General features: G+C 39.7%; 1 protein-coding gene across 1 annotated transcript; it reads left to right on the top strand.

Moving 5' to 3' along the window:
• The first annotated feature begins 1,836 nt into the window (after positions 1 to 1,836).
• Positions 1,837 to 101,696, top strand: LOC139471654 (lachesin-like). Its single transcript, XM_071254083.1, has 8 exons — positions 1,837 to 2,155; positions 82,588 to 82,697; positions 84,054 to 84,258; positions 86,398 to 86,550; positions 89,115 to 89,243; positions 92,272 to 92,562; positions 96,328 to 96,507; positions 97,601 to 101,696. The coding sequence occupies exons 1-8, from the start codon at positions 2,113 to 2,115 to the stop codon at positions 97,714 to 97,716; spliced, it is 1,227 nt and encodes a 408-aa protein (XP_071110184.1). The 5' UTR covers positions 1,837 to 2,112; the 3' UTR covers positions 97,717 to 101,696.
• Positions 101,697 to 128,624: the final 26,928 nt, after the last annotated feature.

Genomic DNA, 128,624 nt, shown 5'->3' on the forward strand with positions numbered 1-128,624 from the left:
TGACATAGCGCTACCTGACAAAGTGGTACCTGACACAGCGATACCTGACAGAGCTAAACCTGACACAGGGGTACCTGACATAGTGGTACCTGACACAGCGATACCTGACATAGTGGTACCTGACATAGCGGTACCTGACATAGTTTTGATGACACAGCGATACCTGACATAGTGGTACCTGACAAAGCGGTACCTGGTATAGTTTTACTGACACAGCGATACCTGACATTGCGGAACCTGACACAGCAGTGCATGGCACAACAGTGCCTGACAAATACCAGGGCATGGCACAGCGATACCTGACATGGCAGTGCATGGCACAGTACCTGAGACAGCAGTACCTGACTCGCCAGTGCATGACATAACAGCATATATGGGCATCTGGCAAAAGAGTTACTAAGGTTGCAATACCTGACCAGAAAGGATGAATTTCATGACAGTTCCTGACATAGCACTGAATAGAAGTACCTACCATAGGTGGACATATTTAATACCTGACACATCTGTTTGTGACTTACTCCATAGAAGTAGCCTACATATTAGTTCGTGACAACGAGGTACCTCACATATCAGTTTGCTACATATAAGTTCTTGACATACAATTTTGTGCCTGATACATCAGTTCGAGACATAGGTGCCTCGTAAGTCAGTTCCTGGCAAAACAGAAAAACACACACATGACGGTCCAAGACAAGGCAACGTCTAATATAACGGTACCAGACTGTACTCCTATATTGAACCTATATATCCATTCTGTAGAATAAACGAAATTCTGTGTCAGTTAATGTTCGACATTTTTATCACCTGTTTTTGTGCAGTCACCTGTCAATGGTATCAACATTGTCAATAATATATGACATTGATCGTTTTCCAAGAAACTGAAAGGAAAGCTGGTTTGCGAAGCTTGTTCACGACGCGCTTGTTCCGAATTATAGAAACCAATGATCAATGATATAGTTCACATATAAATTAACCATTTCTGTATTTATCACTTAATCAATATTTCTCTTTCACGCCCAATTTAAATGGACTATGTAGTTTGCTTAACATAGAAAGTTCACTTAAGCTCTGTAATGAACTGTGAAGGTAAAACCCCAAGTAAAGACGTGTAATTTGAGGTCAGATAAATCGGGTTTCTGTTCATTGTAGAAAAGGAGTGGGTATTACTTCAATAAATCTTTATTTTTCTGTTTCATGCTTCACAAGACCATGGTTTTATTACTTAATGCTGATATATCGACAACGACGCCGGTAACAGCTAATAACCTTCCAGATGAACAGGGCTATCGATGGTGTAATCTTCGTCAGAGTGCAACACACGCTTTCTCGCGAAATCAGAAGCCGTTTAATTATAAGATGATTATTCATTGATTAGCGTAAAATGTAGCATGCCAATAGACGCCTGGACCCAATAGATGCGCCACGATGTTCGTAGACCGATACGTCTCCAGAGCCTATGAAGGATATGCCTGGACCTCAGTTTACCCTTTTCAGATTTGTCATATCGAAGTTATCTGAATTGCCGGGAGGGACGGTTTGCAGATCTTCTGATTATCACCTTGGAAATTAAATTTTCCGTTCCCTTAACCTGGCGCATGGTGGGCTATCCCGTCTCTCTCTTGCGCCTTAGCACATCTCCGTCTGGGTCCGACCTAGGGGATCCAAGCTCTCATTTAGGCCCCTTCACGTCAAGTTAAACTGGGAAAAAGCGAATAAACAGAGAAACGGGAACTACTGCCGCGTTTTGACTCCGCCTTTAATCAATAACTCCGCTGGTACAAGAGACAGTAGCCATTGGAATGACGAACAGACGAGATCTGTACATAGAGCGCGCGCATCGCACGTTCCAGCACTGGGTGTCGTCTGCTATCGTCGTTACGTCATCACGCGTCACAAAAGCGGGAGAAACTTCAACGAAGACTTCTGGATTTGGCTTTCATTAGCTGAATATTGAGTTAGTTTTGAGAGTAACCGTTCAGGATTTATTTGTGCGACTTTTCTGCAGACTTGCAAGGAAGTGTCTTCGTGACTACTGATTGCTGCGTGATCGGATTATAGGTTGATGTGACACTCCGGAGTAATGAATGAAGGACTGACAACTTCAGAGAAAGGATGCTCCATAGTGTAGCAATGCTAGCTGTCCTGCTATATTCTGGTAAGTTATTATTTAATTATCACTTTTGAATGAACAACTCACATATGCCCAAGACGCCGTTTGAAAACTTTTCATGGGATGACTGAAGACAACAGAGTTCCTTCACATCGCAATCTATTTCCGTGACACTGACACCAAAGGTAACTTACACACGCCAGCGCCCTGTAGATAGCTGAAACTTTGAAAACATGTCAAATCTTGATATCGTGAAATTTATAACACTGACATGGACTTGCCTCATGCATCTTGACTTGACAACTATTCTATGGGCAGATTTCCTAACGCGTTTCTCTTTCACAACTAATTCGGTTATCTGAACTAGAGCAGAAACGGATCTCAGATTTCTACGTACAGGTGTCTCGTAGAACCGGATGGGCTGTGATTCAACAAAAGATACTTATAATGAAGTTTATAAGCGACCAGACATCAGGAAATGTATCTAAATAGGTTCCCAGTGGTTTCATATAAGACTTCATTGCGAAACATGCACGTGTGCCTCGCTTTCATTATCACGAATAGAACACGACTGTTGTACATGTTGAACACCACAATCCATACTTTTTTGTTTTAAGAGTTGAACAATCACAGTCATTATTCAGCTTAATGGATGGAAGCAGGGGGTCCTTCAACGGGCCAGGGGCCCTGTTTGTTTATGGATTTCCCACTGCTGTGACCTATTCTGATTTAAAGTTTCCTGGAAATGTTTGAGTCTGTTTCCAGGAGTTAATGGACTTTAACAATCTCCAATGTTTGAGACAGTTTGAAACCACTGGGGTAATCCAGCGAGTTGAACGTGATTATGTTCTTTCTTGATATTGGAAGTTTGATGAGGGTTCGAATAAAGCTAATTAAGTACCGAAAACAGCAAGCTGACCTCGATCATTATGCTTGAAACTGAATCTGCAGTACGTTGATTTTCAAAAAGTTTTCTCATTTGTCTATATGATATATCGGTGTTAGAAGTCTGGTATGGAAATGAATTTCAAGAAGTACCATCCAACTGATTAAACTTTGTAATGATCAAAATAAGTTCAGTACACATTATTGAGATAAGAATTGACTTTTAGTGGCAAAAGGTTTCAATACATTCTCGTTCGATAAACTACTATCTTGTACACTGTCGAGCTATATTCATTTTGCAATTTAAATTTGAAAGATTAAATAACGCGAAAACTTTCCGTTCAAACATGAATTATTCATTACCCTTTAGTGATATTAATCGGAACTGGGTTTATGTTGTAGTCTATTGGGACCATTTACCATTAACTAGTGTTTGATTATATGTATTTGCCGCATACAGACGCACGGCAACACGTAGCCATGCAAAACGCAAACACTTTATTCCTCTGAACAGCCAGTTTGTAATAGTTCTCCGGCGATTACATAATCATAAATAACTGACACTCTAGCAATATAAGAACTTAATTCGTATAACAACCAACTCTATTACAGTAAAAGTAAATACAAGAAGAAACTAAACGTGGTGATGAAGCGATTTGCTCGCCCATTAAGGAGGTGAAACATTAACAGTTTTTGATGCTGTAACTATAAAACAGGTTTCATGACAAGGTTATGACGTGAAAGTTATAAGCTCTTCAGATCTCACCCTAACATCCTCACTCAATTCTCAACTAACTCAATTGATGTGTAAATAAGTTATGTCAGGATACAGGAACCAGATGTCTTCGTCGTATGGAGGTATCAAATGTCAGTGTCGTATATTCTCTGCTATCACCGTGCATGAGAGATTTATGTCGCTGTTCTAACAGGCTTGAAACAGTGCGGGATTAAGACCGTTAAACACAATGCCCGCCTCTGAAGACGTCAAGCCAGAGAGAAGACTCTTCATAGACAGTCTTTAAACGCCACAGTGAGGCTTCACAGTCACAGACGTTGCTGATTCTTCACAAGTCATTGGACACTCTTGTTCAGCATTTCAGTAGTGTTTAGGTTTTCGCGGCGTGGGTTGGAGACGTTTTTTGGAGAAAAAATAAAATACTTTGTTTCGTTACTTGTTTATCATTCATCGCAGATATTTTACCTAAGTTAACATTTCAAAATTGAAATTCAATCTTGCGTTGCCCAGTAGTAAATTAGTCAGCAACGCTACGTCTCATCTAAACGTGAACATCCTCCTTCAAACAGTCGGAAATCTACATAATGTTCAATAATGAATGTTCAATGATCACAAATTCTCTCAACGGACTCTTGGCAACTTGTGTATAGGGAAACCTATCTCCTAAATCGTTCGACTCAGTTAAGCGGAGTCATGCTCTTGCAGTAGTACGATGGCGGTCTGGGTCCCTCTTTCGTGACAAATATCCTACAGGGATATCCTACTGCACAAGGAGATACAAAACGCAGGACAAGTGACGGCTTAGACCGAATACCACTTCCAAAACACATTCACTTGTTCCCCGAAGCAGTTAAACAGCTGTTTATTATGTTCAGTACAGAATGAATAACGACAAGAGGGACCTAGAGGGAGTGATTCGTCTTGAGGCTTATTTCCTTCTCATTTGTCCAGCGGCATACGTCACTTAGCATGCGCTGATTGCCTCAACAGTGTTTTTATACACTTTGCGATAGCCTGAAAGAAGTTCGAGTTAAGCAAAAATGCGCAGAAATTAGATTGAATGGGAAGTAACCACTGTTTAGGGTAGATTAAATGAGATGGTTGGCAGGTACAAGGGTATTCAAGAATAGTGTTTAATACCATCCTGATTCGGCCTCCCGTGGTCATTGTGGGAAGAATTTGGTGTTGCATTAAATCTAACTGAATCAAATAAAAGTGGGTTGTGGATGTCGTTTGATGTTGGGTTTAACATATGACATCCTCGAGAGGATCCTACACTTAACCATTGACAAATGCGCATGTTTAGAAGAATCTGCCAGCGATGAGGATTTCACTTCTAATGCTGAGCTATTTAATGCTGTCATCGGCACTGTGAAAGAGGGACCAGGCGAGGGTCAATTGGTAGCCACAGACATTTTGATTCAATTCATTTAAAACCGACTTTCTTTCAGAGGTTTATTTCGTTATGCGAGGGCGGATCCGGCCTTTTTAAAAGGGAGTGGTCCAAAATATCAAAATCCACTCTCAGATAATTTTACTGCCTACTACATACTGCATTTAGTTCCCCTGGACCCCTCATCTGGACCCGCGTATGTTATGTATGTAATTCTAGCAGTTAATGCTTACACTATTTAAAAATAAATATATGACGCCCGAAAATAATCAGTCTCGAATATCTGCCGAAACAGATTCCATTGGGTGTACATCGTTATGGATGATGATTACTGGATATCTGCGATGTCACCAGATGAAAGGGGTCAGCATGTCCTGCTGCTAAAGCAATAGTTTACAGACGGTGATTACAACGTTTCGACCTAGGTTGGACATGGAAAGAAGGAAGTGGGATATATTTAAGAGCAGCGTAGTCCTCATAGAGTTGAATCAGTCATAATTGTCCCTCCTTCACAACGGAACTCCACATCAATCTGACACGCCATGGTATTCTTGAAATACTGTCATTGCGACGGTAAACCTAACTTACTCACTCATTCATAATAATTGAAAGCCAGCTATATAACATTATTACTTAAAGATATGGATTCTCGGATATAATATAATAACGAAATTGATACCGAAATTTACATAAACAACCCCTGCTAATTATGTAAGTGGGTACTGATGGTGGACGGAAAACTAATGCCGGATCTATATTGACCTTATTAATCACTCTAACGGAGATGTCAATCTCTCCCGGATCACTATATAAACTTTCTTAAAGCGCAAGTTTGTTCAACACACTAATCAACAAATATCCAAATGCTATCAAGCTGAGTTCTATATTGAGTCGTTTAAATCTGGAATACTGAGTGCAAACACTGTTTCCATTGGGCACTGGCATTGAAGCAAGTTCGACGGTATTCCATCGAGCAGATTACCTCTGGCTTGTCCATTAATCTTAAGTATGAAATCGAAGGAGTGTGCCTGGTCATCACAGCATTACCACATTCCGACTCCATCCTGACTGATGATCATACCGACATGATAAAGCACCTATGGTGTAGGGTAGGCCACAAATCTCTGGGCGTACGGTGTGTAAGCGGTGGAGACGACAGAGGTTGTTGGATCGACCTCGGGCCGATAGCCCTTGGGGGCAGTTTTATGCAATAGTTGGCTGACATTTCCCCCGTACTAGGCATCATTGATTTCATAAGCCACGCCGTAAGAGTCAGAAAATTGACATAGATTTTGCTCCAAAACTAGTGCCGCCTCGTATAGCTGATTCACTAAGGTGGCTAGTCTCATGCTGTTCAAAGTGCCGCAGACACTCTCTACTTAGCTCTCTGAGTGAGTCTTTCCACAACCTTTTAAAATCATTGCCTTAAAAACTCAATTTTCTTCTACGACCTGAGTCTTACATTAGGGCTTAAAGGGTCATCTGAGATCTTTGCATGTATCTTCTATATACTAGGTGTTTGAAAGAGGGTTGGAGCGTTACCAGGATTTGACACGAAGAATCCTTGCTTCCTTTAAAAGGAGAAAGTGTATCTGTAAAATAAGATTTCATCTAAGGACTTCGTAATGAAAAGGATTAACGAAGACATTTTCAAAACGTAAATGTGTTTTCTGACAAAGTTGAGTTTCAAACTACATCTAACATTTAGCTTGGAGTATACACGATTTCAGTTGAAATAACTCAAGTTCTTGACCTGACTTGCTGTTATCGACCGTTTTGGTATCTGGTATATTGATAAGCAGTAAGCAGATGTATCTGTCACATCGCGTCATCTTAAAAGGTTTTGATATATGTATTGCTAAACGTATATATGTCTACTGTCGGTAAATCAATACCGTTTTACCTTTACCCATTACGCCATATTCACTGTCTTCATAGGTATTTTCACATTTGGACGTTAATGTTCGACTGATATTTTTTTCTGCCAGCAGTTATATGTTTTATGTAAATGTCGCCCGCAAAGCAAAATTTCAAGAGTTGTCGCGCACCGTTGTCAACTGCACCTACACTGAAAACTGGAAGCGGCAACTTAAAGATGTCCTTCCAAATAAAATAAAACAGGCCTCGAGGATGCAGCTAACCCTAATATTTACTTGGTATGTGGGTAAATCACAAATTTAAAATGCAATTGCAATTTAGAACAATATTTCTTCATCCTATCGATACTCTTAACACATTTGGGCAAAAAACCCATTTCAAAGTAAAGCACTGGGAGAAAGAAAGAATACACTTGAAAACTGGATTGACAAAAGAATATACAAACGTTATCAAAACTATGCTAGGCTGAAAACAGTCGCCGAAACACTGCGAACTCGAGGCGCAAAACACAACTATGATACCCGTATAAAATATTTCACCATTGAATAACCATTTCTTGTTATTACCATGAGTATATACTTTCTTTTGCCCGGCAATTAAGATAACTATGGAAAGGGGAGTCGATATTTGAATTGTAATTACATACCATCGACGCAGGTTGAATCTGCGACACGCTTAAAACTCTGATATTTGATAGCCTGACTATGTTTATTTCGATCATCTTGAAATAGAAATCCTTCAATCATTTAAGAAAATGAAGGAGCCTTACTACTCATTACTTTCATAAAGCACATCCCTTTGGGATTTTGGGTCAGGAACACGTTTTTCTTGTAACAACGAACTAAATTAAAACCGCCTCCGTGGTGAAGTGGATAGAGCGTCTGTGCGGAGAACGGAAGGTCTGTGGTGCGGTGGTCCGGTGGTCCGGTGGTACAGATTGTACAGATTGTACTTGTTACCCTGCCCGGCGCTTAGCATTGAAGGAATATAACAGGGAGAAGAGCAGAGTCAGTATACTGTGTCTGTTAATCTGTGGCAGAATCTCTCATTATGTGGCGCATGGTGTCCAATCAGTATTACCGCTTTAACTCATACGAATTAAAAATACATTCAAGGGAATATATGTGTAACATGATACGATATCATACGCCTACTATATGTAAAAAGACAGCTTTGACTAAATAAGGATACATTATGATGTATGAGGGTCGTTCTGAGTCCCACACAGAAATACTTGACCTAAAGACATTAAAATGACATTAAAAGGATTTGGGTTGGATCTTATCCAGTTTCGTAGAAACCCTTCTCTTAGCTGTCCAAAACGTTCGCCACAGGAGGTCATCGAAATGGATTCCTGCTAGAGACTACTTCGTGTTTCGGAACAGATGAAAGTCAACTCAAGAGAATAAGGTGTGTGCTGAAGGAGTTAAAAGCCATACTCGTGTGTTGTATTCATGGTGCTTATGTGTGCACTGGTGCATTGTCCTGATGGAAGAGCAAATCTTTTCTCAGCTTCCCACTTCTCATAGTCTTAATTTCATCCCGTAATTGCTTCAAATGTGCAAAACATTATGCTCCGTTTATTGTCTGTCCTTTTGGAAAATAGTCCATCATGATGACACCCTCGGTATCAAAGAACACAGAGGCCATAACCTTTCCACTTCAATTCTTTGGCGGTGGTGATGTCAAATGCTTCCATGTTTATATTGTTATTTTGATGAAAGTGGTAAATCCAGGTTTTATCCATAGTCACAAATCGGTGCAAGAACCTTTCTTGATCATCTTCAAACAGCTAGATTATCACGAGACATGTCGTGCCTGATACGTTGATCATATGTCAAACACTTTGAAACCAAACAAGCGGATACTTTCATCATTGCCAATGTTCTGTGATAACGGATCGTACTCTGTCCCTGGAAATGCCCACTGAACTAGAAATATGCTTCGCAGTCATTTGCCAGTTGGTCATCACTTATCATGCATTCATTTGATCATTTCTGGTGTTGCTGACGTCACAGGTTTCTCTCCCTTACACGATTAACTGCTGACCACTTCCGGCATATGAGTGTTTTACTCATATTTTCATGGATGGCTTTTAGTGTTAAGCCGTTTTACTTTTACTTGATAACTGCTCGTTCCGTTCCACAAGTTTCATCACTGATTTGTAACACGAAAACAATTTGCTCAACTGACTGAAGTTTATGTGGATATACCTCCATGACATCATGTATTGTCCACAACAAAACATTTTACTTTTACGCAATTCCCTCTATGTGAGGTTCAGGACGTATAAGTCAACCCTCGTATATACATTACAATAAACCGGTGAAGGTATACATTTACGTTACAATGATAGAAAACAACAAAATTAACATCCACCTCGAAAGATTCAAAACCCCGACATAACTCATGGCTTGCATTTACAAGATTTCAAAATATAATTGAGAGCTTGGGGTGATCATATTATTGAAACTGTTGCTTGTATTAAGATAAAAAACTGAGTGAAATATTCACATATCTTTTATGCTTCTGTTTGTTGAAACGTCTTCCGCGGGATATATACATTTCTTTGATATTTTAGTATTTTTTGTTGTAACCAGACTGTTGATGGCAATTCAAAATAGATAAATACATATGTATCCTTGGAATATGAGAATATATGAAATATAGCGTGGTGGACAACCTGACCAGATGAAATCTAAAATAGATTCACAAGACATATATCATTTCATGAGCCTGAAGGATCAGTGTGACGTTTGGTTTTAGACCCTTGTGCTTCATGAAATAGTGAGGATTTTGTTATGAAGAATGTTTGTAAAAGGCTGTACGACGGACAAGTAAACCAGAGAACAACATATCTTGGTCATACCATGCTCATTAGTGTTGTACTTGCAAACAAAGAATAATGATCGTGCCGAATCTGACCTTCGAATCACAATCCTGGTTACCGGATAAATTAGTCTTTGGTGTCTACATTTCACAGCGTTTGAGGAACAACCGAACATGCTTTTTCTACTAAGATGTTAAAGAGCGTCATGCATGTCTTGCTCAAAAGTTGTTGTCAGGGTTGCAACATTCAAGGCCTCAGAAGGCTTTTAAAATGTGTTATGATTTTATGTGGTAGACATTACCAAATTTGACGCATCAGTGACAAGAATTATGTCCGATGCAATTCCCTATTTGGACCTGTGCTTTATGTTCCCGTGTTTTCTCAGGTGATCAAGTGACTTGACTTTGCATGTGTTTGTGACGACTGCCATCGATGGGGCAGGAAACGTACGATCACCTCACCATCACTATTTGAAAGTGATTCATAAACGCATGTTCATGATACGATTCATTAACAGAGTTCTCTAGTGATTATAGAAAAGGTTTCGCCGCTTTTATTTTAACCACTTGGTCACCAGTTCCCCGAACACACCTGTTTATTTTTGACTGAAGAATAATCACAAAGACGGATAAGCTAACAGTGGTAGACTAGGAGTCGCAAACTCTTTTCTGCCACACGATAGCTGTGTGCTGGTCACGGAAAGACGTTTATCACTGCACATTATTTCAGCAGTCTAATGGTGTCTAAAACGCATCACCTCTCCTCCATCCATAGAACCTGCCGTGTAGAGGAGGAACTGTGACAGTCGTGGTATTGAGTTCTGTTCACTGCTGTATAATGTTCAGCAGCATATTCAGAGATCATTAGTACACGTTCCTATGAATCGCGTGCCGCTGGGGGAGGAACATCCGTACATGGCCATACACAGACGGGCTTCAAGCATCTTCAGCATGTCATCGTCCAGTGCCTCTCGTCGCATGCCTATTCAGCCGAACATGGTTGATGGGAATAGTGCTCCTGTATCAATCCATCATCCTCACTCTGTCGACTTGTTTATGGGGGAAGGTTAGAAACATCCACACCTAAACTCGCTATGTTGAGGTAGCTCAGTGGACTTCGTGGCAGCTCTGGTCCTGGGTTGTAATACTCGTTGCTCTCAATGTGGGGATTTTCATATTGTGAGCACAATATCATAAATTGGAAACATCTACTTATTGTACCTTATTTTACGGCAAAACCTAGTTTAATGTAAAGAGTTGTGAACAAGGTTAGGCTTGAAGGTTAGGCTTGAAGGTTCCAGCTTGAATTATTTTAGACATAGATTTTGTTGGGTTTTCCTGACAAGTTACAGGTGTTGTCTTTGATGGGCCTCAAGACGCTGTAAAACATGAAAACACAACGCGTGCATGGACAACATCTTCTGTATCGTTTATCACGGGTACTAGATCACCACGCACCTGATGAACTGGAAAGAAGTAGCCCTGAGACTTTGTGACAAACAATAATGAGGTTGTTATCAATAAAAGTTCAACAAACATGGGTACAATGTTAAAGCAGCGTGTGAAACTCAAGAACACCAAGGCAGAAATGTTCATGATAGGCAGGGAGCCTACTGTGGGATGATTATTACTCGTCCTTACATGGCGGAAGTAATGCTCATGAGACGTTTAATTTTGACCCACTATGGTATGTTTTGTTGTCTCTCTCTCTCTCTCTCTCTGTGTGTGTGTTTGTCTCACTCTCTCTCTCTGTGTTTGTCTCTCTCTCTTTCTCTCTCATTAGGATAATTCATAATGGCTGAATGCCCAAAGCAGCGTACAAACTCTACTCACTCACAGAATCTAGACTTCACGCTGCTTTGATAGGAATCACATGTTAAACTGCGGTCTCTGTGATCCCATGTATGTAGTCAGCAATAAGCTATCGAATACATGATGTACGTCGCTTTTAAGCTGTCAACTGACAGGCAAAAGGACCCTATTTTCCACGACAATTTATACCGCTAATGACATGACATAACACTACAGGCGTGTAAGTGACATTAATTACCACGTCATCAATAACAACGGCAATGCAGCTTGTGTTTCACCAAAGCTTCTAGCTTAGTTGACAATCACATCAATCATCTACCTTCGTTAACGTCGAGTTCAGTGCTCAAGACGATACTGTGATGATCTGAACGGATGTTTTGCCAACAGAACTACTTCGTCAAATTACTATGTGCATGGGTACATGCGAGGACGCTAATAATCTTGAGTAGAACAGTACTTACCCAGCTCCAACGTTAATTCTAAAACTGGCGTTGTCGTAGTCGCTTCTGGGGACGGTCCTTCAGAAGAAACGTACGCTGTTACTGAAATTCTTTATAACAATTATTTCAACCAACTGGTGGACTATATATAATAACTAACTACAACCTTGAAGCTATGGGCCTTAAGTGCAATAACATATACAGTGAAACTAATTAATCAAGACGAAGCCGTTCCATGGAAACCTTCTGGAAAGACAAATATCTGGGCGCAGGTAACGTGAGCACGGACTAGTGCTCCTGGGTGTGGTCGTGTACACCTTCTATATGGAAAACGGACATAAAGCGATCTTGGCTCTCCGATACCGTAAATAAAAGTGACAAGACGCTTTCTTTAATCATTAGAAATGTTTGCAAAATATAGGGACCACTGTACGATTCCGACTACATGTATGTCATAAGCATCAACCCTGTGTTTCGGATAAACTGGTTCAGGATTATGAATATATATAGGGAGTTTATTATTTGATTATTTAATATATACGGTAAAGAATTATCTTATGACTAATTGAATTGTTATTAACTGAAAAGGTAATAAGAGTCAGTCGGTAATAAGGGGTATTAACGTTGACAATGGGCTATTATCATTATCAAGGAAAATAGAAACAAATTCGAAAAGAATTTATACGGAAAACACCAAAAAAAAGACCCGAAGAAAAAATGATCATTTTTTGTGTGTCAATCTGTATACACAGACACATTTTACCATTTCTATATGAAGCTTTTGAATGTTAATTATCTTGCGCGTTTCACCCCTTGAAGAAATATCTTGACAGACTGACATAAAATTGATTACTTGAAGCTGAGAGGGACACATTGAAATATAAATTTCATTTCTATTTTCTAAAGATGATTATCCTGCCAATATAACCAAATATGTCTTGTATCAAATCTGATATTCAGAAAAGAACACTGCGGGATTCAAGTGCTGTTTGACTAATTTGGGTCCGGAAAAAGATAAACTTTGTTTTTGTCCAATTACGTGGCTTTGTGACAGTGCTTCTCAATGCCGGTCGCGAAGAAAGATTATTCATACTTTGGTGTGCGCCATGTGTTTTACTAATCAATCAAAGATGAAGATGTTCCTGATTGTTACTGAGGTCTCCTAGTTTGATGAGTGGAAGTTTCGGCGGTCATCGTTTCTGGATTGTATGTGAAGACTGACCTGCTTGCTTCTATAACTCGTGTGACACAATCAATGTTGTCTTGAATGATACAGCCAGGCTACGCGAGTATACCGGCCCCTATACAAACCCACACATTTGTGGACAATACCGCGACATTATCGTGCCCCGACAACGCTCGTCCTATCAACATCTAGTTACTTGATCAGAATCGACTACTTTTGTGTTGTTATAATATAGCTGTAATAATACTGATTGTGACGTTACACAACAAAGAAAACAAGTTCTACATGTAAGTATTCCAAATGAAACCTGGGCCATTTCCATGAACTGATCTCAGTTCTACGATTAGTCTATGTTAAAGTGTGGGAGTTACAAAGATGAAACATACATCACCTTGTGGAACGGGGCCATGCTTCGTACGAGACTGGGCGATGACAGTTATGAATTATGAATTTGATAGTGGTGCTCCTGATAGTCGGTATTGTACAATGGACTCTGCAGAGACTCCTTGTGATTATGAACAGGGCTTGGTCGCTTGGTCATCTTCATCAAAACAAGATGTGGCTCAAACCATTGGGGGGCACGGGTGGCCCAGTAGTCTAAGGCGCCGCGATTCGCTGTGCAGAGTTGCGTCCCTTGGGCACGCCAGAAACCTATGATTGTGGGTTCGAATCCCGGTTCGCCCCGATTATGTTTCTAGGTTTGTCAGCACCATACCCGTGCTCGTGGGTTTCACCGAAGTGGTAAACGTCTGAGACCTGCATCACTTCTGGCTTTCCACCCACATTAAGCTGACACGCCGTGATATAACTTGTTAAAAGCGGCGTTAAACCCAACTCACTCACTCACTCACTCACTCAAACCATTGGGGCTGTTCCCCACACGTCAGATCAGCAGTGGTTTGTCTGGTCCTGACCATTAAAATTCGACCTGAAATTGATGCTTGTTAGCACCATAGCTAATTCACGTTTTCACGAAATGGTATCCGTATAACAACGTGTATATAAGACATGCAGCGCTTCGGGAATTGTCCTCCCAGAAGAGGACACGCTATTATAACAGAAAAACTATTCAAATCCGTGTTGAACCCAATTCATTCACCACACACTCAATAATGTACTTACATGTTGACCATAAAGGAAACCATCAAGTGGTCAACTATCTCAGTACAAGCTCAACGGTGATAATAACCCGATGGTTCTATTGTCTTATATTACCAGCAGCAGCTGCTGTTCCTGTAACAATCCCTTGCATTCACAGAGTTTATTCTGCCCCCGTATCCGCACCACTCGTTTTATTGTGAAGCTACACTGCGTGGAGTGTGAGCTAGGATGTAAGGTGTAATGGCGTACAGTCATGTTATCGTCGGTACTATTTCAAGAGAGTGTGACACAACGACCAACGTGTTGATGCCAAGTGTTGACGATGAGAAGGCGTTCTAGGTGATGAGGGAACACGTCACATGTGGTTCATCCTAGCCGCTACTTTACTGAGAAGAAAAGTCATCATGGCGACGACATGAACGTAATAAACGAGGGAGGTGATGCACAGTGGGGATAGTGCCTGTTCCGAAAACTTACATTAACCCTTGACATTAACCATCAACTATATTGACTGTGGTCAAGTTGGGACATGATACGAGGAAACAAACATGACCAATTAGGGAACATTTTTTCCATCGATTCATTTCTCATTACTGCTCTGACACAATCGTGACTCCAGACAGACATTGCCAAATGTGTGCCAGTCTTTCGTTTCATAATAAGAACGGGGACACCAATGGTAGGCTGCACAAGGTACTGAGTCTGGAGATTCGTATCCCGTTTTTCGATGTGAAAAGCAACTTTTCCTATCACCATACCACTGGGAAAAACATAACCACGACGAATTGGGATTCGAACCCGGGTTTGTGACGTGTGACAAGTAAACGTTCTAACAACTACACGATCCCATCTCCCTTTGACAAACAAACGATCAGTCTGGATTCGAACCCAGATTTCGAAATGAAGCTAACGCTCTAACCACTATACGACCCTTTGACAAACAATGAACTGATACTCCAGACTCTGCAACCAACGATGAGAAATGAAACACGCTGTCCTTTACACTATCGATTCAAAATACTTCCAGGGCGTATTTCCTCCAGGAAATATGGGTAAGGGCGCTACCTATGTGGAGATAATTGTCACGTGTCAGCAGGTGTCCGTTATGTAGCTACCCCCTGGATACACCAGTAATGATGGACATTGATCTGGTCCACCGAACCGCTGCCTGCTTACCTTCCAATCTATCTGTCACATATATTTCTCCAAGGAACTCAGTTAATTAAATGCAGGGTTCCATCACGTAAGGATAAGATTAGAATCACATTTAGCAACCCAAACATTGTACAGAGCGTATTGCCGTCGTTATCGCGAGGTTCCTTGGCAATGGATTCCTCATGACGTTTGTTCCTATCGTATCTACCGTAAGTCTGTGTATAAGTACGCCCTTCGTAATCCATTGAAGACCTGTCTGTCGTACGTTTCCAGAGATATTGAACGTCTTAGACTATTTTGAGGTCGCACAGCGTGATACTGTAGCTGTCTGATGTACTTCCACATAGTCGTTTGCCTGTAAATATAGAGTATTTCCTAGATTTGGTCAGTTTTGTTTACGACGACCAACTGTATTTTGACATCGATCATTAAAATCGGTGCTACCAGTAAGCTAGGGCATGTCAACAATTTCATTAACGCCTGGTGCCAACATTTTTGTTACTTTTTGTTTGTTTACTTACTCAATCGTAAGTTGTTAATTTGTTGTTTTACGCCACAGTCAGCGATATTCCATCCATATGAACGATGCCCGTCTGTAAGCCAAACCAGTGGTTGATGTTATGAGCAACTGTATTACCAATTCACCGAGCTTCTCAACTCGATCCAATTAAGTCGACGTGAAATAGATTGCTGATACCTGATCTAACCTTGGTCCCTACGGGATTTGCGAGGACACCGTGTTGCTTCCATCGTGTTTACTCATGGAACAGCTGTACAAGCATGAAGACAAATTCACGATTGCATTCAAGACGCATTTCCTCCCTTAGCGGGATTCGATTCCGGACCTTTAACAAGCGAATTAACTGTCGCTCTATCCCCATTTCTCTCTTGTCATTTTAATGTAAAGTCAAGTTTTATTTTAGCATTAGCTCACCTTTTTTACAATGGAAACGTCTTTCAGTATACATTTCTTATGATTATGGAAGTAGATTTTATCGCTCTTATTTAGTGTTGGCCTCTCGCTGTTTGCCGCCTGACATGAGCGCCAAGTGGTCAACATCTTAAACTCGGTTACTTCCAGTTTATTACATTGTTGAATTACATTTGATACAACACTTACCCAGTAACAGAGGCCATATTGAGTTGAGTTCAAAAGTATTTCAGTAATGTTACGACGATAGCTCGATGTGGGGCGAAAGCTCGAAGCGATGCCGGCCACACAACTTTGGTGAAACCCACGAGCTCGGGCATAGTGCTATCAAACCTAGAAACATAATCAGGGTGAACCGGGATTAGAACCCACGATCACATGATTCTGTGACTCCTGAGGGGGACAATTACGACTGGGCCATCCGTGTATCTGTTGTACATAATGACAGGATGACACTGATTTCAACTTCTTTTGCCTTTCAAAGCGACGTGTTGGTACAGGTGTCACTACCTTTATCAAGCTAGCGGTGCAGATGGACAGGGATGTGGCACTGAGAGAATAAGTTGAAATCAGTTGTTTCGTTTGGTACAGGTGTCACTACCTTTATCAAGATAACGGTGCAGATGGACGGGGATGTGGCACTGAGAGAATAAGTTGAAATCAGTTGTTTCGTAGGCATTACTTAGAAGTTAACGAAGGACAACGTTGACGCAATTTATGGATAACAACTTCTTTGATTATTGTAAAGGCGACGTTTCGGTATAGATCCTTATACCGTTGTCAAGCAAGACTGAATGATGTGTTGTGTTGTTGTTGTTGCATTAAGTGTTTAAGAGGTCACCTTCTGCCTGGGCAATTTCGGCTGACCTGTCCCTCTTTGGGACTCCTGTGTGTAAGTAGGGTACACATATCTATTGTGAGTTTGGTGTTCACATAATTTCTGTTTTTGTATTGATATGATTTCTATTTTCTTATATTGATATGATTTCATTTCTATCCTTGGCTGCTCTGTTTATATACGTTCGAGTAGCTGTCCATCTCCCAGAAATAGAGTTAGTTTGTCCTTCGCTATTGCATCTCTTGGCTTTAGGAGATCTATGACAGATAGCGGATCTAACTGCAATTCTTGTTTTAACCTAGCCCGGGCTGGGGCATGGTCTTGACATTCTAGTAACACGTGATCAATGGTTTCAGTCTGATTGCAAGATGAACAAACCTTGTCATAGTGCTCTGAATGATGAACATGGTACAGAATATATAGTAGGTGGAGGATTAACAGTAGAGGAATAACAGTAACAACAATTGCATACACGAGTGGGATAACATGAGTAAGGTTTAGTAATGACAACAGCAGGATAATGCTGTAACAACGATCGACAGAGAACATATGAGGAGGAAGCCAATGAAACATGAAGCCAATGAAACATGAAGCCAATGAAACATGAAGCCAATGAATCCAATGAAGCCAATGAAACATGAAGCCAATGAAACATGAAGCCAATGAAACAAGATCAAGTATACATAGGTGGGGTGATTATTGCTTAATGAGTTCATAGTTGACGGATGGGGGGAGATAACCTTGATCAGTCTTGCTTGACAACGGTATAAGGATCTATACCAAAACGTCGGATTTGCAGCGAATAAAGAAGTTGTTATCCATAAATTGTGTCTACTTTGTCATGTTCAAGACATCAACTTCGCTTTATTAACTCTACAGCTTGTGAAATGTGGCTTAACACCCCCATGTATATGACAATGGATTTGAGTCTAGACTCACATTGCATATGCCATTATAAAGTGAGCGGTTTGGGTAGAACACAAACAAGGCTAACCAATCGTTATTTGTATATATCTCTAACCTTTACTTCCCACAGTTTATCTTCCCATTTGCACAGTTGTATATCTGACTGCCGGATCTCAAGAGAAATATAAAAACCTACAAACTCACGTTGATGAGATCATTATATTCTTCGAACAATTTGTTGTAGATATTCCCTAAATATATCGTATATCAATTGCTATAGTCTACGATTTATATGTATCATAAGAGAATAAATCTCTGGTTATCAGACGTTTGTCGTACATCGAATGTCATTGTCTAGACATCCATTGTTGACCAACTATTATCATAATGTGAATACTCCTACTCTCGACTTTGATGCCAGTATGGATATAAATGTAACTGAATCAAATAACTATGTTGAGTGTAGAAATGAGGTAAAGAATATTCAAATATCCAAAGGTATACTACTCAAAAGAGTTACGGGCCACCTTTTTTATATTACTATAGTTAATATGTCAAAGCAAAAGAATCGGTGGTCCTTAATAGTTTTTGAGTAGCATAAATGGAGATTCTATAATTCTGGCTGTATACTCCCTAAGGAGCTGAGAGAATATTTTGAACACATACTGATGCTTTGGGGTAATAATGTTTTGTGTCTACTCCGTGGTGTTGCCTTGCGCTAAGTGACCAATTATCATTATACTTGAAGACAACATATGCTTCCTGTGAAGAATTAAACCCTTTAGTCGTGTTAAGGATCCGCTGGACGTGTGTTCGAACCGCCTGGTTATGACCCTTGGTATGTCAAAGCTCTACCACTGACGTTGGGAGCATATCTGACCTTCGCCACGAGGAGTTTTTTCTACTGCATTAAACTATCCGTGATATAGCTGTATTTTCGTCTTGTAATAGCTTTCACAACTGGTGTGAATTCACTGTTATATATCATATATTTCAACAACAGATTCAACATGGCAGTTGTACCAGTTCGCAGATATAGAAGTCACTGTGATATATCTATATACACTTGCCTGTCTTAGTAGTCATAATTAATATAGTTCCCAATAGCCTGGTGCGGTTTGGTGAGTAGGAGGAATGGTAAAATAATGGCATATTACTTTAAAGAGAAGGATAACTGAAGGCATAAGATGTGATGAAATTAGTTGAACGTTCCTGCATTAAATATACCGCTGTAGAGATATTACCATTGTTATATAATATTAATATTAAAATATAATATTATAGACTCTGACAGACCTATTATGGATACATTACATTCCTGCACAGAAAAAAGTAACATATCGGGGGCACGGGTCGTCCAGTCGTCTAAGGTCAATTCGCTGTATAGAGTTGCGTCCCTTGGGCACGCCAGGAAGCTATGATCGTGGGTTCAAATCCTGGTTCGCCCTGATTATGTTATTTCGGTTTGTAAGCACCATTTCCGTGCTCGTGGGTTTCACAAAAGTTGTAACCGTCTTTCCTCCCACGTGATATAACCGGAATGTTGTGAAAAGCGGCGTTAAAATCTATACCATTCACTCACTTGTAATATATCTGGGAGCTGGTAAAGGGATATATATTTGGAGCAGTCTTTCACTTTCTCCTTGTGTACATTGTATCGTATGCATCACCGTTATAGCTAGGGTGGGCAAGTTGCCCTCGGGTGTATATTATGTAACCGTTATAGCTAGGGTGAGTGAGTGACTCACTGGCATACATGAGGTCTCCGTTATAGCTAGGGTGAGTGAGTGGCCCACTGGTGTACATAAAGTCTCCGTTATAGCTAGGGTGAGTGGGTGACCCACTGGTGTACATAAAGTCTCCGTTAAAGCTAGGGTGAGTGAGTGACCCACTGGTGTACATTGGTCTCCGTTATAGCTAGGGTGAGTGAGTGGCCCACTGAACTAACACGCCACTTATTGCTCAGTTCGACATCATGACTGTGGAATATATGCATTCCAGCATATGCAACAGTTCCTGTTCTCCTTCTCTAAGCAAGGCCAGATATATAGAATAGGTTAATTCAGATTTAGGTTGTAAATAAGTACAAGGGAAACATATATCATAGAACTAACTCTTTCTGTCATGGAGGAATTCATAGTAAATAATCATGGGCTAGATGCATAATCCTTTCTGGTCGCCCGGTTATAAAACTGTGATCATGGATTTGGTACGATCTGCTCAGTTTCTTGGTTTGTAAACATCAACCCATGCGAGTGGTTTTACCAAAGTGGTTAACGTCTGAGACCTTCATCACTCCGGGCTTTCCTCCCACATCCTCCTGACACGCCGTAATATACCTTAGTAACTGAAATACCTTTCGAAGCGACGTTAAACCAAACTCAGACAGTCATTGAGGGGCTGTAGGAGTTTCCCCGAGAAGAATCCTTGTTCTGTCTGCTCCATTCCCGTCCTCATTGGCTTATCTAAGTCTTTAAAGTCTACTTTGGGTTGGGTATAGGGTGTTCCTCCCACATGAACCCGACATCCAGTGATTTAACTGATATAATGACTAACTGGAACTAGTAGCATCACAACAAACAGACTCACGACAGACGTCACATGAACACATTATGGCAGCCATGTGTAAACGTATCTCTTCGAAACGTGAAAATAGAAACAGTTTCAAATTGAGTCAGTTTGTATTTCTATACGATATTTCCTGAGTGGAAACCTTGACCGTGGAACTTCTGGTCCCAATACAAAAAAATGTAGTACATGTCCCATAACCCCGACGTCATGCGTATAGTGTCTGACCATGCGTACAAATATCCAGTGACTTCACAGCTGTCTGGTCGCGTCAGAGGTGTATATCACGGCGCTATATGTCGATATAGATTTGGTCATGAGTAGACATTATTCCAAGCAACCGTTAAAAAGCAATTTCCGTAGAAAACGCAACCATCACCACGCCATGATGCCAAACGAGTCCACATAACTGCAACTCTCACTGGGCCCACTTGCGCAAAGTAACTGCAGCACAAAGACATTTGTAACGCCAGTGCTTTAACATCCAGACTAACTATAGCCACATAACTAATGGGGGGCCACTTTCACACTATTATGAAACAAAATGACATTCTCACTATGAATATGGCTGATTAATATGGATTCAAGACAAACTCACTTTGAATACTCTACAGTTTGTGTGGAGATGGTACAAGCTAAGTGGTTAATTGGTGAGTGAGTGAGTGATTTGGGTCTAATGCCGCTTTTAACAGTATTCAAGTTATATCACGGCGAGTCAACTTAATGTGGGAGGAAAGCCCGAAGTGACGCAGGTCTCAGATTTTACCACTTCGGTGAAACCCACGAGGAACGACAAACCTAGAAACATAATCGGGGCGAACCGGGAATCGAACCCACAATCATAGGTTTCTTGCATGCCCAAGGGACGCAACTCTGCACAGCGAATAAGTGGTTAATGAGTCGATACATGCAGGTAAGTATGAACCTTTACTAATAATATAGGCAATGTTATAAAAAACATGAGTGAGTGAGTGTTTTAGAGTTGTATTCCACTTTTCGCGATATTCTGCCTCCATACCACAACAGGACGTCAGGAAGAGGATCCGGATAATGTCACCACTCTAGGAGTCGAAAATGCACTATTGATTTGGCTATACCACGAATCAGGTGACCTGATGATCTTAATAACTGCACCTCGACGACGTTGTAAGAAAATTCACTCATAGCTTAGCTATACCACGAATCAGGTGACCTGATGATCTTAACCGCACTTAGACGACGACGGTGATTAGCCCGACGACGATTAAAGAATGACGACAGGTTCTGGTAAAAAAATACAATTGAAGGACATCTGTTGAGAACATGAAACTGTTCGATTTTGCTGCAAGTAATTGGTTACAAGATTAACTGTCAGAATGAACTAAGAATTACGTTTCCCATGGACATAATGCATATAGTTTTTACATATACGAGTGATATCAGCAAGTGCCTACTGTGAAAACATAATCACCCAGAAAATTAAATCTAAAACTATTCTCGTCTATGAATGAGTCAGAATGAACTGCGACTAAAAACAGACACATTCTTCTATTCAAAATGACACTTGGATTATTTCCTTGTGTGAAAATGAAAGAAATGTAATGTGAATGAAAATGGATGGCAATCCTCCCATCTTGCGACAACGCATGGGCGAGTATAAAACTCCAAAGGAACGCTGGGAGTTCCGATTTACTTGATTGATGGCGCCATTTTCATATACTACGTTTTTTAATTTATAACCTGTTCAAATGGAAATAAAGCAGCTGTTTTTCGGTCGGGATAATTTGATTGAGTGACAAAAAATAGATTCGTTATTTATGCTTATTTTTTGTTTGTTTTAAAGTCCTTATTTTGACAATGTATCAAAATCACGTTGAGAGATTATTAATACCGCAGTGATGTTTCAGTTTTTAAATGATATGTCAAATCAGCGAATGGCTATTGTAGGCCGATCAATCTTGTGCACTAACGAGATTGTGCCAAAAACATCAGGATCTAGATTCGTAACCAAACCATTATTTGTACGCATGGGAATGACACATGCACAAATGACGTCGAAATGTTTAGTTGTAGATCCGAGAATTAATTGATAAATTATCTTTTTCCTTCTGCGCGAATATTGTCCGAGTTATGAAATAATTTGTCAGTTGTGATTAAACGTTGATGCTTCTGATAGCGTTTGATGTGATCGTACACGGAAACGTGAACATGGATACCACGGCGTCTTGGACACACAAGAATCCCGACACTCTGGATAGGATGACATGACCTGACGTCAAGTGAATGCCGTTTAACGCCGCAGTCAGCAATATTGCCCCTACATCAAGTCAATCTGTATAAGTCAATAGTCGCGTCCGTACGCGGCACACCAGTGACTGATTGCACGAGCAATGATCACCGATGTCACATAATGACCCAACTCGAAAATATTTAGTCGTTCTCTTAACGACTAGTCCCATTGAATGTTCATGTACTAGCATGTTGCAATGTTTCGGGTTGCTCCAGATGCAGTAGCCAATGTTACTGGGTGCAACAAATAGCACACAGGGCGATACTCTGCAGCAATCTGACAGATCTGGCTACTTCCGGCTTGAAATATCCTATATTTTAGCCAAGGGGATGCATTACTGGACACATATGAAATGACGATGTGCTTTGTTTCAGTAGCGGCATGTTAAATGTACGTAGGTATATGCCGCTGTAGGGTTAATTGACAAGGCAACATAGTGATGAAAATTAATTGAATGGATCACTGAAAATCAGTGATGACACCAGGTGTTCGCGCAAAGGGGACGCATGTCCTGCTCTACCTGTAGCACCCACCACCCACACAATGTACATTTAAACGAGTGAGTATGAGCGCGGAAGTGTGTACAAGCGACACGTTCTCGAAGGTATCATCAAAGTAGCAATATGAGGTGGGAGGGGGAACGTTCTTCAGCGTATATGTAGCTATCATGGAGTTGGTTCCTTATTATTTTCCAACATACTCCCCTCTTAGGTCAACACACTTCTGCCAAGGGTGTTCGAGTGCCTGGATCCTACTGGTGTAGGTGACTTCCTAGTGGTGGTGTAAAAAGTCCTCAACAGCAGGACTGACGTCATTATCATCTCCTTTATGCTTGTCAAAGAGATTCTTTCATCAAGATTTTGAAGGAGGAAGAAACCTGAAGGTGTCACATTTGGTGAATATGAAGGATGTTCAATAAGTTCAAAGCCACATTGCAGCCATGGCGACAACAGACTTTTGCCTGGGTGTATTGTCCTGGTGGAACAACACACCTTTCATGAGTATTACAAGCCGTTTAGCCTTGATTCTTTTCACGCAGATAAGCATAGTAGTTTTCATTAATGATCTGACCTTTCACTAGGTAGTCCTCCAGTAGATTTCCTTTGGAATCCCATAAAACGAAGCCACCACCTTGCCTTCTTCGGAGGAGGAGACGTCAGATGTTTCCACTGCTTTGACTGTTGTTAAGTCTCTGGCTGATAGTGGTAAACTCAAGACTCAAGACTCAGCCATGGTTACAAATCGCCCAACAAAATCAGCTGGATCTGCTTCAACACAACGTATATTCTCACGAGAGATGATGAACCTGCAGCGTTACCGATCAGGAGTCAAAGCCTCGGAACCCAGAGTGCTGAACATTTGTCATGCCTAGTTCATTCCGGGGAATGTTCTCAATTCTCCCATCTGTATTGGTTATGTTACATGTGGTGAGTCGTCGATCATCTGTATCATGTATATTATCAACATTTGCCTTATTAGTGCCAGGATAAGGTCTTCCCGATCCTAGGCCATCTGAGAGACTCTTCTCCCCTCCTCAACTCAGTTGCCCACCCACTAATAGTGGAAGAGGAAGAAGCATTATCCCATACGTTGACATCATATCTTTATGGGTGGCTGTTGGGGTTAGCCTTTTCAGTTGGATAAACTTGATGAGAGCATGGAGACCAGTTTTATTCATTTTCCTCAACAGAGAATACCCGGCGATTTTGATGCCTGCGGAAATATGCCGCCTGGTTGTGTATAGGTTCTAGCCAATAAGCACGGAAAGTATTGTGCTTAATTCATGCAAACTGTTAGGGGTGTAGTGCACATCCTTCGTAGTTACGCTCACCCTCACCTCGTATTTTGTACATTCCTCGGAATTGTCTACAATGAAATTTCTGGAACGACTTAATCTGTCTTTGATGGTAAAACTTTGGTTAAAAAGTTAAGTGTAAACAAAATTTGTCTTTCCCTGAAATTTGAATAAACGGCACATGCTCTGTGTACCTAAGGAATTGAGAAATGGAGACGCTTGATGTTGGAGCTGATGGAATATTGCTCGACACGAAGGGGAACATCACGACTGGAAAATCGACATCATCCCGCCGTGTCGTGCAGCTTGGTACAGGGGTTTCCAACATTTTGATTTTGTATGCACAGATCAAGATAAGACACAGAATATGGTTTCTTTGTGGTTTCCTTGATTTCAAATTATTTTGGATAGATGAGATGAAGATACCCACCTAGCTTGACATTGTTGAAAGAAATGAAGTCATCTGTATATCTAAAACTGAGATTAAACAGTTTCCTGTGTTTTATTAAACTGAAGTAGTAACAAAATTCGATTCGTATGCCAAATAGACTTCAGCTGGAAGGGCGACACAGTTAGTACCCAAGATGATGTTTGTGTGACAGTGGTGTAATTTGTATCATAGTTTTCTGGTTTTTACTTTGTAAAATAAGGACTTGTTAGCGTGACAAGCTAACTATATGTATGACAAGACCACGTCCTTCTGCGTACAAGATAATGACTGGTCAATTGTTGACATATGTGCCAAGAAACACTTGGAAGAAGCTTCACAATCCAGCAGACACAAAGAGACAATAGGTCCGTGCAGGATCTAAATCTTTTAAGACATTTCTTAAGAAGTAAGTCCAAGAACTTTCAGTTAAAACAAAGGTGTAATGGCACAAGGTCTGTAGGTGTATATTTTATGTTTTTTGTGATGTTGGATGTCGTATAACTAGGATAAAGTGGCAAGTCAATTTTAAAAATTCAGCTTCTAGGTGTTTATAAAGTTTGTTTGACATCGTATCATTCTCATAAAATGATAAAATAATTCAACGTTTGAAAACGTTATATTTCTGAGCCCTCGTTTGAAAAACTATATCAATTGTATTTATTTGAAATGACTCATCTCAACATCTCCGTTGACAAATAGATACAGTGAAATTAAATGTAAGTGGATAGGTAGTGTTTGGCACGGACGTGGTTCTGTGTACAGTCATAAATTAGCGAAGTTAAGCAAATTAGGCGGCGGATAGTAGATGGCCGGGTGACCAGATGCAAGCATGACTCCTTTTTCGCGAACACGTGGCGTCATCACTCATATTCCGTGATCCATTCATAAAATTGTCATTGCCTTTTTGCCTTTTACGCCCTATTTAATATGTTTCGTCGGACATGTTTCGCGAACACTTTGTGTTATCACTGATTTTCAGCGATCCTTTCGTGTAATTTCCATCGCTATTTTGCCTTTACGCCCTAAAATGTTTCTTCGGATAATCGAGACTCGTTATTCTCTAGCGTTGACGTTATATATTTCAATGCCGTCACACTTCACTTGTGTATTTTTATTGATATTAATTTAAGCATACATTTTCACAGTGAAATGGATCAAGTACAAGTAATAAAATTGTATTAGTACCTCCACAAAAGATGGTACAGTAAAACAAATAACACATTCTTAAATGACATACAGTGTCGCATATTTAAAAATATAGAGATTAAATCAACCCCTAGTGATTCTTAGTATAGCGTTACCGTCAGCAGACCGTGTGGACGTCGTGATGGTATTTTATCCTTTTGTGAAACCTAATAGAATGCACAAACTATTCCTAACTTTGAAGGCCTCTTCAATTCAGTGTTGAGCGACGGTGAATGCGGCAAGTGTGACAGTTATTACTGGCGCCCTCCCCTAAGTACTTTCGATTGGCCCTATCAAGTACCTTGGCAAATGTATTGAATAGATTCTACGGTGAGGAACTAGATGATTGATTCATACTGTCGGTAATCAATGCTGCCGCACATATCTAATTAAGCACAACGTTTCTGTATTAGACAATGAGAGGGTCCTAGAGAAACGCTCCCAAAAGAATCGCCTATTATCGGGGAGCTCGCCGTATGGCATGACGAACACGTCTTTGCTGGAGCCATCTACGTCGTCATGATGATGCCTCAGACTAGTTATAGTCTTCTGGACCACTCCGGTCAATAATTACTCCTTTTGGGTGGTAATCTCAGAATTTGGAAAATATTGACCAATTATCACGTTTCCATGTTTCCTGGAAACGTCAGTCGACAGTCGATGACAAGGTCAAAGATTATTTAACAAGCATGACCGTATTTCCCAATACTGCACGCAGTTACAAAGCTATATTGTCGCTGCTGAAATATTGGCATTGCGTAAGGGCATTGCAAATATTTGTTCTCTCAAAGTTAACACTGGGTTTCTTGTATCTTGGCTTCTTAGAATTATGTCAACTCTGGTTATATTTGAAATAACGGATTTACATAACTCATGGGCACCAATTCAAGTAAATTGTTATTTTCCTGTTATTTCTATTTCATATCAAACACAATATTTGATCTATGACTGACAGCAACTCTTATTCACTTGGGTATAATAATCCATGCCAATAGCAGTATATTATTCTGGCATGAGGATGTTGAGCTCAAGTGCATTATTTGCGCCGACGAGGCAACAAGGCTACAAGAAACGTTTAAATCAGTTGAACCACATTATCCGGACTCTACTCGCAGTGACGTTGTCTCGATTAATACATTTCCGGGTGAAAGCCTTATCTATATTACGTATACGTTGTGAGTGAGTGAGGGGTATGGTCGCGGTCTTCCAGCAAAAGCCTTTAAACGTCACGCCGAGGAACACCAGACATGGGCTTCACGCTATGTACTCATGTGGGGAATCGAATCCGGGGGCCTTCGACTTAAAAAGCGAACGCTTGTATACCGATATAGCAGAACATGCCATATAGCGGAAACCTGGTGTCATAACTGACTTTCAGTGACCCATTCATATACTTTTCACGGCTGTTTCGCCTTTAACGCCCAATGGAATCTGTTTGGGGGATGATCGGGACTGGTTACTCTCTGGCCTTGACGTTTTATATTTACAAAAGTAAACGAGTGTATGAATCAACGGTAGGAACATACGCAGTGATTTGCTGGTGTTAGAATACAATAAAAATAATGAAAAAAGTGCTTAGCACGTTTAACTTTTACATCTGACGTGTAATTGGCCTTACAAAATTGGATAAAGAAGTGTTAAGTCTAAATATCGGTTTGTATATAACAAATAACAGTCAATCATCAGGTCTCGAAATAAAATCAACGCAAGACCATTTCTACATCACGTCCGGCTGTGTCCTTTGTTGGTACAGAGCGAGATAATAATCAATGGGCCCCAGAATCAGAATAGCAAATTAACTTACCGTCTGCTGCGTCTCTCTGTCGTCTGTCACACTGTCAGTTTTCGACGTCACAGAGCGCGTGACTGACGTAATTGGAAAGCAAACGACTCCGACTCCCGCCGAATGGCATCTATAAATACACAACTAGCCCGGAACAAATTAATTTTGCAGAAATGTAATCAAATTATTGTTATTTCTACGTCGTTTGAAACAAAGATAGGGTTGCGTCGGGACAAATCAGATCAGGTCAGTAATGAATGTTATGATGCTCCAAACAGCGTTCGTGCGGTTGTAACGTCATTTGGAGCAGCGTATTATATATAGTGAGTCTCATTTATATGCCTGTTTGTGGTGTGAGATATGGGCCGCGATAGTACAGAGGGAATAGGGTAGGTACACCTTATAGATCAAATTCTTTCTTTCTTTATGAATTGTATTTTGCGCAAAATGTAGATTCTCATTGTCAGCAGATATATGTTTTGTTTGAATGGACATGTGTCGTGGTTGAGTTGGTTTCTCTAAATATTATTAACATTGTCAGATGTTCGTGCTAACAGTAAGGTATCAAGAAACATTCCTGATCATGTTCGTTGTCTCGGAGTTGTATTTTTGAAACTATAAAAATATCTAAAAGTGGGTAATTCCCCTTTCTATCTGTTATGTATAAGACTTTTCAGAACAATTAGAATAAAAATAAAAGAAAATTAACTTCTATGTCTTTATTGATAGTACGGGTTAATAAAGACACGACAATGAAGGACATTAGGAAAAAACTGTCAACTTGTCATGTCATCTTGTATCAAAAGAATTGAATATGAGAGACTGAAGACGTATCATTGTATGGTACATATTGTACCCATTAAACTATATGTACACGGGCTATAACACTGATTTCAACTTCCAGGGACACGTGTCGGCATCGCTATGGATGATAAATCACTATATGCGATTTCGTAATATTCAAGGAAATCCTGTTTGTATATAATATATCAACCAAGTATTAAGATCATAACATAACACGAAATCAGTAGAATAATGTCTGTTTAGTGGAGTGAGTGTGGTTTTACGCCGGGTTTGGTAGTATTTCAGCAGAATCAGGGTAGGGACATCTGACTTAGATCGTACTATACCAATATGGGGAACTGAACCCGAGCCTTCGGTGTCACTAGAGAACGCTTTAACCACTCGGCCTGAATCGCTTTAAAAGTTAGATTTATGGAACCATAAGAAACAAATGATGTCGCACGCTCCTCGTGTATGGTTAGTCTTAAAAATCCAAGACAAAATCTCACCAAAATATTGAAGACAAGACAAGGTTAGATCTTAATTGACGGGTGTCTGTCAGTGTACACAAATTGTATCATACCGTACAACTTGGCTTCATTTCTCAAACTGAAAAAATACCAAAATTAATATGTAATGACACTTGTCATGAACAGCGTTCTTGCTGTGTCAGCATGTTTAAATCTTTAGCCAAGCCACAGCAGCAACAATTAAATCCGTGAAGAGAGACGCGAGCATGTTGAACTTACCTGACTCATATAAGATGTGATATTAACATCGTAATATTTGCTGACACATGATCAAAATAAAATCGTTAATAAGGTGTCTGCCAAATTAATGTACGGCCAAGATGGAGGTCTTATTTCTGTATGATGGAAGCATGTTGAATATCCGGGCCTTTCATATCACACCCACGTGGTCGGTGGTCCAAGGCTCACGTGCACAAAACGATCTTAGCTGTAACTGTAGTACTTTAACATAGCTTTACAATGGTTATTACTTGTGTGGCTGCAGACGCCCCTGTACTTACACATAGATTTTCAATAGTTGTTTGTTGTTGCTCTAACATAATTTTGTTCAAGTTCGTAGCTAAAATGAGTGAGTGAATGGGCTTTAAACAGGTTTCAGTTATATCACGTTAATGTGGAAGGAAAACCCCGAACTGATGCAAGTCTGAAACGTTTCTAAATTTTGTGAAACACACGAACACAGGTATGTGTTAACGGACCTGGAAATATAACCCAAGATCATAGGTTTCTGGTACACCTAACGGACGCAGCTTTGCAGCTAATTGCAGCGCCGTATGCGACAGGGACACGATACCCTCTCTCACATTCAGACGTCTGTAACGAAGCCGTAGGCACACCAAGCTCTCGTTCTGAACCTTAATGCGTAACTATGTACATGGAGAATAACGGATGAAACGAAGTCGTTTCAGACATCCATTGACCTTCGTTTTACCAAGAGAAGCTATGTACCTACATTTCTTTAATCTGCATGCAATGTAATAGACGCTGGGGCACTCTCTGAGTACGACACGCGCGTAGGGTAATTACGTTCATAAACCTGCCTTCTGGACTACCTGACCGTTAATGTGTCTTTACCCAGTGCATTGCAAGTTATCAGTGTACTATCATTTCCTCAGCTTGGTTACAGACGAAACAAACCTTCCACATGGGGTCTTCTAGCATCACGCAATGTTGGGCACGCAGCTCTGTAGACGAGGCGAATACGTGTGTGGTGTGTATGATCAAACGTCATTTGACTTTCTTGTAATTAGACCTCAGATGTTTATTCTGAAGTGACAGAGGCTGGGCCTACAACTAGATTAATTAGAAAAGCTAGGACTCCCTCCCTTCACAGCTGCCGGCTCTGTGAGATCACTACACTACTACCTTTATATGATTTTCTTATTTGACTGAAGGGCTATACATTTTATCTCATGACGACGTGAAACAGTAATCCATAGTTTAATGATAAACCGTGGAAAATGAGAGCGAACATATTTCGGTGGAACACTACCCTGCAATATGTCGACATATGGCGGTCGTGTAGTCTTGTTATTTTACCTTGGGTTTGTCTTCACGAAGAACCGGGTTCGATTCCTTACATGAGTACTAGTATATATTTGAAGCTTATTTCTGGTGTCATATGGCTGGAATATGGCTAAGAATTGCGTAAAACCCTACGCACTCACTGTATCAATGAGAGGTCATGAGTGTGTAAGTATTATCATAGGAATACGTACATATAGATTGCATGATATAAAGATTGATATATAGTCCAGTTTCTGAGACACAGGATTTGGCATCGGTTGTCGGGAGGAGATTGATGGGAAGCAGAGAGCACCAGTGATCTATATTTCTGGTGGATGGAATTAAATTTGCCACTTGTACAGGGTCAACACCGCTTGTGGCCAGAATTGTCCAGATGATAGCACCAATTGCAGTCGCTACCAGAGGGTGTCTGGTTCTCAGTTGGTCTGAAGGCCAGGTCAACCCTTGTCCAACTGGACGTCTCTGATCCTGCGGGGTCATCTTTAGTGGCCATTGTCCCAGGCCTTAAGGAAATGAATGCTGATATAAAAGTAGAGTTGTATGAAGTCATGATTAAGTCAACCCTGAGTTGATCTGCTGGTTGGTTCTCCTCCTATCAGTGATCTGTCAATACTGTTTACATTGTCTTCAATTTCCGGCACTTAAAGATGTCCAGAAGTGCCGGTCAGATCACTTGTCTGCCGGCGATCGATTGAACAGATCAGTAGCGCATTCTGGTCGGGTCATGAGCAACATCTGGACTGCTGCAGCTCTCCCCTCAATGACATCATTAGTCTAGGTGTTCCTTGTAACCAATCTCTGCGATCAAACAGAGAAAAATCGAAACTTGATTCTTCCATTTTTATTCAAGCCCAGACTATTAATGGTTTTTTAATTAAAACGTGAATGATTGAAATTACATCCTTCTCATTCTCTGAATTTAGATTCCATTTGACCCCAAGTACGTTTGTCGTAGCAGACACGAGGCAAACATAATTTCTTTTTCTTGTACTACAATTCAACTTCAAGCATTTGACTCCTACGTTGAAAAAGGTATATTTTGACGAGGTAGTTCAACAAATGCGATTTGTATGTCATCAAGCTAGAATGAAGGGCTCGTGCTACGAAGAACTCTCTTGGCACAGCTACTGTTTCCCATGCTTGGCTTTCCTCTAATGTAGAATTACATTTGAAAATCGCCACGAGAGACCGGAGTACACAGTACAAGTACAGCATGTTTCTGTTACGCGAAATCATATTGAGGACGGTGATGTGGCCTAGTGGTTAAAGTGTAACTTCATCGCTGTGTAAAATGTGTGAAGCCATTCTTGGTGTGCCCGGTGTGAAGTGGATGGACATATGCTAAAAACGGCGAAGAACCCTGCAAGTATTGTGAACCGAAGGGTGAACGTTTGTTACAAAGCCACATTAAATACATATAGAGTATACCACCAGCTCTTCCCATTCGCAGCCTGACTTATGATGTGTCTTTTTATTCTAATGATATTTATTGCTGTTCATGCTATCAACCACTAATGTGTCTGGACCTGATTAAAACCGCGATGATATAGCTGGACTACGGCGTAAAACGACATCAACTCACCCTCACCCGGAGGAGTGAGTAAGTATTGTGTTATGCTTGTTGTAATTAAAATGCCATAAATCTGATTTGGATTAGATAGCGCCTTTAAGGGAATGTAACCCGTTGTCCTGGGAAATCAGTTCCTTTCAACAACCATCATGTATGACCACATTTCACGAACTGTATCCGACACAAGTCGGAGATGCCAGCACTATTTCTTTCTTTCAGTGTTTAACAGGGTTCCTAGTCAACACACATACTCGCTCTAAGTGCGCCCAGACCTAAGATAAACTTGTCTATGGTATTATTGGACAAAAATGTAAATCATAAGAACAGCATCCAACCTCTGACAGACGGACAGCTCTGTTCCTAAAACTGACTTCGATCGTTCTGTATCAACAGAACACAGCCATAGTTCCTCACTGCTGCTTCCAAAGCGCCCAGTCCTACACCAGTCGGTTTTACTGCCATCAGATAACTGCTAAGTGCCCTGTGGTCGACGCTAAATCTGGCCTGATCTGTTGAGATTTTCTGTGAGCCTTGTTGCAACATTATGTGAGACTGTGGACACTTAAGGTCTGATTATCCAGCCCTGCCAATGTTATTATTATGAATTAACTTAACTGTTTTGCTTTTGACTCATAAACTTATTGTCAGCGCTGCCTATGGTTATGGTGACCGAGTTACTCGGTTACTCCTTGCAGCGTCACGGGTTCCCGGACGAAGGATCGTAATATTGTTCTTCAGACAGAATTATATGATGTTCTTGGTCATATTTGTTCTCTCGTATGACATGAATGTTTGGCAATTAGTTTTTTGATCAATTTTGATCTAAAGCAAAAAAGAGTTGTTGTCAGTGTGAGTGGATTTACATCAGGGCCTTAGCCACCTAATATCTAGCTAGTATCACTAATGTGATATATTTGAAGAATTAAGTTCCAAGTTATCAGAAACATCTCTTCATATAAATGGGTACATTGATAACATGAAGAGTCAGAATGCTGCTCAATATCCAACATATGGCAAATTTAGAGATAATGGCTTTTTTTATAAAAAGAATTCAATTTAATCTTATTTGTTTGGTTATAGCGACAGGGGCAGTAGCTCAAGGAAGTAATGTGAATCATTAATTGTAGCGCCTTTAACATTAACTCGTGATGGATTGTCGATATCATGCTTTCATAACTTTAAGAAATACATTCATGTACATTTAAACACACGCAGCTTTACTGAGGAGCATACATGTATTTTCTCACTCAACTAATCGCATGAGATAATTGCAACCTAATTAATATATGAATTTTATTAGTCAATTGAACATATGCTCTGTAGCAGAGAATGAATTAATGGTATTGATTGCAAAGTGGTCGTTGTGCTTAAACACTTTGAATCTGTCTAAATAAAAAGTTGATGTTGAATTTTGTATTTTTCAGTTCATAAAATTAATTGCATTCCAAAAGCCAAGCTGAAATAAAAGCGCAATGTGATTGATTGCCTGTTTCAGTAAGTAGGAGACAAAACGCAAAGGCAATATTAATCATTTTATTGTACTTTGGTTTATAAATGGTATCAGCAAAACTATCTATCTACAAGAAGTGCAAAAAGATTGAATTAGCATCAATCAGCATTCAATATCGATAATTGATAAAATCAGGTGAAAGATTTTGATATTTTATTGGTGACAAAGAGTGTCTCAGGGGTATTCGTTGCATATCTAATGTTTTCTTGTTATCTGTCGGCCTTTTACGCATTAACCTTCGAAGAATAGATTTTTCATCTTTATTTCGATCAGATATATGTATACCTTATATATCCTAATGTATACATTCTGATTATTTAACGGTCCGCTATTCCTGATTTACCAGGATATTTGAAAATAATTTTATTTAACAAATTTTTATATCAGTCAGCGATCTTTTGACTCTTTATAAAAATGTTCATTTTGTTAATAAAAGAAGCTGAAATGAACTTAAATTATTGATCAAAGCATCTTCTGCAATGTCCACATTGATATCCAGGTTTGAATTACAAATTGAACATTTAAACCTATATATATATAGAACGGTGGATTGACTTACATAGTGATTACAACTAGCAGTTGTATACTAACGCATATGCTTGTATCAATGGATGATCGAAAAGAATAAAAAAATAGATTTAACAGATTAAATGTTTTCACAACGTCTCTTGACGCCATATTCGGTTTTGAAGAAAACTTTCGATGATTTCCCTGGAGTCAGTGTTTGGTTTCCTATTGGCAGCCTGTTATACTGACGCTGTACACTCCAATCAATCAGTTCTCATATTGCGCACTAGCGGACATTGGGATTTATTTCTGTGTGAAAGACACATAATCGAAATCAAACTGTTTTCACTTATATATGGTATGCCCGGGGTGATGGAGAGTGGCGTGATTGGTGCAACTTAGTGATGAGAGGGATACTGTGATTGGTGAAGCATGGTGATGCGAGATATGACGTGATTGTTGCAACTTAGCAATGGGAGGGATGATATGATTGGTGAAACGGAGTGATGCGAGGAACGACGTGATTGATGAAACATAGTGATGAGAGATATGATGTGATTGGTGCAGCATACTGATGAGAGATATAACGTGATTGGTGCAGCATAGTGATGAGAGGGGTGGCCTGTTTGGTGCAGCATAGTGATGATAGATATGACGTGATTGGTGCAGCATAATGATTAGAGGGTGATGCCATTGGTGCAGCATAGTGAAGAGAGATATGACGTGATTGGTGCAGCATAGTGCCGAGTGATATGACGTGATTGGTACAGAATAGTGATGAGAGGGGGGACGTGATTGGTGCAGCATAGTGATAAGAGATTGACGTGATTGGTGCAGCATAGTGATGAGAGATTTGATGTGATTGGTGCAGCATAGTGATGAGAGATATGACGTGATTGGTGCAGCATAGTGATGAGAGGGGTGACGTGATTGGTGCAGCATAGTGATGAGAGATTTGATGTGATTGGTGCAGCATAGTGATGAGAGATTTGATGTGATTGGTGCAGCATAGTGATGAGAGATATGACGTGATTGGTGCAGCATAGTGCCGAGTGATATGACGTGATTGGTACAGAATAGTGATGAGAGGGGGGACGTGATTGGTGCAGCATAGTGATAAGAGATTGACGTGATTGGTGCAGCATAGTGATGAGAGATTTGATGTGATTGGTGCAGCATAGTGATGAGAGATATGACGTGATTGGTGCAGCATAGTGATGAGAGGGGTGACGTGATTGGTGCAGCATAGTGATGAGAGATTTGATGTGATTGGTACAGCATAGTGATGAGAGATTTGATGTGATTGGTGCAGCATAGTGATGAGAGATATGACGTGATTGGTGCAGCATAGTGATGGGATGGATGACGTAATTGGTACATTTAGTGATGAGTGGACTGTCATACCAATTACTGTATCCTTTTCATCATTATTGTACACCAATAACGTCTTCACTCTCACCACTGTTCTTCACCAATCACGTCAAATAATCAGTATCAAACGGTTTTATCAATCCCAAAATGTGAAGAACGTATATGTCGTATAGGGTCAATGTGTTTCGATTCGATGACTATTTGACACAGAAAAGGTTGACTTAAAGCAACCCCACTTTTCGCGGTAGCGTGCTACGACTTCATTTCAGGTTGTATCGTGTGTATTAAATGTGGTGGTGGTGGTAGAGAACATTATTGATACATTTTATGTTCGTTTTCACATCAATGTCGATAAACATGACTGGCGCTCTATAACGTTCCCCGTCTCACGCCACAGCGACATAACGTGACTTTGGAGTTGGGGTCGGGCAGAGTGAGAGAGAATGGTTTTACGCCGCTTTTAGCTATATTCCAGCAAGTCTGCTTCACACATTGTATCCATGTGGGGAATCGAACCCGGGACTTTGGCGTAACGAGCGAACACTTTAACCATAAGTTACCCCACCACTCCTCGGGCAGAGAAGTACATGTATGATGTTTAACAACTAAGTGAAGTATGTCATTAACACAAGTGTGTTATTCCCATTTGACGAGTCACATCATCAACAGGATAAACGTCATATGATTAAATAAAAGGAACCTCACTCTGCAGTGTATCTTCACTCTTGCTCGGTGTCGTCACGAGATGACGTAGCCAGAGTCTACAAATCAAGTACATGGTTCTATTCTCAATGACATAAAAAAATGGTGTTTTTGATTTTGATGTGTTTACATGTATCGGTTCCGTCTTAGTAACCATGTCTTATTGCCTTTTAGCATAGTCGTGACTTCACCCAATGCAAGCCTGGATGTGGTGTCTTGGCTTTAAGCACGCACAAAATCTATCGCTTAAGTTAATATTTTAAATATAGAGGAATAGTCCTTTGACATTTCATAATAGTGAGAAACAAAACGTTAATCGAATATCAGTCAATCAGTCCCCCAAAACCCACCATTCAATATGTTTTACGAAGTAATTCAATATGCACTTAGGTTAAAAAAATAAGAAAAAATCTTTGACAATGACAAACAGTAAAATACAGCCCTGACGCGAGGAGTTAAATGTTAGGGTAATCAATACAATTCAGTAGCAGCGCGTCTGCTGCTAGTTCCTCTGTACACGTACGTGTGTTTGCCTTGACCAGCTGAGCAGAAAGAACAAGCCAGGGCCATTACCCGCAGTTTGTTTCCGACAACCCGTGTCCAATCATACTCCAAATGATTAATTACACATTTTGTCACAGTCTAACCGCTTTCATGTGATATTAGCTGTTTCTATTATCGCATATGCGGCCGAATGAGCTCTTAAGATGGCGTACTTTTAGAAGTGAAATATTGATAACATTTCATGTCGTTTTATGTACACAAGCTGGATGTGACTGGAAATGTAAACATGTTATATATATTAATAAAAGGGTATTGCATAGCGTTTACATTGTGACCTATTTTGAAATGTATTATAGAGCTGCTGTAGATTTCAATGAAGGTAATAGATGGTGAGTGATAATGTCATTGTTCCTTCTCCGCAGAGAATTAAAATCCTTACCCTCATTGTACCACTCTGGGTAATATATTGAGGTTAAATTGGATCGGTTGGTCAGCCTCGGTGACAACATTTACTGCGTGTATATCGTTCGCGGATGGAATGGAGCCTTGGTCATAACATCTACCATTGTCTGCATTCCCATAACATTGTGCTGGCTGAAGTGTAAAAGAATAAACGAACAAAAGCAAGCATCATTTTGTCAAATATGAAGCAAATTTCATCGACTACAGTCTGGGTTATATACTCCAGGCGTTTCTAGAAACCAGTATTACACGTCCAAAGTACCCCATGCTTGTCACAAGAAGCGGTTATAGCAGGGCTCGGACGGTCAGACTATCACCAAGCTGATTGTGTGTTATAGTGCCTATCGACGTGGGGCGTTGATAATTGGCTTCCCTGGTCCTGAGTACCTCCACGGCAGCCACGATGACAGTGCACTATTGCTCGACCATTGTATGCCTAAATAATTCTTTTAATATGTATTTTTTGAACACACAATGCCATTTTAGAAAGTGGTCAAATGTAACGAATGTTTTATTTTGGATTACACTTTAATGTAAAGTACAGATTCTAGTACTTTTTTGGGTTGAGGCCCATCTGGGATTCGAACCCACACTGCTAGAGTGAGGCACCTAGTCACCAGCACATAAAGTCAGCGATCAAACCCACACAGCCACTGACGCTTCCCTCAAAAGTACTAGAATCTGTACTTTACAAGAAAGTGTTATCCCAAATCTAACATTTGTTATGTATATTTTGTTATTAATTTGTCCAACGATTTTTTTCTGCATGATCAGGATTGATCCTGTCTTCATGTTTGAATGTTGACTAACCCCGATGATGCAGTAACACCTACTGTGTAGACACAAAATGAATCTTCGTGGAAATCCCGTCAATTGTTACTTGGAGACGTGCACACACAGCGAGGCGCCTTAATCGGATTCACTACACACGTGTCGCCAAAACCGATATCACGTAAAAACCTGATGATATATTTCAGGAATCGTTCATAGTGAACGAATTTACCAATTCCCCTATCAACGAATCAAGGGTAAACCTTTTCTGCTGGGATCAAATAGAAATTTGAAAACTCACCCGACTTCAATTTATGCTGGATCAATAAATGAAAAATGCATAGAGTCTCATCAGGGACCATCGTCGATATATCGAAACAGCAGAGTTCGATTTAGTGTGTTCGTTGAGTAGGAAAACTTCAATGTAGCCGGAGGACAAAGTTTACGCGCAAAAGCATAATTATTGTGTAAGTATAGAATAATATAGCATTAGTTTGGTTTCATATAAGTGTGCTGCCTCGGGGTAATTCGGTTGATATCTCCAAATTGAAAACTGAATCTTATGATTAATTTGAAGACCACGACATGCCTGTGAGTTAGCAAACTATTGACACACTAGCAAGCAAATAACCACATGTCTAATAGCATAATTGTCTACTGAATAATTGAATGTGTGTTCTGAGTCTGAAACAATTTCACTTCGAGAACCGGTGACTGGTCAAAGAAAACCAGTCTGGCTCAATGCAGGAAATCAACTTAAAGACTGCGACCCAAGATGTCCATAGCATGCCTGGTGCAAGGTGTCTGCAACACTGACGTCGATTTTATTGTCTTGGCTGCGGAGTGATTCAATGATTAAACGAGTTGTAAAACGCAGATGCAGAGAAAGATTCGGTACCTGTGGCAATATGTCCCACGTGCGTATCGTTGGATAAGTCAAGAAAATTGAACACCTGTCATATCATCAATTTATTTTATATTCATATATACTCCTACATCATACGTTAATTTGTCCGATACAATATAGCTATATTGCTGGAGATGAACATGGCATATTTACTGATTACTGCGAAACATATTGCTTTTGCCAGAGATGGTGAATTTCAATAAATTACAGTCGGATAACATGATAGCTTACCCAATTAACTGAGACAGATATGTATACATTTACCTCCCAATTAACTGAGACAGGTAAGTATACATTTACGGCCCAAATAACTGAGTCAGGTATGTATACATTTACCGCCCAATTAACCGAGACAGGTATGTATACATTTACCTCCCAATTAACCGAGACAGGTATGTATACATTTACCTCCCAATTAACCGAGACAGGTATGTATACATTTACCCCTCAAATAACTGAGACAGATATGTATACATTTACCTCCCAATTAACCGAGACAGGTATATATCTATTTACCTGCCAATTAACCGAGACAGGTATGTATACATATACCTCCCAATTAACCGAGACAGGTATGTATACATTTACCTGCCAAGTAACTGCGACAGGTATGTATACATTTACTTCCCAAATAACTGAGACAGGTATGTATACATTTACCTCTCAAATAACTGCGACAGGTATGTATACATTTACCTCCCAAGTAACCGAGACAGGTATGTATACATTTACCCCCCAAATAACTGAGACAGATATGTATACATTTACCTCCCAATTAACCGAGACAGGTATGTATACATTTACCTGCCAAGTAACTGCGACAGGTATGTATACATTTACCTCCCAAGTAACTGCGACAGGTATGTACACATTTACCCCCCAAATAACTGCGACAGGTATGTATACATTTACCTGCCAAATAACTGAGACAGGTATGTATACATTTACCTCCCAAGTAACCGAGACAGGTATGTATACATTTACCCCCAATTAACCGAGACAGGTATGTATACATTTACCTCCCAAGTAACCGAGACAGGTATGTATACATTTACCCCCAATTAACCGAGACAGGTATGTATACATTTACCTCCCAATTAACCGAGACAGGTATGTATACATTTACCACCATACCATACAGTCAAGACGGATGTTTATTTATGCAGAAATTAAATAGCCTCATATGCTTAAACAGTACCTTACATTGCAGATGTAACAAGGAGCATACATACATACACACATCCCAAGTACCAAGTTGTCCTACTCCCCATTGTTCTCAATACCTTAGGTTTGGTACCTCCCAATCCGTTGACTGACAATGTGAGAATACCCGAGTTTGCTACCAGGAATCAACCCTTCTGACCATAATTTGTAATGGAGAAGGCTGCAGTGTTGGGGAGTCTTCACATTCTCCGAAAAGTTCTGGGTGGGTGTGACAAGGCAGCGCTTCCTGGGAGAAGTCCTATGCGCTGTCTGGGCTGCGCGTAGAGGGGGCAAGGGCACTGAGCTGATGATAAGCCCAACCAGCCTGACTGTGCCAGGATCTCTCAAATCCTCTTTGCTGCATTTTAATCTGTAAATAATGATAAAAAAATTACCGTATATCATGGGAACACACATCCATGCTCAAGATCAGATTAATTACTAATAAGGAGATATTTTGCTGACTCCCAAACGATGGAGAAGATCAGATGCAGTAATTCAATGGATGACCTTTGTCAAAACCAGTGATGGTACAACTAAAAAGGGATATAAGCGAATTACTCAACATATGACTTGCCTTAACCGGGATTTCAATTATCTGCGGGTGGACAAAGGTCATTACCTCTATTTTACACCATCAAACAGGAGATATTGAAGTGTACACAGGTATGATTGGCAGATCTCGCTCCAGACATCATTTGTCTGCTTCTCTCAGAACTCCAACCCCTAAATCCATACCACTCAATACACTGTGTCCGCTAGCTCCCGATACAATGTCCTTCCGTTCATCAGCATGATGCTAATGCTGTCTGCCTATATTGTGTTTGGTGATATTGAAGCGAATGATTCCTACTTTCTTCTTTGATACTGATAAAATTGCAGTCGATTGTAGTTACAAAATCCCTATTTTGGAAAAGATGTCTTCATATTTTATTGACGAATGGTGACCTTCTACGTGAGTGTGAAATAGGTGAGAACTGGTAATAATATTTGCCCTTCAGGGTGTATATTCGTCGTTTGTTGAATATATTCCTTTTCGTCTGTTCATATGAGAAGGTAAATCTGAAACTGAATGACGTTAAACCTTTACACTGTTGCCTCATGTTTTCAGAAAATACACTGCCAGGCAAAAAAAGTTTACAACCGTGTTTGATGGTGGCTAAAAACCAACAAGAAATCTGTATTCGATGGTGATGTATTTGATACGGGTATCATAGTTATGTTTTAGACCTTAAATTAGCAGTGTATCGGCTGCTGTTTTCAGCCAAGTAACATTTTGTAATTTTTTGGTCAAACCTAGTTTTCAAGTGTATATATTTATTTGCCCGGCATTTTACACGAGGATTAAAATACATCACATTCCATTGTAGGCATGGTGTTACTGGTATAACGATCAACTACATGCACATCAGTCATTCAGTGTGAACCAATGTCAAGATGGTCATGATTTGAGTGCAAGTAAATATCCTTATTTGCATGAAACATAGGAGGTGACTGAACGGTGGCAAATTAGTGCTTATTCAAAGAATTTCTAAACGCCAAATCTGCAACAGCAAACGTTCCAAAATAGGGACGTTTGTTGGAACATCGTCAGGAGCGACATGCTCTCCTTACACCCACTGCAAATACTCTTTTTTCTAAATATCTCAATGGGCAGTGCGAATGTAGAACAACTAAAGCTGAAGAAGGATCAGCTGATGAAGGACAATGCTGGTTCTAGAATCCTAGCCACCATGGAAGGTCAACTCGATGGTCAAGAAGGACACAGGTGTTTCAGTACTTGTTTGCCTTGACAACCGATCATGTTGCAAGGCTTTGGCTGTTGTTACTTCCACCTGAATGATTGATTCGTCTGTGTCACACAACAGTACTGAGCGGTAAACTATAGACGTCAGAGAACCAACTCCTCAGACTGAATCTGGGCACCTTCACTCGGGTGTTGCTTAGTCCGAAGGTAGTCAAACAATTGCATTTTAGTTACTACAGATGTATATACGTTTATTCTTGTTCAGGTTGAGTCTTCACTTGAAAAGCTATCATGTGTGTTCGAATGACGAGGTAATGGATAATGGATAATGGATAATGGGTATCCTCCAGACTCAATCATTTCACGCAGATGTTTCTGAGCAATTGCTGATCATGACTGCAATAATTGAGAAAAAAGATATTTCATAATATTTGGTAAACCTAGCTTGTATCGAGATTATCAATCATAAGTGAGTTAAGTTACACGCAGCTTTGAACAATATTTCCTCCTAAAGGGAGAAAAGCCGAAATTAAACATTCACGACGTTGGTGAAGCCCACGATGGTACAGACATGCTACGAACGCAGGGGGTGTTGATGTTGTTACAGGTAGCAATTCAAACATTTCACCCAAAACCCTATTGAACTAAAAGAACTTTGAAATGTGAACACATTTTTTCAACACAAATTCAATTAAAAAATCTACCTCAGATTAATATTTCGTGAATAGTGTAAATAAGTCATTTGGCATAATGACATGACAGACATGTGTGGTTTAGAACTGAACCTTACCAAGGTTGTTATTATTTATTTAGGGATTCGCTAACTGCTGATTTCAAAGAAACTGTGACACGCAATTTCAATGCATCGCGAATGTGCTGTTCAAATATTTTGCCATGTAGACTGATGGAAAACAATGTTCATACGATGGCTCCTAATCAGTAACTCCAAATGTTAGCTCTCATTACATAATCTAAGCGGACATATTAATTATTGGTATGCATGTTTCTTATATATTTAAAGACCCGTTCTAACATCAAATATGATTTTTCGGAAAAAGCTTTTTGTTCTTCTATTTCAATATTAAGAATCAAGACGTTTGGTATTTCGTATTTTTCATATTTTCTAATCATAACGTTCCATACGCAAGTGCAGCAATACAACATTCTTGATTGAATTCAAGTCAATATCATGTCTTATAGCTCGAGAATCGATGGAACATTCTGTCATTATTGCTCAATTTCAGAGCTCGTTTGGTACATACTGTGCTTTGCTCGTTCTTCGATTTGAACAACAAAAGGAGGTAGCTCAGACAATGGCCTTTATTAACGCGACTGCGAAGTCATGGGGCATCTCAGCTAATTTGCTTTCCTAAATGCCAACAAGATTAATTAAGCTAGATTAAACATTACTATTTCAATAACTATCTGAGAATAGTGCAAATACTTCATTTCAAAATAACCGAAAATGTGAAGGGATAGATAGCATTGAATATGGGCCGAATTTAATTTAATTTGACTCCACACAGAGACACAGATGAAGGAAAGAAGGAAGGGATAGATAGAGAGAAGAAGGCAATCTGAGGAAGGTATGGACAAAGAGATGTGAGAGAAAAACTAGTCTAGACAGATGCAATCAGTAGAGGAAACACCGGGATAGACTGATGGAGTTTGCATAAGAAAGGAACATGGATAGATAGAGGAAAAAAGGAAGAAAGGAAGGGCAGACAAATAGTAGAGGATATAAAATAAGGGACGGCGAGGAGAAAGGGTAAAACATGTGAAGTGAGGATTAAAAAACCCAGGATTAGGCAGAGATCGGAAGGATTGGAAATACACGGGGAGAAGCAGATAAAGGATGAGTAAAGAACAAGGACAGACCAGATATCGATGGAGAGAAAGGTACAGGGGTTTTAAGTACCGACGGGTTTGAACTTAAATTAAATGGAATGCTACTAATAGACAGAGGACAGAATGGTAACACAAGGAAAGCGATAGAATGATGAAGGATGGGCGAAGTAATGTCAGGCGTGAAAGGAACAACAGAATGTAATCGGGGGGAATAGCAAGAAAAACAAGCTGGCTGATGAGACAATGATCATAATCAATATGTCTGTCCAATATTCTATAACAAGCGATAAATATAGTGAACACGACTGCGTCCTGATCTCTGATATCTGCTGGGCAAGATTACTGCAGTCATAACAAATGGTGATAACAAGCAGTTATCACATCCTGAGACCTGGGGGAAGAACCTCTTCTCCTGTGACACACAACATATGACATTGTACTGATAATAACTACACTCAGTTATACAACTACCGTCCTTGTCTGTCATCTAAATGGGTGCTTCTCCCATTACTCCCTTCAAGACAGGATTGGTCAGGTTTTAATCAAGTCATCTTGGAAGGAATCAACGCGAATCAGGTTTTAAACGTCTGCTAAACAAGCGTTATGTTGATACTAACGGAAAGTTGTCGTGAAGCTGACAAATATGTCAATAGTAATTAATTCTTATGATGAATTCTGATACAGTGTCTCGATGATAGCGTTTCATAATTCAAACAATAGAGATATATTTTAGAACTTTATAAGATATTTCTTTGTCATTTTCATTCACATCACTTAATGCCATGAATACATTGATATTGCATAGCATGATAAAGTATTGATTTTCTACACGACAAGCGACCATTACGGGAAGCTTCGAAAGCTTGGCTCTTTTAACCATGTTTAGCATTTCATGACTGTAAAGCCTGAATTGATCTCAGTATTTAACCCGTATTCTAATTTAATGTCTAACTACGTTGAACATAGACGATGATAAATGAGTGAGGGAGTGAGTTATTATTTAACGTCACATCGGCAATATTCCATCCATATTGTGACGAGTAACGATAAATGAGATACCAGACGAAATGCACAAAATATGGAGTGATATAAGTATGGAAATAAATTTATCCCTGTGTTGCAAGGTTCGAAAATGAGTAAACTTAGAAAAAATCGTTTTATATTACCTAACTTTTCATAACAATCGTTTATAGCTAAGTTCTTTATGAGGCGAGATAGGTTTTTGTTTGTGGTTAAACTTTTCCCGTTTACACTCGTTTTCTAATAAACACAAAATATCAATATATATATTGTTCAATAGCTTATATCAGGACTCTATCTTAAACTTGCACTCAAATCATATCTCCGGAGGAGATATAATAAAAAGATTGCTTTCCTGATTACCCATTGGTCGATTAACGTACGCGTTGGCGTGAGGTTCAGATGACCCTTCAAATCTCACCCAAGTGACTCTATTTGAACTATATATTTTATAAACACAATTTCTCTAATTTAATCCAAAGTTGTGACGACATAAGCTTCGAAATAGGGAACTCTCTGAGAGTGTGATTGGGTGCAAAGTTTCAACAAATCTTCAAAAAGAAAAGTGGCCACACCCATAAGTCGATATTATTTTTTGGGCCATTGGCACTTTGTCAGAAAAGCAACAACAATTCGTTCATCTTGAATGTCTTGCACACATGTAAACAAAAAGGGAAAATAATTCATACTTTAAACAATTATAACAAGCAGCAATCAATCATCATTTGTCCCGTCTCTGTCTTCTTTGACTAAGGATATTTTACAGCGTAAAACGTAAACGATCCTTATCAATTAAGTGACGAAAATATCCTTTTCTATGATGACAGATGATGGATACTATCCCTTTGTTGACAATCAGTGGTCTCCCTCCAATTCTGACAAATGAGGAACTCTTTCTTGCTTTGAACATGCCGTTGACTCATTGGTGGCATGACAGGTGAGGAGAACTATCCCGCTGTGGACAATCAGTGGTCTCATTCATTGCATGATATGACGGACACTGTTTAACAGTTAACAATCAGAGGTCTCATTGATTGCATGACGAATGAGGGCCACTTTCTAACTGTAGACAATAAGAGGTCTCTTTAATTGCATGACAGGTGAGGGACACTGTTTCACTGTGGACAATCAGAGGTCTCACTGATTGCATGACAGGTGAGGGACACTGTCTCACTGTGGACAATAAGAGGTCTCACTGATTGCATGACAGGTGAGGGACACTGTTTCACTGTTAACAATCAGAGGTCTCATTAATTGCATGATAGGCAAGGGACACCGTCCCACTGTGGACAATCAGAGGTCTCATTGATTGCATGACAGGTGAGGGACACTGTTTCACTGTTAACAATCAGAGGTCTCATTAATTGCATGATAGGCAAGGGACACCGTCCCACTGTGGACAATCAGAGGTCTCATTGATTGCATGACGAATGAGGGCCACTTTCTAACTGTAGACAATAAGAGGTCTCTTTAATTGCATGACAGGTGAGGGACACTGTTTCACTGTGGACAATCAGAGGTCTCACTGATTGCATGACAGGTGAGGGACACTGTCTCACTGTGGACAATAAGAGGTCTCACTGATTGCATGACAGGTGAGGGACACTGTTTCACTGTTAACAATCAGAGGTCTCATTAATTGCATGATAGGCAAGGGACACCGTCCCACTGTGGACAATCAGAGGTCTCATTGATTGCATGACGAATGAGGGCCACTTTCTAACTGTAGACAATAAGAGGTCTCTTTAATTGCATGACAGGTGAGGGACACTGTTTCACTGTGGACAATCAGAGGTCTCACTGATTGCATGACAGGTGAGGGACACTGTCTCACTGTGGACAATAAGAGGTCTCACTGATTGCATGACAGGTGAGGGACACTGTTTCACTGTTAACAATCAGAGGTCTCATTAATTGCATGATAGGCAAGGGACACCGTCCCACTGTGGACAATCAGAGGTCTCATTGATTGCATGACAGGTGAGGGACACTGTTTCACTGTTAACAATCAGAGGTCTCATTAATTGCATGATAGGCAAGGGACACCGTCCCACTGTGGACAATCAGAGGTCTCATTGATTGCATGACGAATGAGGGCCACTTTCTAACTGTAGACAATAAGAGGTCTCATTAATTGCATGACAGGTGAGGGACACTGTTTCACTGTTAACAATAAGAGGTCTCACTGATTGCATGACAGGTGAGGGACACTGTCTCACTGTGGACAATCAGAGGTCTCATTGATTGCATGACAGGTGAGGGACACTGTCTCACTGTAGACAATCAGAGGTCTCACTGATTGCATGACAGGTGAGGGACACTGTCTCACTGTGGACAATCAGAGGTCTCATTGATTGCATGACAGGTGAGGGACACTGTCTCACTGTGGACAATCAGAGGTCTCATTGATTGCATGACAGGTGAGGGACACTGTCTCACTGTAGACAATCAGAGGTCTCACTGATTGCATGACAGGTGAGGGACACTGTCTCACTGTGGACAATCAGAGGTCTCATTGATTGCATGACAGGTGAGGGACACTGTTTCACTGTGGACAATCAGAGGTCTCATTGATTGCATGACAGGTGAGGGACACTGTCTCACTGTAGACAATCAGAGGTCTCACTGATTGCATGACAGGTGAGGGACACTGTCTCACTGTGGACAATCAGAGGTCTCATTGATTGCATGACAGGTGAGGGACACTGTCTCACTGTGGACAATCAGAGGTCTCATTGATTGCATGACAGGTGAGGGACACTGTTTCACTGTGGACAATCAGAGGTCTCATTGATTGCATGACAGGTGAGGGACACTGTCTCACTGTAGACAATCAGAGGTCTCACTGATTGCATGACAGGTGAGGGACACTGTCTCACTGTGGACAATCAGAGGTCTCATTGATTGCATGACAGGTGAGGGACACTGTCTCACTGTAGACAATCAGAGGTCTCACTGATTGCATGACAGGTGAGGGACACTGTCTCACTGTGGACAATCAGAGGTCTCATTGATTGCATGACAGGTGAGGGACACTGTCTCACTGTGGACAATCAGAGGTCTCATTGATTGCATGACAGGTGAGGGACACTGTTTCACTGTGGATAATCAGAGGTCTCATTGATTGCATGACAGGTGAGGGACACCTTCTAACTGTGGCCAATCAGAGGTCTCATTGATTGCATGATAGGCAAGGGACACCTTCTAACTGTGGCCAATCAGAGGTCTCACTGATTGCATTACAGGTGAGGGATACTGTCACACTTACTATCATCATTGAGAGATGCTTTTCGGTAGCTCAATAGTTGCAGTCTGAGTTAGTGAATTGGGTTTATGCCGCCTTGAACAATATTCTGGCCCCACTGATTCGAATTCTGCGTATAGTTGACGGTGTTAATTCATATATTCTCCGTTTTCACTATGAAATAACAATACATTTCCAAAATTTCAACATACACAGTTTAGGACTTCAATGAATATATTTACATATGTATGAATATATTTGTGAGTGTGGGAAAAAACCCTTCTGAGTAGCAATATACTGAACAGTTAAAGCACAATACATAGTTTTAGTGCCTGTATAATGTATAAATGGTTGTAAATAATGACTACAATACTACTGTTTCCATGGACTGTAGCACATACTGTATATTATTTAATGCTTTCAATAAACCGTACACGCTTAATAAGTTCAACATTGTCCTAATATACAACGCACAAAGGTTTTTTTATCAATAGAATGAGTTAATGGTTCCAAAGGTCTTGAAATATTCATACGTCTTTGAAACGGTGAACTTAAGGTCAGATATTGATATAATGTAAATATTTTATAGAATTTCGCAGAAAAAGTAATACGACACTCACTCTAGTTCAAAAATAAATCTGTCTGACATATTCAAATAGAGATGATCCGAAATGATAGTTCGTCAGACAGAAAATACACCAATATTCTTTTCTGGAATATATGCGTCCATTCATGCTACATTGATTATAATCGTCGATGGCCATTAAAAAGTGACATGACAGTTAAAAAAAGATGTTTAATAGCTAAGGGCGATATTTATACAACATTAGTCATTCACCCATTCCTTTCATGTTTCAAACTGACCAAGCATGATATATACGAATGAATTACTTGCAATGTTCTTGTAATTTAATAATAGAAGTGATTCTAATACTAGAAGTTGTAGTAAACAGTAAGTGATGTGGCATGGCGAGAAACAAAAATGTGATTCAATCTAATTGTTGGACCTACCCGTTAAAAAAAACAGTTATAGGTCATCATACTTCTGCCTTGACCTAAGACCATGGATCTCTTCGCACCTGCCATTATGAGCTGAGACGCTGTGAGTGAATATTGGTTCAAGCGAAGTCTAACACCACTCACTCATTGCCTTGATGCATGTTCATACTGTGATATTACGTCCAGGTTCCACTTTCCACTGGCGTACGGTGACTGGCTTGTTAAAATAAACGGGAGTGAGTGAGTGAATGAGTCAAGCTTAACTCCGCTTTTAACAAAGTATATCAGTTATGTTACGTCGTCAGCTTGTGTTTAAACTTTAAGTGATGTGAAACCCACGAGCCAGGTATGGTGCTGACAAACCAAAAATAATCAGGGAGAACTGGGATTCAAACCCATGAACATACGTTTCTGGCACGCCTAAGGTACGCTAATTTGCACTGTGAATTGACGCGTCTTGGACGACTCCCCCCCCCCCCCCCCCCCCCCAACACCCCCCAGCCCCCCACCCCCCCCCCACCCCATCTTTGAGGAATCAGTGCGGGCAATGTGTCTATCATAAACAAACAGCGAGGTCAATCCCCGATATTCCTGCTGTAAGAGCCATGGTTTATACCATCACAATACCCGTTGTGCAGATCGAAAATACAGCCATGTGGACGAATAGTCATCAGACCATTGATGATGTTCAAACACATAGCAGACGCTATTGTCAAGCAACAGTAATGCCCTTTCCCCGCTAACTCAGCAGTCTACTTTGTTTATGTGGCGTTGTGTCCCTTCTGGAGAAGTCGACCATTAGTTTCATAGCATTATCATGTACTTCCTAGATTCAGACAGGCGTAAAATATGCAATCTGTCAACACGTATGTGAATTTCTAACGCAAGAAGGCACGTGAGACGCTAATTGGCAAGTTGCTGTGCGTGCACGGGCAGGACGTGTTGAGATAAATAATGTCTATGATTGCCTTGTCAGCTATATGTCTTACTTATGTGTTGGTACCTTGTTCAATCTCATTGCCTTTCTCATTCAACCCCTTCGCCAGTACGTGATGAATATATTTTTAACAGTAACGAACGTTGTCAGATACCTTCCGCTGTCAATGGCCGTCTCGCACATGTTTTAATATTTTAATGTTACAATGCAATCACGTGTTTTATGGTGTTATTTGAAATTTGGGAATGTCAGTCTTTGTTCTTTTAGCGTCATTTGACGTCAGTGTCATAGAAATGTATTTATATATAGGTGTTTCGGACGCGCGAGCCAATATCAGTTGTGTCTGTCGGTAGTACAACTGGAGTATGAAACTCTTAGTATCTTACGAAGCGGTGATCGATCGTAGGAAAGGTCTACAATAGTAGATCAGTCAACGATCAAGATCGACGAGTGAGGGAGTTGGTTTTCGGGGCAGTAATTCGTTTACATCACGGAGTGTCAGTTTAATGTTGGAGCAAGCCCAAAGTGATGCAGTTCGTAGACGTTTTTCACTCAGTTGAAACTCACGAGCATGGGTACGGCGCTCACAGACCTTATTAGTGCAGTGACAGTGAAACTACCAAAGGAATACGTATCAAAATAATAGCGACAAAACCATTTCCTTATTAAGTAAACTTCCAAAAGCCCACGGTACAATTCTGATAACATCCTAAGCATATGTTCAGGAATCACTATCGAATAGTGTTCGAATGTTCGTATGTGTTCGCGAAGAAGTGAGCCTGACAGACGTCATGACAATGTTTTACATGACTGAAGTCAAACATATATGGTTTAAGTCTAGCAAGGTGAGTCTTAATAGTTATGTCAGGAAATGACAAAACTGAAGTCTAAGTCTTTTGTTAGATATGACTTAAGTTTTTCCTCTAAACTTAAGTAAAAAAATAAGACAACTAAGTCTTTGTAACTGACTTAAGTTTTATTTATGACTTAAGTTGTTTGATTTATACGGCCCCAGTACTTGTAGCATTAGACTTTTTCCTGCTGGTGCTAGCGCATGTTGCTTAGTCAAGGGAATTAGAATTCAAACTTTGAAGGTATTATTCAGGTTGTAATACACTAAATGCTGAAGAGATACTGAAATCCTCACAACTCTGTCTCTTGTTTAGACACAAAACCGTGCGTAACATGATTAGTACTAATCTCAACACATAGGAAAGTTCAACATCAATCAAGAAATATTGAAATCCCCGCAACTCTGCGCATGACGTTGGGTAACATGATACTTGTACACGTAAAGGCTTTTCGGTGAAGAAAACTGTATCCGATATCCATGATCTAAATTTGTCTAACTATACACTCTACTAAAATTTCGATATAAAACAGGCATGAAAAAAAGAACATAAATGACATTCAGCGTATTTTCTTAATATCAATACTAGTAATTTCAAATATAGCTACTAGACATCGATGTCAGTATTCTTGTACTCCATCAGGTCTAATGTATTTATGTTTTCATGTAAACTGTTACCTTGAGACAGAACCTAAAGTAATAAAACATTTTGATAAACAGATAGATGAAATCGGTCGTTTTATGCTCTGAACAAGAGCAGCGTTATTGGTGTGATTCCCATTGAGAGATCCTGTCACCTAACGCGCTACGCCACTGTGTGGTATGGAATCTGACGTCACATGTCCCTATTAAATAACGTTTAATTATTTTTTTATGGTTATATTATAATTCGCAATACTCAACAAGTTTTTTAGCAGATTTATTTTTATGCAAAGTAAGATGTCATATTTCCTTTATGGTTGCCATCATGGGGCCATGTTTTTTATACTATTGCCTAAGGGATTCTATTACAGTAATAATTAACGACAGTGGACTCAATACGATATGACATTCCTGCCACACACAGATCTAATTCGTGCGAAATGTGTCGGGAGAACTTGTGAGTAGAAAAGTGACAGTGTAACGACACGTGGATTTGACAGGCTTGTTGACTTTGTCAATGCGGGTTTGTTTCTCACAGCGAACTAAAGTCAACATCACTAATATCGTCCCCATTAACAGATTAACTGGTTGCGTTGTAATATTCAATCAACCTATCACGTTTAAAATACAGAAGGGTGTTAAGTCATGCATATACATATGCTACTTTTACCAGCTTTCAAATACTGTAATAAATAAAGCGACAAAACCCTTTCCATTTCCAATAGAAATCTCTGCTTAAAGTCGATTTACGATTCCGACGATATCACGAGCATGTGTGGATGAATTGCTATCAAATAGTATTGATACCAAGTGTTCGTGAAAAGGTGAGCGTATCCTGTCCAACCGGCGGCACCCGTCACAAACACAAGCAAAGGCAAGTAAATTGTTCACTTAGGATCAGCTGACAGAAGTTTGACTCAAGGACAAACAATGACAATAGAAAGACTGTCATAACCCTTTCATATCGGAGAGCTTCATATTTGTTTGTCTGCAATTATTTGTAAAAACGTCTATGCTTTATTCCAATTTCTCATAAATCATGTTATATTATAGCTGATATTTCAAAAACTCAGCCCACACAGTCTTTCACGGATTGATGCTAGCGATGTTGGTCTTCATCAGAATGACTTTACAGTGTCATGCGCATCACCATGTCATACTTGAACCAATAATACCACGGACAACAACTGTAATCCGAACCCAAGCCTCCAGCCCCTTGTATAAATCCTCCAGCTCCCACAAGTGCGGTAGGTAATAAAAGTCAGTATTTGCAGATCCTATCGCAAGCACTAAGGGACGACAGGATATTGTTGCTGATGGAGTTGTCCTAACACTTCCGTCCCTATTGTTCTTCAAAATCACCGCAAAATTAATTGATTTCTGTGACTCAAGCTGCCATTGTTGCTCCCAAAGCCGCGGAAATTGAGAGATTTTAAGTCTGGTGTTAGGCGGAACTAGCAATCATGTTGGTTATTGTTGCCCTTGTGGTTCGCGAGTCCACTGTCGGTGATAGCGATGATGGCGTGGAGCTGACTGAACAAACATATATATCTTCCTCCGCCGTAATGTTGACATGTGTTTCAGTCATGTAATAGCCAGTGTGCTTTAAAGTTTCATTTCAGTGATGACGAAGTATTGCCTTCAGATGTGTTTTATGCATAAATCAACCATCAATATCGTGTACGCACACTGAAGCCAGTTTATAGATGCTAACCTGCCACTACAGTTGTTAAAATGAACACGTTTCTTCTCTATCTAATTTAAAATGTATCAATGGTTTGTTTAAACATTATTTGTTAATGTTGGTTTTATTCCCATATGTCTTTACGATTAGTGTTATGGGCAATGCGTTACTGTTACTCTACACACGACCACGTAACACGAGAAAAGTATATGAACACATGGCGCTAAGCTCTTTGACATTTGAGTATAGATTATCACCAAACCTTTCATCGTTGTAATTTGAGAAAGTTGACTACCGAAAGACATTTGTCAGGACATTTATATCATTTCAGTTAAATGAAGTATTGCGCTTTTGCATTCATGTAAGAAATTACTATATAAACAAATTGATTTGAAATATAAACTTTTCATCTTTATAAATATTGATACCTATGTTTACAGGACGCATTGCATGACAATCTACGTCCAATACTCAAACACTATATTGAACCGTATGTAATAAATAATAGTGAGATTTCAATTATTACATCTAACAAATGTTATATTTGGGATAACACTTTCTTGTTAAAGTACAGATTCTTGTACCAGTCCGGTCCGGGATTCGAACCCACACTTGCCAGAGTGAGGCACCTAATCGCCAGCACACAAAGTCAGTGATCTAACCTACTCAGCCACCGAGGCTTCCACAAAATGAAAGTCCGACAACTGGTAGTCTAGATCGTGTACTTTGAGTACCCCTCTGACAAGAGTAAATTGGCACGGCTCCCATGGCCGAAAGCCATGAATACAAAATGCCATTTAGAAAGAGGTCAAATGTAACGAATGTTAGATTAGGGGAAAACACTCTCTTGGTAAAGTACATATTCTTGTACTTTTTGGGGGGTTGACATTATTACATCATTTCGCAAAGGTCTGAATTGAAATTAGATTGTTTATAACTGTTTGAAGATTATATCTACAATCGGCTATCTCAAACATCAAACATATTTGCATTGTGTGATTTTTTAATCATATAACGCTGATCCTATAATGCATCAATAGCTTGGGGTTTTATTGGCCGATGACTCACTACGGGGCTATTCCAAATGCTGAATTTAGTGTTATTGTGTAAAATTCAATTTATGGTAATCTATTTCCAAAATAATCTGCTTTGGAGAGCATTTTGTAGTAAACAACGAGTGCCTTATGAGTTAACTGTGTATATACGTATATACTCTAAGACAAATCATATCACGTATACATATACACGTAAACTTAGCGTATACGCCCCGACATTATTTCCAGGTTTGTCAGCATCATATCTGTGCTTGTGGGTTTCACCAAAGTACTAAACGGCGAATACCTGTTGCACTTCTTGCTCTCCTCTCGCACTAAACTGACACGCCGTGATATATCTGGATACTCTTCAAAACGGCGTTAAACCAAGCTCACCCACTCACTTACAGTATAACGCCAAATGACGTCATTTTCAGTATTACATATTATTATTATTATTATTATTATTATTATTATTATTATTATTTCCTTATCGGGTGCTGATTGCGGCGTTAAACAACAAACAAACAAAACAACCTTATCGGAATCGTGAAAAAACATGTTAAATGTACCGAACAAAAAGGGGGGCACGGGTGGCCTGGTCGTCTAAGGCGCCGCAATTCGCTTTGCAGAGTTGCGTCCCTTGGGCACGCTAGACACCTGATGATTGTGGGTTCGATTCCCGGTTCGCCCCCATTATGTTTCTAGGTTTGTCAGCACCATACTCGTGCTCGTGGGTTTCACCGAAGTGGTAAACCTCTGAGACCTGCATCACTTCGGTCTTTCCTCCCACATTAAGCTGACACTGGAATACTGTTAAAAGCGGCGATAAACCCTACTCACTCACTGAACAAAAAAGTTAGGGATTGTGAATATTAAGGATGAAAATTTATGTAGTAAAGGGCGAGCTCACAATTTCATAAAAATATCCCCCAAAATGTTCGTGATCCACAACCTTTCTTGTTCAGACGTTTATCTTTGATGGTTGTGTTCCTATCATTTCACCAAACATATTTCTGATATGCAGATTGTAAAAAGTATGTAACAGATCCCTATCAACACTGGCGTAGAATGTCTGTTTTGTAAGCCAAATTATCCTCTGTTTGTGGTTTACTAAAAATGGAAGTATCTATCTGAATTACCGCTTATGATTTAGGAAAGTAAATGGCCATGATTTTACGTCACAACTCTCAAACGGGAAATGACGTTTGTCATTGTGACGTAACAGCGTTACGCAATCAGGCGCCAACTTGCTGAGGCAAACAATCGGTTCGGACTTCTTCAATTCCCCGGAGATGTTGTTAAACAACCACCTACATTAGGTGCTAAAAGAAACAGCCCCCTTGACTGTCAGACTGTGGATCCCCGCCGGGACGTGAGACCTTCTGTGTCGGTTCATCCGGATGAGGTATGTTTTATTTCTGTATTAGGCAACGTTGTGTTGTAAGGTTATAACGAAAAACTGATGACGTCACTATATGCGAGACATCATCCATGAAACAGTGACATCAACTTCCAGCTGTGTATAATCTGGCAATGTGAGTGACACAAACGCCTTCATATGTTGTTTAAAATAGATCTCTCGAAGGCATATACACAGTTGACTTATTAACACAACCATCGCGCGGCCAACTTCGTTACAAGGGCATCATTTCTTTGTGGTTTGACATTTAGTAGGCCACTGCAGGGAGCCTTGTTTCGCAATATAGAATTCCATTTTTTCCTCTATAACAGCTGGAGAAACATGTCAAAACTTATCCTCTGTTCAGGCGGATAATCCTCCAGTGTACTATTTAATAGAGTCACGATCGACCCGGTGCCTCAGTTAATGGCATGGCTGTTTTTAATTTGTACCGTCACATAGAAAGGCAATGCCAAATGACACCAATACAATCAGCAATATGCATTTATTGTTGCACCTCATGGTCAGCGATGGCACAACTGTACTCCAACAACCGTTAAAATGATCATAGTTTGAGTGCACGAATCATTGTGCCACACCGATCATTGAATCATACATCTATTAACAGAACAATACCATTTGCACCACCTACACTGGATATGAGGTGCAACATGTCTGTGTATATCTATTACCCAGCAGCGAATGGGTACCCGGTAGGATGAGATGGTAATGTGACTGTTAACCTTCTGGCACCTCACAGGCAGCTTGGGTTGTATACTTCCAAGGAAGCTGAGAATGAAAATTGAGTTCACGCTGATCCGTTGATCGGGGTAATGATTAACGCTTTGTGCATTCCTTCGGGTGTGGATTATAAATATGTACACTATTTATTGTTACAAAATAGTTTTCTTTTTAGCTTTCACTCAAAACACATGACTAAACCAGCATAACGACTGATTCATCTACACACTTCCAATAATGTCATAGACAATATTATTCTGACAAAGCCAGTGATCTTCACAAGCTGCGTGTTTTGCAATCTACTACGTTTTGTATTCTGAGGGTACGAGGTAAACCTTTTGATGTCGGGATGGCTTGGTCATTACGTCTTTTGTCCTTGTGTCGGGAACAGTATCATTATCCGCCAAGGTTCCATATAACGGACATGTATTGCATGGCTGCCGAACATCCATCAATTCCTACGCATCATTTTGGATCATAATATCAGCCTACATTGATCGTTACCTTGGAATTGTGTAGGTTTCGCCTTGTTTATTTTAAAATTAGAGTCACAGTGTATGTTTACGATACTATAACACAATTCTCTGATTTAGTAGTTAGTCATTGACTTGACTGAATTGCATTTTTTGTGGAGAGCCTTACCACACCAACTCATCAAATAACTATGAATTATGTTTTGTAGGTTTTCGGATAGTTAATATATCTAAGTATAATTTAATCCAACTTCAGGGCAAGATAGTTAAATGTATACACGTATAACATTCAGTCTCAACAAGCTACACGTATATTCAGTATTTCATTAGCAATGGGGGCGGTCGGGTAGCCTAGTGGTAAAGCGTTCGCTCGTCACGCCGAAGACCCGGTTTCGATTCCCGACAGGGGTACAATGTGTGAATATTGCTAAAAGCGGCGTAAAACCATACTCACTCACTCACTATATTCTCAATGGATAATCATTTCAAATCAACACAGACGTGTAGCCGCTTAACGGGTGATCGAATGCTTTGTCCACAAGAAAAATCATAAATGCATTCTCAAAATGATATTAAGGGAAACGTTTGATGTAAGACAAGTTGAAGTCAAAGCAGTCAGGAGTTATATATTACCCAACTTTGAAAACATAGTTCGGAACAACATGGGACAAACCGCCCACATGGTATCAGCTGTCCTGTCTGTGTGCACACACAGACGTCCGCGGTGAAATGATCTCTAGGACACGTACATAAATCAATAATAATCCAAACTACATGTCTCCTGGTTTCAGAAATGGTCATATGATAACTCTTTGAACCATAAACCATAAACAATCCCGAAACGTTCGTTTTGGGTTGAAGCTGATTTGAATCTATTCGGTTATATAATGCTGTACATTAATTTTTAAAACTGACGTCCCATGGACGAGGATTCGATCGAGAACCAACCGAGCACATAGCTAACGCACCGTAATCCCCGTATGTCCGTCGCGTCTCATCGCGTCTATAACGATATCATTGTCGCGACCAAGTCGTGATCTAGGTAATGCAAATATTGAATGCCAGTGAAGATGAACGTTTTCTGCATCAGACAATCCGCTAATCTAGAAGAGAACACCTACATCTCTCTACATTCAAACTGGAATTACTTTCACATCTGCATTTAAAAGTTTTTGAGGCTATTCTTTATTGTCGCTTTGCTGATACTGATGAATGGCATAATGCGGAAAGTTTGAACATGAATCTTTACACTTAGCACGTGTTCCTCTGTGAATACGCGGTGGCATGTTTCAGATGGTTGTGTTGTTAAACATATTTGTCACGGAGACTAAGATTATCAAACAGATCCGGAAACTGAAACATCTGCTTCAAGTATGGGGAATATTTTACAATGTTTCGGTTTGTTTTTTTATAGCTGGACAACAAGGGGAACGACAGGAGGAATGCACTGGGAAATTCGTTGGAGCGAAAATGTTTTATAATTCTGCTTAACATGGCAAACTGGTGGTTAATAGCAGGAGCAACGCTACAAGGCCAATTAATACTATAGGCTCACTGTGCTCTGAAATCCTGAACATGCATTCGGTCAGAGGTGCTCCCTACAGAGCCTCACCCCTCCCCACCTGGCGTTCCGTGTATACAAGTCAGGTTAAATAATGGAATTTAACAAAGCATGGAAGCCTTAACGAGAATATTTCCGCAAGAGAAGAAGGTGTCGTAGGCTTGGTTGGGATCAAATTAGGCGTGAACCGAATACAACGTTTTCTTATCCAAAAATAATCTCATAGCACAGGTGCAAAGAAAAATTGTGTAACCTATCTGTAGTATACATATACTTGGCCACCCTTCACCTACCCATATGCCCTCTGTTCATATATCTGTTTTGTAGAAACGTTCTTCATAACATTTTCTCGAGCAATGAATAATACAGATATCCCATCAGAATGTTACCCTTTTCAGTTTTATTGTTTGATAATGTTATTAATGTATACAAGTACGTAGTCTAATACGATATCCGGAATGGCAAAAAGTGAAAATCCGAGAAGAACGTTTTGCTGCTATCAAATCACAGCATTAGATAGCACTATCTATTGGTTTACCTTTTCAAAATGACATTTAAGGTGCATTAGACTGTCAGATAGTTACTGCGGTACTTTCTTAATGATCTCGAAATAGTCACTGATATTTCGTCTTGAGGGATTAATATGAATTGAATCAATAATTAACAAATTCAAAGTTGCCCTAATGACCGTTCCGTTAATTTTCTGATCACCAAAATGTAGATATGGGCGTGGAAGCAGCATAGCTACGCACAGATCGTGCTGACGTTATACTTAAAGCTCTGATACTGAAGCGTTTTATTCTTTCGCAACACGTTAAGATGTACATGTATATCTTTATTGAAAAGTGATAATGACAAGTCGAAGATTGTATTGGCTTTTAATTGCTATATGAGGTATAGAATCTATGGCGGAGAGCTAGCACTGGATATTGATTTCCATAGAATTAAATATAGAGTCGTTGTTAGGTAGGTCCATCTGGAGGTTGATCGGAGAAGATTTCTCATTTCCAGAAAAGAGATTTCTCACAGACACAAGTAATGAAACCGCCTGCGCATCATCGGGTGCTGCTGGGGAACATACACTTTTCACATTTACAAATATCATTTCTCCGAGTTACTGTTGCAAGTAGCAATGTCCTTGGGGTATGATCATCCGAGAGCTTTGATGTAGCGATGATGTATTCAACCACGGATGGCTCTGATGGCCGAATGATGGAGAGTCAAGAACATAACTCACAGGAATTCCTTAACCTTTGTCCCCACATGGAGATCAGTGGCTATGTAGCATGTTCCCTGTGTTGCCTCAGGTGTAGGATGAGAGTAGCAGGAGGGCCAACGGATGGTACACGTAATGCCACTCAGGAGATATATTTTGTTTCAAGAAAGGTGTTTCTGAACACATAAACGCTTGTTGGCACAACGGCGCCTGGCATTGCAGAATCATATCAATGAGCTATAAAGCGATCGATTGAAATGTTGGTTTCATGTATATTATTAATGTACAACCGTAACTATAGACGTTGTCAAGCATGAATTCCAAATGTCAATATTACAACAGTGCACGCTACTACAGATTTCACCAGTTAGGTATAAGCATGTCTTTTACGCTTTTATTCCAATTGACATTTTGATAAAACTAGGACGAAAGGTGAAAAATCAAAGTATGTTTTCTAAGACACAGGATATGCTCGCCTTGTCTATGGATCTATACGTTACAGGATATGCTTGCCTTGTCTAGGATCTATACGTTACAGGATATGCTCGCCTTGTCCATGTATCTATACGTTACAGGATATGCTCGCCTTGTCTATGTATCTATACGTTACATGATATGCTCGCCCTGTCTAGGTATCTATACCTTACAGGATATGCTCGCCTTGTCTATGTATCTATACGTTACATGATATGCTCGCCCTGTCTATGTATCTATACCTTACAGGATATGCTCGCCTTGTCTAGGATAATGTTTGTTTTGTAAACTGTGCCTTTGTATAAAACTCTTTACAGACCCGAGATATCACCTATTCTCACACACAAAAACCACCACCATATTGGGCTCCGTGAGTCAGGGATTAAACAAACAATTCACATCGTAGAGGTATCCCCTTCAAATTAATAAGTGAGGGAGTGAGGGAATATTTATAATAACATCGGGAATATTTCAGCCATATAGTTACTCATAAATAAGAACTTAGATTAATTAAAATTGAAGGGGCAAATTCAGAAACAAACACTCACACATTTCAGTAGTGAGTGAGTGAGTGAGTGAGTGAGTGAGTGAAGTTGAACATAGCTTTTAACAGTATCTTAATCCGGAAGGAACGCTCAAAGTAATTTAGGTCTTTCAATTTGTTGAAACACAGAAACACGGGTATGGTGCTGATAAACCTGGAAACACGATCTGGGTTTCTGGCATGCCCAAGGGACACACTTCTGCACAGCAGTGATCATTATGATAAAATAAACAACAGTCGACGTTCATTTTTATACCTTTCCTATAATAGAGCACATCATGAAGGGAATCAATGGCTCTTTCTTCCCGGATAGCTGGACGCCTCACACGCATGGCACCGCCAATAACTCATGGGCCATTTAGCCCACGGGATGGAAAGACTAACTGCATTCTTCACAGTCCGACAAGGTGATAATGTAGAAATACGTCTGTTTCTCACTTCCATCGCCACGAAATGGCTGAGGAATCGTCATATAGAGGAAAACTCACAATGTATGGCAAAAACGTTCACCTCCATACTTTCTGCAATGAGCTTGAAAGAGGGATGCAAATTCCCAAGATAAACAATCATCAGATTATGCAATGAATTCTCAATGATAAAGATTTCACTTTTGAAACGCAACTGTATAGAATTATTATTATTCATGTTATTAGTGCTATAGTAAGACAACACATCAAAGTCCATGGTGGCACTCTGTTTGAAAGCGAATAATGGGTAATATATACGCTTTCAGTTTTTTGTGATAATGTCTCTTATTACAGTTGCGACAACGGTATGCTGAGTGTACCGAGGAGGCACGGTGGCCCTGTAGTGGATGCATTCGCTCTTGCCTCATGAAACCTGAGTTTCTACGCCTGAACACTATGTAAATATCTTTCTCCCGTAAGGGAAACCTCAAACCCAGATCCCTTGAAACTTACTCAACTGTACATTTTAAAGTATTTATAGCTTCGGCTACCCTAATCTATTAGACAGTGATCAGTTATTTTCATTTCCGTCAATCCATTTGGTAAAGCTTCCTTCAGACTTCTGTAATTTGCACCCAATATCATAAATCAGATCTGGTATTCTACAATCATAATGACATTATGCATTCTTGTGACTATGGCTGTGCAAACTACCACAGTAAACCTCTCTAATATATCTCACAAACCACGAACACTTTTGTGTTATATTAACAAAGGCGTTGAGAAGCCAGGGTGACCCAAGCTTTGCATATATCGATCACTCAAGACACAGACGCTGTGTGCAGTACTCAGTGAGTAGGACTCTTTTGTGAGGAAGGATAGTTGCGCTGTCGGTGGCGAGCATGGGATTCATACGTAGTCATTACTGTATGAACTTCCCCTGTTCATCATATCAGCAATAACCACATGATGGTAATATGACAATTTGCAAGAAAGAGTTCAAAACGTGATTTATCACAGTACAGCAAACACTAACTGTATTAATGATTTGCGTTGTCACCTGAAAAGGGTTATGGATTGGAATTTCGAAATCTTGACTACCTAAATACTAGAATACACTCGAAAACTACTCTGTGGCCTTCACATTGGTTTCCTACGTCTTATAGTCGTATTTCCCCAGACACTGAGGAACCATTATCGCTGTAATTACAAGTTAGAGATTTTACTTTTAATTGCGTTGTTTGCTTGCGTTGTATGGCAGAGTGGGTATAGTTACATCATGGGAGTAAGTTTGTAGGTCGTGTCGTTGCGTTGTCTTGGCGTGACGAAGGACGACGTTTCTTTGTGTGACGAGATTCAGCATGTATCGTTGACGCTACCTTAGTTTGCGTCGCTTGTTGGATAGCATTGTGCGCCTTTCGAGATGGCCTTGCTGCCATTGTGTGCGCGTGCGTGTGCGTGTGCGTGTGCGTGTGCGTGTGCGTGTTGTGGCCGGTAGCGGAACTTTGGCTTTATTGGCGTGACTGTTAGTAGCGAGGGAAAGTTACCGAGGAACAAGTAAATTTTCAGTGTTGTCAAATTGGGTTATAAGGTTTATGATTCTAATGAAACGTATTGGCTTTTTGCAGGGTATATAAAGGAATCCTATTAAAAGAAATTTGATTCTCATATCAGGGAATAAGTGTGCGAAGGGATTTTTTTAATAATTATTTATCCGAATAGGGCATATGAACCCCTTGTCCGAGACGAAAACCATAATGACACATTTTGGTCCATTTCAATATGTCTTTAACTTTACCGTTGAAACATATAACAATAGTCAAATAGACATCACTGGCTCTTAATAATCATAACTGAATATTTGCAATAGACTTAATTTTCTTGTAGCAACATTGGGCATGTAGGACTACATTACAGGAACAAATGGTCAGTTTAAAGGACAGACGGGAATCAAAATATTCTTGATGTTATTTTTGAAAATTAATTAGACACAGTTACATGTAACGCTTGATTATAAGTAATCTGATAGTGACATAAAACACGTATAACTTTGATAAAATAGCATTTGGAAACAAAGTGCATGATTGGCATATCTTGGTTTCTTGAAACGTGTTTCTGTAATCAGCATAACTGAGACAAAAGTAAACTTGCATGAGTAGAACATGATTTGTACAGTGTAATATGCGAAGGATGCAGTTGACACGATTTGTAAACAATGTTAAAGCAAGGTTATGCATGACTTGACGTGTCTAATGTGTAAAATAAATGATATAGTTGACGTGATTTGTACAATGTTTAAAATGAATTGTGTGTTTGATATGACGTGTGCAAGGTTTAAAATGATGTGTACAGTTGATATGACGTGTACAAGGTTTAAAATGAGTGGTATAGTTGACATGACGCGTACAGCGTTTAAAGTAAATGATGTGGTTGGCATAACGTGTACACTGTTTAAAATGATTGGTACAGTTGACATGATGTGTACAATGTTTAAAATGAATAATGTTTTTGATATGACGTGTACAAGGTTTAAATTGAATGGCATAGTTGACAGGACGTGTACACTGTTTAAAATGATTGGTACAGTTGACATGATGTGTACAATAATTTTATGAATGATGTGGTATATATGATGTGTTCAGTGTGTAATATGATTGATATAGATGACATGACGTATACAATGTTTAAGATGAAAGGTATTGTTGGTATGAACAGTTCAATATTCAAAATGAATGGTATAGTTGATGTGCCGTTTACGATGATGGAAATGAATTATATAGTTGATATGATATGTACAATGTTTTAAATGAAAGGTATTGTTGATATGACTTGTACAATGTTACAAATTAATGTATAGTTCATATGATGTACAGTGTTTTATATGAACGACACAGTTGACATGATGTGTGTAGTATGTAAAATGAATACTCACCACATGTTTACGCTATCCTGTCTAAAGTTTGTATACCCTTAGTACTATTGAATATTTCAGGTGTTAACTTGTTGAAGTAAACAGCATGAAAAATGTGTTGACGACATCGTTTTCAAAAACAATATATTGGAAAATGTATAGTATCAAATGCCATCAAGCTTTGTCTCAACTGAGGTTTGGTCAGTCTAACATTCTATTTCTCTCGATGATTATCGTTTATTAGCAGAGAAAAGATCATCATAATATGTAATGTCAATCTCTGTAGACAGTTAATACTAGTCACGATGGATGCCGGTATGACATCATCTGACAATTGTTCGTTACATAATAGGAACAATGTAGGTGTATAGACTTCAATACAATAGAACCAATACGGTTTGTAGCACAACCTCGCATTATCATAAAGACGAAGCCCTTTAGAATAGGTCTTCAAATTGATGAAACAATTTCCAACTTAAATCAGTTATTTATTTGGTTCTGGATCAATCTTGGAATCACTGAGGACGGAGCTCCACAAACGGACACCGGGGAAAATCTGTTGACTTGGAGCAAGCCTGAACTTCGATCGTTCTTAGATTGGTAGGGGTAGACGCAGTCACCAGTTCTAAATAGTGCCGTGTGCGTGATGCCATGAAATGCATGCTACCACATCATTATTTGGATTTCAATCTTTGTTTGCGACCGTCCAAAGCTCATTCTGATGACGGGACTTGAATAACACCCAACTCATCTGAAGACTTCTGTAGAGGAAGTAAACTTTTTACCATATTTTAAGTGGAATCATTGTTTGTCTTTAAATCGTATTTTATCATCGCAGTTCTTTACTTCTCAAGGTCATAATCTGTAATCAGAAAACTCTATGGCCCATTCTGTGGTCTTCATCTTTAACCATTCATAGGAATAGTGTAGTCACTTACTAAAAATATTTAGGTCTTATGTTTTCCTCAAGAATGTCATGGTTTATGGCATGTAAACAAATAGCTGTTCAAGCAACGGAAGCCATTATGTCTCGTAATAATATAATCAAGAAATTTAGCTGAGTGTCATTTTTCACAGCGTGTACCATTTTTAAAGGCGAATTATACCTATACTTTTGTATGACTATAAAACTTAGGGTGCTAAATCTTGAGTTTCAGATGTGAGAAATCTATTATTTGTACGTTTCTCTTCATATGGGCGGACTTCCCAAGATGTTTGAGATCCACAGTTATGTTTATATTCATTTAAGCAAGGACTGAAGGATTTATTTTGTCAACAGTGACATAAGAGTATTTCTATATCACTTTATCTTAGCAATTACAGCAAAGTGGAATCACTGTAACAAGCTGAAAGATAGTTAACTTGTTTAAAGGATAAAAGTTTAATCAGAGCTTAGAATGTAAACTTGGAATTCCTTTACTGAATCTTGATGTAAATGTATGTCACAGGTCCAAAGACAGTGACATTATGAACTCTATTTGTACAAATTGTTTATTCGGAAAAGTAGGGGATAAACATCATGTCTTACTTATATGTAAGAAGTATTTCCATTTAAAGTTAATTTAACAAGTTAATGATAAATCTGCTAATCTAATATCATCCTTGCTGTTTCTCTATTTTAAAACATGTCGTTATATTGAGAAATATATTACTTGATTTAAAATCCAATCAAGTACATCACGTTAAAAATGTTAGTATGCAATCTGCACTATAGCATTGGTGCCTAAATTACTGAATAAACTGTCTGTCTGTGATAAGAACATCTCCCTTTTGCACAAGTTATCGTTCATTTTCGGTTTACCTGATCTAATCCCATTTCCGATAGATGGGCCTGAAAACATGTTAATATGAAAGACACTCATATATGTCTTTGGTGTTGTTAACATGTAGATAATGTGTAAGAGTCGCTTGGTATAATGCTATTGACTTTACTTTTGTACCTACCTAACACGGAACCATACTTCCAATGGAGAATGCCTATGCTGTTTCCTGCGTTTGAAGTATGAATTGGAAGGAAATTTCTTCCATCTGGCGGTATGTATTCATGATCAACGGAGACCAAGGCAGAGCCGATAGGTGTCGTTATGAGAAATATGCGAGCGTTTATAGTACTCAGGCCTCTGTACTGTATAGTCAGTTCCAAAGTTGATGTGGTTGTGATTTTGATAGCGGGACGTTGGTGGGTCCAGGACGAATGATTGACTATCGCTGTGTTCCAGCCTGTATTAATACTTAATAGGCACCAACAAAACTCCACCTCGTATCCGCAAACACACCAAACACATCCTACACCCCGACCTCAAGAAAATAACATGTCCTCTAAATGAGAAACCCACACACCAACAAACCAACAAACACACACAACTACACATGAAATGTCGGGCGTGAATATACAAAAACAAACTAACTCCCGATAAAACACTATCACTAACAATCTCGAAACAACAAATGATTCAAACATTCTAAAAAAATCATAAAAGACAAATAAATTAAGAATAAAAAACTAAAAATTAAGAAATGTAATGTCCACAGAGGGGTACCTTGAACTGAACCACAGAACATGTATGTCGCGAAGAATATAAGCAGATATAAAGATATAAAAGAACTTTCTTTACCAAAAAGTTACGAATAGGACGTCGGTGAACAGCAATCAATATAACATTGTGTTTTCTGACTATGTACGGATGGGAGCCCAACGGGCTTCCTCTTCGATGTGACCAGACCGGTTTCTAATGTTCCCTACGACTGGAACCACGGCAGCGACTGGGTCAGGTCTTAAAATGTACTTCCGCTGCGCCATCCCTAGAGAGCATCAGTAATCTCCTTCAGGAAGTATAGCAGTACCACTTATTTCAGAGAAACATTAATTGTTAAGGCTTTGGCTCATGATACGATCTTGTATTTCTGATTGTCAAAACTCGCATCTGACCTATCGACATTAATTGGAGAAAGTGATGACGGACCTGTTTCTAAATACATAGCTCCAGCGACTGTATGCCATACATCAATGTTTATTTGTTAAACCGAGAATAAAACACATGATACAACTTTTAGCCACAATCAAAACTGTTTTCAAATGTCATGTTAAACATGAACTGAGGCATTCAGTACTGACAATGTCATACATGTTGCTTCTACAACAGGTACATACCTTTGTTCTTCAACTTGTTTGTCTGCCTCGTGCTATTCAAATTAAGTTTATCGTTTCAGTGACGTGTATAATATAGTTGAGGACCTGTATGACAATAAAAATAGACCTGTAAATCTATGAGGTCATACATGAAAATAATTAAAAACCTGTGTATGTTTAGAACATATTTGAAATAATTAGAATCCTGTAAATTGAAAGGAAGAGGTAGAATAAGGGCCTTTATTTGTCCAAAGAGAAATGTCACATTTTAATGTTAATAAAAACGTTGAAATATGTCTACGAAAGTTAATATATATGATCAAATAGTTGAAAAATAGCCATGTTTTGACATGACCAACTCTGGCTACATTGAGTGTGAAGGCTGAACCTAATAACGTTCTTTAGACGCTGTAAATATGTTTGTACGTGAACGTTCAGAAACCATGGTGAGTTCGACTGGCAACACTTCCTTGGGAAATCCCATTCGATCTTTCATCATACTACTACTACTAAATAATACTAATAGGAGTTAAGTATACAGAAGAGAAAGTCTAAGACACGAAAAAAATGCAAGTTTAACAAAGTGTCATCAGCTTGCCCCATGCCTTGTTTTTCTAATGCAATGGCAAAAACGTTTCCATTTTTATAATCTCAATATTTTCGACGTCCATAGCAACGGATTAAGGATTTTTTGTCATGAAATGATGGAACTATTGTACGTCTTTGTTCCTTTGTGAAAAACGTATATTACAACAACTATTTGAAAAAGGTTTATCAAAGGTATTCAAATTGTTGAACGTTTCTGAATCAATATTCACTTATTTCCTTAAAAACGTATACCGCTTTGAAGAATAACCATGTTCCTTTATAGAAGTCATTTAAAGTAAATATATACATTCGCATTGAAAAAAGAATGTTGAATAGCGAAACTCTTAAACGTAATCTCATGTTCCGCCCACGGACCACGACGTCGTTGTCATTAAAGAGGTGATAAAGTCATGATGGTAATAAGATGGACCCAGTTATGTTTATTCAGGTTTTGTGTATATTTTTTTACATATGCAAAACAGGAAATACATTTTCTAGAAATAATATTCCATATTCATAAGAAAGCTCTGCCTAAAACATTGTCGATTTACGATTCCAACTATATCATGAGCATGTGTGTATGAATCACTATCTAGTAGTGATGACACGATGTGTTCGCAAAAAGGTAAGCGTGTCCAGCCCCACCGGTGGCACCCGTCACAAACACATGCAAAAGCAAGTCAATTGTTCACCGGAAAATGCTGTAACCTTAAATGTTGTAACCTTGATCAAATGACTTCTGATCAAGAGTCGTATGTCGCTCTTTGAAATCTTGGTAGAAAAGCATGCTCGATTGTATCTCAAAAGTTGTGAAATGTAAACACCAAGGGCTGGAGCGGCAGGGATATTGCTCGACATAAAGGAAAGTTGAAGTCATCCCTCTTGTCATACATTCTTGTGAAGAGTGTATTGTCACTCTGAATCTTTATGCATAGAGTGAGTGAGTGAGTGAGTTGGGTTTAACAGTATTTCAGTTATATCACGGTGTGTCAGCTTAATGTGGGAGGAAAGCCCGAAGTGATGCAGGTCTCAGACGTTTACCACTTCGGTGAAACCCACGAGCACGGGTATGGTGCTGACAAACATAGAAGCATAATTGGGGCGAACCGGGATTCGAACCCACAATCATAGGTTTCTGGCGTGCCCAAGGGACGCAACTCTGCACAGCGAATTGCGGCGTCTAGGACGACTGGGCCACCCGTGCCCCCCTTAATGCATAGAACTAAATATGAAACAGACGAGGCGATCTCATTGGTCTCCTTTATTTCTAGTTCGTGGAAGAGAATTGGCTATTCAATGGTTATTGAACGATATCAGACCATCGATATACCTGAAGCTGAACTTTAACGTCTTGATAAAAAAATTATTTTTTTTACAGTGCCAATCCGAGAGAAAATTCTGATTCAAATGCACAAAGAACAGAACGGCACAGCACTTTAAGATTTTACCCTTCATAAAATTAACAAAACTGTTAAATTGTTATCTGTACTCATCTTCTTTCATATGTAAAACATGTGAACTTTGTATATGGGGGTAATTATTTATCAATATTTAGTCAAATACCACTCCACGTGCCATCATGAATAGTTATGAATATTTGAATGAGTTAGTTTAGCATATGTAGTTGTCATAGTGAACACTGTAGCCCTAAATGCATTCACTCGCTCGCCCTGTACAAAGGCGAGCTTCCAACAGCATACATAATCAGTGTGGAAATGTAACATTGAAAAGAAATCAGGCCTTTTATTCACATTAAAATTACAATGAATTCGCCTCTCAACAAACGCAGCCGTCTAGTCGCAATTACCCGAATGTTTGTCCGCGAGAGGCCAGTCTATCATCCCCGCCCATTACTGTTCACATAATAACAACTGCCAGGAGACGCCTCGGTTCCATGCCTGACGTCATATCCGTTTTCTGCGGGATTATCTTTCATCTTAGTTTTGATCTCGGTTCTACAAAGCTTGAGACTTTTATGATTTATGATATGCGATATGTACAAATAGCTTCATTTGTGTGTACCATTTTGAAAATTTCTGCAAAATTTGAACGCGTAGAAAAAACATCCCCGGGCAACTTCAGTAACAACTGTCTGTCGCAAGGGATATCATGATCAAAGGGAGGTAACTGCAGTAGGTCTAAGCGACAGTGGCGGGAGGAGCATGGTCTGAAAGATTCAATTATTGCGTGCATTCAACGAAGGCCGCTGTTTGGCCCTTAGTCTTTTTGTTAAACGCACCGCTTCAACCAGCAATTTAAACCCGTGGACGACGAAATCAATGCAGCTTTGATTGATACAAGTATGCGTTACAAAGACGCTGAAACAGTCCTTAAAACTGCCCGAATGAAACAACAACACGCTGTACGGCCGACTTTTGTCATTTAAGGAAACTTGTTTACTTTCCAACATGTGTCTTTGCTTCCACTGAGACAGAAAATAGTGAGTGAGAAATAAATCAAGTTTAGTAAGTTGTTCAAGGATCTATGAATGCAATTTAGATTTGCGTGATAAAAGTGGATCACAACTGAAATCACTAGAATGTAAAGCCACTGAATCGTGACGATCAGGTCTGGAAATGTTCATGGTGTCCACTCTTCAAATCATGTCAGCCCCCTAGGATTTCCGTGAAATGTAAGTCTTCAACACACATTGCTTTATGGGGAGCTACTACAATATGTGAGCAGGTGACCACATCTTCCGAGTACGAGGTCTGGTGAGGTGAAATTGTGTTTAACATTGCGTTCAAGATTATTGCACTATTGCGATGTGCATTCACGTGTGTGTGTGTGTGGGGGGGGGGGGGGGGGGGGGGTGTCTGTGGGTGTCTATACTAGACCGGACTGATGCCGATTTATAGTGCAAGCCCACTGAGATACATGCTGCAGTAGAACATGAATACCCTACTCAGACACAGTTTACTGACTCCGAGCCGACTAGTCCTTGTTTTAGCTCTTTCATGCCGAGCGCCAGACAGGCTAACATCAAGTACCATCTTTAAACGTCTTTTTTAACGTATGACGAGCGCTCTCCGAGCGGAAGCTCTACCACGAGACCACGGAGGCGGTCCTCCTGAGCACGACTCGTGGTTATGTGGCCTAACTGGCAAAGCCTTTGCTCGTCTGGTCGAAGGCCAGGGCTTGCTATCCCACATTTGGACAGCGTGTGAAGCCTATCCTCCTGAAATGGAGGGTTCAGCAGTGATCAGACCCTTCCAGTGTGTCGTGGATGACCTGGTGCTCACACTATCTTTCACTGGTTTGTACCTCCCAGACACGACTACTGTAGTTAAGTGTAGAGTTAGTGAGTGTGTATGATAATTTTAGCAATATTCCAGAAATATTACATTTCACCCATGTCGGGAATCGAACCCGGGTCTTCGGCGTGACGAGCAACAGCTTTGACCACTCTTCTACCCGACCGCATCAAGTAAGTGTAGAATTTAATATAACTCCTGTGATATACATTCCATAGACTCTCTGACAGACATTGGAAAACCAAATATATTCTCAAGACATCAGCAGTTGACCTTGCGCTATTTCAACGGTATTGTAAAAGGACAGGCTAATTGAAACCGGCCCACCGAAACTGTTTCTCCCTTATCGTTTCATCTCTGATGGGACAGTTATTGCCTTGTTATGGCAGATCAATGAATGGTATATGCCGCTGCAAAGACTCAGCGCCGGTGATACAGTACACCAGTTCAAACCAAGACAAAACCCAGTATCGATGGAGCAAGACTTTAATATAACAATGTGATGTACATCAAGATATTGAAATTAACAGGGGACGCTATACAGCTCTGCCAGACATACATGAATGAATACTTGATGCACCGACTGTCTACCACACACACATCTCCATTACGCATACCTCCCAAAACAATGCGGCCAGAGCATTATAAAATATCACAACATCCGACAGGTATACAGCTGGTAATTATTAATCTATACATCCGGTAGCATGCTGATTAAGAAAAACGGAATTTTCGATGAATATGATATAAAAAGAGCATGCAGGTTCTGATGTGGCCAATACACCCACACTGAGGATGTAGTCCTCAGCACAGCCACATCTCTGGATCCATAGTTTGTCAAGCACTGACGAGGACCAGCCCAACCTTTGTTTGCGCACTGAAATATCTTCAATGAATTTCAGAATTACCTCTAGGCAAGCTCTTGCGCCGAGATGAGATAATTATGGAATTCAATTTACCACATGTCGAAGATCTTTAGAGCCATTTCTTTGAAGTGAATGAAAGCATCTTGATAGTAATGATGGTTATTCGTGGTGAATTACATAGGACAAGCTGGTTAGTGCTCCATTTGCGTGATGTAGACTCTAGTACTGCGCTCGAGACACAGTCTGACTTTCGCCATGATGGTGGTGTTTAATAGAAAATAAACAGTGTTGATTAAATAGATGTATACATGCCATTAATGATCAATCTCTACCATATGAGGCTAATACCATATGGTATGGGGCATTTCAACACCGAACATGAGCTGTGACATTTGGATGGCTTTGGCAATCCTAGTGATGTTCTTGAAGAGGTTTTTACATGCAATCAAACGTGGCCATGCAGTATCATATTCAAACTAAGGTTTAAGCTATAAACCCATTTTACTTAGGAGGGATATTTTTGGTATGTAATCTCGTCTTCTTGAGAATGAGACAATATGGTTCATTAATTTTTTTCCACATGGACTGCAATGACCAGTTTGAGAGCTTGCTTTCAATTTACGCAGATGTTCATTTGGTCTACAACTGGAACTGAAGGTCAACTGTATTTCAAACACTAATAGTGTAATGGAGGAACGTGGGAAACAGTTGTTGGTGATACAAATAGCGAAACGGGTTCAGAGAGACCCTACATTTTATACAGAACGAACCCTAGGTATCAACACGTTCGAAAGTCTACATTCATATAAACATTGATACGAATGAATATTAACGATTACTGCTAAGATAGAGTCGATGGTCAAAATTTCCGATATGTCGCAAACTGACTGCTTATTTTCCAGGACGGGTCTCGTCTCTAGTTACTCACCACACTGAAAGCTTTGGTGTACTTCACAAGGTGTGAAGCCCTATTTTTGTGACATTTGAAAATAAGACGTTGACGCTTCGCACTCAGTTTTGTCGATTATCGGCCAAATTAGATTCCATTGGGCGTAAATAGGGTGAAAATTATAGAAATTTCTTAGCTAAAGACCAATGATTATGAATCTGATACATGTTTTCACCCAATATGCTATAATCATATTTGTAAATTGAACATGTTTCTTATTTGTCCTATAAGTTCCACGTGGAAACATCGTTGATTCAAGTGAACTCGTTCCGGTGAATAAGATTCCCTAAACCTCAAGCCGGTAATGACATGCATACTGTGCCCAGAGTTTCTCCATATTCTAGATAATTAGATAAGAGACACAGATCTATCGATGGTACAGAATTAATCTAATTATCTTAACGTGATAGTAAACAGATAGAGATTTATCACCAATGACAGCTACGGAAACAAAAACACGGTGTGTTTGTACAATGATCATGTTCCTCTCACATATCAATACCATGTAGCAAAAAGTAAGAGTCAAAGTATTGATGTATTCTCGGTAGCTTCCTGCCCTAACAACCCTTGGATATCGAGCTAGCCTTCGCTAATCAAGTGTGTACTCTGTCTAATTGCGGGTTTCCACCTCTCCTAGTCTCGGGGATCAACGGGGCAGCGAGAAAAACCGAGAATTGAGCCTTGCTCTGTCGTTAATTTGCGAGCGCGCCTGGTTTGAGTTTTTCATTGAGACCGGTCAATATTAGCAAAGAACACAAATGTGAGAAGGATGTGGACTGCAAAGGAGGAGTCATTAGGACGGCGCTGATGCGATTTATTGATGAATCAAAGATGTATGAGTTTGTTTGCGAGGTTTGAAGATGGTGCAACATTACATGGGGTAGACTTAAATCCGAGTGGTATGTTGTCGGGTTTAACACCAGAAGGAACCAAGGCGGGGTTTGTTGGTTATCGAAATTTGTACATTTCAAGAAAAGCCATCAAAGGATTGTTTAGTCGGGTATCATCATTGCTTAATCTTTGGAACATTTTTATGTTTGGACATGTCTTCTTTATAGATGGGGTTCTTTGACAACGTGCATGCAGTGAAACGAGTTCAGTATGTATCTTTTATTATACGTGGGTCCCTGTGGTCGTTCTTTTTAAGACATTGAGACTTACTTCGTTCAGGAAAATATCGTTGGACATAAGACGTGAACTATTCATGTGGGGATAGGACTGAAAACCATTTTAGATCAATGTTGGGTGACTTATTGGATAGTGATTAATAAACACAAATGTAGTCTGAATCGTACAGTGGGCCGTCCTTTTAACAGAGTTGTCTTATGATTATGAAAAGCGTTTTGTCGCTTTTTATCAGAATTATATTCTGTGACATGAAACAGGGCTGTATGGTTGACAATGTGTATATTTCACATGATAAGCATCTCTGGAATGTCAACTGGATTCCCAAATGTTGACTTACCTGCTTACCTACGAGGGGCGGTGGGTTCGATTCCCAACATGGTTCCCCAAAGGGTTTCGCCCATTATCGGTGTCCGCCGTTCTGAAGTGGCTGGGATATCGCTAACACGGCGTAAATCCCATTTCCCTTAGTGACAAACGTATGAAGCAGTCCTGGTTTTGTGTACCTGTATTCACACTGGAACAGTTGATAATCAAATAGTGACGGTAACTGTGTTAAAGTAAGTAACTTGACACAAACTAATTCGATAGAAATGTATATAAATGAGAGAAAACCCCAGCTGAGAGCGGAAGGTCCGTGGTTCGATCCCCGGCCGCGTCAAACAAAAAGACATTAAAAGGTTGTACTTGTTGTTACCCTGTCTGGCGCTCGGCATTAAGGGGCTAAAACAAGGACTGGTCTGCTCGGAGTCAGTATACTGTGTCTGAGTGGGGTATTCATGATAAACTGCGGCATGGTATCTCACTGAGCTAGCACTATAAATCGTCAGTCCGGACTAGTACATGCAGCCACACACTCACACACACACGTGCATGCACGTCGCTATATAAGTGCAATAATTTTGAACGCGACGTTAAACCCAATTTCACCTCACCTCACCCATGTCCACAAGAAATCTCAGCCAAAAGCAGAGTCGACCATCATACAGCCGTCATTGTCATACAGCCGCTTTTATGTACATAATTATACAAAATGACATCAAGTTATATGTATAAGCATAAAGAAATAGAAAGTTAAGGGTTAAGGAAACCGTTGTCGCCTTGCGCATTTGGCGCACTGACGTCACACAACAAAATAACTAGGAACGGATCAATCGTCACAGGTTGACCTGCCCTTCACTTATCATTAATACCTGCTGATAAACGTGGCGTGCCAAGGCGTGCCATCTGTCATGCATGTCCAGTCTTAGCGCTTTAAGATTAAATAAGCATAGCTGTCAATCAAAGTTAAAGTCAATAAATTTGTATATTATTAGTTGCATTGTTGTCCAATAAGACGTCACTTACTGATCATGTATGAACATTTATGCTCGTACTTGTATATACAGCAGACACGGTCACACTGATAGTCGACTGGGCCCCCAGGTCACACTCTTGGTGGATGTCCACCAGTGTCCGTTAAATAAAGGCTCTATTTACAGTAAGACTTATGTCTTATGACCAGTCTGTGTCCTTGTTACGCTATTAGAGCCCTAACTAAGTACTTGACGAAGTAACAACTGATGGAGAATCTGGGTATATATACATAAAAGTAGATGTATGACAATATCATGAGCCTGTGATTATGAATCACTATCAAAATATCCTGGCTTATTATGAAGATAACACCGTTAGATAGTATAATCTTTATATAGGGGGAGGCACGGGTGGCCCAGTAGTCTAAGGCACCGCGATTCCCTGTGCAGAGTTGCGTCCCCTGCACACGCCAGACCTATGATTGTGGGTTCGAATCCCGGTTCGCCCTGATTTTGTTTCTAGGTTTGTCAGCACCATACCCGTGCTCGTGGGTTCCACCGAGGTGGTAAACATCTGTGACCTGCATCACTTCGGGCTTTCCTCCCACATTAAGCTGACACGCGGTGATATAACTGCAATACTGTTAAATACGGCGTTAAACCAAACTCATTCACGCACTTACCTATAACCGAACGTAACAAAACATCACGTATAACTGTTGTACCGCATAAGGGGTAAAACTAGACTATCTATCGAATTATCAAATATCGAGATGGGTGTCGACATTCGACCAAAGTGTGGATGTGGGTCCTTCCTGGATCATGGGGCTATGGTCCTCGAGATAATGAAGATAATGTTACAGTATTTGATCTCACAGATACAGACTGGAACAGTTCAGTGTCTTCAGATGCAGGGAACAAACCGACTCCATTCTCTTTGAGGTGAGGTGCAATGGGGTTTAACGTCGCGTCAAAGATTATTGCATTTATATAGCGACGTTCATGTACGTGTGTGTGTGGATGCTTGTACTAGTCCGGACTGATGCCGATTTATAGTGCTAGCTCACTGAGATACCATGCCGCAGTTTAACATGAATACCCCACTCAGACACAGTATACTGACTCCGAGCCGACCAGTCCTTGTTTTAGCCCATTAATGCCGTGCGCCAGACAGGGTAACAACAAGTACCATCTATTAACGTCTTTTGGTATGACGCGGTCGGGGATCGAACCCCGGGCCTTCCGCTCTCCGGGCGGACGCCCTACCACTAGACCACGGAGGCGGTCTCTTTGAAACCAAACATAACTGAAATGTACACAAGAGGCACAGCTATTCATATCACTGTGTATTCTGGCGCAGGTATGTACAGTTGTTTGAAACGAGCTTCGTGGTGTAATGAATTCGTCACCTTCTTCACATTGAAAAAGAGGCTAAGACATGAATATTATTTGCATATAGATTATCGCTGGAATTTGGAAATGGCAAAAAGCTATAAAAAGCTATAATATTATAAGCAATCTAGAAGCAAACTGAATTTCATTTGCAAATGACTTATGGCAGTTTTGCAAACTCTGTTCTGTTTTTTCTAAAGACGGTTAAACATCACGAAAGTCCTAATATAATGCATGTCGGTTCGTCTCTGTCAACACGGAACATTCCAAATAGTCTACTGTCGTTTAAAAATTGGCTACACCACGTTGTTGTGGGAATATTTATGATTATCGTACACGCAACGCGGCTGAAAACTACACAAGGTTGCATATCTCCGACATTTAACAAAGACGCATCACGCGAACGAACGAGCACAAGGGCTGATGTGCGTTATACCGAACTGATGTACACTTTACATCATGCTTTCCTGACGACTATTTCAAAGACCGGCGTCGAAGCGGAGAAAAGACCTGTCATGAAATTATAATCTCCTCCGTCTAATTCCGTTGTGCTGTGTGTTTTTGACTTTTGTCGATAATCCTTGTAGATCTCTAGTGATAGCTATCAATGTTGTTAGCATACGACTACAGCCGAAGACTCCAATTGATTTAGTTTGGCAAGTCTAATAGCTGTTCACTTAGCGGAAACAACAAAAACTAGTTTACGATTTTCAACTTAGATTCATGAACGTCGAGTAAAAGAAACTCCTCGTTTAACGTTGATTGGCCGATTGGAATTGACGGTGTTCTTTTTGTTGGAGAGGCCCTTAAAGTAGTTACAATGGCGCTGGTAGTGAATATCCAGTTACTGGATTTAGTAATCAAGGGAGAAGGAGGCAGTGTTTAGGAGTCTTATTAAGTAACAGTCATTCACTACTTTGGTAAAAACAGGAGTTAATTTCATTCGATGAGAAACGTTACCCTTTCATGTCCTGGTTACAAGGTTACACCCAGTACAAACAGTTCCAGGAACTCTTGTCGTCATGGTAATGTCCGCAACTATATTAGCAGTCTTGGGTCACGAGTGATCAATTGAAATCTTCTCCGCCGAAATATTTCATCATATTATACTGTTCTCGCATTCATACAAAAATATGAAAATAATTGAAATGTGAAAGAGTTTCATCTGTGGAAATTATTGTTAGATAAAACGGCATTAAAAATCATTTACATCGACGTGGAAAGTTATGTTTTAAATGATTACTTCAACTGATAAATGGTCCTCACCTCCATTAATAAAGAAATGTCGCTGAATGACGCAAATGCACTTATATTTGCACATTATGGCTGATATAATATAGAACACAATGTCTATGTCCCAAGACGTTCTCAAGACATTCGATCATAGACTTTACATGTAGATCGAAATATTATCCCCATAATCACATGAGATTTAAAAGGACACTAACAATGAAGGAACGGGACATTGGTAAGATTGCATTTTGTTTAACAACATGTTTCCGTTATCTAAAATCGAACGACAAACTGCATTATATTTCAGGAAAAATTGAATATTAACTAGAGAACATTCGTGTACCCACCATTTTACTTTAGTCTCTTTCGAACTTGTATAAAGCGACACAATTACGTCAATTTTCCATTTTCTTTATCATGAATTCCATGTCGAAACGCTTTAACGGTGATCGGTTAGTGCCAACTCGTGACTTGTTACGCATCCTAATAGTTGATACAAGACCAAATGGCTATATTCACAGTCTATTATCGAGCTGGCGTCGCGAACAGTCGCCTTTCCAGCAACATGCGATATGTGCTAGTCTTGATTTATTACGAGCCTGGGCGGACTTGGTTTCCATATCGTGCAGTGCCGAGGGGACGGAGAGTTTGTTTATTGAATTAGTAAAATCCTTGTGTAGGGACGATACGTGCTCACCAGGAATAGAACAGAATCATTTGTCATGGTGTGCAACAGTGTCGATTGTATCGTTGAAATAATCAGAATACAGTAGAATGGATTCGTTGTGAAGATTGTTCTCAATGTATGATGATTGCCCTTGGGAGCTATATAATTTAACCGTCAATGGTTTGAACAAATGATTCTGATTCCAATGAAGCGTGTAATGGAAAGAGATACACGAAAAGAAAACTGAAATTATACATTTAAGGGCATTTCTTGTCCCTATTGTCCTTGCACCTTAGAAATAATAACAATATATCTATCTCGGTATGCAGAGGAATGGTTCTCTGAAGTCTTGTCGTTGAAGTCTGAACGTTTTTGTCGCTCTGTTTTGTAGAGTCAGGATTCCCTTGAACATTCAAGGGAAATGTTGAAACTCTCCATTTACAAAAAAAACCCGTTGGTTGAGTTGAAGCCCCGATTCCTTGAAATGACACTGCTCAGAAATGAATATTTTTTTAAAAATATTTTTTTGATGTATGTGTTTGAATTTTTCGAGGTTTTCATTCGAAAGAGACAAAGAAACGTGATCAACGAGAATTCACGCGACAAGAAAATAATTAGAAAATATAAACACAATGCTGGAAAAATATTTCTTTGAACGTTTTGCTTCTTGCAAAGCACAAATTAAAACTTCTTTGTCGCAAGGGTCACGTGAATTGCACAAAATCTGTGGTTACGGGAGATAGCATTGCCTTAGTTGAACACACGTCGGGGCCCAATTACGTCGGAGAGAGGTCCAGAAAAACATTATCTTTCTACTAGATCTCGTATCCTACCAACACAGTTGTATCACAATCGTGTTGTGCAATCTTCCAAATTTGATTAACTCTTCTTTTTCTTTCCAGCTTTATGTTCAATTAATTACGACCACACATCGCGTTTTTCTGCAGTGTAGGCAACTTTGTTTTTTCATTAATTAATTTATAACTAAATTCTATTTATAGATGACAACCGACAACTTTGCTTTGGTTTTCAATCGATATTGTACATTACACAGACAAAACTCTTTCCATCTCTTTCCATTTATAATTTCACGCTTGGAGTCTCTTCAAATTGAAATCTAACCGTAATTTGACGGTGTCGGTGTATTCCCAAATACCACGCATAGGAAAAGATCACAGAATCTGTTTATCTCCTAATGTGCGTTTGCCAGAAGTCTTGACACAGGAATAACAGCATAGATGTGGCTTACACTGTGATAAATCTGAAACGTCAACGCCAGACACAAAACAGTCTCGATTATCCGACGAAACAGATTCCATAGGGCGTAAAAGGCAAAGTAGCGGTGAAAATGATATGTATGGATCACTGAAAGTCAGTCATGACACCTGGTGTTCGCGAAGGTATAAACATGTCCTGCCCTACCAGTAGCACCCGTCATTCACACAATTTGCATAAAAATATATCCGAGGGTTCCTGGTAAGTTGTGACGACACGTGTTATGGTAAATCAAGATCTCCTTCAAGACGGATGGATGGGTGGTGGTGGATGTATTTCTGGTTTATTATCTGCCCACCAGTAACAGTGTAGTATCTCTAGAAGTTGCAGCACATCTAACATAAATACATATATGTCTACTAGCAGTATTTGCTGTAATTAGTACTTGTAATAGACGTCTAGATATTGTAAGTGAGATAGATTGGAAGCCGCTTTTACAGAACTCCAAATATATATCACGACATGTCAGCTAATTTTGGGAGGAAAGCCCGAAGTCATGGAGTTCTCATACGTTTACCGCTTTAGTGAACCATCAGTCACGTGCCTGGTGCTTACAGACCTAAAAATATAATCGGCGAGAACTGGGAGTCGAACCCACGATCATGGGTTTTGGCGTGCCCAGGGTCCGCATCCCTGCACAGCGAATTGCAGTGCCTTAGACGATTCGACCACCCTTGCCCCAAGACTACTACTACTACTACTACTACTACTACTACTACTACTAGTAGTAGTAGTAGTAGTAGTTGTATGATTATTTGAAGCAATACACGTAGATGCAATAAGAATACATAGAGACTGAATAGTTGTTATAGTAATACACGCACATATAAAGGATCTACATTTCAATAATCGATGCCACACGTATTCGTGTGTATACCATCAGCTTAAGTTAGGGACATCAGTTTAAGTGAGACAGGTCACACACATCATGCGTGCACCATCAACTTCAATGAGGATGGTCACATGTATCTTGGGAGGACTATCAGATTCAATAAGGAGTGGTCACAGGTATCTCGGGTGTACCATCAACTTCAATAAGGATGGTCACATGTATCTTGGGAGGACTTTCAGATTCAGTTAGGCTGTCGCAGGTATCATTTCTCCTTCTCCTTGTTAGTTTTTTACTTCATTTTAAATCGTTAGTTCAGAGCTAATAGGTTTGTTGACACAGCACGCGTTATAACAAAAGAAACTGAAGAAAACAGACGTAACCTATCACTCTTGGCCACCGGTGACAAGTATGCTTACACGAACATTCTTTATGAAGATGTGTGGTGGATCAATTCTACAACGTAACTAAAAAATACATGTCTGTAAACCTAATACGAAACATAAAGTTGATGTTAGCTGTTGCAGCTTCCGTCAAGAATGCCCTTTTAAATATGTGACAAATTCCATCATTTCATTCTTTTTCATCACCCAACTGGTTTAAATTTAATTGAGCCAGAACGTTCGCCACCTACGTGTGTACTTACTTAGCGCAATCTTCCCCCGCCCTCAGTCTGAACATATTAACAGTTTCAATGGCACAGAGCCCGTCATTTCAGCATCACCTTGGGGACTCAGCACGACCTTTGCTGATTACACATCAGGTTTCGTTGCCTGCTTCTATGTCAAGGTGGCGTGTGCCGAGAACCCCAAACCACTAATCTATTTAGGAACATATTTCTGGCCAGAGGCGATGCACCTCAACGAGTTGGACGTCATATATTGTAGCGCTTTCTTTTAAGTACCATTTACAGGTTATTATGACTGCAACTGGGTTTTCTGTGGCTTTGAATGCCCTGGGCGTCAGCCGCGCCTTGAGATTCGGACGTGGCTATTGGGAATTTGTGCTTGTCTGATGGCATGGGGAAGGGAGTCAATGCTAATGGGTATTTTGTTACGCTGATACCACCAGCTGAAACACAATTGTTGATCCTTGGTGGCCTGCGTGAGGTGGAAGCTATGCTGGAACTGTCAAGCTATACTGCAAAGAAGGCATCACTGTTGAGAGTTTATCGCTTTGGGTCGATCTTGTTTTCGAAATACTGGCTAGATTTGCCTGCATACTTTAATTATAGCGATTGTGTTAATCCTGCTGCGGCATTACACAGACGGTTGATGTACCGCAGGATCACCTGATCCACAATATGGTGGTAGCTGTTGTTGCTGGGGGCACTCAGACACACCGAATATATGGTATATCTTAATCAAATAAGATTTTAGTTTAAGTTGGCAGATTGTTTGAAAAAGAATTCAAATGCATTTATAGAAATAATAATTACATATGGTATTTAATGATAGTTGATATCAATCTGAACTTTGTGATGTATACATTTATGCAATATAACAACTGAAATATATCTCCGCCTCATATTCTTTATCATACAGTAAACAGCAACAACAACAACAACAAGAAAACAACATTGTGACATTTGAATGAAAACACCACTAAACTTCATTTGGATTTCGAAAAATAGATGACCTCGGTTTAAATGTTCTGTTTCATTATGTTTTTAGCCTTGGCTGATTTAGCGCCAAAGTTCAACACAACACCGGAACATGTGACCGTGAAGGCTGGGGACAAAGCTATCCTACCATGCACAGTGGAATATATCGGAGACAATACGGTAAGGGGAACACTCAAGTGGACACTGCAGTCACTGTGTTGAAAGAGAATGACATGAAAGTGGCTGGGAACTCGTGAAACTACTGTACTGTTCATCGGTCAACCCTTGAACATGTCAGTCCTCATTTCCCTGGAAATTTCTAATCAATGATAGTATGGTAAATACGAAAATATGTTACTTTAATTAAATATTATTGTGTGATTTGAAATGTGTATGTGAAAGTTTGGGATAGAACATTTTGGTCTAGAAGCAGGAATTCCCATGGGCACCAAACGTGCTCCCCTCTTTGCTTATCTGGGCGGTGGGGTAGCCTAGTGGTTAAAGCGTTCGCTCGTCACGCAGAAGGCCCGGGTTCGATTCCCCACATGGGTACTATGTGTGAAGCCCATTCCCATTTCCGGTGTCCCTCGCCGTGATATTGCTGGAATATTGCTTAAACCATACTAACTCACTCTTTGCTTATTTGTTTCCTTATGCATATGAATCGCATTTTCTGCTCGGATTGGTAAAATCAAACACGGGCATTTGGCCAATAAGATAAATTCTAGATTTGGAAATCAAAGAGACCAGTGAAACTAACTCATCTTTTTCATATTTTGATCTGTGCGTATAGATTCAGAGTGGAAAAAAAATATCCACACGACTGTACGACAAGAGAGATAACTTCATCTGTCCAACAGTCAACTTTCCCTTTTAAGTTATGTCGAGCAATATCCAGCCTTTGGTGTCTACATTTGGTGTCAACAATCCAGCATGCTCTTTCTACGAAGATTTCAAAGAGCGTAATGCGACTCTTGCTCACAAGTTATTTGATCAGGGTCTGCCATTTAAGGCCTTAGTGAAGCTTTCAAACCGTTTTACGGTAGACATGTGGAGAATATTTCCAAATGTGACGCATCAGTAACCACCTGATACCACTATTCGATAGTGTTTCATAAACACATGCTTATAATGTAGTCGGAATCCTACAACGGACTGTGCTTTTCGCAGAGGCTTCTTGTGGAAAGGGCTTGCTGCGTTTAAGTAGAGCTTATTGACGGCTAGAGAGAGAAAACTGCATGTGTATTAAGAGTATGAAAGGCCTCAAAGAAACCCTTGATGACACTAAATCCATGATTATATTTTACGGAATACAAATTTGCATGTATTTATTGTCACACAAGACATCGATTTTACAATTTTACCTTGACCTTATGGGCGAGACAGGAGATACCTTCTGTGTCATTTATGCTTGAATTGGTGCAGAGCTGTATTTCATTCAGACACATATGGCGGTTAAAAAACTAGCTTGACAGAACTAACCCATTTGTTGTGGGTTAAGTCTGCTATGTAATAGCTAACACATTCCGGTACCAGGTCATCTGGGTGAGCCCACGAAAACAGCTGATCAGCCACTCGGACCGGCGTATGATAGATGACCAGCGCATCACGATCGAGCGGCCATATGTGAAGGAATGGAATCTACATATCAACGACGTCCGTTACAACGACAGCGGCGTCTACAAGTGTGAAATCAACACCGTTCCTGAGCAGGAGAAGGCAGTTAAACTCTCTGTCCTTGGTGAGTGAGTGAGTGAGTGAGTGAGTGAGTGAGGGGGTGAGTGGGTGAGTGAGTGAGGGAGGTGTAACTCCGATTTGAACAGTATTTCAGTTATATCACAGTTACATGTAGCATGTTTAGGTGATCCATGTCCCCTCTATTGGTTGAACGACAATGTCTTACATTACAAACAATATTATTTTGAGTGACAAGTGAAAACAATATTTCAGACATACCATGACTGTCAGCTTAATGTAGGAAAGTCCGCACGTAGACGACATCTTGGTGAAAAGAAAAATTTTTTCGTTTTGTTTGTTGCTTAACGCCGCACTCAGCAATATTCCAGCTATATGACGGCGGTCTGTAAATAACCGAGTCTGGATCAGACAATCCAGTGATTGACACCATGAGCATCGATCCACGCAGTTGGTATACAATGACATGCATCAACCAAGTCAGCGAGCCTGACCACCCAATCCCGTTTATCCCCTCTTACGACAAGCATCGTCGCCAAGCATGGGTTGCTGAAGATCTATTCTACATCGGGTCTTCACGGGTTTCTTTCAAAACTAATCCTATATCAGAATGAAACGGGTGGTCAGGCTCGCTGACTTGGTTGATCGTGGATCATGGCTCGATGCTCATGACTAGACCCAGATTCGAGTATTTACAGACCGCCGTCATATAGTCATATATTGCTGAGTGCGGCGTTAAACAACAAACAAACAAACAAAGGTTTCGAAAAAATGAACCATGATATTTCACCATCTAAACGTTCTATACTGGTTTTTGTTACGAAAAAGAAGTGGGTAACTTAAAGTTTAGAAAGAGCAGCCCATGATAAACCCTTCTGTTTTGTTTTATCAATCCTGATTCGACTAAAAGCTTTATTACGTTCTTAACTTGAGATTTGTACGAGTGTTGTACGATAGTGATGATCGAATTTCATATCGCTACTCCCGATCAAACAACAGATGCATAATGTTGAGATTATTTGCAAAAACATTTTAAATGAAAAACTTGACATGTGAATGTTGCTAAAGAGAATTTTTTAGGATATGTTACCATTAACTGATTTCCCGCGCTATCGGCTCTCGGTGACTCTTTGTGGTTGGCAGTCCATTGCAAGAGGAAGTGTATTATGTAAAGTATCACTGAGGTTGCCATAGATAGCATTTCGTTTTCTACAGACCACGTGGGTCAACACCGATGATCGATACATCGGCTGATCAGAATAGTGCATCACTCGTTCAACTAATGGTTGCATTTTAGTGTAGATTCTGTCAGAACTAACATGAAAGACACTCACGCGGTAGGAACACGGAGGGTTACGCTGTCAAAAGGTTTCAGGACACTGATCGCATCTCGAGGCAGGGTTCTTTGGGGACGGGAGGGGGACGGGGCGACGGTGGCCATGTTGTCGGAGTCGCCGCAGTGTATGTTGAGTTTGATCATAGTCATGCCAGAATTGATAATGATGAGTTCGAATCACAGATTTCTCCTTAGTATGTCATACCGTATTAAAGGTATCAAAGGATTTCACAGAAGTTATATGTCTACGACTTGCGGCAATTTAGGCTTGGACATTTATCTGACACGCCATTAAAATATACTACTGCAGTATTACACCAACCTCTCTCACTCAGCGACAGGTGTCAATACATCAATATATTCGAAACAGTTGCGTCCGGGTTGGACACACACGCGCGCGCACACACACACACACAAGCACACACGCACGCACTCACACACACTTTGGCTTTATCAAGTAATGGGACTACACAATGTTGTCATTGAGGTCAAATATTACCCTTCCGTCGTAACAATGAAAGTTATCGTCCCTGGCCTTGTGGTTCACGCGTTCACTTTTCACGCAGAAACCCCGGGTTCGATTACCTACATGATTACAGTATGTAAAGTCCATTTCTGGTGATCAACCGTTAGAGTATTCAGTATTTCTAAAAGCGACGTAAAAGCATACTCACTCACACTGCATAGTTTTGATGTAACATGAGTTAAGACCAAACGCTTTATCCTATACTTTGCATATTATAGATGTGTGATAATATAAATTTATATATAAATCAATACATGTATTATACTCGTTGAAAAACCATTTGAATTCTGAATCAGTTGTCCCTTCGACGTATCTTTGAACAGTGCCACCCGCTATCATAAGCCGCCTGTCATCTGACAATATCCGGTTGCGCGAAGGGGAGGTAGCGGAACTAATATGCAACGTGACAGGAGTCCCGCAGCCAAACGTCACGTGGAACAAACGGAACTACAGAATGGGCAGAGGTAGAAAAGAAAGTAAGTCACACTCACGTCTTTGGAGAATATATGTGTCAGGTAATAATCTTAGATGTTTTCTTTCAGTAGTTCTTATATTATATTTTATATCTACGTTGATGATGAATAAACGTCATTGATGTAAAATCTGGATAATTCGAAAAGCCGCAATAAAAAAACAATTATCAGATGGTTATATTTAAGGTACATATAGAAAAAGACTGTATGCATAACAAAATAGAAAGAAAGAAAAAGAAGAAACAAAAGAAAAGAGGTGAATTAATTTTTTTTCTGGGATATACAAAAACAAGACAATAACCAAGTTTTATATTGTGTTTTTTATAATCAAGTTGAATTTTATATTCTGTTTTATTGTGATATTTTACATGTACTTTATGTTCTCTACATGAAAAATAATGCGATTTCATTTGCTTGACGAATCACCCTTTGGTGAATACATTTTGGGCATCATGCTTGTGATTCTGAACTGAAGATGGCATTCATAATGTTCAACAGATTGTGTTATTATACAAAGTTAAAGACACCTGATATATTATTTAAAATTTGTCTTGGATAATAGCGTTTTCCTATTCAATCCGACTGTTATGTTCATCCTTAATGTTATGAAAACCGGTCATTCAGGACATGCTCAATAATTCCCTTTTTGTGCACATCTTGTGTCAGTACTGATATTCGGCGATCCATTCTTAAAATTGTCATTACTGTTTGGCCTTTGTTAGAAAATGTCTTGGCGGATATTCGATAGCGATGATTTGTCAGGCGTTGTTTAGAATATGAATTGAATAATAGCACATTAAAAGGAATGACAAGCATCCATGTATGCCTCACGCTTTTACTAAATGCATCTGCTTATGTATATTAATCTACCCAAAGACGCAAGGACATGAGACAACCCTAACCCACTTTTTCCGCAATACAAACTGAACTATTCAATACCAATGAACACAGTGAATGTGTAGATATTAGTTCCTTGTTCTGCTATCTTTAACAATACATGGGAAAATGACAGCGATTCTGATGGGCATACAGGATAGCACCAGCATGGAGCTGGTGACGAGTAAGCGAGTCCATGCCATGTTAGAACCGCAGACACTTCCCAGAACATCTTCATTTCCCCATCCTCAACCTCAGCATCCCTTCACTCAAGACCGCAACCAAATCAATTTCATCCCATCAAATGGGATTGTTTGACGAAGTGGGGGAAAGGAAAGCTCTTGGAAACTTCCTTACCAAATTTCCTTGAATCGATCTTTATTCTAACGGTTCTTTTTCGCCTTAAAAAGTTGGGAATTTGATCTGGTTTCGTTGACCGTAGCGAAGATGTATAATTTCACAGTAGAGAACCCATTTGGCAATTTTAATTTAGTTGAACTTTTCAATCCCGCATAGAATTAAGAGCAATATTCTGGTAGGATTACAAAGTAATTGTTGTCGGAGTACTTTAGAATCTCGACTGAATAGTTTTGTATCAAACGAACCAAGTTTAATTCATTGGTAACGACATTCGTTGATCCCTTTCAGAACATATTGCTGTATAGGACAAACCCCTTCCGCACCAAGCTGAAATTAAATGTCCTTGTACAAACAATATGCGTCAATGACAAATCATTGCCTTCGTTGTGAGACCGATACACTCATATTTACTGTTTAACGTCAGATGGTGCAACAGGGAAAAGCACATCATACAATTCTATTTGCTTTATTTCGACTTCTTTTTAAGTTTTTCATGTTGCCTTGGCATGTGGCATTAATTATATTAAAATGAATGAAATTATTTTAAAAACGTTTCTGTTGATTTGGCACGTGTTCATGTTTTTAAAGCTCTAGGGATCATCAGTCAATCCTGCACAAACAGTAAAGATTTGGGAACTAGGAGAAACATTGAGAGAGCGAAAAATACCAAAGCAAACCCCTGAAAAATATCAACGAGAGGGAGCATTATAGCACATGCATGCCATCACAGAAACGCGGTGACATCTAATAGAATAGTTCGAGATTCTGACCCCTACAATCACTTTATAACTCTGCATCACATCCATCCCCACAGAAACAAGCTACATATATGTGTCGTGGGTACATTCCGATTACAGTTTCACATAAGTTTGTTGCGCCCAATGCACCATGTCCATTGTGCAAGGAATGATCAGTTTGTTAATATTTCACTGTTCTACACCCACCCATACCCACATAAACACGATACATATACGAGTCTTGCGTACATTTCAGTTACAGTGTTATATTACTTTGCCGCTTCCCGTGCATCGTGTGGTGATCAGTTTGTTAATATTTCACTGTTCTACACCCACCCATACCCACATAAACACAATACATATACGAGTCTTGCGTACATTTCAGTTACAGTGTTAATAAACAGTGCTTCCCGTGCATCATGTGGTGATCAGTTCGTTGATATTTCCCTGTTTTACATCCAACCATACCCATATAAACACACTACATACTAGTATACGAGTCTTGCGTACATTTCAGTTACAGTGTTATATCACTCTGCCCCTTCCCGTGTATTATGTGGTGACCAGCTCGTTAATATTTTCCCTGTTTTCCAGGAATCGGTCTGGAGGGGGAGATGCTACTCATACACAACGTGACCCGCTACTGCGACGACATCTACGAGTGTTTTGTGGACAACGGCGTGCCTCCATCCGTCAGCAAGGCGATCAGAGTCATCGTGGAGTGTATGTATTATCGTACCTTATGAACCCTTGATATGTCTCAGTCTGTCCATCGATCATCAGTTTGTAAATAACACAGCAGAATGACTACCAGAGGAAGCGACTGAAACAAATTGGCTGTCAAAAACATATTCTATAAACATGTAAGCAAAGGGATGCCCCCAAGAAATGTGTACAGATAAAAGAATAAGACTTTCATTAATCACGTCAAGCAATAGTAACTGAGCTATAGATGATCCCGGCGTGGGCAGTTCACGTCAGTAGTGATTATTATTAAAAATGAACAATATGGAAAAACAACATATGACATAAACAAGTCCACAGTTTTTCATAATGAATGAATTAGATGTACATAATGATGAGGAGTGTAGCATTACATGTATCTCGTCACGATATGGCTGAAATATTGCCGATGTGACGTAAAGCATTAACTCACTCACTCATTACATGTATCAGATTTCAGATTTCATTTATTTACTCCGAACCACGGTGGTACAAGAAAACAATATATATTTAACCTGAGATACAATTGTGTCATTTGGCATCATGGCTACACGTGATAAAGTGCCAGTCTTAAACAGACATAGTAAACCTACAACGAGAAACTATTTCAACCAGTGCCCCACGTTATTGATAAATTAACTCGTGAATCTACATCGGGTGCACACAAAATGGATCATGGTTTGTGAGACATTATCACCTTATAGATTACACAACGTTCAGATTACAATATCTGTTTTGTCTGTAAAACGTTTCACAAATATGTACATGGTAGATTGAGAGATATCGCGTTCAATATCTTTACAACAACAATTGAAGATGGTTCTTTTCGATGAAACTTTCATGTTTTGTTTTGCAAAAGGCAAACATGTACGTGTGTCTGTAATAAAGGACTATATAAGAGAATGATACGATTATTGGTAGATCAGGCCTGGAAAAGAATGTGCTCGTCAATCGGTACATGTCTCTAGTTATTTTCTCGTATGGAAGAATTGCTGGATTGAATGGCTCGTTAAAAACTGAAATTTCTACCGTTGCTCGTTGCGCTCAATATAGGAAATAAGTGGTGTAAAACAACGGGAAATAGGGAAATAAATTGGATTTTGTCCCTCGACATAACTGATTGATGTATCTTCCACCGATTTGTTGTGGAAAATGTTTAATAAGATTTCAGCTATTCTAAGTTTTGCGCACTCTTGGAAACAATCCCACGGGGAAGTAAAATAAAAAAATATGACTTTTATTTCTCCGATTGTGAAGCGACAAATTAATACTGACGATTCAAGCTGATAATAACAGTAATCGAAGTTTATTAAGATAAAAAGAAATAATTCCGATGTGGTCACAGTTCATATCGATACGAAATCCGCATCTCATGGTCGATTGGCTGAATTCCACTCTCAAACAATCTCATTATAATCTTAGTTAACGTCTCTACTGATTGATAATTTCTCTCATGGAATCATCAAACTAGATTGTGATTGATTTCGTCAGTTCTTATCTAAATATGGCTTCATGCTATTTCTTCAAACAAAAGTTCGATCACATGAATTTAATTGCAACGTTCAAACGTTTTTACTTTTTCAAACGAACGTCAATTGGATCGTATGTGGGCCATCATCGCGACACTGATTGAGTAGTTTTAGTACTTAAGGCAGATTGTGTCTCTTGACTTTGTATTTAATACTTGTGATTGAATTGCCCGATTAATGAATGTTCTCCACAGAATGGCAATGTCCCCTTGAACTTCAGACCGTTATTATTGCCCATTTCACTTATTTGCTGATAATAGCTATTGGTCTGGTCGTGGGCAGATAAACACCCTATCAGAAGGCTTATTATCTTTCTATATAATTAATGAGCTAGCATACTTTCTTTCATATTCGGAAGGAATTATATTGGTACTTACAGAAAGCTGACAAGCTAATTTAGATCCAACATGGGAAAGATGCAATGGATAAAGATTTCTCGCTTTTCTTGTTTTCTTGAGGATAGAGCCCATGCAGAAAACATATGTGATAGTTGGTTAAAAAACATATTACATTTGAACGTCATAAAATGTGAAATATTGATTAGAAAGGTACATTCACCTATTTTAAGACCGTTGAAAGTCCGTCATGAAACTATTTTTATGATCCAGTTGTCAAAGTACATAATTTCCTTATTGTTATGACAATAACCTATATGGTTCAGCAAAATCGTTTTTCAACTGTTCAAAATTTATTTCTGCTTATTAAAACGAGAGTGTACAAAAGTTTTGGATAAACTCAATTACCTATGGTCAGACTCTATTGGCACAAAGTACATATTTAAGATAAAGTCGCTTGGTGTTCGTAAAGCTGTTCCACCCGACTCTTTGCATATTGTTATAAGTTTGTCATTTTGAAATTTAATCATCTTACTTGGAAAAAAAATATTTACGGATAGAAACACTCAGATAACACTGACGTACATGGTATTCAACACCAAAGGCTTTCCGCGAAGAAAGCAAGGCTATGGAATGTTCGTAGCCGTATGCCAGTGCATGCCCAAACACTTTCCGATTTTTGTCAAAGTACAGCTATATCGTGGAACCAGACAAATGCTTCACTTTAAACAAGTTTCTTCATTGCTTTCCATATGTACAGCGAAGACCACGGATCATATAGAATATATCGAGTTGATCTTAGTTTCGTATAAGGGTCAATATTAGGCTAGAGGCTGCTTAGGATTCTGTGAATGCAATCGTCACAACTTCGTCTTAAACGATGTTTCGTGTTAAGGAAGTTAACAAGGTTTAGTGTACAATCATACATCACATCAGTTTCATTAATGACCAAAAAGGATGCGGATTTAGTTTTACATTATTACTCCAAACGAAGAAGGTGATGACTAAACATTCTTGCCTATTGGTCGCAGATCGATAAATGACCCCTGGTCAAGTTAGCAGCAAATAATTTCAACACAGTCATCCATTACAATGATCGATGAGGGAAACAACCCGACTGAAGAAGAAATATGATCACTCATTGATTTCCGGTGTTTATTTCAGTTGCACCGGAAGTAACGATGCCGAATAGGCGAATGGGTCAGAAACTTGGACGGGAGACTATTCTGCAATGTTCCATATATGCTCATCCTCAGGGTCTAACTTTCTGGAAGCGGAATGGTTTGGAAATAAACAATGATGATAAATTTATGACAGAAGCCTATGCGGATCTTGAAAACAGGATAGTGACATTAAGTTTAAGAATCAAAGAAATTGAAAAAGAAGATTTTGGGTCATATACTTGCGAAGGAAGTAACTATCTCGGGTCAGACGAAGAGGAGATGATTTTATATGGTGAGTATTGATGAATGACGTCTAAATCAAAGGGAGGTAATTTTTTAATATATTGATCTGTCTTGGGCGCAAATAGAACCTGGTGCATGAGGCCCTGAAACTCCAATACCATGACAACTGACATATATCTTCTGTGCTTGTGTTTTGGGGTTTAATGTCGCTTTTAACAGGATTTCATTTATATCGCGGTGTGGTAGATTAATTATATTGTATGGAGAAATCCCAAAATGTTCGTAGACGTGCACCCATTTCCCGAGAACCACAATTAAGGGTTTCACGCAAACCAAAAGTTGGTTTCTTGTACTGTCCATGTTTCATCAGTCGATGGCCTCTACACAAGTGAATATACTGTCCATGTTTTATGAGTTAATGGCCTCTACACAACTGAGTATCCTGTCAATGTTTCATGAGTTGATGGCCTCTACACAACTAAGTATACTGTCCATGTTTCATGAGTTGATGGCCTCTACACAACTGAGTATCCTGTCCATGTTTTATGAGTTAATGGCCTCTACACAACTGAGTATCCTGTCAATGTTTCATGAGTTGATGGCCTCTACACAACTAAGTATACTGTCCATGTTTCATGAGTTGATGGCCTCTACACAACTGAATACACTGTCCATGTTTCACGAGTTGGTGGCCTCTACACAACTGAATATACTGTCCATGTTTCACGAGTCGATGGCCTCTACACAACTGAGTATACTGTCAATGTTTCATGAGTTGATGGCCTCTACACAACTGAGTATCCTGTCCATGTTTTATGAGTTAATGGCCTCTACACAACTGAGTATCCTGTCAATGTTTCATGAGTTGATGGCCTCTACACAACTAAGTATACTGTCCATGTTTCATGAGTTGATGGCCTCTACACAACTGAGTATCCTGTCCATGTTTTATGAGTTAATGGCCTCTACACAACTGAGTATCCTGTCAATGTTTCATGAGTTGATGGCCTCTACACAACTAAGTATACTGTCCATGTTTCATGAGTTGATGGCCTCTACACAACTGAATACACTGTCCATGTTTCACGAGTTGGTGGCCTCTACACAACTGAATATACTGTCCATGTTTCACGAGTCGATGGCCTCTACACAACTGAGTATACTGTCAATGTTTCATGAGTTGATGGCCTCTACACAACTGAGTATCCTGTCCATGTTTTATGAGTTAATGGCCTCTACACAACTGAGTATCCTGTCAATGTTTCATGAGTTGATGGCCTCTACACAACTAAGTATACTGTCCATGTTTCATGAGTTGATGGCCTCTACACAACTGAATACACTGTCCATGTTTCACGAGTTGGTGGCCTCTACACAACTGAATACACTGTCCATGTTTCACGAGTTGGTGGCCTCTACACAACTGAATATACTGTCCATGTTTCACGAGTTGGTGGCCTCTACACAACTGAATACACTGTCCATGTTTCACGAGTTAATGGCCTCTACACAACTGAGTATCCTGTCAATGTTTCATGAGTTGATGGCCTCTACACAACTAAGTATACTGTCCATGTTTCATGAGTTGATGGCCTCTACACAACTGAATACACTGTCCATGTTTCACGAGTTGGTGGCCTCTACACAACTGAATACACTGTCCATGTTTCACGAGTTGGTGGCCTCTACACAACTGAATATACTGTCCATGTTTCACGAGTTGGTGGCCTCTACACAACTGAATACACTGTCCATGTTTCACGAGTTGGTGGCCTCTACACAACTGAGTATACTGTCCATGTTTCACGAGTTGGTGGCCTCTACACAACTGAGTATACTGTCCATGGTTCATGTGTCGATGGCCTCTACACAACTGAGTATACTGTCCATGTTTCATGAGTTGATGGCCTCTACACAGCTGAGTATACTGTCCATGTTTCATGAGTTGGTGGCCTCTACACAACTTAATATACTGTCCATGTTTCATGAGTTGGTGGCCTCTACACAACTTAATATACTGTCAATGTTTCATGAGTTGGTGGCCTCTACACAACTTAATATACTGTCAATGTGTTTTGAGGTTATGGCCTCTGGACAAGTTAGTATACTGTCCATGTTTCATGAGTTGATGGCCTCTACACAACTTAATATACTGTCAATGTGTTTTGAGGTTATGGCCTCTGGACAAGTTAGTGTACTGTCCATGTTTCATGAGTTGATGGCCTCTACACAACTGAACATACTGTCCATGTTTCATGAATTGATGGCCTCTACACAACTGAACATACTGTCCATGATTCACAAGTTGGTGGCCTCTACACAACTTAATATTCTGTCCATGTTTCATGAGTTGATGGCCTCTACACAACTGAGTATCCTGTCCATGTTTCATGAGTTGATGGCCTCTACACAACTGAGTATCCTGTCAATGTGTTTTGAGGTTATGGCCTCTGGACAAGTTAGTATACTGTCCATGTTTCATGAATCGATGGCCTCTACACAACTGAACATACTGTCCATGATTCACAAGTTGGTGGCCTCTACACAACTTAATATTCTGTCCATGTTTCATGAGTTGATGGCCTCTACACAACTGAGTATACTGTCCATGTTTCATGAGTTGATGGCCTCTACACAGCTGAGTATCCTGTCAATGTGTTTTGAGGTTATGGCCTCTGGACAAGTTAGTATACTGTCCATGTTTCATGAGTTGATGGCCTCTACACAACTGAATATACTGTCCATGTTTCATGAGTTGGTGGCCTCTACACAACTTAATATACTGTCAATGTGTTTTGAGGTTATGGCCTCTGGACAAGTTAGTATACTGTCCATGTTTCATGAGTTGATGGCCTCTACACAACTGAACATACTGTCCATGTTTCATGAATTGATGGCCTCTACACAACTGAACATACTGTCCATGATTCACAAGTTGGTGGCCTCTACACAACTTAATATTCTGTCCATGTTTCATGAGTTGATGGCCTATACACAACTGAGTATCCTGTCCATGTTTCATGAGTTGATGGCCTCTACACAACTGAGTATACTGTCCATGTTTCATGTGTTGATGGCCTCTACACAACTTAATATACTGTCCATGTTTCATGAGTTGATGGCCTCTACACAACTGAGTATACTGTCAATGTGTTTTGAGGTTATGGCCTCTGGACAACTTAATATACTGTCCATGTTCCATGAGTTGATGGCTTCTACACAACTGAGTATCCTGTCAATGTGTTTTGATGTTATGGCCTCTGGACAAGTTAGTGTACTTTCCATGTGTCATGAGTCGATGGCCTCTACACAACTGAATATACTGTCTACATGTAATGAGTCGATGGCCTCTATGCAACTTAAAATACTGTCCATGTTTCATGAGTCGATGGCCTCTATGCAACTTAAAATACTGTCCATGTTTCATGAGTCGATGGCCTCTATGCAACTTAAAATACTGTCCATGTTTCATGAGTCGATGGCCTCTATGCAACTTAAAATACTGTCCATGTTTCATGAGACGAGGGTCTTTACACAACTGAATATACTGTCCATGTATCTATACAATAGAGGCACGGAGACCCAGTCGCTCAATACCCAACAATTTGCTGTGAAGAGTTGAACCCTGAAACCTGACACCTGTGATTGTAGGTTTGAATCCCGGGTCCCACTGATCATGGCCTACACTCTACACAGAGGTGTTTTTGTTCTATCCATGTATTTCTTGACATTTATGACAATTAAACAGTAGTTGTTTTGCACTGTAAGTTTTAACCAATACGGAGATACTTATGTTTAGCAATTTGTTTTTCAGAATTGGAACCAGTGATAATAACGACACCGACAACGACCACAACACGTGAACCCCCTTACGACATCATACCTGGTAATGGTTACGACACGGGCATCTACGAAGATCACCACAGGAAAGCAACAACATCAACAGCCATGTATCCATTATTCCCGCCGATGGTAGAACCAGACAAAGAAAGAGGTAACGTTTGCTTCACGTTAATGCTACACCGTGTGAAGTGCCATTAGTCCGGACAGTTCCGTCTTTTGCGAAATTGGTCAGAAATCGTTCAAAATTCTGGATTAACAAAAAGAAATGTAGGATAAACGGGGTTCGGAATAATGGTGTTTCGCTGTAGACCCATGGCACTGTCTTGTAAAAATATTACACCTACACAAACTCGGAGCGATACTTTGAGTCTTTACAAAATATTAGGGACGGTAGGGTAGCCTTGTCGTTTAATCGTTCGCTCGTCACGCTGAAGACCTGGGTTCGATTCCCCACATGGGTACAATGTTTGAAGCCCATTTCTAGTGTCCCCGCCGTGATAAAATCCTGGAATATCGCTAAAAGCGGCGTAAAACCATACTCACTCACAAACTATGAGCGTCGTACGTGAAGTCAAAATCCAATATTCAGATGGCCGTCATGTAAAGTGAAATAAAGCGACACAATCCTTTTCATATCTCTGCATAAAGCCTAGTCCATTGTCCGATTCCGACTCCCTCATTATTCCGGACCCGGTTTATCCAGACGGTTACTGCGGGTACGTGTATATGAAAGCGCATTACTCCATACCACGACTCGGTAATATGGACGATATGCATCCAAATCAAAATGTGTGAAAAAGTCTTGTTATATTGAGTGAGTGAGCATTATGCCGTTTACACCAATATATCAGCATAATGAGGACGGGGGACGCCAGCACATGTTGTCACACATTGAAACCATGTAGGGAAGCGAAACGCTGTCATCAATTGAATCTCGAGGCTATTTAATCGTTTCATTTACTATTAGTGAGTGAGTGAGTTTGATTTTACGCCGGTTTTAGCAATATTCCAGCAATATCACGACGGGGGACACCAGCTTTTACTTTAAAGGATGATGATCCAGATATGAATATTGTTTGGGGACCAAGGTTCTCTCTTAGTCAGAGTTGTCTAAATTACACTCGTCATATTGAAAAAAAGTGTCCTTGTCACTGATATTTCTTAACTCAAAAGTAAAATGTATGAACATTTATAAAACGTGTGTATGGATTTCACTGAATATCATATCGCCATGTATGTTTCAGGTAATGAGGAAAAGGCTTTGGTTCTTGGCCATTCCAGCTGTTCACCAAAGTTCGCCATTTTGGAAGCTCTTATCGGGCCCTTGATATTAACACTATTTCACATGAAGAGATCCTGATGTGTGCGTACATTGTGATGATCGTACAGTAGCTTGGCTGCTGTCCTGCCAGAATGCAAATGTTCTTTTTGCTTCTACTGCAGACAATGGATGACAATTTGCATTTGTAAAATAATACATCATCAGCAACCCCTAATCCAAGTTTTATACATTCAGCTGTGGTGATCACGTGACAGGTCACATGATATCTAGGGGTTCTTCGAATGTGATTGACAGATACACAATTCTTCTGTACACTGCACATAAGGGTGAAAACATCATATCTTAATCAAAAAAGAATATTTAGTTTCCTGTTTTTATGATATAATTATTTAACGACATATATGCGCCTAAGACGGATGCCTCTGTCATTCTAGCAGACAATACTTTATACATGTACCAGGAAACTGCTTTCTCTCTTTATATAAGTAGAAATGACTGACTTAAAGGTCTTGATATGAATGTGGGTTGTATGTAATAGTCTAGTGACGTATTTAAGGAAGAAGATGTGAAATGCCCTTTGAACAATCGTGACGGAAGTCCAATATTTGTGTAGACTCTATATCTATAGAACTTTCGCCTCGGAGACATCAGGATTCATCTCAGTGGAAATGCACGTTCATAATTACAACATGACTGTAGCCTTACATGTATCAATACCAAATGACTTGTGTGTTACTGGTTATATATGACGGGGATATATCAATGACGCCTATCAGCTCCGTGTATGTATTCTTGAGTTGTTGTTTGAAATGAACATGCTTGTTATCTTGTGCAGACCACAATTCGGCCTAATGACGTGACTGTTATCAAGGCACATTTTCTTTCATCAAACAGTCACTAGTGCGCGCTTCATTGAGTAACTACAGACACATTGAAACATAAAGGGAATTATCGATAAATATATTTAAAGCTAGTGTGGGTTTTTATATTGTCAAGAAAAAAGGTTACTGTTTTTCTTATTCATAATATCATGATTAGAAGGACGGGCTTTTTATTAAAGGACGCAATGTTCTGGTGTTATTTCGGCTGAAGATGGATCAGAGAAGGTTCCTGAGATTATAATTTTGTATGATAAATATTAAAAAAGTCAAATTCGAACTAGAAATGTGTGTGTTTTTACACGAGTTATAGTTAAATGTCCCAATAGATATTTACCGCAGTTTTAAAAGGAAAGACAAATGTGACTTTCATTTTTCCCCAATAGGGTTTTAAACTAACAGTATAATTCTATTAGGAATACATTTACAGGATCACAACTTTTGTTATTGAGTATACATGTACCGTGTAAAACCTTGTCTTGTCATTTCCTGTTTTCATATCCTCGCCTTTCTTTCACATGACGACATTCGAGATTGTATGAGTTCTGTTGTGACTTATTTCTGTATAAGTCAGTTTAAAAAGTACATATATATGTCAACTGACCACAATTGTTGAAACTTTCCATAACACATTGAATGTATCTGTTTTTGTTTTCAAGTTATCAATTATATACACAAATGGCATAAACTGTTTGTTTTCTTAGTTGTTTTCGCCCACGTTGTTGATATTAACATGGACACAAGAAGAAAGAAATAGAATGGTAATGACATGTATTCATGTTATATTAATTTGTGTTCAATCAAATTCAAAACTGTAAAATAACTACATAGTTGCATGTCATCACCGTGTTCTGATCCGTGAGGCTTTGTTGAATGAAGGTTTGTTAATATCTACTGCTGACATTTACTGTTTCCTGGTTTCAGCAACACAGTTATATTGGCTTAGATATATTTGTGTGTCAACACTTATGACATGTTCAGTGTTTTATATCATATGTGGATAATGTAATATTGAATGCTTGATACAGAAGAACAAAATGACAATGTATCAATGATGGATATTGTATCAAACACCATGACTCTTCACTATTACCGCTGCAGTTTGTTCTCAGACATATAGTCCACTGATTTGAATTTTCACTAACAACTGTGAAATGATGATGAAATATTGAGTTTTATGTACAGTTACTCCTGGCGTGGAACTGTGTATGGGGAAGTATACTATAGATCAGATTATAGAATACGAAGCTTTATTTTATGGACGTGACCAAAATGCGCATGCATCTAATATTGCGTGAAACGTCTTGTAATATAACACATATTTACATCATATCCGTTCATTCAATATATTATGTATAAAATAATTACCAACAACATAGCATGGATGACTATACTGTTACAAAATCGATATAGATGCACTCAAACAGAGTTGTGTCGAAGTTGAAGGGACCTACGTTAATACCTCGAGTTAGCAGATGTTCGACACAACCGAAAAATGATGAATAAAGATGGAATATGCAGGGACCAAGATTTTACGAGACAACCAGAAGTTCGTCACATCATATTTCGACACGACGGTGTTTGACTATGTCCATATAGAAACAAAACATGAGAACCAAAGTTGAATCAAACGAATTAAAAGTAAAGGTTACATATAAAGCGGGCTGTTATATCTCACCTTACCTGCTGATCATCAGAACGATATCAGTGAATCGGTGCACAACGTTAACCCGAGGCCTTGACAACAACCAATTTCACCCTTTTCAGAATGTGTGTTCAATAAGACACGCTTACCGCAAAACCCTTCAGGTCCGAATGTCGTATGTTCTTGACATCAATTGACAAAGCGCTAATATTCAGTGAGAAAGAATCATAAGAACACCTACGGCGCCTAATTTCATCCTTTCTGAATCTATCTATCAAAACTGACCAGAAACTGAATATGCGTCTCATTAAGAAACGATCATTTCAATCCAGTTATCCAAACTCCATGTCATTTTTAAAGCATTTTGAAAATACAACACTTCGATGAACATCTGCAAATGCTTACGGCTATTGTGAATGATTCCCCACAGCTAACCAGGGCGACCGTACTTGCCATGGCTTGTGCGTGTATTCCGTAGGTATCATACACTAATCTCACTGTATCTGTATAATTTTGGTTTAGCATGGGCAACGATGAACATTTTGTCCTCCAGTTTCTACAGGTTAACATTTCATCTTTGCTCGTCATTATATGTACATTCATGTCATTGATAGCAGAGTATACTCGAGTGTTACATGTATTCGATAAGCCTAGTGGATGTATATATATATGTGTGTGTATTAGTAGTTTTTATGTGCTTTTTCTTATACGTTGCTATCGATGCTGGCTGGCGATTGAAGATGATCGCATACATAATACTGTATCGTTGCTAATGGGTCAACATTTGAGGCAATCATTCTATCGAAACAAATTGTATTCACATTCAAAATCAATGGTTTTATAATGTCCTCGAATAAAAAGGTGATGATAAGGCTCAACACAGACACTTATTATAGGAGTAAGAAGTCAACTTTGAAGTATTAGCTATTCAAGTCTCTTAGTTGTCCGTGAAGCAATTTAAACGTAATCTACTTCAAACGAATATGAAGACACATATTTTGCTTTTGGCCATATAATTTTGCATTTATTGGTCTGTTTGGTTTATTGGTGTCATAAGCATCAATGTACAAAATCGGGCATGTACTTATTGACATGGAAATACCTGGGAACTGAAGAAGACCGTACTGTTTTTAACTGCGATACGAAAATAACCTAAATCATCTACCGAAACTGATTCCATTTGGCGCAAAGGGCAATATAGCTGTTAGAATGATATCAATGGACCACTGAAAATTAGTGATGACACAAGGTGTTCGCGAAGTAAATCTAAGCGTTGAATGTGATCATCTTTCGTTATACCAGACGTAGCTTTGTTACTGTTTCGTACATAAGTACATAAACTGGATAGTGGTGCTCCAGAGTTGCACACTGTAGCAATGATTGGTGTACCTTTCGTTTTAGGCTCATGTCGTTTGGCTACGGCGTTTCAATAAAGGTATTTTCGTACATGTTTTCGAGTTTCTGTGTCAAATAGTCAGACTATTTTCGCACAAGACATTATGTTGAACGTTGTGATTTTTGACAACATCGCTAAACTGACCTTAATGTCGCTTGTAAATATTCTGTTTGAATAAATATACTTTTTATGCAGATGAGATATACACTTTATTTATATATTAAAGAGTAAGTTTACACAAAAATGTAGAGACACATGTATATATAGAATTTCAAACACATACGATATAATTCAATCTTTCTCCATAAAATAAAGAATACAAATTATAGTGGGTCATTTTAATGGCATTCGATAACATGCACATCAGTGAAAAAGAATCTGGGCTCCGGATTATTCAGAGTGACGGGCTGGACACATGAGGGAGTCACGCTGTCTTTCCAACAATCAGGCTCTCTCACGGAGAATGAACTGAACGAATCGACTTTTCAACCTATTCTTTTAGCATGCATATATTTTAACATTACGGCTTAGTTGTTTACAAACATTCTGCCACTGGAGACCGTTTAGGTTCGTTGGTGTAACACATGCATACTTATACAAAAAACTGTATGTAGAACTTTTTATGTTTGCAAGCCAGAGCGAATTTATGGTTTTTGTTGAAACTGATAATTTGTGGAGCATAAAAAGCCTCTCTGGGGGAAAAACATCCTTTCTGAGGTTCTAAAAAAGTAAAAGAGACAAAACACTAATTAAACATGTATGGGTTTTCAGTAGTCTGGGACAATACCATGCACACCCAAACGGAAAGCAACTATCGTTTTTTACTTCCAGTTTTATTAGGTATTTGCCACATTGAAAAAATGAAATCGTGTCCACTTGTTTTGGACAATTGGATTTGTAAATCATGATAATTGCTTTCTTGGGAATGTTTGCTAAGTAAAGGTGTGTGTTGCGTGTAGATGAATCATATCATTTGCAACTAAACACGCGTACAGACATGAGATGTGATAGACATTGTAGAAGGGTCGTATATCATCCCTTCTCGGGTCATATGGATCACCGAATACGTGAGCGTCAATTATAAAAGAAGCAAAAATGATATAGAAATATATGATACTCACAGGGAAACAGGTATATACTTACTGTTCACAAAAGACAAGTTATGATGAGAAACACATCTGACCAACTAGAGTTGACACATGTCTGAGCTCAAGATGGCAGATATCGACATTCAGAAACTAGCATCGTTCCCACTCAACATCTTTTCCATCCAAACTTTAAGGGTTTCGAATAAGTGACAATCTCAAGCAGTGATACATATTGCCAGGTGTTTTGTTTTTTCCAATACGTGAAATGAACATATATATTTGACCCATGATGGCGTAAATGTTCTCAGGAGTTGTAGATAAATACACATCTTCTTCATCAACGCCATACTTCTGTTTTTGATAATCCGCAATTTGAAATAAATAAGAATTGTCAGTCATGCGAACAAAAGGGTCCACAGTATCATACCTTGTCCTTTGCAAGAATACTAACACGCTTGTTGTCTATGGATTACTTTCATCATAAAAGAGTGCATCAATGAAGCGACACACCGTACTTGGCAACATTGCTTTATCTTCAAGGACATCAGAAATGGGCACCGATGCACGACCAATGGAAATCGAACCCGGGCTCACCGCTTTGTCGCACGAGCGTTCAATCTGTCAAAAACCACATCATTGTGGAAATGTGTCTGAGCTGTATTGTCGCAGCCACGTCATAATGGATGACACAAACACCTGGCCCGTGTATGCCATGATGGACAACGAACTCTGGCTGCTGTTATCAAATGAGTGCTCTACCTACAGGGACGCCCCATGCCTGAATGTACATGCATAATTGGCCGAATACACACAAGTGAACTTAATGTAATCAGCATACAGGCAATGACATATTTGTTACAAATTATTTTGTAATAACCTGTCACTATACTTATAACACATGCGACATGTGCGACAATCATAAGAAGTACAGATGCACTTAACACGTGGATCCGAACCTTTTTACAATATCAAGCAGTCGAACCTTATACACATCTGGTTTTAAACGTTAATTAATATCCCCTTTTATTAAGTTAATTGAAGTTGCATCATAGACCAGCTAACTATACCACCTAGCTCGCATAACAAAAGTTGGTCATTTTGCTGTAAGATAAGCAGGTGGGAAGCTATGCTATGCTAATCATCATCTTCGGTTGCCATTATAATTTCTACAAAGGGGACAGGAGTTGGACAGAGGTCTGAGGAGCCGCAGTTCGCTGTCACATACTCGAGTGACCGTGAAACCCTCTCTCGATTTAAATTCAGTTTAAGAATAGATAAATCTACAGTTCCGTTATATTTCTCAAATGGTCTCCGTGATATTAACATAATACATACAAAAAAGACATGGTGATAGTGAATTAATAAATGACCTATTTTAGAAAAGGTTTAAACGAGGATCCAAAATACCGATGCGGCAGCCCATGTGAAAGTTCATATCATTTTTTCATTGAATGTCCATTTTTTAAATCAGCTAGAAACTAATTGATACACTCACTATTACTAATTGTGAAAAATACTTGTGATGTAAATATTGACCTAATGCTAGTTGGCAATGCAGTTTTACTTAATCATGTGAACGAAGACATGTTTAGGAATGTACATACATTTACAAAGAAAGCTAAAAGGTTTGAGTGAGCAAAGGTAATGTACATACGTGTCTCAATTTCCTTCTTTTCCTTTTGTCAATTAAGTTATTAAATGGAGAGGGAGTTCTTTTTTGTGATAACGTGTGCCCAATCCTTTTCATGAGAAAAAAGAATAATAGCATGTTTAAAACCGAGTGGGCGTGGCAGGATTGGTCATGGGGTGATATTCGGGTGAACCGAGGCACGTTTGAACTAAGTCACTTGCCCAGGGTGACACCCCAAGTTTTGACACTTGTGTTTCGGATGTATGTACGTATTCGTGTTTCCGCAATCTGGCCATCTACCATCGGACTAGTGATTCCTTTTGAGAGCACAGGGTACATGTACTGTACACTAGGGGTAGTGACAACACTGCTACTGTAACCTGTAAACATTGATGGTCCAAAGGCTGAAAAACAACCCGGTCACTAGCAGGGTACGATCACAGCATCTGGCGCCTGTAGCCTGGCGCTTTTGACCGCTTGCCCACTCTGCTCACGGTTTCTCAATCACTTCCACATAATGATGATGACAGGCGTGATACCATAAACTGCGTCACTTAGGACTTGCACCCCACATGGAACTGACAGGCCGTGGTCTAACTCAATCATACTAGTATTCACACCACCGTAAACCCATCTTTCACTACAAAGATCATACAATTCAGGTACAATTCAGGAAAGATCGCGAGGTATGGCAGGCATGGTACATGACTCAACCAAAACGTAGTACTTCCATATTGAGCTAAAGGTATAGTAGCGTCTGCAATGTCGTAAAACCAAGATTCCACAAATGATCACAAGTACGATTGATCCTCAATTTACAGCATTATATTTAAGGTTAAGAAAATATAATAAAATCTATTATAGAAAACGATATATGCCATAAACAGTCCTTGCTTTCAGCAATTCACCTTTAATACAAAGGTGTACAATTAATATTTGAAATAACGTCGATCTGAATAACTGCAAAATTGCTGGTGTCTCATACATTGCTCCTGATCCGGAAATCCGTTAATTTAACCCTCAGACACTAACAACATGCCGCCGAGTTTCCTGCAGCGTTTGTTTTTTACGACGAATTAGACAACGTAAAAAGTTCCATATGCACTGTAGACTGGTGCCTGTGCTCTCCAGTGCAACGGATACCCAGAGGGAGAACTATTTTAGCTGCTGCAAGTCAATAGCTGCGTGGTGTCGGCAACACCTGCTCCATCATGAGGGCCCGGAATCACCTGTCTCCTCAGCAGCTTGCTCTTACATCTTAACTCAAACAACGCTTCATCCTGTGGACTGTAAGAGTTATTTCCCTTAAACGAAGGTCTATTCCCTGTGGTTTGGCAAACTGACTTTTAGCTTCCCCTTGTGAAGGTAATGGACGGTGTGGAAGTCTTGAGGGATTTTAATGCGAATTGTAACCTTCATTTATGGGAGGTCTGACACACTATTATAATAAGGATAAGAGCGGCGAGAGCATTCCCTTTCTAGGCAGTACATAATTATGACGCTGGGAACTTGTAGTTTGTCCGCATACACATGTATGGACGTTTAAGTAATTAGTTATTTTCTTTCCTTCTTTTAATGGGTCATCTAAAGCGCCGCGATTCACTGCTCAGAGCTGCTTCCATTGGGCATGCAAGAAACCTATGGTTGTGGGTTCGAATCCCGGTTCGCCCAGATTATGTTTCTTGGATTGTCAGCTCCATATCCGTGCTCACTGGTTTCACCAAACGTCTGAGACCTGCATCACCTCGTACTTTCCTCTCACATCAAGCTGGCACACAGTGATACAACTGGAATATTGTTCAAAGCGGCACACTCACTCATTAACAGGGTGGTTTTGCTTCAGTTTACCCAAAAGCAAGTGTGTGTCGAACAATCAAGTGTTACACTAAATGTATCTAAACTACACGTATTGAATAAAGGTTCATCTTCAGTTGTCAAGATGTCAATAACAGTGACCTAGCTACCGTTTAATACTTTTCATGTATGAATTTTTGTGTCTATTATTGAATACTAATAAGGGGGCAAATATGCATAATATTTTTTTAAAACCTGAACATCAATCCCTTGTCAAAATGACGTAACACAGGAAACGTGGATTTGAATAATAGTTTGTCCTCTGTGATTAATGCAGCGTTGGACAAACAAATATTTTATAGATTTTAGCGTATCGTAATGTCTGAGGTATATAAAAAATTATCCGGTAAAATATTTATTCCAATAAGGAAAACCTAGACTATTAACCATACAATAAAGACGATATTAGATTAAATTATCTTCAAATATAATACCAACTGTCGTTATGATATTTCATGTACAAATTTGAAACATGAAACTGTTTTATCAGCATATTGTGTATTTATAAAACAGTTTATATAATAACTATACACAATGAAGGTCAGCGCAAACAAGCAACTGGAAAAGTTCTCAGTAACTTGATTCCACGACCTTTTCTTCAAGAAACAACATGCTTAAACGATAGTCAGTGGAATATATCTAGACATAAATACCTGCAGATATAAAACAGAAACGCAGCGCTCAAGATTGGCGCAGACATCGCAAGACAATCGGATAAAGATCAGCATAGCCTGACACCGGTTGTCTGTAAAATACGGATTTCATCTCCAGTAGGCGTCAGCACCGGTTTAGCTAAACCTCTTGATAGCACAAATCTCGGGTGTTGATTGGGTTATCTGTCATCAAGGGAGTATGGCGTTCCGGAAAGTTTCCGTTTCGAGATTTGGGATTTGCCTCGATCTGAGTTTGACAAATGAAGCGTCTTCTTCCTTGTCGTAAGGTTTTATCTCACACAAACACCGACACGATCAAACCTAATCGAAGCAGTCCCTGAGGAAGGATATATTTCGGAAGAACAGAATATGCCCACTTATTTTTGACAGCCGATGGTTAATCATTTCTGTCTTTGTTTACAAAAAGACGTTTAGGATAAGAAATGTCACCGTAATGAGCTTACGCAACTGTTTATAGAAATACTAGGTACAAAGCATTGTAACATGTGGTAGATTGAATGTCTGTGTCTTATGAGAGAAGGTTGAAGATTGAAGGTGATCGGTCTTGATATCAGAGCTTACCAGTTGATGAATTACTATCCGTATTGGTTTAAATGTGTACCATGTTTCTAATCCAGGCTTGTACCAGTCAGTAAGGATAACCTTTCTGGGGACGATTGTGACAGTGAAGAAGGATTTACGAAGGCAGCATATCAAATTTGTACAATAAATACAAACTGTCATCAATATAAAGAAAGCAGAGGTATTCATAACTCGTAACGCTGTCACATAAAATGAAACCTATTACAAACAGAGGCTTTTGTTGGGAATAAGTATTACAGTGCCAGATAGTATTGACGATGTTTAGCTCAACTACTGAAAAAGGTAGTTGATTAAGTTAAGTACCCGGGTTTCCAAAAGCACCGAAACACCAGTCAAGGTTGTCAGGAAGACATGAAAATGTGTTTGTGACATCTTCTTTATTACGTCTCCATGGTGTTTCAGCGCTGCCTATCTTCTAGCTTCGTCATCAAAGACGCTGTTATGTTTGTGGGTTTTTTGTGCTTTTAACGTTAACTGCTATGCAACACAATATTGATTTTTTTCATAGTGTTAGGATTGTCCCGAAGTGCGAAGGATGTGTTTGTCGGTGTATCTGTTGTATAGAGATTACACTCACTTTCTGACTTCTTATACTATCCTCTGTGAAGGTTTCTGGTCAGAAGGAATCCCCAGTAACCCATGCTAATCGTGAAACGAATGTGAGTGAGTGAGTTTGGTTTACGCTGCTTTGAACTATATTTCTGTTATTTCACACCGTGTCAGCTGGATGTGCTTGAAGAGTCCAAAGTCATGAAGGTCTAGGACATTTACCGCTTTGTTGAAATCCTCGTTGACAAGATAAGAAACATGGTCTTATCACAGTTCAGCAGTTTTCTTTCATCCTGCAATACATTAAGTAATAATGTTGTACATGTTAATATATTAAATAGTATAGTTGAACATGTTAATATATTTAATAGTAAAGTTGAACATGTTGATAAATCCATTCAAGATGGCGGGACCCAGCGAGGGATTGCATTCGATGTCGCCAGGGTAACATATAACTGGTAAGTAATGTTCTGTGTGACGTAAGGGAGGTTGGTTGCTTGGGGGTGATTGTTAGACGTTAGTCGGTTTGAGAGTGATGCTGTGTGCGCTCGTACATATATTGTTGTCAAGTATAAACCCGAATAAACCACCTTGACTCAAGACATCATCGTTGTGTCATCTGGGCCATATTCCGATCGAACACAAATATCTTGAGAATCGGCCATATTTGATACAAAGAGGAGAGGGGGTACCAGTAGCTCTTCAGTATACACCCGAATAAGTACAGATTGAGAGAAGAGAGAAGACACACCATCACCTCCCAAGGCAGTTGAAAAGGTGGCAGCGAGAGGGTTCAATGAAGGTTGCCTAGGAGTTAAACGTGCAAGATACGAATAAAGGAATAAAGGATGTACTAAACCTATACTTTGTACCAAACCTGTGATTCTAGTTTACCATCCCAGGTTTCTGACACTCCTAAGGGACTCAACACTGTACAGCGAATTGTGCCGTCTCAGACGACTGGTCCTCGGCTACAATAAGACGTACCAATGTGTGACGTCGGTATTTGTGCGTCATCGTACCCTCGTTATTGCTTGTGATATCAATCACTGGCCTGTCAGACACGGTTATTTTCAGACTTACAGTAAACAAGGTTTATAACGAACACGTTTATACCGAACTGACGAATATAGCGAGCTGTTTTGAGGTCCCGTCCATTTGCTGTAAAAAGGCTGTATATGTGCCTACAACGTACTGTGGTTTTAACGAACTATGAATAATTAATTTAGTTCGTTATAACCGTAGTATATCTTAAATTAAACGTGAAATAGTATTGCCATGGATTCTGTCATTCTGTATGCTACAACACAATTATAATAAGAATTATCATCTAAATATCAACATTAGATTTATCGGCACAGAAGGGTGTTCCGAAAAAATACACCGTATGCGTATTTAGGTGAAAATGACAGCTAAGACTTACTAGAGGACATTTTATGACCACTTACAATGTCATGACATCTACAACAGAGAAGGGTCAATAGGATGAGCACATCGAGGACATTTAATCAATAGTCAGGTGACAGTTGGTCTCTGATCCAATCGTCGTCCAATCGTCGACAGCCATTGTGACCGCCTAATCACATTTACTCATCTCTAACAAGTAGCGGGCCCAGCGCTGTCAGCATTCCTTCAGGAGACACACAAACCTTTCAGAATTCACTCTATGAAACATAATATTTCAAACACATAAAAAACATGATTGTCAATTTCCATTTTGGCATAAAATTATTCAGCATCCTTACACATGGGATGAAACTGTACACTTGTGCTTGACTTAAACATTAACATCATAACCGACAGGGTGTTTTCGTCTTTACATTTTGAGCTTTAAAACATTTTTATTTGTGCAACGAAATTGGATCAATCTGAATGATCATTAGATGTTGTCAGTAGCATTTGCATCCGTTAAACGGCGATGTGTTGTTTTGTGTCCACGTTATTTTGTTCAAACAGTTGATTATTGATTAAAGCGTGTCTTTAAATGTCACATATAATGAGGTAAGGAAAAACAGCTGATGTCATCTTCAGATCCAAGACCAGAAACCATTAGCAATCACGTCAGTTGATAAGTTGTGCCTGAATACTGCACTGACCTTATTGCTTCAAACGGTAGAGTTGTAAGTTTGCAAGCACAATCATATCAGTCTTGGGCGACAAAGGGTTTTACATTTTAATACTAAGAAATCTCTGCTAAAAGCAGTGCACTGGCCGATTCGTCAATATCACAAGTTCCGACTATATCATTGTGTTTATGAAACACTATGAAATACTCATGATACCAGGCGTTCGGGATAAGAGGAGAGTATCCTGACTCACCGGTAGCACCCATCACAAACACATGCAAAGACAAGTCCGCTGTTTAAATGAAGAAACATGAAAACACATGACAGAAGTCAAACAATGACATCGGACATAATTTTGGCCACTTTGTGTCAAATTTGGAATCCTCCATATGTCTATCATAAAATGTTTAGTTTCACTTAGGTCTTGAATGAAGTGACAGCAACCATATTCGCAAATAAATGATTACCGCTCACCGAGAACAAAACAATCGTCGACATAAAAAATAAATATAAAATAAACAAAACCAACAAAATATCAAGTTTGAAGGATTTCAAGGCCGTTGATTATCAGAAAGGCACAAGAGTGAGTGAGTTGGGTTTTTAACGCTGCTTTTAACAGTATTCCAGTTCTATAACGGCCTGTCAGCTTAATGTGGGAGGAAAGTCCGAAGTAATGCAGGTCTCAGACGTTTACCACTTCGGTGAAACCCACGAGCACGGGTATGGTGCTGACAAACTGGGGGCGAACCGAAAGGCAAAAGAAGCAGTCATTCCAATTGGCAAATCTGCAATGAGGTCATATTTGTTTAACATGGACGGATGTGGTACAATCAGCATGTCCATATTAAGGAGTGACCCCACTGAAGAGTAAATAATGAACGTGTTGTTTTCGTGTACGAAGTTCGGAATAGAGAGGTCTTTTTGAAGACACAACAATACACTAAGAAGAAATACGTTTGTTCGCAATCCCACATCCGTCCAATAACCTTACACGTCGATATCATCCTTATCGGGAGCAGATCACAAGACGAATGCCCTGCCTTTATTGTAAACATCGATCCTGTGCCGTTAAGAGGCCGCGCTCTCCGTTGTAGTATGAGCTCCGACCATAACACGTTATACAAAGTGAGTGAAGTGACAATAAAATGTCAATCTTTTCCTTACTAATCTCAATAACTCCCCTGTCCAATACAAACAGCGAGGGAATTAACCCCTGTGCATTTTCTTTTGGAGCTAGAAAGAACAGGAAATCGTTATGAGTACATCATTTATCACAATAAAGATAACAGTAGTCTTGCACATTTTAAATGATATAACTGTCTTTGATATATAAGACCTTTTAAAGAAAAGGTGTGTTTTTAAAATCATTTTGATGTTTCGGAAATAAACTATGCTCTAACCTTGAATCAATGTTTTTGTTTGTATTCTATCAATGTGTCTTAATACTGTACGTGTTGTAAACATGTTAGCAAATATTCGTTACAATATAGTTTGAGTGCACATACATCCTTAATCATATAAGCAATGACTTTCAAATGAGTGAGTGAGTTGGGTGTAACGCCGCTTTGAGCAGTATTTCATTTATTTCACAGCGTGTCGGGTTGATCTGGGAGGAAAGACCGAAGTGATGCAAGACTTAGTTTACCACGTTTGTGAAACTCACGAGTACGGGTATGATGCTGACAAACCCGGAAACATTATCATGACGCATCTGGATTCGAACCCACGATTATGGGGTTCTGGCACCCGTAGGTGACGCACCTCTGCCTTAGAAAAACCGGGCTATTTGTGCCCCCTACTGTCCACCTGGAGAGCGGAAGGTCGGTGGTTCGATCCCCGACCGCGTCATACCAAAGATTGTTGCAATAACATGCAATGAGAAAACCTGACCATTCGACCACAATTTCAGTCGGCTGCTACCACAAGCACGATATACCTGGATTACCACAAGGGACAAACTTAGGTGATCGAATTAAAATAATGATACTAGATGGTATAGTTAAAGGGGGTTCCGCCCTAACTCACACACAACATTGGGGTCTAAATTGGGGACCCTCATCTTGAATAAAACTTGAATTGCCTGTCAAATTTGGCTATACAAACAATCCAAAATGTGAGAAATGTTGTGTTTTTCATGTTCAGCACTGATCATCCTTTTTAGACAAAAAAGGAGAAAACGAAACTCGTAGAATCCAACAACTTGAATCGAACCCGGCTCTTATTGTATTTTGATGAATGTTGCCACCTACAAGCACTCGGAGTTGGGTACACCGATCCGCAGACGATTTAATACCAACATATCTAACTCACACAAATAGTTATTGATAAGAAAATACAAGTAATAATTGTTGAATTACATAATAACCCCAAAATAATTGGAACTAACTTCCGTTGTTCACACAGCAGTAAGTACAAAAGGTCGAAGCCAGAGAACAATCAGTCACGATTACTTTCCATTGGGAGAAAACGGCAAAATAGTGATGGCAATTACACGAATGAATAGATGAAAATCAGTGATAAAATATTTATATCACATTTACAACACGGCCACCTGTAAATATTCGTGTTTGGGGCACACAAACTAGTGGTCGATACCATGGGCAACGTCCCACGCAGTCTGTTGACGATGACACTCAATTGCAGTAGACCCCGGATGTCTGCGAATCTGGTGAGCTTTGTTCTTAGTTCTGTTAGAATTACAGCTGTAAACACAGATACTTATCATATCAACTTTGCCATAACGTGCAATGCATATAATTGCATATTGGTTATACGTACTCAAACGTTTATGTCTTTATGATTGTTCATTCGTTTATAGTGGAAAGATACGGCGTATTGAATCCACCTAAGAGATACACATAAAACCCCATTAGAGACTTGATAACGAAAACAGTTTGCTTTTTACTACGATACAGTATTTGCAACTAATATGATTATTGTTTCAATTCACATTTGGTAATATGTTACATCAAGACACAACACTAGTATAATAAACATAAATACCTCTGTTTATTATCATAGTGCAACACTACTGGCTGAGGGACCGTGATCAAATTCCTCATGCCGTTCTTGCATGCCTAGCACCGATTTCATCCATACCAGAGTAGTCTCCAATGTGGTATAAATTAAAGGGTTTTATTGACTGAAAGGGGAACATTTTCTGTAATAACATACAATGCATTACCTGGGAGAATGGGGTTCCTCCTGGTAGAATGTTAACACTCAGGTAAATGTCTAGGGTGAACCATGGCTGTTGTGGCAACAACATGCTCGCTGGAAGGCAACAGGGGGTTGCTATGACTTCGGCTTCATCGTGCTGGGGCCTTGAAAAGCAGATTGAATGACGTGTTATCAGTATTCCTAAAATGCTTTGTTGGATTTACAGATGACTTTAATTATTATGGCGGCACTGTGTCTTTGAAATAGTCTATATCTGCCACCGAAGTATGACATGGAATATATCGCATTATTACGCGTGGTTGTGATAACACTGTTTTATTTCTTTTTGTTGCTAATGCTATCACACAGTTGCATGGTTCGAGACATGTTTGGACGTGGACTGGGAAATCAAAGGATAGCGGAATGATGTAAACAAGTTGTTAAAGGGTAACCTTTCACATGTCTGAGTCGGCCAAGTATAAATCTAAGTAATGTAAGTTTCAGGGACTGGTTTGTAGGATCTGGTGGAATAAAACAACGTACATACGGGACATATGCAGTTCTCGGCTGAATGTACTGGGAGTCTGCATGTTCTTGTATGACGTTTGAAATGTCAGTGGAATTCAGGTATTCAAAACATTTCTGTCGCACGAAAATAATGAAAGCAGCAAACATTTTCAATATTATGCTAGTGGGTGTCAAGATTGGAGTATGTTCTTTTCTACGGCTGTCATCAATAGTGTTCGGGCGAAGAGGTCGTTTATGCATCGTTCTGTTCTCTATGTACCACGTGGGTATTCTGGAGCAGAGTGTGGTCTGATGGTGAATACAAGCGACAAAAAACATTTCCAGCAAAAATAAGAAATATCCACTGAAAGCACGAATCCAACTATATCAAAAGTGTGTTTATGAAGTCTTTGAAATGCATTTAGTAATGATACACATTAGGAAGAGAATTTATGTATGTCAACTTCACACAAGAACCAAGACCATAACCTCATTTTGGAAGCCACTGAAGTCTACGAACAACATCTGGCGACAAAGGAAACTGGAAGAAGCCATCAGGAGACACCAGCCAGCCATGAACCGTGACCAGGGTACCTATCTGCCCAGTGCTTGGGATCTTTGTCGGTGCCTATTATCTAGCTGGCTTCCATTTGCCCATTGCTATTCCTGTTCTTTTACCAATCAGTGCTAATTACCCGCGGCCTCCAGATTGCCCATTGTCCATTGCCAATTACCAATGATAATTTAGTCCTGGCTTCCAGGTGTCCATGACTATCAGCGCTAATTACTGTAAAGTGTTGGCTTCTATTGTCTATTGCTAATCACCTATCAGCACCAATTATCTGTTGGCTCTAAGCTTATACTTTGAACCGTTGAGTTCACCATAATGAAGAAGTTGACATTCATAAATTATCTATGTTATATGTGTTTATGAATCATTTAAATACCATATAGTGATGATACCAGGTGTTTGCGAAAAGGTGAGCGTATATAAACCAATCGGTGACACACGTCGCAAACACATGCAAAGGTAAGCCATATGAAAAGCACGGGAACATAAGGCTCAAGTCAAAATAGTGAGTGAGTGAGTGAGTTGGGTTTAACGCCGCTTTTAACAGTATTCCAGTTATATCACGGAATTCAAAATAGGGAACTGCATCGGACATGATTTTGTCACAAATGCGTCAACTGTGGAAATATCCTCCACATGTCTGACATAAAACCTATTGAAATCTTTACTAAAGCTTTGAGTGTTGTAACCCTTATCCTGTTTTGACTACCCTATAGTCGTTTCTTCACAAGCCGTTGCAACATAACTGTCGTGATATTGCTGAATTCGGTATAAAACAATATTAGTCCACCCATTCTTTCACTACGTCCTTTAAACAGATAATGGACCTCTCTACAGCCACTTCTGCAGGACAAATGAACAATTAAATTCAAGCAACCCGTGGATGAATGTTGCGTCGACCGGATGGTATTGGGTTAATATAAAAATGATTTTGTCAGTTGACAAACATTGACATCAGCTGCCAAGTATGAGTCAGCATAAAGCTGAACGTGAGCCATGTTTAACCTATTGGTCTTATATTCCTCACGAAGGAAAACACCCCAATTGAACGTCTTCCAGTAAAAACAAAATCCATTGAAAAACAGTAATTTATCAAATATGATTTTACATCAGCTATCAATGAAATTGAGGTCACGAACATTTCACATGAAGTTTTTCATATTTGCATCAATTACCATACACAAAACACATTACTGTGTATCTTAACGGGTCCATTTGAAGATATTTTTCGTAATTGTAGAAACTGTCGTATCCGTCGTTTGAATGGATGCCATAGGCACGTTTCCATTAGACAGTAAATGTGTGTAGGTCGAGTAAAGACGTATCAAAGAGAACTGGCGTCGTTGAATATTTTCTTTGTGAATGGTACGAACACTCATCAGTCAAAATGGAACGAAAATACCACTACCTGCATGACAGAGTCTACATATATACATGGACCGTTTTGGCACCCTCTTTTTCACAGTAAATATTCCTTGAAGAAAACCTGTGATCACATTAGACCAACTCTTTGACGGTAATTGAAATCAAGGACCCAGTAAAGGAAGTATCCCGCGGTGAGCTTCATATCCCACTTGACTATCAAGCGACGAAATTGAACTCAAAGGAGATGAGAATTATAAGATTTACTTCCCTTCGATTGGTCTGTGGCTATATTGACGTTTTTGGGAGACTCTCCCGATATTGCAAGTGTTTGCAAAGGAAAAGTTAAAAGTCTCTGTGTTGATTTTGCCCAACGCCTTCGTGCAGTATTGGAAGCAAAGACTCCTGGAGTGGGTCTTGCTGCGGACCTAAAATTGCATGCTACGCCACACTGGCAAAACACCACATTGCTTCATAAAAAAAGTTTCAAGATGCTAATCTTATTATTATTCCTTCCGAGGTTTGGTAAATGAAAAAGTTCGGCTTCCGAACTTTGATGTCGAACGTTTTTAGATCTTTATTGGAGTCACTCCCACCTCTTTGCGCTATGTGGGGTTTGGGTATAGATATAAAATGAGATATTGGAATGATCAAATACAAACGTATATCTACCACTGAGTTCTTGATTTTTTCTGCATGTGTCATCCTGGATATTTGATACTTATCGAAAATGAAACATGAAGACCATTTCACATGGAATCATTCTGCAATCTGAGATTTAGATTCATCAACTTAATCAATAGTCGTAGTGTATAATAAAATCACAGAACTAACAACCGGCCCCCTCGTACCATGCTTATACTCGTGATCGGATTAGCTTTAAGAACCTTCGAGCCATATTATATTCGGAAGTAATCATATACATGCGGCATATTAATCAAACGGCAATAAAAACGAATAATCAGTGACAATTGTGTATGGTAAACGTGATAAATTGATGGAAATTAAATCCAGTATGTGCCATATTTTTGCATTACCACGTTGATTAAAATCTAATACAAACGTACAGTCAGTACTTTTAATAAGTAAAAACCATACCAATAAGCCATGCAAACAATAATTACACTGTACAAACGTGAAAGCAATAAAAGTGCATGTCAAGGCACCAAAACATCACTAAATCCTGAGTCCTATTGCCACTACATCGCCTACATGCACCTGCGGAGGTACATGCACTTCTCTGCAGTGTGGTGTTGCAGGGCCATCTGGCACATGGCAAGGTTCTTCCCTCTATATTTGACGCAGATAAGGAAAGCGTGACCTGGCATACTCTTCTCCCCTTTGCTTCTCTGCATGTTTGACAACGCTGTATAGAGGTAATCTCTTCATCTTGGAGTGTAGCTTTTCCACGCAGGTCAAGATGGAATTATGGGCATTCTTGTGCCCTTCACTTCCGTTAAGATGCAGAAGAGCAAACGCAAACAGTTCAAGCCGAATTCTGCTAACGATTGACCGTCAAAGTGCTCTCTTTGCTGCTGATGGAAAGGTCGAAGGTCCCAATGAGGATTATCACAACTGCAGTTTGATTTTGGTCTGTGAATGGTATTCATTATGTTGTACAGGCGAGGAACCTCATGTTTAAATAAAACACTACATTAGGGACCACATTGAACAGGAAGGCAATGTTACCGTCGCCTCACTATTATTCTCTGTTCGTCTGAGAGTATTGACAAATTTGAACCTATATTCAGCATCTCTGCGATGTAGGGTATGTTAGAGTGGCAGTTTGATTGTCAGGCGTGCATGTACAATACCGTATAAACTCACATCATAATCTCGTGGTGGTCTTATTACTATAAACGTGCTATCAAAATTTAGCCTACAGGGATTATGCTGCATATGGGGCGACTTGAGGCTGTAGGATTAGGTCAGGCTTAAGAGCGCTATATATTTGTATCTGAATAATCACCATTTCATCCAATTTTAAACCAAATACCATCATTTCAACGTGGAGACAGCTCGTTTGTAGTGCTATAAGCAGTTTCACGATTTTAATCAATAAATAACCTACATTTTGTTTTAAGTTCTCATGTATTAATTTTATCGAACATTAACTGCAACATAACTGAAACGTGAAATAATTCAAACAATTTTAGAAACAATACTATTTTTTTCTCTTGGACTATCTGTGCTGTTGTTATAGTGATTGGGTCTATGTTACAATACCGGGGAAATGGTTTGTATATGTATTGGGCACATGATACTATAATAACCCGAGAAATAGATACTTAGATTGAGAATTGACTTTAACACTATTTTTTGCGTGTATGGTGATATAAATGTGAAACAAAACGTTGTGCACATAGCTGTGTCAGCCAATCGAATACCACAAAATGCCTTGCAAATTATTTATGTAGAAACAGTGCACATTGCGTTTTTATATAATATTCCAGTTTTGGCGTTTTCCTTGTGAATAATCCACGATTGATGTAGACAATGATCGAATCCCAATTCACCCTAAATGTTTCTAGGTTTGTCAGCATCTTACCCGTGCTCGTGGCTTTCACCAAGGTGGTAGCCGTCTAAGATCCGCTTCACGTCGGCTTTCCTCCAACATCAAGCTGATATAGCTGGAAAACCGTTCAAAGCAGCGTTAAGACCCAACTCACTCACTTCCATGATGACAACCTTAACACAACATTTATTGTCGGCAGCAATTTGATATTTGTCTGTTTACAGCACCACTGGTTCTGGTTGTTTCATCTTTCGGTTCAACAACAAAACTGATGACCCATTCCGAACTAATAACACCACGTCGAGCATCCATAATCCCCCTGATTAACCACGCAGCTGACCAGACAGGTTCACCTGCAGTGCAACAGCCACACAAGAGAAGACAGCTCTGCATGATTAACCTTCTTCATGGTGCCTTCCGACCATGTAAGATCAAAACGACTGTTGTTGAGTTCATATTATACATTCATAACCATGACGTGTGTTCCCATGCTTGCCGTAAAAGGCGACGATGCTTGTCGTAAAAGGCTACTAACGGGCTCGCTGACTTGGTTGATGCATGTCATCGATCCCAATTGCGTGGATCGATGCTCATGATATTATTCACTGGATTGTCTGGTCCAGACTCGATTATTTACAGACCGCCGTCATATAGCTGGAATATTGCTGAGCGCGGCGTTAAACAACCAACCAACCAACCAACCAACCATAAGCGGTCAGAAGAGGTTCCAAGGAGCTGATGCATCTCGAATAAAACGGTAATCGGGTGACATGGCAGTGAGACTTGTTTAGTTAATTGGATGGATTTTGCACGGTGTACGAACCAAATGTCAACGTGGTCGAGACTCGGTTATTTACAGGTCGTCGTAAGATTGCTGGAGTCTTGCTGACTGTGGTGTAAGCAGTTCATATGTAGACATCATAATCACATGATGTTAACTTAATAATAAAAGCGACAAACACATTTCCATAATCACAAGAAACCTCTACTGGGTCAATTGTACGATAAAGACTATCATAATCATGTGTCTATGAATCACTACCAAACAGTCATGATACCAGATGTTCGCGAAACGGTAAGCGTATCCTGCCCCATCGGTGGCACTCATCACAGACACATTTAAAGGCAAGTCAATTGTTCACCCGAAATAATACAGGAACATAGGACACAAGTTAAAACATGGGATTGCATCGAGCATCACTTTGTCACTTAGGCGTCGAATTTGCGAAATGTCCTCAACATGTTTACTATGAAAAAAAATGGACTTGGATCTTTAAAATTGTAACATTGATTAAACAACTTCGAGCAAAAGTCATAGGCCAGCTTTGATATATTCATGGAAAGAGTTTGTACCTCAAACGTTGTGGAATGTAGACACCATAGGTTGGGGCTGCTGGAATATTGATGACATATAGGAAAAGGAGACTATTGGAAAGTTGAAGTCATCCCTGTTATAAACTCCTGTGGTTAAGTTTTGGTTTTGGTTAATCGTTGAAACAGGGATTTGATTTTGCTGGACCCTGCAATATCTCTTTGTACAGATGTGTATTGAGCTTCGGAATCCAGTACAAAAAGGGAATGGACTTACTTTTAAGTTTCTCTTCGAGTCAAGTTGATTTTTATATAAGTTATCACATTATGACCTTTTAGTTCGTCTATATTCAGTTCTTACACTGATGTGGCAGTAAGTTAATATACAGACAGACTATCTCAAACCAACATTAAGGATATCAAATGAAACCAATTTGTAACTATTTCAGGAAGCATATCCTCTTCTACTGAAAACAGCTTAACATATGTCAAGGCAAACATTTCTGTCTTCTATCTATATTATAGGATATAGAATATACTTCTACTGATGTTTATTCAGTCAGAGATGGAGAGTACCCTCTTCACGGGACTCTGTCAAACACCAGTCAGTCATACTCCTTGTATATCTAAACACAACCAATGTGATCACCCGCACTGGTCCATGATTGCCCCATGCTGGGTCTACAGTGGTGAGGGTCTCGCATGACAAACCTTTCACACAACGCATCAGTTCCATGGCCAGTAGTTCTCAACACACATGCGTCCTTCAATCCACCTAATACATGTCAAGTAAGTGTAATACGGTTGTTAATTCGACCTCGTGCGAGTCGAGGGGGGGGGGGGGTTGTAAATGAGATGTACTTCCGGTAATTATAACAAAACCGTTAAAACACCTCGTCTTTCATTTGATATCTTCTCTGTGAAAGAAGACTGTTTTACAAAGTTAAAAAAGGTTTATCATTGAAAGCTAATATCCCTTACAGGTTATACAACGCTAGCCATGTGTAGGGTAGGTGTAAGGAATGTGTTCAGTATATAGGTTTAGGTTTAGGCAGGTGGTAGGACTTTCCCTGTAAATGTACAGCTTGCGCACTGATAGAGAGGGGCTGTTTCGGGAAGTGAAAGACGAGTTGTTCCAGACGCTGGTGAGTGAAGCTCGATAATGTCAGTGGAATTAACCGGGGCAGAATCTTGGTAAATGGTGGTAATCCTAGTGAGATAGACAGTGGTTTGTTGGCACTGTGGGGATATAAATACACACAGTGATTTATTTGTTGATGTGGTATTGAATGCCGGAGTACATGTTAGCACCTATTTGCTGCGCTTTGGAGTGTTAGAAATTGTTGATTGGCTTTGGGGATTTGTATTAATGGGCTTTGTGACAATAACCAGGCTTTTATATCTGACAGGGCTTTGTACAATTGCTTTAAATTTAGAGATTTACCTGCTGCTGAAAACTTAAGACTTAAAATGAAAGGGGGATGGGGGTCGGGATGTGGAGGATGAGGGTTTGTGGGGATGGTGGTGGCGAAGGAGTGTTTTCCACCCTTAACCCGACCCCCCACCCCACTCCCTCCCACCCACAAACACACGCCTTCTCCATAATAAATGACCGGCCTGACCTCATTAATAAGATTGTCTAGAATATTTGACAGTTGGATATGGTACTTGTCTTTTGTGGACGTGATATCATCTTGAAACATTATATTTCTTTTTGAAATAGCCATGTATTCACACATAACTTGTCAGAATTATCCACTGGCAAAAGCGTCTGTCTCTGTTAATTGATAACAATGTTTGCATTTTACATGATTGATTCTCTTTATCAGCCTCACAAGACATGGGGGATGGCAGAGCTCATCTATTTATTTCAGTTGCCTCCAAACATGCGTGTGAACATGCCCATTGTCACCTGCATCTAGATACCACAATGACATACATGATAAAGTTCATCTGGAACTGATATATGGAGAATTATTTATCTCCACGAGTTCAAAATAAATGATGTCGGTACTTACCCCGTCAGAAAGTAAAACAGCAACGCAGACGTAATGTTATTTCAAATAAAGCAAGTTTTATGTAACTTTACAAAAACCTCTCCGTTTTTACATCCCACCTACTTTGCCATCAAGTTCTTCCCAAACGAAATTAGCCAATCAGCGTTATAATTCTTTCCTGCACCACTTAAGCAATGGTAAATAAAACAACGAAATGAAAATAAATCACAACTCCTCTCCAACACGCCTTGAGCAAGGGCATTTATCCTCCTGTCTCGCGTGTAATAAAGCTGCTAGTTTAGCCTCAGATCAATAACACCCCAAGACAAGTGCCAGTACAATTGAGTTAGCTGACATGACCGGCCACAACAGTCAAATCCCAACCATTACTTCTCCACTTAAGCACATTTAACTGCCAAACTGACAAGAAAAGCGTTGTTCAATTTAAATACGTTGACAGAAGTGGGAAATGAAAATAGATTCCTGCTCTTGAGATATTAAGATGTTTTAGAATCGCCGCGTCTACTGGCTGTTTTGTTCCTGGAGTTTCTACAGATGTTGGTTTATTTTGTAGGATCAAAGATCTTTATTTGCGCTGCTTATGTACTTGGAAGGAGAATATATACTTCAGTGTGAATTTCTGTAGTCAACGACAAAGGGTGATGTGTTCTTAGTAAGTAGTTTGGCAATCAACCACTTATTAACTTGACAACTGCGAGGTAAACGATTTTACAAACATGCAAAAAACAACAACACAAACTACACTATAAACAAACTGATGTACGAACGTTTTACTACAATTGAAGTTGCAAATTAGCCTCACTGGACAACAGACATGAACGGCAAAAGTGTAAACATTTTATTACTGTCTTGTTGATGGAAGGGACGCAACTCTGTATTTTCACAAAAGGCTCAGATCCGCGTCGCCTTAACTACAATCACGACAAGTAATAGATGCTGGAGAAATGTGAATGTGGTCAACGTGTACCATCCACTCATTTTACGACACAACAGACCCGAAATCGCTCTTTGTCCTCTAAGGCGTCCCGGTGGTTGGGTAGCCCAATGGTTAAAGCGTTCGCACCTCACGACGAAGGTCCGGGTTCGATACACTACACGAGAACAATGAGTGAAACCAATTTCTGATGCCCCAAAAGATTTAAATAAAATCAATTAATTAATCAAGCAAGCGTAGTATGTGTCTATTTTTAGGGTCAGTGAGGTGGCTCAGTAGTTGGAGGACTAGACCGGGTTCTATTCCGCACATTTGTACAATGTATGAATCCATTTGTTGTGTCAACTACCATCATATTACTGAAATATAGATCAAAGAGACGTGACCAAAAACTCGCTGATATAGTTTCTCTTTGTGTACAGTGTGTGAAGCCCATTTCTGGTCTCCCCCTGCGAGAAAATTGCTAAAATGCGGCGTCAAAACCACTCACTTTGAAACTACAAGGACATTGACGTCAGCGAAAAATCGTATTCGTAAGATGCCATTGCATAATTTCCACGCCAAGAATCTATTCCCGACTATTTCCAGTAATATCGCACCACTTCTTTAGCAGCTTCAAGGAACCGAATTAGTTGCGTCTGTAGTAAACGCTTCTAGTTCAAAATCATTTAATCTCATGCTTATCAAACATGTCAAATTTTAAAGACCAGTTACACAAACCAAGATAATGTCGTTCTGTGTTTAGCTCTGTTATCTTGTGTTGTAACTAGATGTTGGTCGCCTGCAGCATGTTAGCAGTTTCTAATTTAAAACTTCACTCAAACTCACAACGACAAAAACCATCTGGTGATTTGTGTACACAGCCAAGAACCTTTACTGTTATATTTAGTGCTATCTTGATGCCTACTTGGTGCTTGGATCAAATATTTTGGATGTTTAAAAACATTTCAAATAGACGAAATTTGAGTGTTGCTCTGTCTTTTTATACACGTTACTCCCTCGCCAAACGTGTCAATCTCATTCCCAGAACCCAGTAGTTGTGATTACAGAAACATCATGTTTCTCTGGCTTAGAATAACAGTCTTAATGAATTTTCCAACACGTTTTATATTTCAGAGCAAATATTGATAAAAAAATGTGTGTTTGTTTAAAGTCGCTGATTAGTTATAATAGGTATTTTTCAGTTATACTATATAATGGCGTTATGTGGAAAGAAGACCCAAAGTGACGCAGATCTAAGATGAGTTACCCTATACATAAACCCACGGGTTCAGGGGCTGCACAATACAAGGGTCATAATCAGCAAGATTATTGGACTCGAACCAAGACTCATCTCATCTTGTAGTGAGTGAGTGAGTATGGTTTTACGCCGCTTTTAGCAATATTCCAGCAATATCACGGCGGGGGACACCACAAATTGGCTTCACACATTGTACCCATGTCGGGAATCGAACCCGGGTCTTCGGCGTGACGAGCGAACGCTTTAACCACTAGGCTACCCGACCGCCCCTTCTCATCTTGTAACGACTTGAAAAGATTTAAGCTTTGGACGACCTGGCCCCACGTATGTTCCTAATGAATATGAACATCAGTAAAATATATACAAAATGTTAGGGATCACGAATATATTATATTTATTTATGTATTTGTTTATTTATTTATTTTATTTTTTTTTTTTTTATTTATTTTTTTTATTTTATTTATTTATCTATTTTTATTATTTTTTTGGGGGGGGGTCTTTTATTAAATTGTGTGCTTATTCTTCACTACAAAAGAATTATCTCCAAAATTATTAATGATTCTCATTTTTTTACTCAGTATATATGCAAAACATACACTAGTTACTACACTTGTTTTATGCGGCAGGTGGTGAAGCGGCAGACCATGACTTATCTGAAGGTTCAAGTATTGTTTTACCAGTTCCGGTAGGGCACGATAATAAATACCCTTTTCGCGAACACCTGGTGTCATCACTGATTTTCAGTGAACCATTCATACAAATTTCACAGCTCTTCTATTCTTAACGCTGAATGGAATATATTCCGCGGATAATCTAGACTGGTTATTCCCTTGCATTGACGTTTTATATGTATTAAAAGTTTGAACACTGGTCAACGCGAAACAAAATCATTTGATAACCAGCACAATTCATAATTAACATTAACACACGAGACAGGCATGAAAACCCTTACGATAAGATAATCCCTTTTCCTTCCAATAATACACCTCATCCTGTATAATGACCTTTTCTAAAGTTGGACCAATACGACATCCGCCCTCAGATTATATTTCTGTATTATTTGATAAGTCACCCCGATTGTATTATTGGAGAGAATATTAAGAGGTTTTCACGCGTATCAATAGTGGCCTTCTCGATATGGCGATAGAGAACCTGAGAGGTCGGTCTGTTGATACATGGGTTTAACGTGCTTTGGTTAGAGGGCTGAGTCATTGGTGTAATTGAGTCAAGGGACACACAAATGGAATTTGGAGGCCAGTTCGTTGAGAGATATATAGGCGGGCGGTAAAACATAGCACCCATAAATAACTGTTTGTCTTGATTAGAATTTCAGAGATTTTTTGAACACGTAATTCAATGGGAGGTTTTCAGACCTAGCGAAGGTAAGGGTCAAGTGTATACATTGGTGCCTGTAAATATTTCACGGACATGATAATCATTTTGATAAACTACTACCTGCATACATTTGTCGATGCTGGCATTGTTCAATCGTCCAGTGTTGTGAATTGTCCCGGTTACCATATACGTGCAATCAAAAAGTCGGGGCAAGTATTGCGTTGATTACACAAGACTACCTAGGGACCGACCATATTCTGGACGAGGGGGGGGGGGGGGGGGGGGGGAGAGGGGATGGGGAGAGGCTGGAATTTTACTGTTGAATTTTTTTATAGCCATAAAAGGTACATTGTACAATAAAATATACTCTGCAAAAAAAGAAACGCAAAAGTAATTTTCGATTTATATTATATGTCATATAAATAATCAACAGATAGTAAACGATTGTTCCAGATAGGCACACACCATTGTTATTGACCCAGGTTCTATATGGCACACATGGAACAGTAGATTTTCAAGGTGGGGGTCATCTGTTCTCAATGTCTTGTATGTCCACCATTAGAGTCCAATACTGACTGGTATCGTCGTCTCGAGGAAGCAACCCGATCCCGAAATGTGGCCTGGGGAATGTTCACCCACTTTGCCTGCAGTGTTTGTGCCAACTGTCGGAGGTTCTGTAGTTGTAGCTGACGTGCTACAACTGTAGGAGATGGCTGCTCACATCATTACACTACCACCACCAAATCTGTCCACGTCCTTACGCGGATTCTAGCACAACGTTCCCCGCGACGCCTGTAAACACGACGTCTACCTTCAGCACAGCGAAGCATAAAACGTGACTCGTCACAGAACCAAACTTGTCTCCATCGCAGTTGTGGCCATTCTCTGTTACCTTGAAACCTTGGACATCACAGCCGACGATGCAAGTCCGTCAATATGACACCTCGAACTAATCGTCGTGCGCGAATACCTTCAGCGCGTAACCGGATTCTCACTGTCTGGGCTGATGGCCAACGCAATCATAGCCTTGCCGTAGTTGGCCGTGGTGGTTATGTCGTGTTAGTGACGTAGCCGTATGAATCTGCTGTGCTCTTGTAATGATACGTGGTCGACCGGATCTGGGATGGTCCCGTGTTGTTCCGTGTGTCTGACAATATTGTATTGGTGCTTGGTGCTACGTGGAAAAAACAGGCTACAGATGAACATGATACTCCAGTTTGCAGTCAGCCGATGGGGTTGTTGCATTGGGCTTCTGTCAGTCGTGGTATGTTTCTCACATAGTTGTGTTTTTGTGATTTTTCAATCTTTTCTCCAAATTCTGCAGTGCCTCATTCTGTCCACACAAATCAATCCCAATCCATGCAGAAATGACCGATTCATTTGTGTATTAATTGTGTATGGATGTCGGCAACACTCTGTCAGATATTTACGGTTTTACTACTTTTGCGTTTTGTGTTTTTGCGTTTTGAGTATATTTAGGCTCATAGTTTTAATTTAAAGAATATCTTTCTAGAAGCTGTAAAATATCCGAATACCAATAACTGATCCCTAAGTGGAACAAACAAATCTTTACCAATAATTTCCCCTCTTCACCATGTAGGTATCGTGTTCCCGGAAGATGTCACAATGGACATGGTTTTACGCGTGTTGTTATCAATATTACAGTTATATCACGACGGTGGACATAATAAATAAGCTCCACGCATTGTACTCATGTGGGAAATGAACATGTGTCTTCGGCGTAACGAGACAACGCTTTAGCCACTAGCCGTGGTGATAGGTAAGTGGTTTTAAAGTCGTGACGTTGAAAATTAATTAGAATTGATGACTAACATATTTGTGTACGCCAGTTCAATTCAACGATCGTCTTTTGCTCTGTTAAATGATTGCTTCTTTAAAATTTAACCATTTCCACAATGCAATAAAAACATAATCTATTTGCAGACTATAAGTAGAATCTATTAATGTGCGTTAAACAACAGGCTGCTGTGTTAAAGAATTGCCATTATCATTGACTGCAGAACCAGGGCTCATTAACCACATATAATATGAATAGCTAGTGTTTCCTCTTAGGGGTCTGGGAGATGTTCCGACTAATTGAGCCCAAGTGTAAGTGGGAACAGGTCTCTTGTCAAGGTAATCTGATCACAATGAGATACAATGAGATACATTCTTCTTTCCATGAAGGTCTGAGGACTCCATCATAAGTCGCGTCAGTCGTGAACTTTCTAATCGGACAATCAGCGTCTTATTAACTTCTCGCTACGAATGAGCGACAAGCATATCTGATTTCTGTATTTAGAAAACAAAGGTAATCGTGGAAATCCGAAACCATATGAAAGGCCGCGCTATTATTTTGAGATGAGGTGAGGTGAGGTGAGGTGAGGTGAGGTGAGGTGAGGTGAGGTGAGGTGAGGTGAGGTGAGGTGACAAAGATTATTGCGCTATTTAACGACGCGCATCCACGTGTGTGTGTACCCCACCAAGACACACGAGAGCCGACCGGTCCTTGTTTTACCACCTTACTGCGCAGCGCCAGCCAGGTCAACAATGAGCACCTTTTTTTAACATCCTTGGTTTGACGCGGGCGGGGATCGAACCACCGACCGCCCGCTCTCCGGCAGACGCTTTACCCACGTGACCTCGGAGGTTGGTATGTACGGTGTGGTTATTCTATACATCTTAATTTCTTGTTTGTGAACTACAGCTGTCAATAGAATCGACACAAAACGATTTATGTCGAGGGCATAGTTGTGTTCTGTGGCGGTTTTATTTTGGCAGAGATAGCAATTTCCGAATCGAGGCGGTGAAAAAATGAAGCCGAAACGTTGTAGAAGACTGACATCTTCATATCTTGACGGAGACAAAAAAAAATGTGATTTTAATGAGACAGAGATATGTCCAAAGTGAGTCGTGTGTATTGCTGGGAGGCAGATAATATCACACGATGATATATTGAAATCATACGCGTACTTTTAAGTTTGTTATGTAAAAGAAGACGTCACACTATGATGATGGAACGGCCGCTGATATGAACTGGCGCATGGGTAGCTGTGAGGGGCGAGCGGCACATCTCTGGTCATGGATTTCATTGTATACACGGACAAGTGTTCTGTGTTCGTGAATGCTTCTCTGCACGTAGAACATACGCCATCGTGCATGCTACTCATCTTAATCATCACTGGTGTTGAAGAAGCGGGATGAATCGTATGTACACTGGGACAAGCGTTTCGTGCTCGATAATGCTTTCCTGCACCATGCCTAACCGGGTCAAGGAGGCTACATACCTCTAACAGTCACTGGTTGTTGTTTAACGTCGCACACAGCGATATACCAACTATATGACGGCGGTCTGTAATTAGTCAATTCTTGACCAAACTATCCAATGGTTGATATCATGAGCTTCGATCTACGCAGTTGGGATATCAATGCATCAACCAAGTCACCGAGCGTGACCACACGATCCCGTCATGGATAATTAAGTGTGGTGACGACTAGTACTGAGATTGTGAGACTTTATCATACATATTTAGAGACATTCGGATAGCCTAATTGTTAAAGTGTTCGCGCGTTACGCCGAAGACACGAGTTCGATTCCCCACATGGGTACAATATGTGAAGCCCATTTCTGGTGTCTCCCGCCGTGATATTGCTGGAATATTGCTAAACGCG

The sequence above is a fragment of the Haliotis cracherodii genome, unplaced genomic scaffold (assembly GCF_022045235.1).
Source record: "Haliotis cracherodii isolate W230 unplaced genomic scaffold, xgHalCrac1.p SCAF_1, whole genome shotgun sequence".
In the NCBI taxonomy this organism is placed as follows: domain Eukaryota; kingdom Metazoa; phylum Mollusca; class Gastropoda; order Lepetellida; family Haliotidae; genus Haliotis; species Haliotis cracherodii.

Coding starts and splice junctions, on each gene's coding strand:
- LOC139471654 (XM_071254083.1), top strand. CDS start 2,113: ATGCTCCATAGTGTAGCAATGCTAGCTGTCCTGCTATATTCTG. Junction 82,698..84,053: donor AATATATCGGAGACAATACG/GTAAGGGGAACA, acceptor TTCCGGTACCAG/GTCATCTGGGTGAGCCCACG. Junction 96,508..97,600: donor AGAACCAGACAAAGAAAGAG/GTAACGTTTGCT, acceptor TGTATGTTTCAG/GTAATGAGGAAAAGGCTTTG.